A 121,896-nucleotide genomic window follows, 5' to 3' on the forward strand; every position below is an offset into this window, starting at 1 on the left:
CAGGGTGGCATCCGTAGGAATGGGAAAAATCAAATAAAAGGGATGAAAAAGCGCACGCTAAAACTGAGTAGAAATAGGAGCGAAGGAACTCCTATCAAATAGATGATAAACCTAATAAACCATAAAGAAAAAGTATTCAAGTAATGTGAAGACTTGATTGTCTGCCCCTGGTGAAATTACACCTAAGGACAAAAAGAATGCTAATGAAGCTTTACTATCTCTTAGCCTGTTTGTGATTAGTAGTTCTATTGGAATTCTAACTCCAATCATTTTGTAAGAGTGATTCAATCTTAGCTCTATTGCTATAAAGTGAGCCGTGCAAGAGGTAAGTGTAAACAGACAAGTTTATAAATGCACATGGTTACGTTATCTGGTACAAGATTTATTAGTGGTGCGTTACAGAAAACGTGGATGTCAGTTGTGTTTAACCTAAAATAGGCGGTATGAGTGTGACATGTGGGAATATTTAACTAGCTTAAAATTCCTAGTGAGGAAAATATGGCTAAAGGAACATGAATCTTAGAAAGAACAAATGTCTTGCGGCAGGAGGCTGTACTATTTCCTGACACGACAAGCGGAATGCCTGGAGCTCCTGTGGTGTGTGCAGACTTCAGAGGGCCAAGACACATGCAATGTCATGTAGCCTGAGGAGAGGCCTGCTGTCAGTAGAAGGCCTGCACAAGCCGTGACAACAGAAGGAACCTGGCAGTATCGGAACAGGTACCTTATCTGCATTTATCCACTCTACCTAGAAATCATTACATCATTTATTTCCAGTTCACTGTTCTAGACTACTGTTTTGCTTGTTTAAAAGACCACAGGGGCAGTACCTGGGTTGCTCACTCAGTCAGGAGTCTGCCTTTGGCTCAGGTCATGATCCCACGGTCCTGGGATCAAGCCCTGCATCAGGCTCTCCGCTCAGCAGTGAGTCTGCTTCTCCCTCTCTCCCTCTGTGACCTCGCTCACTTTCACTCTCTCTCAAATAAATAAAATCTTTTTTTAAAAAAGGACCATACAGACAAAATGCTTGCAAAACAGAAAAGGAAAATACATACAGAATGAGAAACCATAACTTTAGAAAAATAATTTTTAAATGAGTATGTCCAATTTTGTTCCAGAAAATCTTTAAGCCTCAAAAGAAAAAAAAAAAGTAGTTTTCTCTCTGGGAATTGTAAAAATTGATTTAAGGAACAATAGAAACACTGAGACAGCTACTAACCAGGCTATGCTAATAGTAAAGCTAACACTTATTGAAGCACACTGTGTCAAGCCTTATACTCCCTTATTCATCTAATGCTCACAACCCGATAAAGTTGTGGACACTATTAGCCCATTTTCTCTTTTTTTTGAGAGACAGCGTGCTGGGGGAGGGACAAAGGGAGAGAGAGGATCCTAAGCCGACTCCACACCCAGTGCAGAGCCCGATGTGGGGCTTGATCTCACAACCCTAAGATCATGACCTGAGTGGAAATCAAGAGTTGGATGCTTAACCAACTGAGCCACCCAGGCGCCCCTATCCCATTTTCAGTATGAAGAAACTGAGACCCGAAAAGGTTAAGTAACTGGCCCAAGATCACAGAGCAGTAAAGTAACTGAGCTAGAATATGAACACACTCTGATGCCCAGGGGCCACACTAGCCAATATGCTACACTGACTTCTAGGAAACCTGCAATGAACAATCTCCCTTCTTAAAATAAAGTATTTCAGCATGTAGAAAAAGAATCTTCCCAATTTTATGAATCTCACAAAACACGAAGTTATCAACAACAGAAATAATAGTCCAGTCTTACTATTACTACGTTAGAAAAAAGGCAGAAACTGGTGAATCCCAGGGAGAGCTTGGCCCATGGAAACCCAAGAAGAGCTCTGGCCTAGGGACAGCTGGGAGATCTGGGCATGCTGGCCAAGGGGCAGCGCTGGAGTGGGCTCTGCTGAAGGCTGGGGCGCAGGCCTTAACAGCTGGTGTGAAATGGGAGGTTTCCTCTAACCACTTTGTCAGGGCACAGACTCAAATATCAAAACAAGATGCCTGCAGCTTCCTCTAAATAATATATTTTAAAATAAATTACATTTTTGTTATTTTACCCCAAAAAAATAGCAGCTCCAGTTTAAACCAAAGTATCAAGCTGATTTGGCACGTGGATAGAACAGAAAAGCAACTACATAGATTCTGAAATGAGAAAAACAATTCTATTCACACTAATGAAAAAAGAATCCTGAGAATAACTTTTAAGAATGCTGAGAACCTATGCAAAGAAAACTATCAGTTTTTAAAACGGTAAAAAATCTGGACAGAAAGAAAGATATCCTATGTTTCCTAATGGCAAGTAAAAATATGTGGTTCCAATTAGAGTTCCCAGTTTTAAAACACTGATGAAAATGACTAAATTTTTGGTTTAAAATGTTTTAATTATGCAGTATTTCAAACAAATCCAAGAGAGAAATCACTAATTGGGAGAAGACTTCAGCAATATATATTAATGGTAAAAGAGTAGTATCCATATCATATTTTAGAAAAAACTCATTAAAAAAAAAAGGAACCACAAAAAGGAAAAATGGGCAAAGGATAAAGTAACCTTTTAACACTCATATGTAAAAACAAATTGAAAAAGAGTGAGAAAGGATTCACCTTACCAGCCAAAAACATATTATAGAGCCACTAACATCAAAACTATGGTTTCCCCAGGCCCCTGAGACCATCTGACGAAAGCTGCAGAGCCCTTCTAAGAATGTTTTTAAAACCATAAAACAATATACACAGGATTAAAGAAAACCAATTACACTGAAATACATTACCTTCCAAGGTTAAGAGACTCTAAAATAGAAGGCCAAAGAAGATTCCAGTACTTAGGGGAATTTAATCTAGCACAAAAATGGTATTTCAGCTCAGTGGGGAAAATACAATGTATTTACTGTGTAGTGCGGGCACACTGGCTATCCATATGGAAAAGAGTAAGATGGCTCCTTATCTTGTGACACAAGCAAAAGTAACTCCAAGTTATGAGTGGTTCAGAAAGAAAACAATGATCTCAGAAGAGGCTAAGGATCCTGCATGTACAACCTGAGAGCTGGAGAACCCAGAAGGTATAAAATATAAAAAAATAACTTGTATGAAAAACCACAGCATCATCAGAGTGAAAAAACAAATAAAACTCAGAAAAAAATGCTTAAAACATACACATATGGGTTAATATCTGTAGCTTATACAAGATAAAACCACAAAAACTGACAGAAAAACTGGCAAAGAATATGAATAATCATTTCAAAAAAGAGCAACTCCAAATGGTCCACAAACACGAAAAAATGCTCTACAGAAAATGTGAACTAAAATAAGTTACACCTTGCAAATATGAGGTAACAAAAATTAAAATTTGAGAACACTTCCTGCGGCTGACAGGGAATGCTGGTGGAAATGTTCATCGTTACACATTTTTGGAAAGCCATCTATAAAATATATAAAAACCAAAAAATACACATTTTGTTTTTGACCCATGGATCCAACTCTGAGATACACGTCCCACAGAAACAAAAAGATCTGTGTTAGAATATTTATTGCAATACCATCTGCAAAAGCAAAAAATGGAAACATGATATGAGTGCCCATCACTACAGCAGCAAACAAACTCTGGTAATCCATACCCCATACCATGGAATATTAATACTGCACAATCACTAAAATAGATGTTAGATGCATATAAATTGGTTTGGAGGGATTTTCACAATCTACTGTCAGGTAAAAAAGGAAACAGGAGGTAAAAATACAGATGACGCATATGATTTGGGGGGCGACTATGGAGGCTTGGAGAAATACAAAAAGGGATACATGCGAGGCTGCAACACTGATTACCTCAGGGAGGAGAGAGGTAAGAGCTGAGTATTCATGTGACAGAGGAAACTAAACCAAAAAAATGAGACCCTATAAAACAAGAGGTCCTTAAAATCACATGTATGAATTCAACTCATTTATATGTGTATGTCTATAAAGAAATATATGAAAGTAACCTCACTAAAATATTAAGTTCTTCAAGAGTAATGGCTTTTCAAATGACAATTTTACTTTTTTCTTCCCTATGCAAGTAAACATCAACATATTGAGCTCGATGCACAAAGAGCCCCTACGAAATAAGAACGTATATACTCACGTGGCATACATTTGTTTGCAAGAAAAAAGAAAATCCAACTCAAACTGGCTTAAACAAAAATGGAATTTATTGACTCACATCAGTAAAAAGTCAGAAAGTAGGGCTGATTGCAGGTACAACTTGATTCAAATGTTCGAGATCGGCATCAGGGCTCCAACTTAGACTCCCTCTCATTTTTTTGGTACAGCCCCAAGGCTGGCTCCTTTGTATTAGAAAAACTAGCTGCAGCAAGTTCAGAATGTCAATCTTCACACCACACTACCTCCAAGAAGGTGTCTTCTTTCAGCCGTTCCTAAGGAAGCCTCACCAAGCATCTTGTATCTAAGCAACCTGAGCTGGGTCAGGAGCCTATCCTTGAACCATTTATTTTGGGGGGCAGGGGAAGAGGGAGAGTTAGTAGCAATGGTTAAAGGCAACCAGGCCAACCCTACCTAGAGCCGGGGGTGTGACAATTCCATCTAAACCACATGTGTGATGGGTTCAGTTATCCAAAGAAATCGTGGGTGGAAGTGAATGCTGGATAGGCAACGACAGCATACATGAGCAAGCAATTAAAGAAAACAATACAGGGGCGCCTGGGAGCCTGCTTCTTCCTCTCCCACTCCCCCTGCTTGTGTTCCCTCTCTCGCTGGCTATCTCTGTCAAATAAATAAATAAAAAATCTTAAAAAAAAAAACAAAAACAAAAACAATACAAATATCCAATAAAATACTAAAAGTGCCAATCTCACTAGTAATCAAAGAAATACAAATAAAATTACATAATTTGTCACTTACCGGGTTAATTTAAAAAAAGAAGTATTATGTGTGAGAGATGGGGAGGGTGCAGGACTGAGAACAGGTGTGCACACAATTGGAAATGTATGTGTAACAGAACAGCTCTAAGAGGCACTTAAGCAAACTTTATACCACAATCAGAAACAACATGGATTCCTAAATATGAAACAAAAAGCTAACAACAAACAGTAAAATTTAAAGCCCCAACAGAAGCTGACTCCTTTTTTGTTGTTGTTGTTCAAGCTGGTAAGATGCTCCCATTAAAAAAAAAAAAAAAATCAGAGATCACTGGGTTAAGTCCATATTTATATTCCTTAGCTCCAAGTCTTGACTTAGCCTGTTTCTTTCTATTCACTTCTTTCAACATTCTTAGACAAAACCCAGGATGGAGTCTCTAGTTAATTACCCAAAGAATAGCTGGGGTCAGAACTAGGGTAATGTCTTCCGGAAACTGATTAAATGCTTTTTCCCTCTATCTAAACAGACAAAAAACTTTCAGAGTATGACTAGTAAAATATAGAAGCATAATACTTAGAGAACTACAATCCAGAGTACCTAGAGGATTATCCCAGCTTGCTTGAAAATACGAAAACTATACACTAAATTGTGTTTAAAGATATTATGGATATGAGGTAGGTCCGTGCCATCCCACAGATAGTAAAGGTAGTGGTATAAGGATTCTTTTAGGAGCTATGGGGTCAGTTCCACACTTGTACAGAATCACATATATTTCTTGAGTATGTTGAGTACAATGAATCAAAATCAAGTTCAGTTTCACTGTATTCATTTAGAAAGTCAATACCAAGTGTGAATCTGCAGATACGGCAATTTAAGTACTTGACGAAAACATTCCCCCAGATTTGTTTTGAGCAAAAGACTATTCCAAAAAAAAAAAGACTATTCCTAGATTTGATTTCTTTTCTCAGGTCCAATTACAAATTTAAGGTCCCATACACCTCCTGATTTTGTATCTTTCCTAAGTCAGGGATTTTCACTCCATCCCAAGAAGGAAAAGGACTAAGACGACCCACTCTACTACCTTAACTTTCAGATCAAATGACTTACCTGTTTAGTTTACATCAATGGAATTTACTTTATAACCAAGAAATCTGATCTACTTCTATTACACATATAAAAAAAATGACTTAAAAAACATGAGGGAATGCCTTTAATCCTGCTGTGTTAAAACAAAGGAGCTAGTAAGCAGCCATAGCAAAAGAAGCAGGGTTAAGACCATGGACTTGGGAAAAATGCCTTCGCTGCAATCCAGCTCCATCACTGATGAAGCTTTGTGATCTTTGGGGAGTTACCTAGCAAACCTGTATTTCATTATCCTCCTCTTTAAAATGGGCATAATAGGCATACCAACCAATCTCTTCAAGTTGTTGTGAGGTTTAACGAAAAGAAATAATCCAGCTCTTAGATGTTAACTATTACGTTTAATATAAATTGAGTATTTATTTGTTGTTTAGGTCTGTGTCAGTATTTCTAGAATTCAAAACACTATATTCTAATTGTTCTAATTTGCACCATCTGCAAAAGGCACTTCTAAACTACTTCAACTGATTTGGAAATGAAGAATTAACAAAATCCTCAGCTATTCAAGTGACTAATTTTAGTTATCATAACTACTTCACTTAGAAAACCTCCACTAGGAAATAAGCTTGCAACAAAATAGTGAAGTGAAAGCCATATAATACATTAGAATCTCAAAAACACTACATTCAGATGTTCCTCAGCCCATGAGAGTAATAGGGAAATGCAGAGTACTTCCTGAATAAATGCATCTAGGGAAAGCAGGCTATATTTATTTCAAAAACTATAAAAGGTTACAATATAAATCTATCAAACAAAATTAGTTTTTTAAAAGTAAGTGACTCATATGTATCCAAATTTTGACCAAATCAACACAAACAACCCAATGCACAAAATGATTATTATATAGCTCAAGGAGCAAAAAGCAATAAACAGAAATAAATGTCTTGTCAATACAGACAACACTACATAAATATACAAATCTACAGCTTTAATGTAACACAAACAAATCGTAAGTACATGTGTTAGCTACCTTTCTCCAACAGTAAAGGAGTAAATGTTTTATATTTAGTAAATACATATATAATGTATAAAACCTTTAATCACACGTAATGTAGTCTCACAAGTGTGAACCAAGTAGAATGTTAGGTTTCTTACGTGAAGATGTACAGTTCAGAAAGAACCCAACTTGAAGTAAATCCACTATCACAAGTTATTGCAAAGGTGAGCCAAAAAAAGTCTATCATTTGCAACTGTATACAAATAACAAACTGCCCAGAAATTAGTATCAGAAATCTTACTGAGGGATATCATGATAACCTGCCTGAAAGGACAAATAACTTAGTTGGGGGATTAAGATAGCAGATATCAAGGTAAATTAAATAACATATGAGTGAAAAAATATGCAATGTATAATAGCAAGAGGTTAGAAAACTGAATACTGTGGAAAAGATTTATTAGTCTGTACAAGTTGGTTTTGATAAACTATTGGCTACTTGTTACAGTAAATTACCAAGATTTTCATTGCAACAGTATTTTCCCACACACATCAAAATCTGGAAGCAATATGTCTTTCTCCTGTCGTCATTTAGTGTTCTATTTTTCCCAACCCTCAAAACACAGAAATAGGTTTCTGAATATCAACTAGCCATTTAAGGAAGTCATAAGATACAGATGTTCATAAACAATACACAAGCTACAATTGAGGTACCTGGACAAACACCACCAACATTTATGGAAAAAGGTGTTGGTTTTTAAAGTGGTAAGTACTACGTGAGTTACATAAACACACTATTCTCGTCCTTCCAAAACCAAAATGGGGGAAAACCTCATGGCCATTCTGCAAAACACCACATAACTAAAAACGCTGCACAAAGGGTCAGAATCCAACGTACATATCACAGAGTTAAAACGCCAGTTAAGCAACTGAGCTACTCATTGAAGAAAATTTAAAAGTAAGTCCAAACTTCTTAACACATCAATGCTATTTTAGAAGCATCATCAAAACAAACGGAGATTTAATTATAAATTGGCCTGGACTGCATCCTGTAAAGAGAATTTTGCTTAGTACTGAAAGAGAATCTGTCAGCAAACATCCTACAAAAGCTGTGGGATCGTGCTCTGTGTTATTCCTGAAAGGAAATCTGCCAGGTTTGATGATACCTGAATATCTCCCAGTGGTTCTGGAAGTTCTACATACCAATTAATTCAGTAATTGATAGGAGACTATAAGCAAAGAGGAAACCAAAAGTAGACCTTGTATCAACATAGACTAGATAGGTGGATTTTTTTAATCACATGATAAATGTAAATCATAAAATCAAATGTACTTAAAAAGTACACCTATTTTATGTTACATAAAAAACTGTAGACTGCAAACTGTGCATGCTTACCATAACATTGTACCTGGGAAAGCCGATGAGTGGGATTTCTTGCAAATATTTACTGCCATGATACAAAACAAATATGTGCAAACTGCAAGGTCCCTAAAATAGCAGTTAGAGAGTTTATATACAGAAAGATGTCACTATCTGATCAAATATGCAAGAGATGGAGTTTCCCAGAGTTTATAACATAGAACAGTAACCACCACAGGCTCCTCCTCCAGGGCCTTCTTCCCTGTGTGTCAGTTTGACCCCTTTATTCTGGTTCTCACTTTCCCACAGTCCAGGCGTCTGAATGATCTTTTCAACAAGTTCCTCAAAGGCACACTGTACACCATCGCAGGTTTTTGCACTTGCCTCTGAAATTCAAGAAAAAATGTCAGAGTCTATTCTTTTCTGGTCCTATTCCTACATCTTTCTGGGAAACTACTACGGCATAAATATCAGCCAGCACTATACACTGAGGCAAATCTGCAGCTTCTTCCACAAGTTTAATATTCGTGACTTTCCCACAACTCTCAAAAGTTGAGCTATTTAAATTCTATCCACAATAGTGAGTGGTATATAAGCCCAAGATTTTGTGACAGAATTGTACACTGTAAAGCTCTACTCAAATATTATGCCAAAGTTCCTCCTTAATTTTTCAGTTAGTTCTTAAAATCAAACCCCCAGAACAGATCATCATTCCCATTTCAGAATAAGGAAATTCAGGCTCCAAGTTGAACAATCTGGCTGTTCTCTGCCTGCAACCAAGCAGCTACAGGTGACTGGATAAGTGATATACAACCATGGCCACTGATCTCCTTTTACATTTATGCTCCCCATGAAACTCATGTGGACATTGAGCCCTGCCCCCCAATCCTACCTTTCCCTAGTAACTGCCTTTTTCACTGAGATGACTCTCATTCCTTTATCATAGAACTCCTCTATCTCAGCTCATGACCTACCTTTATGTTGAGAAAAACAGAAGCGATCTGACAGGAGCTACTGATCATCCCACTAGGGGACTCACCCACCCGCCTGCACGTGTAACCTTCGGCTCTGCCTCCGCTCCTGTGACAGTGGAGGAACTGCCCCTGCTATCTAGGAGCAGCCCCTTTTCTAGCTCCTCGGATCCCATCCCTTCTCATTCACTGAAGAATCATGTGCCTCACATGCCCTCACTACTGGATCACATCCGTCAGCTTAAAAGCCTCCAAAACCATTGTCCATCTTACTAACCAACCAAGCAACCAACCACCCTGCCTTGCAGCCTACACACACCCTTCTAGTAGCCACCCGGGTTCTCTACTCTCTTTCAAAGCAAAATTGTCATCAAGAGTTACCTATGTAAGCTGTTTCCGCTTTCTTAGCTCACATTTTTTCTTCGAACTATAACTGACCCTTGAACACCACCAGTTGTTCAAGGGTCCACCTACACATGGATTTTTTTTTTGACAAATACAGTACAGAACTGTAAAGGTATTTCCTTTTCCTTATGATTTTAGTAACATTTTCTTTTCTCTAGCTTTACTGTAAGAATGTAGTATGTAAGACACAGAACATACAGAACATATGTTAACTGACTGCTCATCAGTAAGGCTTCAGGTCAACAGGAGGCTATTAGCATTTCAGTTCTGGGGGAGTCAAAAGTTATACGCAGATTTTCGACTGTGCGGGGGATCAGGACCCCTAGCCCCACACTGTTCAAGGGTCAACTGTACTCTAACTAGGTTTTTGTTCTCACCACTCCATTGAAACTTTTCTTTTAAAAAATACCAGTGTTCTCCATCTTGTCAAATCCAATGTCCTCATCCTATATGACATCTTCCAGCATTTGATACAGCTGATCACTTTCTACCTTTAAATACTTTGTTCACTTGACTTCCAGGACACTAAACACTTGTATTCCTCCTCTCACCGGCACGTCATTCACAGCCTTATTTGCTGACCCTCCTGTGTCTGCTGACCTCCAATTGTTGGAGCACCGCAGGCTTCAATCTTCAGCTGTTTTCTACCCAGTTAGTCCTGTGACCACTATCTATAATTCCATAACTTTAAATACCACCTAAATGCCAATGACCAGCATGCCCACTCGTTATCTGAAAAATGGTTCATTCTTATGCTAAGCAGAATTCTTGATTCCCCACTCCCTTACCCAAACCTGTTCTTACCTCAGGCTCCCACACACAGTTAATGGCAGCACAGTCCACATAGTTTGTTCATGCCAGAGACTCAGTTATCCTTGATTGCTCTCTTTCCTTATCCTCAATACCCAATCTATCAGCAGAGCCTGTCACCTTTACCATCCAAATATCTCCTAGGTCTGCCAACCTTCCAGAAGCCACCCACAACCACTCCCACAGTCAAAGGCAACAGCATTATTCATCTGGGCCACTGTAAGAAGTGACAAGCTTCTTGCTTCTGCTCCTCATGGACCATTTTCTGTACAAACAGGTCTTTTAAAAAGAATATCAGATCACAGCACTACTCCCCTGCTTTCTACACTTAGAATAAAATCCATTTCTTTACCATACCCTACAAGGCCCAACATGACCTTTTAAATTTCATCTTCTATCACCACCAACTTCTCCCCCAATATACACTATGCTCCAGCCCACAAGCTTTCTTCCTGTCCCTTAAACACACTAAACTGGTTCCTACTTCAGGAAATATTTGCTATTCTCTCAGCCTGAGATGTTCTCCCTCTAGATCTTCATATTATGGATTCTTGTTCAAATGGCACTCCCTCCAAGAACTTCTCCTAATTACCTCCCACCCCCATCATACTCTCTCTCCTTCACAGCACAACTTACTTCCTTAAGTCTGTGAGTTTCATGAAGGCAGGGACTTTGTCCATTTTGTTCATCTGTTATATTGTCGGTGTTCAATAAATGTTTATTGAACTAATGCATCAAAATGAAGGACACCCAGCAAGTAAGCAGCAGACATAGTACTTAATTCCTTTCTAAAATTCCCTATTACCTTCCACTTATAACACCCTGCTTCTATCTATAGATGATGTTCTTTTATTTCCATTTCCCAATTCCTAAAAGATTCTAACAGTGGAAGAGCTAAATCAGTAATTCCTAAAGCTGGCTTCACATCAGAATCAACTAAGGTGTTTTCAGAAACTGTCTTCCAGGCCGTTTCAGACCTGTGACAAGGCCCAGGGAATCTGTAATGTTACAAAAGCTCCACAGCGATATAGCCTGTCCACTTTCCTAGACAGGGGATCGACAAACTTTCCCTGTAAAGGGCCAGGTGGTAAATATTTGAGGCTTGGAATGCCACATGGTTTCTGCTGCAACCACTAAACTCTGCCATGACGCACCAAAGCAGCCACAGGCAGCATGTAGATGACCGGGTAGGCAAGGCCGTGTCCCGATACAATGGTGGAACCAGATTTGGCCCCACGCTGTAGTCTGCCAAACCCTACTTTACCCTGCTTCTCAAGTATTAATGTGCACACAAATCACATGAAGATCTTGTTAAAATACAGATTCCAATTCAGAAAAGATGGGTTGGGCCTGAAATGAAGCATTTCTAACAAACTTCCAGGTGGTACCACGGCTGCCAGCACAAGGACCAGCAAGGCACAACTACAGCACTGGGTGCCTGGCTTTACTGAATGCCCTTACATCCTGAGATGAATGATCGGACTGTGTCCTATCCAACTTACAAAACGCGATCCGATTTTTTTTTTTACAGAAGGAAAAATGAACCTGGCTCTATAGTTAGATTTCAAAGCACAAGAAAATAATGAACTAAATACATACATCTACAGTTCATAACGAGAAAAATGTAGCAAAAACTCCTTAAAATTCCTCATTAATAATGAAAGGATAAATGTTCACACACCTACCTATAAATAACATGGAATGCTTTCGTGCAAATTTCAGGCCTTCGTTTCTATCGACTTCACGATTTTCCTAAAAGATAAGTATAAAGATTAAGAAAAGCTACCAAGGGGCGCCTGGGTGGCGCAGTCGTTAAGCGTCTGCCTTCGGCTCAGGGCGTGATCCCAGCGTTCTGGAATCGAGCCCCACATCAGGTTCTTCCGCTGGGAGCCTGCTTCTTCCTCTCCCACTCCCCCTGCTTGTGTTCCCTTTCTGTCTGTCTCTCTCTCTCTGTCAATTAAATAAATAAAATCTTAAAAAAAAAAAAAAAAGCTACCAAAATACAGTCAAAATGCCAAGTGTCTGACTTCTTACCTTATCAATTTTATTTCCAACTAGCATGTTTACTATGTCATTTCTCGTGCAGTATGTTTCCAATTCATTTAACCAATTATCCAATTTCACAAAGGTCTCTCTTCTTGTGACATCATAAACTGAAATAAAAAGGGTCACTTATTAAATAAGCATTAAAAATAAGCAGCAATGACATTTTATTTCTGATATGTGACTAAGAGCTAATATTTCTATATAGGCAAGTTTGTTTCTAAGTCTTCGATGCTTAACAATCAGTATCTATTCACCCAGATGGGAGAAAGTGTATTAAAAAATAATAAACATATACATACACACGCTTCAATTTTATTAATACACACTGTGAGAGAAATGAAATTATATCCTGTGCGATAACTGAAAATTAGTTTAAGCAAAACAACAGCTGTTCCCACTTATAACAATAAAAGACATTTATCCAAAAACCAAAAACATTCAGATCTAAACCTGTGGCAAAATACCAAATTTTTCCCATGGATTTAAACATCTATGATCCTGTTAATTTTACTCTTACAAGGACCAGAATTTGCAACTTTGAAAAAATATGTAAACTTAACTGATAGGATCCTGTCCCCCTTTATCACTTCACCTTACATCGCACTGCATTGTAATATATAAAGAGCTTATTAATATAAAGACCTTATTAAAGTGTTTTCTACACTTACAGATGCTAAACCAAAGTAAGAGTTGCTGTTAAAAATTAATGAAATGAACCTAAAACCTCACAATTTATGATATAATATAAAAAGATAATTTTATCTAAAACTGACCAGTATTTATTTTTAAAAGTTTCCCAGGAATATTAATAACAAGTACTTTTCAACAACTTATAGTGAGAATCCACATTTGGTTTTTAGAATCTGTATGATTATGAATCAACAATGTTAAGTGCTTTGTGATACTTTTTAGGACTAATAAAACAGATTCAACTAAGCAACTAGCACGCTTCTTCCTTTATAAACGCACAGCAAATGTTAATACGCTGCTGACTGAAGATCAGTTTCTGGTAACACTCTGAAGACAATTACAGGTGGATTAATCCTCAAATATGTCCTCATCAACAAGTGCTTTTAAAACAAATAAATTAATTTGATCTTTAACTTTTAATTGCTAGACAAAGAACTGAAAAGAAAACTTGGAAGTTTAAATATTCATTAATATTAAATGAAGCTAATATAACTTCAAGTTACATATAGGTACCCCTGAAGAAAAATAAAAACTTACTGACCTTCACAGATAAGGAAAATCAGAAACTGCAATAAAATAACAATATTTTTAAAAGAGTATCTTAAAGTAAAACCTTACCTAATATAACACCCTGTGCACCTCTATAGTAGCTGGGAGTTAATGTTCTGAACCTCTCTTGACCAGCAGTATCCTAAAAGTGACAATCAATTATTACTAAATTTAAAAAGTATAAATAATAGATCTTCAATTTATTAAGAGTACAAAGTCACAACAGCATTATTAAAAATATCCACGCACAAGCTCATTTAAAACTTGAAATTTAAATTAGATGTGTTTTCTTACTGACAAGTGTCACATAAAATAAAATTAATAAATACTGACTCATCTCTAGAAAAATGCATCTAAGTAAAGGGATATTTTTAAAGATTTTTATCACACATTAAACCCATTTCCTTGAAAGCCATGGTTCTCAACTTCAGAAGCACAATGAAATTTCCTGGGAAATGAAAAATTCCAATGCCTGGGTCCAACCCCCAATGATTCCTGTTTAATTGGTCTACCGTATGACAGAGTTTTCAAAGTCTTCCGGGAGATTCTAAAGTAGAATCACGGTTGAGAACCACTTATTTTTTTAAAAGAGAATTACAGTTATTTTAGGTAAACAATTTTTAGGTTGGACTCTTAAAGCATTTTCCGTGTATCTTCTTTTAGAAAAATGCATAAAACCAAACCACTTGCTATCACATGTTTCTGACTCGTATTGGGGGAGATGAACATAAGAAGTACACCAGCTAAGAAGTGCAAGTTTCATGAGGAAAGAGACCTCATCTGCTTAATCACCGGTTTAACACCAGTGCCTAGAGCAATTCTTGCCACAGGATAATTGCTTAACTTTTCTTGTGGGGGGGGATACCCAAACTAATAAACAAGTCTGTACTTCCGGGCCTGGTTCCTTCTGCCTTCTTTCTACCATCCTTAGACTGTGGCTTCAAGGTACCTATGATTATGCAAAGCAGCAGTTGACAAATGACTCCCTCAGCCCACCACCTGTTTTATTAAATAAAGTTTTACTGGAACACAGCCAGGCCCATTCACTTATGCACTGCCACATGGCCTGCCTTAGGATTAGACTAAATATTTACTATCTGCCCTTTAAGAAAAAGTTTCCAGTCTGCTAATATAAAATAACCTGAAGAAAAGTGAAGACGTTATGTCAAACATCAACTTCGCTGCCAGTCTCATGGTTGTAAATTCAAGTTTAGCTATGGGGCAAGCAGAAGCTCCTTCAGATATAAAACATGTTAATAACCTCTAAGAGGTTTATAAGATTGGAGAGGCATTTTAAACCAGCAGTGACGGGCTCCAGCTACCTACTTTCCCACTTACCTACTTTCTTTCCCTGGCCAAAATAATATAAGAGCAATAGGTAGAGAATATACGAGTAATTTCTGGTCCCAGAAGGGAAACATAAGAGGAAAATAACTTTCAAAGTAAACCCCATTGCACATCTACTGCTCTTCCCCAGGTAAGCGGACATAAACGCAGAATGTCCCTGCTTCCAGATTGTCACCACTACAGAAACTGCCCCAACCCTGCCATACTGACGTGAAAAAAATAACAAAATTAAACTTGCTAAACAGATAAATTTATGATAAGAGTGATTTCTCTCTTTACAAATTCCCTTTGCTTCGAAGTTTCTTATAAAACCTCTGATATTAAAATGATTCCACTTGCACACTGGCTCAACTTTTCAAAAACAATAATATAAATTAAAGGTGATAAAGTGAAGTGCACTTGCTATCTAAAGCAGATTATAATTTGGATAATTTGATATAGGTTAGGGCAAGGACCAAGCAAGAAATATTCTAGTCACAAGACTTTTTGTTGTAACAGAAATATTCTGTTTTCGTAACAAACCGTATCCACACTGTAATAATTAATTTCCAGAAACAGCGGAAAGCATTTGCATATGAAATTTGTTTTCCTTGCTATTCACTGAGATCAACTCAGTAACTGCTCTGATGAAACACAACATACAAGTCAGAACTGCGAAGTGCCTTGAGCATCTGACTCCTGCTTTCCCCTCAGGTAATGATCTCAGGGTCCTGGGATAGAGCCCCATGTCAGACTCCGTGCTCAGTGGTGAGTCTGTTTTCTCCGTCTCCCTCTACCCCTCCCCCTGCTTGTGTTCTCTTGTGCTCTCTCTCTCTCATTAATCTTAAAAAAAAAAAAAAAAAAAAAGACCAGAGCAAAAAAAAATGTTTTAATGTTAAAACATGACTGACACTTTACACACAAATATTTAAATTAGTCCAGCTATTTAGAGTCTTGATTTTTTTGGATACACTTATAAAAATGTTTAAGTAGGTATGATAATTTGGGCAAAAACCCTGTGCCACGATATTGGATCAGGATTTATAACACCTATAAAATTTACATGCTTAAATAGTCAAAAGTGTGTTTGTTTTCAAGATAGGAATTTGCATTAACTGTAATAGCATCCTTGTAAGATAAGAAAAGCAGAGCTTATTATCTGTGGTTTTCTCATCTGATGGGAGAGGAGAAAAGAGATTATTAAAGACAGAAATGGATAAAGGACTAAGAAGGATCTGGAAAGACTAAATATTAAAATGTGGGAGGGAAGTGAGGGCAGGATACAGAGAAAAATAGCCTTAGAGGTGCTAAGTAGGCCGTGATGCGTGTGTGGCACTTTCGGGAGCAGCGAGGACAGGTTTGCACTTGATTATTCTATTTGACTGATCCTAGGCGGAGCATCCAAGCAGGAGAAGAACTGATTTATATATATGCATATCACAGAAGAATTAGAGGAAACAATGGGTTCATGTATTTCTATTAATGAGTGAGGAGGCCCTCCTAAATATGATATAACACTCAAATTGGTGGGGGAAAAAAAAGTGCTCTGACCACATAAATACTAAAACCTTGGTATGGCAAGAACATCTCTCCCCACACCGTCCATATCCCATACATACACTCACTTATCCTAAACAAGGCAAATGACAAACAGGAAAAAAAATATTTGCAGCATATGACAGTTAGTATTACACACACACACACACACACACACACAAGAACATTAATATTTGGGGCGCCTGGGTGGCTCAGTCGGTTGAGCGTCTGACTCTTGATTTCAGCTCAGGTCATGATCTCAGGGTTGTGAGACTGGGCCTCTTGTTTAAAAAATATTTATGTGCTTATGATAAACATGTCATTTCAGTAATACCTGCCAACCTTTTTGTTACACAGGAACTAAAAAGTAAATTTAAAAAACCTCTTGCATAAAAGAAAGATCTCATGGATACCATCAAGCCTTAGATCCTACTCTAACACGCATACCTCACAAAACAGTAGCAAGGGCAGAAAGAAGTGATAAACTCAACCATGAAACGTATATGGAAAATCAGGCCCCTGCTTTTGTACGGGAAGAAGTCAGCATTCTTAAACTGTTCAATATATTTTATTATGGCCTAATTCAACATTTTCCAAATTGTCTTCTGTTAGACATTACTATTCTGACTGATATCATAATTATATTTGGGGGGGCAAATTGGCTACCAATCATGTAAAGTATTATATGTTAGAAAAAAATTAACAGAAAAACATGAGACACACTTACACAGTTACTTGTTATTTGGGATAAATGTGTGTTAGAAATAAAATGCTGTTCTGAGATTGCCAGGAAGATGAATCAGATCATACAATGCATGAACACTTGCTGTTTCAATCTGTAACTGATGCCCAAACATTTACTATTTAATCACCATGTTGAAGTACATCTCAACATGATGACTGCTGACCAGTTCTAATAATATCACTCGTAACAAAAACATATTTATATATTTAATTATCATAGTACATGTGGGAATCAGAGAGATGAGCACATTTTTATAAATTATATAGGTAATATATTATCAATCATTTAGATATATAGAGAGAAGTTGGTAGGTAGGTAGGTAGATAAGAGTGGGGGAAAGACAGGCAGACAGAGATGGACATCGAGCATCTTGGACGTTTTGACAGTTAATGCTACTTTATTCAGTCAGCACTATCATGAAAAGGTCTAGTGAGGAAAGCAACATGTATCAGAATGTTTGGGTTCACAGAGAAATGAAAAGAAGCCAGCAAATAAAGACTGGGCATTGATATTAAAAAATAAATCCAAAGTTGGCAAACTCAAATTTCATAAGTATTTATACTAACAAACATGAAAAATACTTTTTTCCTGAGCACCTTCATCTCCTTCTCCCCAACAACTGCCTTCAGTGTTAGCTGAGTACACACTGGCCTCTTAAAACTTTAAAGAAACATATTCAATAACAATAATCCTCTCTGGCACACAAGATGATTTTTCTATATTTTATTCTGCTTTTAAATATTCTTAAGGGATTATATATTTTAAAATTTTAAATAAAACAAGTCTCTGCCTCATTACCCAATTGTAAGACATAGCCATTTATTGTTTATCCCTTAACCAAATTGTCCAAAAGTTAATATAAATTGTTTACCTCTAGAGCTCTACACACATCAATTTCTGCATCTTTAAAAAATACAAGTTTAATATTCATACAAAATACATTTTTAAAACTCTTACCCAAATTGCAAGTTTAGCCTTATTTCCATCCACTGAAATTGTTTTCACCTTAAAGTCAACACCTTGGAAAAAAAATGAAAATGCTGATAAGCATCCCAGTAAAATAATACTTTTAAAATCAATTACCAGAAAACGAGAAAACAGAAAGGCCACTTTATCAAATACCCAAATTCACATCCCAAATTCTTGGAGTTATGGATGTGAAAAAAAAAAAAGTGTCACTAAAGGTCAGCAGCTTAGGATTTAATCAGGATAAATGAAAACCAAATGCCTGCAGAATTCAAACACTTACCTACCTGTACTTGCTTGAAAAAAATAAAAATGTTAACGGAAAAATAAACTTCAATGTAAGGTGATTAATGATGCACATTAAAAGCCAAGTGCTAGAATTCACGGTGCTCATGTAGAGAAGACAATCTATGGCTGACTCTGGACCCCCAGGGCAGTTTTCTAAGGGGCTCCAAATGCATCTACACTCCATCATTAAGAGTGCTCTCCACAGCCAGCCAATCCCCTAACTCAGATTCTGACTGTAAGCAGCTTGGTAAAAACATAAAAGTGCCACTTACTCCTTGTCTTATGAATTCTTTGTTTTTATCCTAGAAAACAGTATTCATTCTATATAACTTTATCAATGATCCCTTGCTACTGCACAATTGCAAAAGAATTTACACACAAAAACATCTGTGCCCAATCCTCTAAGAATCCTCATAAGTGAAAGGAGAAAGTGCTATGAAAATCTTCTGCAAGTACTAATTTATGTAAAGAGAAGAGCTCCATAAGAAGACACATAAGGTTTTACTACAGCGCCCCCCGCCCATCCAAAAAAACCCTCTCCCTTTCCAGGAAAAGGAGTTGACACATGCCATCTGGCTTAAATGAACAGTAACTGCCCACATGTCTTTAAAGAGTATTAAAATTAACGTGCAGTCTACCCCACCGGCCAGAGGGAAAGCATTAGCTCAAGAACCTTGGAAAGAAACTTTCAAAAGATCTTATTAGCTTGTCACAATTAATTCAGAACAGCCACAACTAAGATGAACAGCACCCTCGTATACTAAAGGTTTACAAGAACACCTGTCACCAATATGGAAATACATTAGTAATTCTTGGATGATTTCTGGTGATCCACTACAAACACAAATTAGGTAATAAAAATGCATTTCAAAATATGCATTATATCAGGTCTTTCCGTATGCCAAAGATTAAAAAAAAAAAAAAAGTCTGGTGTTTTGGGCTAGGGTGATAAAGGAGCTGATAAAGCCATACCTAGACTCATGGACAATTATTCGTTAAAGAACAGTGCTAAGAACATAGTCCAAGGAAAACTTAAGTTAAAGTTTCTTTGCAGCTAAACAAATGAAAAATCTATTAAATAATCTTATATTCTCCAGGTCTAGATAAAGAAATATTATGCCACATCATTTATATAAAAAGTATGAAGGGTGCCTGGATGGCTCACTCAGTTAAGCATCTGCCTTTGGCTCAGGTCATGATCCCAGGGTCCAGGGACTGAGTCCCACATCGGGCTCCCTGCTCCGTGGGGAGCCTGCTTCTCCCTCTGCCTCTGTCTCTCTCTCTGTGTCTCTCATGAATAAAAAAAAAAAGCAATCAACAGATGCTAGAACTAGCAAACAGGAAATTAAAAACTATTTTAACTGTATAGCACATGTTGAAAAAGTGAAGTAGATATGAGAGATTAAAAAGACTCAAATCAAACATCTAGAGATGAAATGACAATGTCTGAGATGTAAAATACATGGGATGAGATTAACAAAAATTAGACATCACAGAAGAAAACATAAGTGAATATGAAGACACAGCAATGGGCAGCTGGGTGGCTCAGTTAGTTTAGCAGCTGCCTTCAGCTCAGGTCATGATCCTGGGGTCCTGGGATCAAGCACTGTGTCAAGCTCCCTGTTCAGTGGGAGCCTGCTTCTTCCTCTCTCTCTGCCCCTCCCCCTAGCTTGTATACTCTTTCTCTCTCTCTCTCTCTCTCCCTCTCAAATAAAATCTTTAAAAATAAATAAAAATTTAAAAAATCAATGAAACAAAAAATTGGTTCTGTAAGGAAAAAATCAATAAACTGATAAATTCTAGCCAAAGTCATCAGGAGAAACAAAGACAAAAATTACCATTATAAAAAATGAGAAAGATCACATCACTACAGATTGTACAGAGGTTAAAAGGTTACTGAGGAAATGTTATAAACGAGTTCAGGTCAAAAAACTTGACAATTCAGATGAAATGTCAATTTCCTTCAAAGATTAAAAACTTTTAGAACTGACTTAAAAAGAAACAGACCACAAACAAAATACCTAAAGAATATAAACAAAAGGAAATCAAAACATGTCACTATAAAAAATCAACTAAACCCAAAAGGCAGCAGTAATGGAGGAAATAAGGGTCAAAACTCTGTAAGACACATAGAAAACAAACAGCAAAATGTCAGTAGTAAATCCTTATCAGTAATTATATTAAAGGCAGAGATTAGCAGAATATATATTAATATTATACCTAAATATATAAATAAATATATATAAAAGAGCCAATTATACTCTGTCTATAAGAGACTCATACACCAAAGGAAAGATCCCAATACACACGAAGCAAACATTTACATAACTGAAGGGAGAGATACAGTATTAGTTGGAGATTTTAATATACCACTTTCAATAATGGATAAAACAACCAGATAGATAAACAGAAACAGAACATTTGAACAATACAAACCAGTAAGATCCAATAGAACATTCTACCCAACAACATCAGAATAAAGTTTTCTCAAGTGCACATGAAACATTCTCCAGGACAGACAAAACAAGTATTAATAAATTTTAAAAGACTAAACTCATATGAAGTATTTTTTATCATAATGTAATGAAATTAGAATTCGGTAATAGAAAGAAAACTGGAAAATTCACAAACATGTGCAAATTAAACAACACCCTTTTAAACAACTAATAGACAAAAGAAGAAATCATAAGAAAAATCAGAGAATACTTTGAGGCAAATGAAAACACAATACACTAAAATTTGAGATATAACAAAACAGTGCTAAGAGGGAAACTTATAGCTATAAACACATACATTGTAAGAGAAGAAATATCTCAAATCAATAAACTAATTTTACAACTTAAGTAACTAGAAAAGAAGAGCAAGGGAACTGATACACAACAGAGAAAAACCCATGACCAATGGTTGGTTGTTTTTTTTTTTTTTTTTTTTTTTTTAAAGATCAACAAAACTGACAAGCTTTTAACTAGACTAAGGAAAAAGAGCAGATTCCAATTACAAAACTCAGATATGAAACTGGGGACATTACTACAAATTTTTTTTTAAAGATTTATTTATTTATTTGACAGAGAGACAGCCAGCAAGAGAGGGAACACAAGCAGGGGGAGTGGGAGAGGAAGAAGCAGGCTCCCAGCGGAGCAGGGAGCCTGATGCAGGGCTCGATCCCCTGGGATCACACCCTGAGCCGAAGGCGGACGCTTAATGACTGAGCCACCCAGGTGCCCCTACTAATTTTACAGACAAAAAAAAGATTATAAGAGAATATTATGGACAATTATACACCAACAAGCTGGATAACCTAGATGAAATGAACAAATTCCTGAAAACACACAACTGACAAAATCAACTTATCAGGAAAAAGAAAATCTGAAGAGACCATAACTAATCAAAAACATCCCAACAAAGAAAAGCCCAGGACCAGATGGCTTCACTAACAAATTCCACAAAACATTTACAGAGTTAACACCAATCCTCCTCACTTTTCAAAAAACTGAAGAAAAAGGAACACTTCCAAGCTCATTCTAGGGGGCTAGCACTATTCTGATACCAGGGCCAAAGATGCTACAAAGAAAACTATAGACCAATATCCCAGAGGAATACTGATGCAAAAATCCCCAGCAAAATACTAGCAAACTTAAGTAGGCAGCCTATTAAAAGGATTACACACTATGATAAAGAGAGTTTTATTTCCGTAATACAAGATTGGTGGAATATGAGCACATCAATCAAAATAATACATCCCATTAAAGAATGAACGGGGCGGGGGGGGGGGAACATGATCATCTCAATTCATGCAGAAAAAGCATTTGACTAAACTCAACATCCTTTTATGATAAAAAACACTCAACAAACTAAGAACAGAAGAAAATTTCCCTAACATGATAAAGGCTATATAAAACTCATTAACTAACATTATATTCACTGGTGAAGACTAACGGTCTTTCCCCATAGATCAGAACAAGACAAGGACATCTATTCTAAACTTACTACACATCTTCTATTTTACAGAGTATTGGAAGTTCTAGCCAGAGCAATTAGGCAAGAAAGGGAAATAAAAGGCATCCGTACTGGAAAGGAAGAAGTAAAATTATTTCTGTCCACAAATGACATGATCTTATATATAAAAAATCCTAATCCTAATAACACACCCCCACACACACAACCCAAACAAAAAATTTGTTAGAATAAATGAATTCAGCAAAGTTGCAGGATGCAATATCAACATGCAAAAATCAGTTGCTTTTCTATACACTAGCAATGAACAATCCAAAAAGAAAAATTTTTAAAACCATTTCATTTACAGTAGTATGAAAAAAAATTGGTAATAAATTTAACCAAGGACTTTTAAGACTACACACTGAAAACTACAAAACACTGATGAAAGAAATTAAAGAAGACATAAGTAGAAAGGCATGTTGTACTTATGAGTTGGAAGACTAAATATTGTTAAGATGACAATACAACCCAAAGCAATCTACAGTTCCAATACAATCCCTATAAAAATTCCAAAAACTTGTTGCAGAAATGAAAAAGCTGATACTCAAATTTATACAGAGCAAGCAGTACTAAACAGCAAAACAATATTGGAAAAGAAGAATAAAGTCTGAAGACTCTCACTTTCCCAACTTCAAAACTTACTACACATCTACAATAATTAAAGCAGATGGTACTAACATAAGGACAGACATTTAAACCAATGGAATAGAAGAGACAGCCTAGAAATAAACCCTAACATATAAAGCCAATTGATTTCTAGCAAAGGAGCCAAGACCATTCAACAGGGAAAGGACAGTCTTTTCAACAAATGGTCCTGGCAACAGTGAATACCCATATACAAAAGAATGAAGTTGGACCCTTACCTTCTACCATACACAAAAGCTAACACAAAATGAAAAAAGACATGAATGTAAGAATAAATCTTTAAAACTCTCAGAAGAAAATACTGGGAAAATTTTTCATGACACAGGATGCAGCAATGATTTCTTTGGATATGACACCAAAAGCACGGGCAACAACAAAAAAATAGATAAACTGGACTTTATCCAATTTACAAACTTATGTGCATCAGAGGACACTATCAAGAGGACAAAGAGAGGGGCGCCTGGGTGGCACAGCGGTTGGGCGTCTGCCTTCGGCTCAGGGCGTGATCCCGGCGTTGAGGGATCGAGCCCCACATAGGGCTCCTCCGCTGGGAGCCTGCTTCTTTCTCTCCCACTCCCCCTGCTTGTGTTCCCTCTCTCGCTGGCTGTCTCTATCTCTGTCAAATCAATAAATAAAATCTTTAAAAAAAATTTAAAAAATTTAAAAAAAGAGGACAAAAAGAAAAACCACAGAGTGGGAACTATTTGCAAATCATATAGCAGATAAGGGATCAGTATCACTAAAGTATTCGAAGAACTATTAACTCAACAATAACGAAATAACCTAATTCAAAAATGAGCAAGGGATATGAACAGACATTTCTACAAAGAATATATACAAATGGTCAACAACCACATGAAAAGATGCTCAACATCATTACCCATTAGGGAAATGGAAATCAAAACCACATGAGATACTAAACTTCACACCCCTTAAGACAGCTATTAAAAAAAAAAAGAAAAATAACAAATGGTGACAAGGATATAGAGAAACTGGAACCCCTACGCATTGCTTGTTGGAATGTAAAATGGTACAGTCACTGTGAAAGATAGTTTGATATTTCCTCAAAAAGCTAAAAATACAATCACCATAGCATGCAGCAACTCCACTCTCAGGTACATACCCAAAAGAAGTGACACCAGAAACTCAAACAGATAGTTGCATAACAATGTTGACAGCAGTATTATTCACAATAGAAGGCTGAAGCAACTCAAGTGCTCACCGAACAGATGAACAGATAAACAAAATGTGGTTTATACATATTGTGGAACATTATTCAATCATAAAATAGAATGAAATTCTGATATATGCTACAACATAGATGAACCTTGAGCACGTTCTGCTAAGTGAAATAAGCCACTCACAAAGGGACAAATATTGTATGATTCTACCTATGAGGTATCTAGAATAGGCAAATTCATAAAAACAGAAGATAGTCTAAAGGTTACCACAGGCTTCGGGGAAAGTGGAGTGAAAGCTATTGTTTAATTGGTACAGAGTTCCTGTTTGAGGTGATGGAAAAGGTCTGAAAACAGATAGTGGTGATGGTTGCAAAAACAATGCAAATGTACTGCCACTGAACCATAAACTTAAAAGTGTTAAAATGGTAAATTTTATGTCTATTTTACCACAATAAATAGATAACTGGAGAATCCTGCATCTATTTAAAGAAATCGAATCTATAGTTAAAAACCTTTCCAATGGAGGTGCCTGGGTGGCGCAGTCGTTAAGTGTCTGCCTTCGGCTCAGGGCGTGATCCCAGCGTTCTGGGATCGAGCCCCGCATCAGGCTCCTCCGATGGGAGCCTGCTTCTTCCTCTCCCACTCCACCTGCTTGTATTCCCTCTCTCGCTGGCTGTCTCTCTCTCTGTCAAATAAATAAAATCTTAAAAAAAAAAAAAACAAACCTTTCCAATGAAAAAAATCCCAGGCCCAGAGTGAATTCTACTGAACATTTAAATAATAATCCATTCTAAACAAACTCCTCCAGGAACGTGAAGAGTGAATACTTTCTTAGTCACTCTATGAGTTGTACATTACCCTGATTCCAAAACCAAAGACATTATAATTAAAAGCTACAGACTAATATCCTTCATGACTACAGATGAAAATCCTAAACAAAATTTTATCATAACTAATACAAATATGTATAAGAGAACAACACATCACAACCAAGTGGGGTTATCCTAGGAACAAAAGGTTGATTTAACACTGAAAAAAATCAATGGGGACTTTACCATATTAAACTAATAAAGAAACTTCATATTATCATCAACAAATGCAGGAAATGCACTTAACAAATCCAACATGCATTCCTGATAAAACCTCTCAGCAAATTAGAATCAGAAGGGAAATTTCTCAACCTGATAAAGGGTATCTATGAAAAACATACAGCTAACATCACACTTAATGTTAAAAGACTGAGCGTTTTTCCCCTTCATACCAGGAACAAAGGATGGATTATCAGCCCTCTTCACTTTTTTTAAGTTTTTTTTTTTTTTAAAGCCAGGGTAGTAAGACAAGAAATAAAAAGCACCCAGATTGGAAAGAAAAAATGTAGAAATTCAATGGAATCTACAGGATTAAAAAAAAAAAAACAACCTCCTAGAACTAATAAGCAAGTTTAGCAAGGTTGGAGGATACAAACTAAATGTTTAAAAAATCTATTGTATTTCTATATATCAGCAATGAAGGATTTTTTTATTTTAATAATTTTTTAATAAAAATCTATTAAATATGTAGGGCTAAATCTGACAAAAGATGTAAAGACATGTAACCACTCTGAAAGAAATTTTGAAAGACGTAAATGAACACAGACACATAATTTATTCAATGATAAGACTCAATATTGTTAAAAGGTCAATTCTCCCCAAATTGATCTCTATAGATTCAATGCAATCCCTATAAAAATCCTAGCAGGCTTTTATTTTTAAATCAACAAATTGATTCTAAAATTCACTGGGAAACACAAAGACACTAGAGCCAAACTTTGAAAAAAGCAACAAAACTGGTAGACTAACAATACACGACTTCCAGACCTACTATAAAGCTACAGAAATCAAGACAGTGAGGCACTGACAGAGACAAATATTCAGGTATAGAACAGAGTCCAGAAATAGACTCACCATTTATAAACAAAGGTGCAAAAGCTATGCAGTGCAGAAAGGACAGTCTTCTCAACAAATAGTTTTAGAACATATAAGAAAAAAAAAAAAACAGAACTTTGATTCATATGCTTTATCCATATTTCATATGCTGTATCCAAAAATAAATTCAAAATGAATCACAGACCTAATGTAACACATAAAACTATACAACTTCTAGAGGAAAACAGAGAAAATCATTGCAACCCTCTGTTAAGCAAAAGATGTAACACTGAAACCATCATTCAGAAGAAAAAACTGATAAACTGGATTTCATCAAAATTAACAACTTCTGCTTTTAGAAATAAACTGTTAAGAGAATGACAAGGGGAGCCACAGTCTAAGAAAATATCAGCAAAGCATATATCATGTAATAAGGGGCTCATATGCAGAACAAAGAACTCTCAAAACTCAATAATAAGAAAAAAACAAACAATGAACAAAAGATTTATATACTTCACACACACACACTCAAAATACAGCTCAACAGACAGCAAATAAGAACTTTAAAGACACTCAACTGGTCATTAGACAATGCAAATTAAACCACAATGAGACTACCAACACATACATACCTATTAGAATGGTTAAAATTTTAAAGTCTGACTGTGCTAAGTATAACAGGTGAGGATGTGGAAACAGGAACTTGATATACTGCTAGTGGGAATGTAAAATGATACAATCCTTTTATTTAAAAATGGATGAACTATTTTCCAACTTTAACATGCATTTACCATATGATCCAGCAATCCTATTACTGGGTACTTACTCTAAAGAAATAAAAATTAATATTCATATAAATTCCTGTACCTAAATGTTTATTACAGGTCTATTCATAACCACCAAAAACTGGAAGTTGATAAATCAACTCTGAAACATGCACACAATGGAACACAACCCAGCAATAAAAAGAAACAAACCACTGGCATGCTAGAGCTTGGATACAGCTTAAAGGCATTACGCTAAGTGAAAAAAAAGTCTGAAAAGTTTACATCATGTATTCCATTTATAGGACGGTCTCAAAAAGATAAAATTATAGTGATGAAGACTGACCAGTGGTTGCCAGAGGGCAGAGGCAGGGGAAAAGTACGACTAAAAAGACACTAGAATTTTTAGAATGATGGAACTGCTTAATATCCTCACTGTGGTAATGATTAAATGCCTATATACGTTTGTATAATCCATGTTAAAATTCAAAAAAGCTGTATACCAAAAAGAGGTCAATTTTACTGTATGGTAATTAAAAAAAAAAAACCACTATCTACTCACATGTTAGGAATATAACATATCAAAAATATTTTCTAAAAGAATCAATAACCAGGGAACATGTATTATAAAATTTCTGCTTCTTTCAGATTTACATCTATTTTGCTACTAAGTCCAAGACTGATTTTGTAAAATTGTTCCATGGGCTTTTGAAGTAACAAGTTCTTCACTCGAAAGATTTATTGATTGGGGCACCTTGATGGCCCAGTCAGTTAAGCGACCAACTCTTGGTTTCTGCTCAGGTCGTGATCTCAGGGTCATGGGATTCAAGCCCTGCGTCAGACTCAGCACAGAGTCTGCTTAAGACTCTCTCTCTCCTGGGGCACCTGGGTGGTTCAGTCGTTAAGCATCTGCTCGGGGTGTGATCCCGGGGTCCTGGGATCGAGCCCCACATCAGGCTCCTCTGCTGAGAGCCTGCTTCTTCCTCTCCCACTCCCCCTGCCTGTGTTTCCTCTCTCGCTGGCTGTCTCTCTCTCTGTGTCAAATAAATTAAATCTTAAAAAAAAAAAAAAAAAGGTTTGTTGATTGTGTTGTTCTATTTCCCTATGGTCTCATCTGTGTCTTTTGGATCTATTTAATTACGAAAGAGATATAACAAATCTCCTAATAGAACTGTATTTTCATCAAATTCTCTTGTGTTTTGAACAGATTCTGTTCTTCTATATAGCATCTATGTTTGGTGCCTACTTGTTAGGACTGTTACAGCTACTTTGTTAATTAACTGGGCCTTTCATTATTACATACTATCTTATTTCATTATATTCAGTACATTAACCTTAAATTCTACTTTAAAATACATTATATTACCACCTCTGCTTTTATATGGTTTGCATTTGCCTGGTCCATCCCTTTATTTTCAACTTTTCATTATTTGTTTTAAGTACTCTTCAATTCCATCTGACAATGTGAGTTACTAGAATTGGACCTATTCACATTTAATTAACGGATATATTTTAATTCTGTTGCTTCCTTCTTATGTTTAACATTTTTGACATTCTGTTCAAATCTGTGTTTGATCCTTTTTATTTCTGTATTACTACGTTGCGATTAAAAGAATACCAAGTTAGAAAAGTTAGGAGGCTGGGTTTAGTCGCAGCTCTTTCACTGAGGCAGCAGCTTAACCTCTTTAAGTCCGTTTCCCCCTTCTCATCAAGATATATAAAAATTCCTGCTTTACCTGCTAGTTATTTTGGGGGGTAAGGGGTAAGGTAACATCGGGGTAAGGGGCCATCAAGCGGGATACTATAAAAGCTTTAAGGATCTAACAGAGAAATGATTATGAGGACCTAGATCCCCAAATTTGAGTTTACAAACTTTGAAAGTATCAACAATAAAATGAAGTAAGTGCCCTACTACCCCAGAGGACAGAGTTAACATATTTTAAGAGTTGAGAAGGAGGGGAAGCTGGGGGTGAGAAAAGATGTACAAAACCTCATGAAAATTAAAGTCTGGGAGATGAAGAATAACCTGGGAAGCCAGGACTTTTTGTGATGACTACTTAAAGGGAGACAAACAGTATGATGGTTTTACGGCAAAAAGCAACAGCAACATAAAAAATGTTTGGAGTGGAAAGAGGGGTGTGGACAAAGGCCTTGTCAGAAGCAGGCTGAATTCTGAGACTCCCAACTTGACTTCTGCTGACGGACATGGGGCTGGCAGAGGGTTGGATGGTCTTATTCCAAACAAATATCATTATCCAATGAATAAGAAATAAAATGACAACAAAACAGCTTGGAAATTAAGAAACACATTCCTAAATCAAAAATTTCAAATGTTCAAAAAAGCTAAACTGAAAATTCAAACTATCCAGAGAGCAACAAAAAAGAAACACACCCTACCAAACCCTATGGGGCACAATAAACTTGTTCTTAGAGGACATCTTTATTAAAGAGTAAGGATTAAAAAGAAGGGAACTTAATACTAATCTTAAGAAACTAACAAACCAAAAGAAAAGTAGGAAGGAGAGAAGGAAAAAAATGAAACAATTTCTCAAACGATTAAATAAATACATTCCTCAGGGTGCCAGGGTGGCTCGGTCAATTAAGTGTCTGACTCTTGATTTCAGCTCAGGTCATGATATCAGGGTTGTGAGATCAAGCCCTGTGTCAGGCTCTGCACTGAGCGTGGAACCTGCCTGAGATTCTCTCCCTCTCCCTCTGTTCCTCCCCCCACTTGCACATGCTTTTTCTCTCTCTCTCCCCCTCTCACTCTCAAATAAAAATCTTAAAAAAAAAAAAAAAAAGCAGAGAACTCGTTTTAAATTTTAATTTAACAAATAAATTTTCTAATTTTTCTATCTGAAAAAAGTTTTACTGAAAGCACTTTTTATACTTTGAGTATAAAACAAGGTAAATTAAAAAATAAAAAACTTTTAAAAAATAAAAACTTTAACATGAAGCAAATTTTGCCTATTTAACCAGATTGTATAAAATTAGTGTAACTAATTTCTACAAGGATCTAATCTCCATGCTTAAATTTCCATCAGTTCTATCTATGCAGCTGATTAAAAGTACCATCATAAGGCCTTGCCATAAGCAGAAAAAGAAACGTGATGCCTTTTGTTTTTCTAAACACCCCCTTGCAGCAAACAAAAAACCCAGTCAAAATAGTCTTACAATTGTGTGTGTGTTGTGTATGTGTTTATTTATTTTTATGTCAGAAATATTATCTTGGGTTATACCTTTAAATATTTGTTGTCTCATTCTATTTCTTCTTTTGGATTAAATATACATATGCTGAATCTCCTTTTCTGATTTCCACATCATTTTTTCTCTCTAATGTGTTTTAACACTTTCATTCATTTTGGTAAATTCTACCCACTTTTTCTATTTCTAGCTTCTATTGTCCTTTATCTTGTTTTCCACAGTCTCTACTGTCCCTTGTGATCCTTCTAATTTCACCTTTGTTTCAGTGATGGCTTTAATTTTACCTTATTTTTCTTTCTGCTCAATCAGCTTACATTGCATTTTCTCCTGCAGTCACACTATCTCTTCCCTGACCTCTTGCATCAGTGCTTTGTGCTCTCAGTGGTAAATACTTCCAAAAAGTGTTTTAAATTCATAGCAAAACAGCTGGGCATGATTTTCATCTCCTTTACAGAAAAATTTTCTCTGTTGAGTATTCATCTGCCCTTTGTTTTTCTTTCTTTTTTTTTTTTTTAAGATTTATTTATTTAACAGAGAGAGACAGCCAGTGAGAGAGGGAACACAAGCAGGGGGAGTGGGAGAGGAAGAAGCAGGCTCCCAGCGGAGAAGCCTGATGTGGGGCTTGATCCCAGAACGCCGGGATCACGCCCTGAGCCGAAGGCAGCCGCTTAAGACTGCGCCACCCAGGCGCCTGGACCTGCCCTTTGTTTTTCTGCTACTTTCTTCCTTTTGGATTCGTGAGTGGTAGGGGTAGCTTTTAGCTGAAATCCTTTTGATAATTCATCTTTAAAGGAGGTGATGTTTTTTTGGCCAAGTTATTTATAAGAGATTCATGCAGAAGGCTATAGTGGTTCCGGTTCTTGACCAGCAAAACTTGGTCTTGATTCAAGGTTTTATATAAGAATCATTTAGGTTTTTGGGTTTTTTGGTGGTTTTTTTGTTTTTGTTTTTCTTTTCAACAGCCAGTGGACATAGGCAGCCTTGAGGTTTTCACAATGCAAAGTCATCTCTTCCCCTACTGCTACAGAGACAGACAAATTTAAAAATGGTTTGTTTGTGTGATTCTTTGCTTGGGTTCATCTCCCCAACGTCTTAGAATCAAACCAGGTGCAGGGGGGAACTCCTGCCATCAGCTTAAAAAAACCTATTTTGCTTTTGCAAACAAGGGATTTAGGCTTTGCATCTCAGGGTGGGCCTCTCAGGTTCATGAAGCTTCTCTTACTGGCTCCAATCTCTGCAGCTGTGGCATCCTCACTCTACTTCTTCCCACATACAGTCTGCTTAGACTCACTGCTTTTGGCAGCCATTCCACCTATTTTGTGGCCTGGGGTTTTTAGCTTTCTTCTAGTTCAGTGGAATATGGGGTTTGTATTTTAGTGTTTCCCTCTTTGTTTAGTGTTTCCCCCTTTGTTGTTACTCTGGCTAACCACCGGAGAGCAAAAGAAGAAAATGCCAACTTTACTGTACCATCCTCAGATTCAAAATCCAACAATTATGTTAAAAGAATATTTTATATAAGATAGAAACTTGAGTGTCTCACTATATTACTGAAAGATAAAGATGTGCTTTCCTTCTATTTTAATGGTAAAATACTAATTTTCCACAAATTACTAATTTTTACAAGGCCATTAGCAACTGAGCTGTTTTATTTTAAAAGCTCATGTGTATATTAGTTATAACCCAAGTCAGAAAACAATCTGATGCCTAGATGTAAAAGATACTTTTCAAGACCCAGAGCCCATTTGGGGAACAAATTATGTACATCACCAGTTTGCTACAATCTTAGTATTTATTTTTAAAGCAGACAAAGCCTTTTTAATAATCAGGACAATACATAATTTGTCACTGTCCAACTCTCCAGATTCCATTTGGGTTTAAAATGAAGACAGACAGCTTTATATTATATACTGATTATTCCCTTAGTAAAATTTTAACTCTAGGCAAATTCATTTTCCTGCCAGTTACTACTCTTCTACTCCTTGCTATCCACTGTTAGGCATGTACTGAGTGAAATGAAGTTTTACTACTAATTTTTTAAAGAACAAATAATATATCAAAGCCAAATTAAAATGGATTTCAGGGGCGCCTGGGTGGCACAGCGGTTAAGCGTCTGCCTTCAGCTCAGGGCGTGATCCCAGCGTTATGGGATCGAACCCCACATCAGGCTCCTCCGCTATGAGCCTGCTTCTTCCTCTCCCACTCCCCCTGCTTGTGTTCCCTCTCTCGCTGGCTGTCTCTATCTCTGTCAAATAAATAAATAAAATCTTTTAAAAAAAATGGATTTCAAATTACGCGTGTTTTAAATGATTCCTTTTCACACACATAAATGTAAATCTGTAAATGTTAAGATGCCACACAAAAGCTAAGTAATGCCTGGTATAACCTATTAAACATTTAGAGGCACTATGAATTCATATTGATAAAAAGAAACCAAAAAGACCTCTTCCTTGCAGAATTCTAAATAAAAAATATAGACGGAATGACAGACTTTGAAAAATCACTTTTTGACAACCACCATAGTTAGAATGACAGGATGACACCTCAGAGAAATTTGGCATATATCACCTTAAGTAACCAAAGTCCCATCACCAATAATTGTACAAATATATGGTACAAATACACACCATGCTCTGAGAAGTACATTGTGGAATTACTGCCAAAAATGCACAACCTGAATCTAACCACTACGACACATGCAACTAAAGGATATTCTACACTGTAACTGACCTGGTATGTACTCTTCAAAAATGTCAAGGCCATGAATGACAAAAAAAGACCAAAGAACTGCCCAGACTAAGACACTGAAGAGAAATGACAACTAAACACAGTTGTGATCCTGGACTGGATCCTGGACCAGAAACAATTATTTTTCTTTCGCTAAATAAGACATTAGGGGGACAATTAATGAAATCTGTCTGTATACAGAATTGTATCCATGTTCATTCAGGAAATACACATTAAAGTATTTAGACATTAATCTTGTCTGCAATTTTACTCTCAATTCAAAGAAAACAACACACTGTGTATGTGTATGTGTGTGTGTTTAGAGAAAGCGTGACAAAGCTCATGTGATAAATATTAATATTTGGGGACATACAAGAATTCTTGTACTATTTTTACAACTTTCCTCTAAGTATGAAATTATTTAACACTTGAAAAAAAGGAAAAAAAATCCACACACACAATAAATGAAAGAAAAAGCCAGTAAGAGAAACTCTATTTTCCCTTATAATTATGCTAGAATCATATTTAGTACATTCTACTTAACAGATCATGAAATTTTAGAGCTGTAAGAAAAATGTATTATCTCTCACTAAAACTCCTCCATTCGTAGGTGAAAACAGTGAAGTTAAAGGCCTTCCTCAAGATCTAGACGACTGGTTCAAGGCAGAGTCAAGACTACTATCCTGCTCTGACTCAGCTCTTTCACACTGCAAGCTGTCTCTTGATACCTTTGTATCGTCATCTACTTCCTAACCATGTGATACACACGCTAAATAGCTCAACTTTCTCATATATTCCAGTAAGCTAATGTGGCAAACCAATTTCAGGCAATCTAAATTCATTTTAAAGATGCATTTAGGTATTACTGCTTCTAATAATCTTTAATAACTAATATCAATAGACATTTGAGTTCAGAATATATGCAGGATACTGTAGCAAATGCTAAAAATGCAAAATTAACACTATCTACTATCAGGTGATACTGTTAGGTCCACAATGATAGATCACCAAGTCTGTATTATTCATTATTATAACCCCACCACTAGGACAGTGCCCGACATACAATAAATTTTCAGATAATTGTATGCTGCTAAATAAAAGACAATCCACACTACAAGAGAGAAATGTATGTACAGATAATCATAATATTCACAGTGTTAACCAAGTGCCATGAAACAACAAATAAGTTATTTTTGCTTGGTGAGATCTACAAAGTCTCCAGAATTTAATGAAACCAAAGTTAAGCCTTGAAAGACAAAAGAATTCAACAGACATGGAAGCAATGGGGTGGTAGATGGAGGGTAAGAAGGAATTACATAAAACAGACTGAAGGCAAGAAAACACGTGGCATTTCTATTGAATTTTTACACACAGGCTTACCTATTGTTGCTGCAAGTTCTGGATCAAAAGTATCATCTGTGAACCTCAAGAGCAGGCTAAAAGAGATGTTAAAAAGACAGATTAGAAATTTGTCTTTTTTCCTACCCATTTGGCAAATGTTCATAATTATTATATTTTGTCACAAATTAGACACAAATAATGGGCGCCTGAGTGGCTCACTCGTGATCCCAGAGTCCTGGGATGGAGCCCCAGGTTGGGCTCCCAGCTCAGCGGGGAGTCTGCTTCCCCCTCTGTCCCTCACCCTGCTCATACTTGCTCTCTCGCTCTCTCTCAAATAAAGAAAATCTTAAAAAAAATAAATAAAAGAGACTACTTTAAAAAAAAAATTAGGCACACATAAGAATAGCTGATGTAGGTCTGCTCCCACAATACTGCCTCACTGCAGCTATATATATAGGAATTAAATTATTGGAAAGGCAATAAAAGAATCCCAAGAGCAAAGCAGTTTACTTAATATATTCCCCATGCTCCCCTACACAATTCCCAAGTGTGAAAAGATTTGGGTTTGGTTTTGGTTTTGGTTTTTAACTGTAATGGTATATCCTTGTGAGAAAATAGTATCAGCAACATGTCATACTGTGACGTGGACAAAAGGGGGGAAAAGTAAGTCTCTTGGTATGCAGCAAATTAATTTTTTGTTTAAATCTGATGTGTACTACACTCTGAATTCAAGTAAAACAGTGAAAATCTATCATTTGGTAACAAGTAGTAATAGGACTATTACCTAAGTGGGAAGAAAACCACAGTAAAAAGTGAAGGTAGATCACGCGATAGCCAGAGTAGGTATACTCTAGCAAATGCTAGGTAGGGTGTATGAAATCAAGCAGGCAATAGGGAGTTACCGAAAGCTTTTAAAAAAAAGAATGGCAAGAACTGCTCTACATTTTGAAAAGTTAATGCCAGCAAAAAACAAAATGCAAGACAATTAACGGGAGACAACGGCATGGTTATGGTGAGAGATAAGAAGGACTAAACCTAAGAAATGGTAAAGAAACTAGAAAGAAAAGAGATGAAATAATAGCAAAAAACACCGTATGAGTAGGAATTTAAGAAACAAGGCAGAGGATCACAGGGGAAGAGAGGAAAAAATGAAACAAGTAGAAACCAGAGAGGGAGACAAACCGTAAGAGACTCTTAATCATAGGAAACAAACTGAGGATTGCTGGACAGAAGGGGCGTTGGAGGGATGGGGTGACTGGGTAATGGACACTGGGGAAGGTATATGTTGTAATGAGCACTGGGTATTATGTAAGACTGTGATGAATCACAGACCTGTACCCCTGAAACAAATAATATATGTTAATTAATTGAATTTAAATTAAAAAAAAAAGACACCATATGAGTACTCTAAGATTTTACATCTCCCAGAATTATTTACTTAATATAAGGTGGAAGTGTCATTTATTAGATGCTCTTCAAAAATACAATCTAAGCTTTTATTAAAGCCCTAGATTTATAATATTAATCAATCATCCTTCACATTATCTCCTACAATAGGTCGAGACTGTTCTATCAACCTGTATGCATTAATTAAATCAGGGAAATAGCTATCAGATGTCTGAAATGTAAAAAAAATTTATGAATATTTCTGTAGGTTGTAATTATTGCTGCTAGAGATTTTTTTTCCCAGAGTATACTGCAACACATAATGGCCTTTTGGTATTCAAAATCCGGTGTCATTAATTGTATTTGAAAGATTAACTCTCCCTTTCTTGGTTTTGCTTTCTTGTGTTTACTATGAAACCAGCACCACAAAAGTGAAATAAACAGATTTTCCACTTAACACTGTACAGTCTTGACTGTAACTTTGCTTACTCCAACGTGAGTCAGATGACAGCACTAATAAGAATCTTAAAAGACTGCACTGTACAAATTTTCTTCTCTCCCCAACAGTAAGTCTTTAAATTAATAAAAGTAAAAATTTACTCATATTTTAAGAATGGAAAAGGTATGTATCCATACTCGGTCACCACACTAAATATTATTACATAAAAGAAACTCATAGAGTAGTAGTGGCAGTAATAATAATAATACCAGAATAATACAAATAACAATGGTATTGGCTATTATTTATTGAACACCAGCAATGTTCCAGACACTTAAGCCAGCGGTTCTTCTTACATAATTGTTAATCCTTATGATAATCCTTGTCATTAAAGGTACTTTGTCAGGAAAGCCAGGGAACTGATATGGTACAAAGCAACAAATTTTAATACTGGTCTGAGTAGAAGCAGATCTTAGCCGGGGATACACTGTTAGCTGGAAATGTATTCTAAACTCTATATTACGCTTTTTTTCGAGGCAGAGAGTCTATTTCTCTATTAGACTTTTTAAAGACTTCACAACCAGAAAATGATTAAGAACCAGTGCTCTAAAGGATGTATATTTAAGTATTCATATTTTCAAAGTCAAAGGAACAAAATACGCTCCATGCAGAGCTACAGACGGAAGGAGTAACTACTACTGTATCACTTGGAGCAAAACAAATTTCTAATAAACGGTGTAAATAGTCTGCATTTCTTAATTTACAAATGAAATTGGCCAAAAAGGATGGGGACACAGAGACATAGGAGGGACAGCAATTTAGGTAACAGAAGGTCTCTATAATTCCTCCCAGTTTCTGAAACACTTTGCTACTTCTTTACTTCACCGTGGCTAGCCACAGGATCGAAGCATCTTACACATTTAACATTAGAGAAGAATTGAAGGATTTCTATTCCAACCTCATTTTTCAAACGAAGAAGTGAAGACCTAGAGTGGTCAAGTATCACACACAAGGCCACACAAGTGGCAGCACCAGTTTCATAATCCTGACCTCCTGGCTGCTACCACACATGCTCATCACACTCCAGCGGTCTGAAATAAACTGGAAAAATAACCCATTAATTTGAATTACTTAAGATGTCCATTGTCGTGCAACAATAACAAGTGGTATTTGACTTCTATTAACTCTAGATCTGTAAAGAAACAGACACTCATTAGTCAGAACAAGCCTGAAAGATTATACCCATGACAAATGTTTTTGAACTAACTCACCTTAAAAAGAATAGGCTTCTATCTTAGTAGAGTCATTTATTCTCATCATACCCAGAAGGAATAAGTGTTCAAGGTTGTTTTCCAACCTTGGTGCATATGCACCAATAACGTTTATCTAGCTAGAAAAACAAGCTAACTTTCTCCCTAAACACAATCCTTTCTTGAAAGGTAGTTAAAGGTGTTAAAATTTTGCAGAGCAGCTGAAAATTCACAAGTACTGAGAAAAGTTTGGAGCAGAGTAGATCCAAACAAGTTCATCTGAAGGCAGGGAACTATGGAAACCAATAAATCCACTTAACTGATTTTACACTAGAGGAAGAACCCCAATTACGTAAACACTCTAGTTAGCCTTCCAGAAAATTTTAACACAGTTTAACTGGTCATCCATCCAATACACTTAGGAAATATCGCCAACCAAACCTGTATTGGACTGAACCACATGAAATGACATTCAACCATTCAAGACTTCAAAATTAGCAGGGGGAATGAAACATGAGAGACTATGGACTATGAGAAACAAACTGAGGGCCTGGGGCGGGGGGGAATTGGATAGACCGGTGATGGGTAGTAAGGAGGGCACGTATTGCATGGTGCACTGGGTGTTATACGCAACTAATGAAATCATCGAGCTTTACATCGGAAACCGGGGATGTACTGTATGGTGACTAACATAATATAATAAAAAATCATTAATTAAAAAAAAAAAAGACTTCAAAATTAGCAATCTCATACACCTTAACCTAAATGAGGGTCACATCTCAAGAAAAAAAGATAACAAGGCTATAGAAGTCCTATTAAGACAATGTTCAATATATTAACTTTTTAACCCTCAAATATAATAGTGATCATGAAAATTACTTTATTCAGTCCTTTTTTTTTTTTTAAGATTTTATTTATTTCCTTGAGAGAGAGAGTGTGAGAAAGAAAACAAGCACGAGCCAGGAGCGGAGCGGAGAAGCTGACTCCCGGCTGAGCAGGGAGCCCACCGCAGGGCTCTGGGATCATGGAACTCCAGGATCATGGACTGAGCAGAAGGCAGACGCTTAACCCACTGAGCCACCCATGTGCCCTATTCAGTCCTTTAAATAATGCATACATACAGACACGTACACACTCCCCATACTATTTTGCTAGCCCACAGCGTTTCATTAATTTATTCCTTGTTATTACAAATCCCTCATTTCAATATACACTGAGTACATTAAATGAGAAAAATTAGAAAATACATTGTCATACTCCAAAAATACATAAAATTGTAGAACGTATTAACAGAATAAAATTTCAAATCCTTAAGCATCTAAAAAAGTACAAGCTGATGAAGTGATCTGAAAGATAAGTTTATCAGCAGGTATAGCTAAAATATGAAATTACTTACAGCTCCTGGAATTGGAATACTGTTTAAAAATCAAGACAGCCTAGAATACAACCTAGTGATAATAACAATAACAATAATCAGATGGCAAGGATAACTCTACCTGGAGAACTTTGTTCTAAGGCTTGGATGAAATCACAACCCGCTTGCGACACCCACTGAGCGTCACTGTTCTTACCTGATACTCACCTCGAACTACTGTCAATTATAATTTTCCCTCAAGAAAAAGTCAAGAAAGAAAACACAAAATACTAAGTTGTTCTTTCCCCTCTATATAATGTGGCAGAATGCGAAGGAACAATTACACTTCATTCTCAAAGGGGGTCCACAGTTTAAACTCCAGCATCTTAGACTAAAGTGAATTACTCAAGCGGTCAGAAGACCAAAGAGTTCTTTCACAGCTGACTCAGAAGAAAACAGAGAAGCGGCAACGGGGTGCACCAAACTAGGCCAGGAATGTGACCCAGGGCGTCACGAAACTTCCTGCGTGGAACACTACGTATTCAGAGAAAGCCTGACAGAAAAACCAAAGTGCTAAAGTTACAACTCAACTCGCGGGGTGACCGTGAGCCTGAACCCCAGTCGGGCTGCGCTCTCGGCCAGACTCGGGCCCAAACCGGCCCGCCACGCCCTTAAGCAACTCGGCAGCAAACCCGCCGGCCGAGCGGCGGCCCTCGGAATTGTCTTCTTATTTGGTACGACAGGAGGGAAACGTATCCAGACAAGTCGGGCCTGCCAGGGGCCGACTAGCAGGCGGGCGCGGGGTGGGGCTGGGGCTGCAAGACCGCGCGGCCGAGAGACCGGGGAGAACGAGCGGGGCCCGCCCCCAGAGCGGCCCGCACCGGCCGCCGCCTTTACCGTTCCCGACGTGGCCCAGCAGACAGCGGCCACGGAGGCAGAAAGAGCCCCGCCGCCCTCGTCACCGCCCGCAGACCCGCCTCACCTGGACTTGCCCACGCCGCTCTCGCCGATGATAAGGATCTTCAGGGTGGTCAGCACGTCCTCGTCCATCCTGACCCTGCTCCGCTGTGAGCCCAGCTGGCCACCCCGGTCCGGTTCTCAACCCTTCACCGGAGAGATAGCCCGCGCATGCGCACCGCTGTGCGTCTGCCACCTTCCTTTCTCCCCGGGTGTTTGGGTTGCAGAAGCCCCGGTCGCCCTAGTTCCGCCTTGAGGAAGCTCTGCGTCTGCGCAAACTCAGAGTCCCAGGCGTCTTTCCGGAGCGCTTATTCATCCTCTGCGCAAGCGCAGATGGGAAGAGCCGCATGTGATTTCACCCTCTTTTGTAGGCTGTTACTCCTCCCCTGACCTAATCTACCCGTCCTTCAGTGATATACTTGGGAAGGGACTGAGTTGGCAGAGCATAACGCTCTTCGATTTCAGCAGCTGCTCGTAACAGCTGCATTGCAATAGGAAAGGCTTGTGCTTGAAGGCAGGTATCTTAAATTTAGGTCCCAACGCTACATGATGAGGGATAGAAGCAGGAAAATGTTCACCTTTAGCCCAAAAGGCTGACCTGCAGCCTACATAGTTTGGATAAGGTTCAAATATGTGCTGCTTGCTATAGTCTCAGGACTGCCTGTATATCTCACTGGTTAATATTGAACCGAATGATAAGCACCAGAGAAATCTTGTGAAAGTAGTTTTAGGAGTAGAAATAGGAAGAGGGGCGCCTGGGTGGCACAGCGGTTAAGCGTCTGCCTTCAGCTCAGGGCATGATCCCGGCGTTCTGGGATCGAGTCCCACATCAGGCTCCTCTGTTATGAGCCTGCTTCTTCCTCTCCCACTCCCCCTGCTTGTGTTCCCTCTCTCGCTGGCTGTCTCTATCTCTGTCAAATAAATAAATAAAGCCTTTAAAAAAAAAAAAAGAAATAGGAAGAAAACATTTATGATCTAATACTCCCTACACATCTCTCCTCCCTCCAATACTCCCTAAGTGAGTATTAAGCATATAACCACCAGCTTCATACAGCAAAAAGTACAGCCCTTTCTGCTCACGGGTCCTGTCCCCGTGCTACTTAAATAAACTTATTAAGTTGTACCATACAACTCGTCAAGAACTCTCTCGTGACTGTTGTGCTCAGAGACCTCACACCAATACCGTATAACGGCTTTACATTACCTAGCCTTCTGAGCCTGTTTCCTGTCTCACAGACAAAGGCAATAATACTTCTTAGAATAATACCGACTTCTTAAAATTGTTATGAAGATTAAATGAGGTAATTAATGAACACACTTTGTAAACTCAAGTGCTCTATAAAAGGTGTACAATTGGGTATTATTAACTTCCTGGCTTACCTTCTGTTAGGTTAAAGAGTAGTACCCTTCACCCAGTCAGTTCACTGTGAAAGCGAGATGGAAATGTCAGGTAGACCAGGTGCATACAGACCCCTGCAGGTGCAACTTCAAACCGACTACTGCTCCTCATAAGAACTGCTACAGCACATCTGCAGGAATTGTATGGACATGCTTGTCTTCTTCACTAAACTGTGAATCTTAATGAAGGTACCAAACCTCCTATTTAATGTTTAGCGAAGTGCCTGGTACATGGCAGACACTAAATGAACCTTAGCTCTCAGACCTTATTTTCTTATACTTGCAGCTAATGCCAGATACAACAGGTATCTGGGTGAAGAATATATTAATAAAATTTAGAATAAATTTTAAAAACTAATTTTTTCAAATATCTAGAAAAGCTTTTTCTGCCAGACAACCAAATGGCTCCCTCACCTCCTTCAGGTCTTTGCTTGAATGTTGCCTATGCTCAAAAGAGTCCTTCTCTGTTGCTACTACTGAGATTTGCAAATCCTTCCAACAATCCTTATACCTCTTTGCATTATTCTTCTGCATAGTACTTACCATGCTCCTGTATACCATATATTTTACTATTTTGTCGACTGTGTAATCTTCCCCAATGGAAGGGACCTTCATGAAGGTGATTTTTGTCTGTTTTGATCAGTGTTATATCCTCTGCATCTAAAACAGTTACTGGCATAGACTATGTGCTAAATAAATATTTGTGTTTTTTTTTAAAGATTTATTTATTTATTTATTTGAGAGAGAGAGAGCATGTGCATGGGCAGGGGGGACAGGGTGCAGAGAGAATCTCAAGCAGACTCTGTGCTGAGCGCAGAGGCTGACACAGGGCCCAATCTTACGACCCTGAGATCATGACCTGAGCCAAAACCAAGAGTCCCAGCTCAACCAACTGAGCCACCCAGGCGCCCCTAAATAAATATTTGTTGAAGGAATTAATTGAATGAACATTCTAGAGTCCATTCCTAACTTTGCAAGGTAGCATCAACCAGGCAACCGCAACCTCTCATAAAATAGCCCTTGAAACCTCAGTTGACTCTATCCAGCCTACTTTTGACTATGGTATCAAGAGTGTGTGAGGCTCACAGTATTGTCAAGCTCTCCCGCTCTGGGGCAGTGGTGATTCTACAAGTATGGTCTCCAGATTCCTAGAGACTCTCAGGGAGTCTGCAAAATAGTCAAACTATTTTCATAATTAATTAAGATGTTATTTACTTTTTTCACTCTTGTTCTCTCGTGATAATACAGTGGAATTTTCCAGAGGCCACACATAATGTGTGACAGCAAAACAGACTGAAAGCAGAACCAGATATGAGAATCCAGCTGTTTTCTATTAAGCCAGATATTAAAGAGATTTGCCAAAATGTAAAATAATGCCAGCCTTCCAAGTTTTTTGTTTTAAAATAGTTACATTTATAGGGGCGCCTGGGTGGCACAGCGGTTGAGCGTCTGCCTTCGGCTCAGGGCGTGATCCCGGCGTTGTGGGATCGAGCCCCACATCAGGCTCTTCTGCTATGAGCCTGCTTCTTCCTCTCCCACTCCCCCTGCTTGTGTTCCCTCTCTCGCTGGCTGTCTCTCTGTCAAATAAATAAATAAAATCTTTTAAAAAAAATAGTTACATTTATAAACATATTAACTAAATCGGTTTATCAATTGTTGATTAATTAATACACTTAAAGTTTTCTGTTTTAATTTCTAGTGGAGTAAATATTCATAGATGTGGCCACAAAATCAGCTCTTTTGAGTCCTCAGTAATTTGTAAGAGTATACAATCATTTGTACAACCAAAAAGTGTGAGAACTGCTGCACTGTAGTATTCACACCAAGATAAAAACAAAAAACCTTCTCATAAATAACAGGCCTGGACTTACAGAAAGTGTATGCAACATTGTCGACCGACTTAGGCAACACCATGTTTTCTTAGATATCCTCCTACCTCTGGGCCACTTTTCAGGGTTGTTTTGTGAGATGCTTCCTCTTGCTCGTCTTTTAAACATTTTTGTTCTTTAGGTTTTAGGGTTTTAGTCTGGTTTTTATCTACCTACTTTACACACACTTCTTACTGTACACTACTCAACACACACACTGTCTTCTTGGACTTATATGGCTTCCTTATCCCACTTGCTTGGAGTAGTCCCAGAGTTACGTCTCTGGCCAAGATTTCTCTCCTGAGGCTTAAGCCAACGTACACAATGGCCAAGACATCTCCATGTGGTATGCCCAGGCGCAGAATGCCAAGCTAAACATGCCTGACACTGAATGCATTATCTTCTCCTCCATACTAGCTTTTTCTCCTGATTTATCTTATGGCATGGCATTAGCCTCCATTTAACTCTCTCTCTCTCTCTCTTTCTCTCTCACTCCCCACACCCAAATCCTTAGTCCTTGCAGTTCTACCTTAAGCATCCCTGAAATTTATCCATTTTTTTCATCTCTACCACCACTGCTATGATTACGTCATCATCAACATTTTGCTGGATTACCTATCATTATCAGCAGCCCAACTGGCCTGCCTGCCTCCACTCTCCTGTCCGCTCAGACCATTCTCTACACTGCAGGCAACGTGGTATTCCCAAAACGCGAGTCTCATGTAGTCATCCGGCCTCCCATCAGCTGCTCACTGCCCTTACAAGTGTTTATTATCTTATCATAAAGCCCTGATTATCCCTCCAACCTCATCTCTTGCTTTCCCATGCCTTGTACTCTGTGTTCCAGCCAAATTAAACTCCCTTCGTATTTTCAATGAACCAGGTTTTGCTTTGTCTCCAGGACCCTGAACATGTCGTTCCTTCTGCCTGGAGTTATCATCTGTCCCCCACTTCCCACCCCATCCCTGCATATACACTCACACACACTTTTGCTTGGGCAACTTCTACTCATCCCCCGTGTTCCAGTTTTGGGATCCCTTTCTCTGGGACAACTTACATGGCCTCCCAAGCGGGCATTACGTGTTCTTCTTATGTGTTCTGATAGTGCCCGTGCATCTATCATGATGAGTATTCCACAGTATTATAATTGTGTTGTTGCCCGGTCAGAATGTGTGCTTCTGGAAAGCAGAACTGGCTGCTGTCCTGTTCGTTGCTGTCTCCAACATCTGGTATAATGTCTAGCATAGAGGCATAGAGTAGTTGCTCTAAAAAAATTACCAATATAAAAACCTCAAGTCAGAGGTGCCTGAGTGACTCAGTCAGTTGGGCATCTGCCTTCAGCTCTGGTCATGATCCCACAGTGCCAGAATCAAGCCCCATATTAGGCTCCCTATTCAACGAGGAGTCTGCTTCTCCCTCTGCCCTTCACCCCACTTGTGCTCTTGCTCTCGCTCTCTCTCAAATAATAAATAAAATATTTTTAAAAAAATAAAAAGAAAACAAAAAGAAAAAAGAAAAAAACAAGTCATCCTCAGGAAATTGAACTGATGTAGTCTGCTTTTTTGTTTTTCTATATAAGTTGGGATATCTCTTGAATCTCTATCTTGAATGAGGGGGAAAAGAAAAAAAAAAAAAACCTCAGTACTCTTAATGCACAACCATTACCAGGTACTGCTAGAAAGGAAGCAAGCATTCGTGCACAGATAAGGCAAAGTGCCGTTTGTGTGTGTGTGTGTGTGTGTGTGTGTGTGTGTGTGTATGTGTGCTAAATGACTGATACAGACAATAAGGCTCCAGAAACTCAGACCAGAGCAATTGAACACTGAAGCTTAGAGCAACCAGAAAAGGCTTCACAAAGAAAGCAGGACTCAACAAAGGGTACAGTTTAGATCAGTACAAGAGAGAGAGCAACACTTCGGGCAGAATGAATTCAGTATAAACAAAGGCATTGGGAGGAGAGGTAAATATAATCTTTTAGATGGATAAATCTGGATATGTATAGGAAGTATTCAGGAAAGTGCAGGAAAATGGTGGTGGCAGGGGGCTTGGAAATGGAAGGCTGTCTACAAAAGACACAAGGGATAATTGCATGGGGCAATTAGTGAAGGGCAAGGAGAAGAAAAGGGAGAGAAAAATATCAAGCACTTCTGTGATATTTTAAGCCTTAGTACCACCGATAAGAAGGAAAATTCCTGACAGAAAGAAGGAGGAAAATGAGTTAGGTTTCAACCATATTGAATTTTATATGGAGGTGAGCCTTGGACGCAAAATTTTTCTGAACTCCTTTTGGAGCCGTGGTTCTGAAATTCAGGGCAGATACCGAGACACCAAGAACAATCAGGTCAATGACATTCTTAACCAATGATTTGGCCTGGGTGCTCTGTTCCATATACACTATTATGCTTAAATCCCTGGAAAAAAGAATCATTCTTGCTTAGGCTTCAGACATACCTTATTGTGGTTCCATAGACTAGTATTAAATCTTTCTGCCATGTTCAAAAAATATGATGAGCTCAATTGGAGGCAAGATGCTTAAGACCTGAAGCTTGAGATGACCTATGAGCAAGCCCAGTATGGAGGAAGGGATTGTAAGTAAGAAACCACTTGGAAATGTGATGGGGAAGGCCTCCCGAGTCTGTGCTGACCACAGCGTGCCCCCTGCAGTGGCCCCAGGAAGGGACAACAAGGGAGGAAAAAGTTCACCTTCAGGCCATTGACTTTTCTGCATATTTTTGCTATGCTTCTCAGCATCAGGGTGAAGAGACTAGAAATGCCGCCTGCAGAACTCGCACCCTCTAACAGGCACCGACACGAGCGTTGTGACTCATGGCTTGTACAGGGCTGCTAGGGCCAAGTACAACAGGCCTTTGTGGCTGGAGTTTAGGTGCCCCTGGTGCTGAGCCACAGATCATTCCTGCCCACTCTGGCCCCTCCCCCAAGCTCCATTTGCCCCTGGCTGAGCAGAGTTTCCGGAAATCAACTGCACCTTCTGGGTTATCTCCTAGTCTCCATTGATACGTACAGGAGCTTTGGTCTGCAGTTGTTTTGATAAAGCCCTGGGGACTTGGGAAAGGTCGAAGAGAGGTAAAGTCCTGGGCTGCCCTTTTGAACTCTTGGGTGGGATTTCAGCCCTAGAATGAGAGGGGTCAGGGTCAAGAGCTGGAGTAGCCATATTAGGTTTTGGAGCTAGACACAAGCAGCGCTGTCTCAGGACCCAGGGGACAGGGTAGCTGAGACTGAGAAGAGGACCGTGGTGCAATTATTCTCCATTTGACCCCAGACCCATTATAACCCACGTAATACCACTTAAAACCAAGGAATTCATTTTGCAGCAAAAGAAATGTGGCAATGGACTCATGCAGGCCCTTGGACTTTACTGGCGCTATCATCATACCCATCACCCAGAAGCAGCTGGTCCGACAGAGCTGAAGACAGGCTCAGTTACGATGCCAGCGTGAGGACAACATCCTGTGAGGCTGGAGTGCTATACTTTAGGATGCAGTAAAAACTTGAAACTTACAACCTATAAATGATGCTGCTTTTCTCATAGAACTCACAGTCCACAGAGAGCATCTGACTTCCCCAGTCTAGATTACGTGCTATTGTCCCAGCTCTCATGGGCTCTAGTACCATCACTGCTTGCCTCTTCCCCTTCAGGTCTAGAGTGGAAAAGGCTTCCCACTACATTAATCTCTGAGTTCCTCCCTTGTTCGTTGTCCTAATGTGACTGTGCTACTACTGTAAACAGTCCCTTGAGGATAGTTTCTTGAGGCACCTGTGTTAGATTCTGTTCCTTGCTGGGAGCTTGACCGATGCAGCCGTTCTCTTCACCAATTCAGTGGAGTGAGCGCTTGATGTTATGCTAATTTTATAGTTAAAGAAACTGAGTCAGGGGCACCTGGGTGGCTCAGTCAGTTAAGCAGCTGCCTTTGGCTCGGGTCATGATCTCAGGGCTCTGGGATCAAGCCCTCCTTGGGCTCCCTGCTCAGCGGGGAGTCTGCTGCTCTCTCCCTTTCTCTCTCTGCCCCTCCCCCCGCTCATGCTCTCCCATCTCTTGCTCTGTCCCACACTCTCTCAAATAAATAACTAAAATCTTTAAGAAAAGAAAGAAGGAGAAAGAAAGAAAGAAAGAAAGAAAGAAAGAAAGAAAGAAAGAAAGAAAAAGAAATTGAGTCACAGAGTCGAAGTGATTTGCCCTAGGTCACACGCCAGGGGATAAAAACTGAATCAGGATTTTATCTCCTGATTAACTTCCATTACTCCGTATCATAGCATTACCATAAACATGCACACTTTAGCTAAACCTAGAAAGGCTTATTTCCTCCACCACCAGTACCCAGCGGTATAGGAAAAGAAGCCCTAACTCTTCTGGTTATTTACAGTTTTGTCTCTTAGCCACAAAGGAAGAGAAATTTACTTTTGGGAACACTGATTACATGGATAGGAGTTCTATGCTATTCAGGTATTTGCATGAAGCTCATTTTCACTATTGACTAGAATGTTTTAGATATTTCATGTTGATAATGACACTTTCAGTTCAAAGCTACAAGTGAGCATTCTGATATTTGAACATGGGGTGGAGTGGATGGGCAACAATTCAAGGTAGGCTGTAGATTTTCATGAAGACATATTAAGTGAATAGCTAATATTTAGAGTGAATGATAAGAAGACCATGATGTCAATAGCCAACAACTTAAATTACCAAAAACCAGGAAGAGATAAGCTAACAAAGGACCTCAAAAGAAAATACAGTGTTAGAAGTATGGTTTTTTTTATTATAAATAATGTTAGTTGTGAGTTACTAATCAATGTAGTCTGAGAATCTAAAACCTAGATAAACCTGCTATGGATATTCGTGAAAGTCAATAGTTTTGTCTTTATCAGCTTTGTCAAGTTCGGGTTTGTGGCTTCATGAAATGAGTTAGAGAATGGTCTATAGTCTATTGTCTAAGAGAGTATGGAGAATTGACCTAAATTCAATTTTTTTAAGATTTTATTTATTTATTTGACAGAGAGAGCACAAGTGGGAGGGGCAGAGGGAGAAGCAGACTCCCCACTGAGCAAGGAGCCCCATATAGGACTCAATCCCAGGACCCCGACATCATGACCTGAGCCAAAGGCAGACGCTTAACTGACTGAGCCACCCAAGCGCCCCAACCTAAATTCAGTTTAAACTTAAGTCTTCCTTAAATATTTGGTAGAATTCACCAGTGAAACCATCTAGGACTGGTGGCTTATTTTTGAGAAGATTATTTATTGTTGACTTAATTTATTTAGATATTGGGTAGAATTAGTGTTACTTCTTCTTTACTTGCTTGGTAGAATTTACAAGTAAAACTATTTGAGGTTGGAGATTTTCAAAAGAATTTTAACTGAGAATTAATTATTTTAAATAATTGTGTGTGTGTGTGTATATATATAGTTAAAGAAATTGCATTAAGGGAGAAATATATATATGTGTATATATATATATGCTACATACTCATCTTCAGTCAGTTTAGAGAGTTTGTGTTTTTTGAAGAATTAAATGAGTCTTTTTCACCTTAGCTGTTGAATTTATGTGAGTAGAGTTATTATCCTTTTAATGTATTCAGTATATTTTAATGTATTCCTTTTAATGTATTTAATGTATTCAGTATAATGTTTCCCCCTCTTTTTTTCCCCTGAAAAGAGGACAAGGGGGCCAAGTTCCATGCTCTCTCTGAGCTTAGAAGTTATGTTTTCCACTCAAGTCACCACCAGAGGCCTTTCCTAGAACTCTCTTTCTGTGCCCCGTTGCCCACTTCCAGTACGTCGAGCTGAGGCCAGGAAATTTCGAAAAGAAAAAGAATGATAAACACTGCTGGTTTCGTGGTATTTCAAATTCTCATCTTCTTTCCCAAGCCATATGCTATTTATTTTTCAAAGTCCTTAAGTAGTTGCTCCACACTTTTCCAGGTTGCACAGCTTCACTCAGTGGGAGAGAAGAAGTGGAGTATACTCATTACCTCTTACCTGAAAGCGGACACTTTGACCAGAGCCTTTTGAGTTTGTAATTCCTGGCCCTCTAGTCTACTCAGAGGGCTAGATCTATTGAGTAACAAAGGATAATCTACCATGTTAAGAGCTCAAACTTCAACAGGTATCTTTCATTAGTGTATTTAAAACATAATGATTTATTTTATGATATGCCATTCACAATCCTTGATACACACAGAAAGCATAGTCAGGGCTTGTCCCATACTATTCTCAGCCAAGTTACATGGTCTGTTACAGGAGTATTCATTTAGGAATAGGCTGCCTGCCCTCACCCACCAATGATGAGCCAGCCGAGCACCACGTCTGCTCTCACTTAAGTATGCTTACGTTAAGTATGTCTATCTTTCCAGAATACCAAGAGGTGTTGACAGATATACAACATGGCAAGTCTGGGCCCCTACCCGACTCTCTTCTCCTGGAGGACTCGGGGCTTCCATATTCTTGGTGCTATGGTGTCAGTGCCCTATGGGCACCAAGCCAGCTGGCTGGAACCTGCTTCCAGCTTCATTACTGCCAGCCTTATCTCCTGGGGGCTGGATCTTGCTCTTTTTCTCTAGTTCTCAGATAATTCTTAGAACAACCTGGCTCTGTATCTACTACTCCCACTGTCCCCATTCCAAAGCAAGCTTGTGCCCTCGTCCCTTAGATCAGGTTCTCTTTGTTCATAAACTGGACTGAATCTGTCCACTTTTGTTAGTTTTGGTCTTCCATGGGTAGAATATTTTCCCCACCTTCTATCTATGATACTTTTTATATCTACCTTCTCCCTTAATGCGTTGACTAGCATTTCATTAAAAAAAATTAATAGTGATAATGAGCACCATTTTTTCTTGTTCCTAATTTTAATGGGAATACGTATAGAGTTCCACCTATCGTTATTTCTCATAACTTATCAATGCATGTATTATAGTAATGAATTTTGTTATATTATTCTATGCTAAGATAAATCTTGATTGATTTTGGCAAATTATTCCTTTATATACTATTCAGTTATATTTTCTGGCATATTATTTATAAGTTTGCATATATACATATATTCCACAGTGAGACTGAGATATATTTTCCTATAAATCACTTTCACTTAGAGATGGGCAAACACAACAGGCATCGTTCTAAGACAATCATAGATACAACATTCTGCGTGGAAGGGTTTATTCTTTTTACCCTAAATCTATCTCCCCTTCTTCTTGTTAGACACTGTCCTAATTTCCTTGGGAAACTTCTCCTTTAATGTCATTTGAGAGAAGTTAATCTCTTGTCTCATCAGTCTTAGGGGGTGGCACACAACTGAGGCCTAGTTCCCCAGCTCACTCCCCTAGTCAAAATGATTTAATCATGGATGGGCACATGATTCAATGGGATGAAATTCTAGGGCTCTTATTAAAACTGTTAGGAGAAAGAAGTCCATTCTACAAGAGACACTGAAAGGTTAGGACATGGGCCTGAAGCCACTGGGAGCCCTCTAACTATCATGAATAAGAACTTGAACAGAGCCCAGAGGGAAGAAGGTAGAGCCACGATATAGGGACGGAGAGATCCTACTGAGCCAGACTCACAGCCAGAAGATGCTCACAGATCTTTCTCTTGTATGAGCCAGTAGATTCCCTTTTTAAAGAAAATTATGAATTATTTTATTTTATTTTTATTAATTTTTTTTGAGAGAGAGAGTGAGCAAGTGGGGGGGGAGGGGCAGAGGGAAAGAGAGAATCTCAAGCAAGTTCCACACCCAGCACAGAGCCCAACCTGCGGGGTTGATCTCATGACCCTGAGATCATGACCTGAGCTGAAATCAAGAGTCAGATGCTTGGGGCGCCTGGGTGGCTCAGTCGTAAAGTGTCTGCCTTCGGCTCGGGGCGTGATCCTGGAGTTCTCGGATCGAGCCCCACGTCGGGCTCTTCCGCTGGGAGCCTGCTTCTTTCTCTCCCACTCCCCCTGCTTGTGTTCCCTCTCTCATTGGCTATCTCTCTCTCTCTGTCAAATGAATAAATAAAATCTTAAAAAAAAAAAAAGAGTCAGATGCTAACTGACTGAGCCACCCAGTCACCCCAATTACGAATTATTTTATACACACAGATGAGAGTAGAGAATAATATAATGAACATCTAGTTTTATCAAATCTGTTAAGCATCATAATTTAGGTGTTTTCCATGTAAAGCATTAAACATTGCAGATTTGAGACAACCTACACCCTCCCGCCAGGTCCCAACTCTAACCCAGAGTTATTTAGTCATAAATTTAGTGTTTATCGTGCCCAACATGACATTATATTTTTACTACTTAGTTATGTATCCTTAAACCTGTGTTACAGATTTTTTTAACTTTATAATTTTATCAAATTTCACAGGTACTCAATGCAACTTGACATTTCTATTCAGTGCGTTTTAGAGATTTACCTATGTTGCGAGACGCAGCTATAGTTCATTTGAAGTGCTGTATTCCAAATTCCATAAAACTATGTATTCACCATTCGCTCTTTGATGTTTCCAATATTTGGCTAGTATATCTTCTTTCCCCTGAAGTTAGCCTGCGTTTGCATTTCCCTTACTTGCCAACCAAAGGGTCCTCACTGACCCATTCAAGAAACCTCTAAAAGTACCCCAAATATATCTCTCTCTTCAAGGTGCCTAAAATACCAACTATCAGCATCAATCGTGAATGAGGCATTGCTTTTGGAAAGCTCTCATAAACTTCAGGTATTTTCCAAGAAGAACCAAAGATGAATTCATGACATTTTGCATAGAACATGGAACTGTTCGTACTTTGGAAGCTATCTCTTAAAAAAAAAAAAGAAAAAAGAAAAAAGCCTTAAGTGGAGAACAGGACATAGCTATCTCCATGTGGGACTATGAAGGAGGAGAGCAGCCCTGAACTGGGTCGTAATTGGGGGAAATTCTGAATTCAGATCTGGCATAAGAGCACCAGGCACCTGAGAAAGTTTAGCAGCTTTGCCTTACAGGGAGAAACGCAGAAGATCAATGTTGTCTATGAAAGGCCACAGGGTCTAATCAGACAGACCTGATTTCAAAGCTTCATTCAGTCACTTACTATCTGTGTGACGGAAGAGCCAAGCCAATCAAGTTTTTAAGCCCTGATTTCATTTGTAAGATGACAGGAGTTATACCTACCTTTAAGGGTTAATCATATAATGTGATGAATATACAGTGACTGGTGAACAGCAGAGCCTCAATAATGATGGCCATTATCATTATTATTATTAATCCAGCCAGTCCCATCAGTCAGGACTGCCATCAGAGTTGGTGACTCCCCAGGGGTTTTACTATGGAAGGATGAGTTGAGGACTATTTGCCTGGGGCCCAGTTTCAAAGCTGGGGCTTCAAGTGTATCAAGGGGTACACTTTGTTTTCCAGCAAAGACATCTCTTTGAAGTCTGGAGCCAACTATCCAGTATCACATCCACTCTCCTACCCTTCAACTATTAGATGAGAAGGAACAAGAAGAGGCAGCGCTTTCTGCCCACAGGGCCTGTCCCCTTTAATCAAATCAACTTTTTGCATAAACATTTTAAAAAAAGAAAAGGAAAAACAATGAAAAACAACTGAAAAGGAGTAAATTAAAAAAAATTTTTTTTAAGTCAGTATGAAGAGAAGGGGGCAGAAAGAAAAGGTGGAATTTCTAATTACTCGAAACTCATGGAGAAGGGTGTAATAGGAGTCAGAGATGTTTGGGGCTAATTTCATATCTGCGTGTGACACCCCCCCCCCCCCCCAGGCTCTGGGATGTTTCCTCCAGTCACTGCACTTCCTTTAGTTATTGCGTCGTTCAGGTGGTGGAAGCCACACGCAGTTCCAACGAAGATCTTCTGGGCACAGTACTTCCTCGGGGGAGAGAAAGAGCCAGAAAAAGCAGGCACATGATGACGTGAAGGAGAAATCTCTTTCTGTAAGAGAAATCCTCCTCGGCGGGGCCAACACCTTCCACCCTCTCCCTAGGCCTTTCCTGAGCTGAATTGCTGGAATATGCCCCTTCCCCCGCCGATCCGAACGTCTGCTCCACTCACCGGCCCCCTCACATCACCAGTGCGACTCACAAGCCATCAGAAGGTAGCTGGTGAGGGACTGGTGACTGTTGACAGTAAAACTGCCTTGGAGACACTGGAGCCACTTTCCACGTGGCTCTGTGAAGGGAGACCTCGTGTCCCGAACTGAAATCGCTCCCGTGCTGGAGTAGATCGCGCTTCCCCGGGCAGGGGCTTCTAGCGGTCAGATCTTCATCACAGGGATCCCAACCACTCTGGTCAATGGAAGGAAACTGGGAGACAATGGAGGCATTTTGCCAGTTTCCAGTAACTTAAGGATAGTCCCTTGGTTGGGGGGAAAAAAAAAAGGAAAAGAAAAGAAAAGAAGAGAAGAGAAAAAAGAAAAGAGAAAAGAAAGAAAAGAAAAGAAAAAAAAGGCCCTATCCTACATTTGAAAGGTGGTTAGGGAATCAAGTCTGGGGTAAATCTTCAATCACCTTGAGAATGTAATTAGAGTTGCTGATATGCCTACAATTGAAAGGGAGGGGTGCTGCAAGGAGAGGTTGAGAAGTTCAACCCTTCAGAAACATCTGGAACTGGAAAAGTATCAGTGCTGGACCCTACCCCTCAAGAGATTCTGATCTAATTGTGGGGGGATGAGGTTGTGGTTTTGGTTGGTTTTGGGTTTGTTTTTGGGTTTTTTTTTAAATTCTTCAATACTAACGTGCTGTCAAGGATGAGATCCACTGGGGGTCGAGAATTCTATGACTTCAGGGTCCCCTATGTGCTGACACATTACAGTAGAAGTGGCAGTGTTGGTGATTCTAGGAGCAGTATTTTCACCTGCAGTAGTGTGAACTCCGCTGGGAGAGCTGTAGTCACTTATGAGAATAGGTAATACTTGTAGAACCTAAACAAGAGTGGGGCTTCTTGGGTGACTAGGAGGGAACCCCATCTAGGAAAGACCCACGGGCTCTGAGAAATCCCAGGAACAGGATGTGCGAGGTTTCTCCCCCTTCTTGAGTCCCTAAACCGCGGTATTAACACAGTCGCTACATACTCAACGAATAATACAAGCAGTCGTGCCTCATGTGGTGAACTTCTGATTGTATGCCAACACAGTAATAAAACTAAGTTACTCACTGCAATGCTCTTGGTTAGAGACCATCCGCCCTCAGGCACAGACTCCTTGTTATTAGAAAATCCTACACTGGTTGGTAGAAGGAACAAAGAGGCTTCTGGAATGCTTGTAATGTTCTGCGTCTTGTTCTGGACGCTGGTTATACGGGTGTGTTCAGTTTATAAAATTAATAGAGATGTACACTTAGGAACTGTGTACTTTTCAGTATGTATTTGATACTTCAATACAAAGCATTTTAAAACATAAGAAACTGAATACTGCTTCCTTCCAAGATGTGTCCGGGGGTGGCCAGACAATTCTTATCAATGGGAAAATAAATGTTATATTGACCTCTTGCACTTACAGAGCTTGGGAGGAGGAGAATGGGGGAGGGGGGGGTGGGGACTAAGGAAAGGCAGAAATTGCAAAGCCTGCCAGTTCTTTAGTGCTACACAAGGGTGAGCGTTTGAGGAGATGGCCTTTTGTTTAGCAGAGTGATAAATGCATCTCCGAATAGGTGGGGGTGGACCCCAATCTGAGTAGGGGATAGAGAGCTAATCGCTCTGCCCTATAAATGAAGGGAATCTAATTTAGGGGAAAGCTAAAGATGAAGGTATCTCGAGAGTCTGGGGCTAGGAGGGGATACTTGAGGGAAAAGACTGATGAAGCTGTGTGTGATGGCAGATTGGAGCCAGGAAAGAAGACAGCCGGAAAGAATGGGGTGTACTCCAGAAACGCCATGGAAAAGAAAAGGGTTATCTAGTACTTAATTCCAAAGTGTTTTTCATCTGCAAGGAAATCGCCTTCCTTTGTTCTAAATCCCCAGTAACGTCTCTTACCCTACTTACCCTGCTCCCCACACACCCTGTAATAATCCAAACCAGCCAGATGGAAGGCTAAGGTAACTTACTGACCCAGAGAGAGCGTGAGTGATTTGGTTATTTGAACTGGCCCAATGCAAAACACGAAACTGAATTTTCTTTTAATGGTGACACGTGGTGGATTTGGGGCCCATCAAACTCAAAATAGAAAATTGTAACACTGCTGTAAAAAAAGACTGGGGACCCTAACGAGATAGCTAATTCTGACACACAACCCATAATTGCTATTTTACCTTGGGGTGTAAAAGATCAGTGCGTCCCCGGCAGCTGTGATGTGGGATAAAGAGTAGTAAAACTTGAAGTCAGAAGGTTGACCTCATTTCTTGGGAAAGCCACTTACTATCTCTAAGCTTGTTTGATCATCTATAATACAGAGGAAATGACTCTCATGTAAGAAATACTCCATGATCTAGGGGCGCCTGGGTGTCACAGCGGTTAAGCGTCTGCCTTCAGCTCAGGGCGTGATCCCGGCGTTATGGGATCGAGCCCCACATCAGGCTCTTCCACTATGAGCCTGCTTCTTCCTCTCCCACTCCCCCTGCTTGTGTTCCCTCTCTCGCTGGCTGTCTCTATCTCTGTCGAATAAATAAATAAAATCTTTAAAAAAAAAAAATACTCCATGATCTAAACAGAAGAATGTATTTGAAGTAAGTCCTTCAGTGGATGGCATATGGTAAATAATAAATATCGACTCCTCTCCTTCTTTCAATTCCATAATATTGTATATAAAAATATTTTGTAAATTAGAAAGCCATAAAAATTATTTTTAATTAGTGAGAACTAAAATTTGTGGATTATTTGGAAAGTATGTTCCTTCATAAGAGCAAATTTCCAGAAGCAAAATAATAGTTTTGTGCAATGAATTAAATGAAAGGTTTTAAGTGCAGTGATTTTCAGCCGGAGTGATTTTTGCCCCTCGCGGGTCATTTGGCAATGTCTGGAGAGTGCTATCAACATCTAGTGAGTAGAGGCCAAGGATCCTGCAAAATATCCTTCAATGCACAAGACAGCTTCCTGCAACAACAACAGTTCAGCTCAAAATGTCAATAGCACCGTTGTTGAGAAACCCCACTTTGGTGGTAAGGCAAGTTATTCAGGTTAGTCTTGGTTTCAACTTCATTGATGCCTACGCCCGTAGTAACATTCTTTAACCTTAAAGTATTCCTTCCTTAGCCTGTGAACCCTCATAAAGAATAAGAAAATTCCCCTCTAAAGGGACCCCTGTGATTATATGTTCAGGCATATAACCCATGCACTAGTAATATCAATGCAAAGCTTGTGATCCACCCCAGAAAAGCCTAGAAAACACTGTCACTACACCGTCTTCCCCATACCCCATTAAAACATGTATTACATTCTGTCAAGTGTTACCATTTTGAAACCGGTACGGTCCCGCCTGTCTCAAGCAATTCTTAGTAAACCAAATTCCACCATACTCAACTCATTTCATGATTCCATAACGTGGATGGAGTTCTTTCTGGGGGAGCCGGTGATGGCCCCAGAGTAAGAGACCCTTCTCCATACCAACCCTAAATCAGAATTTCAGGGATCAGAGTGAAAGAACTCAGAGCTAGAAAAAACAATTTTTCAGAAACATTTCTGATTGTGCAACAGTTTTCAGAAAGTGTTCTTCGTGGCTAGGACCCTAACAAAGAGTGTAGCTGATAACCTGGAGCAACTGAGCTGTTGGGACTGCTCTGATCAGGTTCCCCCTCTCCCATTGTCTGTGCCTCTACTGCTCCCGTCCTATCACTGGCTCCATGATAGGCTCTGGAGGTCCAACAGCCACGGTCAGAGCCAGGGCAAGGGCAAAGGATGCTGGCACAGGGCAGGGGAACACGCAGCACAGACTTGTTCTAGAGTGCAGTCAAAATGATACTAGATTTCACTTGTATTTTTCAAAACATGTTATTTATTTGATCCTTTTAACAACCCAGTAATGTAGACAAGATAAGGAATTTTATCCCTAGGTTACAGATGAAAAAAACAAAACACCAAAAAAAAAAAAACCCCAAAACAAACAAACAAACAAACAAACAAACCACCCAGACCAATAAAGTTTGAGCGCCTTGCTCTAAATCATTCAACTATTAAATGTCTGGGATCCAGATCTCCTAGCTCTTAATCCAGAGTTCAGTACCCTGTAAGTACACAAAAATATCAACCCTACCTTAAGGTCCTTTCCTTCCAGTTACCTTGGCTTGTCTCAGTTGCAGGAGCACAAAGGAAAACTGGGGGTACAACCTAGCTGTAGCGGGGCCTGCAGTCAGCAGAAAAGGGGCAGAAATCTTTCCGCAGAACAAGATCGAAACTGGCTGCTATTCTCTGTACCAAAAAGGACCAGCCCTACAAAAATGTTTGGGGAAACCATTCGTTTCCTAAAAAGTCATTTCCATCCCATAATCAATCATCCTGGGAGGATTTTTCAAAATTAGTCTTTAAATAAAATAATAAACAAATTTTCCTTGCCTAATTTTACTCTGGCACTCTAATTTAAACCATATTACTGCGATTTAATGTGCTTTTCTTCAGGATGATTATTTTAAAAACATATGAAAACAGCTTGTTCCAAAGGAGCCAGGTCATGACCTGAATGCATATACTAATTCCCTGCACTGACTCTCTTAACTATTCATTCTCCCTTGAAAGGATCTTTGAGTTCCCTTAACTTCCTGTTACTTGAATACACATGTAATTGTTTGCACACAGAACATACAGATCTTTTTTTTTTCCTTTCTGCGAACGTGGAGCCCCACTTTTTCCAGTTATAGGAAGTCATTTCGATGAGGGTTTTGTGTGTTTTTGCGTACAGAGGTCATCCTGGTTTCATTTTGTTTTTGTTTTCAGGGAAGCTAGAAGTTTCACAACGATTCATTCACTTCCTCCAAATGAGAGGGGCTGCAGCTGGACAAAACTGTTCTGTTCTGGTATCATTTACTTCTAGGAGAAAACAGGGAGACAGTTATTTTAGGAGTCACTACAAGTGCACAGAACTTCAGCACAGATCAAGAGGGGCAAGAACGTCACTGGATGAAACCAATTTGCTTTTTAGCTCACCAACGCTAACATTTCAATCCTACCTTTGAACTATACAATAATGACTTCTCTTCTTGTAACTAAATGGTTATTTTCTCATCCTCAATCCATTGTTTTAAGATAGCAAAAATTTGATCGTGCTTGGCAAATGCCTGCTTCAGTGAACCATAAGTTTATTGGGACCACATTAAATCAAACCAAGACTCAATCAATCTCTCCCTCCCTCTATCTCTCTCTCTCTCCCTCCCTCCCTCCCTATCACACACACACGCACACACACACACACATTTATTGTGAAATATTACCACATGTAAAAAGTATGTGTGCATAGTTGAACAATAGCTAAAAAAAGTGTGCCAGTGCAGCCATTCTGTAGGTCACAAAACAGAAATTTCCTAGCATAGCAGCAACCCACTGAGCAGTCCTTCCTACTCCCAAAACCCGGCTTCCTCTGGGAGAGCAGGGCTTATCCCAACTGTTATGCAATTCACTTCCTACTTGACTTTTATGCTAATCATTTCCTATTCTCCTTTATATATTTACCGTGTATGCCTCTATCCATATATAATGTGTTTAGTGTTGCCTGTTTTTAAATTTCTTCAGGTGGAATGATCTGTCTTGTCTTGCTTATTTTCTTAGTTTGTTTATACGGTATGTAGCTATAACTCCTCCAATTCCGTTGCTATAGAAGATTCTACTTTGTAAAAATACCACAATTTATTTATCCTGTCTGCTGATGATGACTCCTTGGGCTATTTCCAGTTTGGGATAATTTTTTTTTTTTTTTTAGATTTTATTTATTTATTTGACAGAGAGAGAGAGCACAACCAGGGGGAGCAGCAGGCAGAAGGAGAAGCAGGCTCCCCGCTGAGCAAAAAGCCGGATGCAGGACTTGATCCCAGGATCCTGGGATCAGGACCTGAGCTGAAGGCAGCCACTCAAATGACTAAGCCACCCAGGCGCCCCTAGTTTGGGGTAATTTTATCAACAATACTGCTGTGAACATTCTCATACATATATCTCGGGTATAACTAGGAGTGGAATCTCTGAGTCACAGAGTAGACATATTGTGAACGTTACCCTGCCGTGTCAAACCATCTGCCCGTGTAGTTCTACCAATTTAGACACTCATTTATTCGACATATGAGTTCTCATAGTTCCACATCTTTGCCAACTCTTGGCATATTGTGAGACCATAACATTTTTTTCAATCATACAACAACTTACATGTTGCAACCAAATGGTTCAAGGGAAAAAAGTGTTTTGGGGGGGTACGATTCTTGTGACTTTTCTGTAAACTCAAAATTGTGTATCAAAAAGTCCTCATCCGGGTACCTGGGTGGCTCAGTCGGTTAAGCGTCTGACTCTTGGTTTCAGCTCAGGTCGTGCTCTCAGGGTCGTGGGATTCGAGCCCCGAGTGGGCACTTCGCTCAGCAGGGAGTCTGCTTGAGATTTTCTCTCTCTCTCTCTCTCTCTCTCTCTCCTCCTCTGCCCCTCCCCCCCAAAATAAATAAATCTTAAAAAAATAAAAGTCCTCATCACTTAATCCCAGCTAACATTACCAACAAGTGGAGCTCCACATCCTCATCTAGATATTTAAAAGATATGAGTCAAACTAATAAACAATGAAACCAAAAAGCCACCAATTAATTTGATAACAGTGAAGTAGTATTTCATGATTTTAATTTATATTTCCCCGATCACTAATAAAATTGAACACCCATTCATGTCTATGGGCATTTGGATTTCCCCTTGAGTGAAGTGCCTCTTTGGAGTCTTTTGCCTATTTTTAGGGTTCTCTATCTTTTTCACATTGTGAAAGTTCTGGAAATGCTCTGAATACTAGTCCTCTGTCAGTGATATAGTGGAAATATGTCTTCTCCCACCTATGGCTTGTGTTTTCACTTATTTTATGATGTTTTTCAGTAAAATTCTCCATTTCAGTGTAATGCAACTTATGTTTTATGTGTTTTTTTGAGGTCATGTTTAAGAAATTCTTCCCTTTCCTGAAGCAGTGAAGATAGTCTCCTTTATTGTCTTCTAAAACTTTATAGTTCTGCCTTTCCATTTTGGCCTTAACCTGATTGGTTTTGACTTTTGCATCTGATATGAGGTTTGAGGTTCAGTTTCATTTTGTTCCATATGGACATCCCATTACCTGAGCTCTTTTATTTTAAAAACTTTCCTACTAGTTCGTCAAAATAGATCCATTTACTATTTGTCCATTGCATCACTAGTATCAGGCTATCCTTACTACTACGGCTTTAGAAATCATCTTGGTGGCCAGGAGAGGAAATCCTGCCATCTCGTACATCTTCTTCAAGAATACCTGGGCTACTTTTGGCCCTTTAAAATTTCATATGAGGGGCGCCTGGGTGGCTCAGTTGTTAAGCATCTGCCTTCGGCTCAGGGCGTGATCCCGGCGTTATGGGATCGAGCCCCACATCAGGCTCCTCCGCTGGGAGCCTGCTTCTTCCTCTCCCGCTCCCCCTGCCTGTGTTCCCTCTCTCGCTGGCTGTCTCTCTCTCTGTCAAATAAATAAATAAAAATAAAATAAAATTTCATATGAATTTTAAATTCAGGGTTTTTTTCTTTTTTGTATAAATTTTAGAATTCATTTGTCAAGTTTCACAGACACAGACACACAAAGCTGTTGGAACTTTTCTTGAGATTTCACTGGAAAAAAAGTTATTGACTTTTTTTAAATCTGTAAATCAGTTTGTGAAAATTTTAATTTTTGCTTTATTGAGTGTATCTATGAATGCGGTGTTTTTCATATATTTAAATCTGTGAATGTTTCTTAAGTTTCTTAAGTTTCTTAAGCTATCCTTCTTATAAATATATCCTTTCTATGTCTTTGGTCAGATCTATTCCTAGATAATTGACTTTGTCTGATGCCATTGTAAATGATATGTTTTTAAGAATTTCCTGGTTTACGGAAACACAATTGAAATTTGTGTGCTGATTTTATATAGACCTATCTCATTAAACTTCCTTGTTAACTCTAATATTTTATCTGTATGTTATATTGTTTTACCAAAAACACAACCGCGTCACATGTGAATCATACCGATTTCATTTCTTCCTTTCCAATCATTAAAACTTTTCACTTTATTGCTCTGCCTAGAAGCACTACCAAAATGTTGAATTGAAGATGTGGCATGAACATTCTTGTCTTTTCTTTAACTCCAAGGGAAACTTCAATGACTCACCATTACATATCAAGTTAATGGAAGGACTTCTGATAATCTACAAATAATTTTGCTTTTATTCCATAATAGTTGGAGTTTTCAATCATAAATGATCATGAATTTTATCAAGTACTTTCTCTGAATCTGTTGAGATTATAATAGGACATTTTTCCTTTGTCAATCAATTTTCCCTTTTTTAAAATTGAGATATAAATGACATGTAACATAATGTACAGTTTCAGGTGCACAAAATACTGATTCAATATTTGTATACCACAATAAGTCCAGTTAACATCTGTCACCATATATAGTTACAAAATTATTGGGTTTTTTTTTAAGATTTTTATTTATTTATTTACTTGACAGAGAAAGCCAGCGAGAGAGGGAACACAAGCAGGGAGAGTGGGAGAGGAAGAAGCAGTCTCCTTGCGGAGAAGCCTGATGTGGGGCTCAATCCCAGAACGCTGGGATCATGCCCTGAGCCGAAGGCAGACACTTAATGACTGCGCCACCCAGACGCCCCGACAAAATCATTGGCTTTATAATGCTAAATTTACATCTTTCATATAACTACTTGGTAATAACGGTTATCTTTTTTTTTTTTTTCATATTACCCAATTGAGTTTGCTTGTCATTGTCCTTTCCTGTTTTATCCTTGTTAGGCTTTAGTATCAGAGTTACGCTAGTCTCACAAAATAAGTCTTCCCCCTTCTTATTCCTATTATCTGAAAGATTTTATGCAAGAGCAGTGTTATTCCTTCCTTTAATGCTTGGTAGACCTTGCCAATGAAGCCATGGGCCTCAAGTTTTCGGTTTTATAGCTATTTGACTACTGACAAAATTTCTTTAATTTTGTTTGTTTATTGTTTATTTATTTAATGAATATTAAAGCTTTCTTTTTCTTTTTTTTTTTTAGTTCATTTTAAGGTTTTGTTTGTTTTTCTTAAGAATTCGTTCCCTTAAATTTGCCCATTTGTGTGTGTGTGTGTGAAGTATTTTGTTTTGTTTTTATTATAAACTACTTTATTTCTGTAACATCTGAGGTATATCTCATTTCCATTCTTGATTATTGAGGTCTTCCTTTTTTTCTTCAGTTGGTGTTCCCAGAAATTTATTAAATTTATAATTCTTTCTAAAGGCTCATTTTGGTCTTTTTCAATCCTCTCTATGATCTGTTGATTATACATCTCATTAATTTTTTTATTTCCTTATTTCTCCTTGTTTGGGTTTATTTTTATGTTCTTTTTTCTATCTTCATCAGATGCAGACTTATTTTTAGCATTTCTTTTTCTCCATTATATTCATTAAGGCTCTGTACTTCCTTGTAAGACAACTTTAGTTGTGTCCCATAATCTTTTTTTTTTAAAGATTTTACTTATTTATTTAAGATAGAGATAAAGTAAGAGAGAGCACAAGCTGGAGGACAGAGGGAGAGGGAGAAGCAGGCTCCCCACTGAGCAGGGAGCCCAAAGTAGGGCTCTATCCCAGGACCCTGGGATCATGACCTGAGCTGAAGGCAGACACTTAACCTACCGAACCACCCAGGCACCCCAGTGTCCCATAATCTTAATGCCCCATGTGAGCTGTCGTGACAGTTTAGAATCCCAAGGAGACTTACCCACAGATCGGTTCTGCACCCACTCGTCAACTCTATCCCATGGGCTTTCACTGAATACACAGAGGTGGTAAGCCAAAGCCTGGGAATGGGTAAGAAGGTCTGAGAGAAACCTCTCTGAATGTTTCACTCAGTACAAGGTATTGGCTGGCAGCTTCCTATAGCTGGGGAGAGCAGAGTCCCAAGATAAAGACCCTTGGGCTCTAGGGGCCTTCACTGAGTGCACTGCATTAGCCATGAGGATAAGGCATAGAGAGATCTCCTGAGGCCCTCTGAGTGGGGATCATAATTGAAAAGCAAAGAGAATTTCCCATTAACCCATAATGTTGGTAGCTAGCTTGTAAAGCAGAAAGGGATCTTCCATGGTTTACAAAGCTGGTGACTTGGTTATAAAACATGAACCCCAATGTTCATAGCAGCGAAGTCCACAACAGCCAAAATATGGGAAGAACCCAGATGTCCATCGACAGATGAATGGATAAAGAAGATGTGGCATGTATATACAATGGAATATTACTCAGCCATCACAAAGAATGAGATCTTGCTATTTGCAACGACATGGATGGAACTACAGGATATTATGCTAAGCAAAATAAGCCAGTCAAAGAAAGACAAATACCATATGATTTCATTCATATGCGGAATTTAAGAAACAAAACAGATGAACATAGGGAAAGGGAAGGAAAAATAAAATAAGATAAAAACAGAGAGGGAGGCAAACCATAAGCAACTCAACGCTAGGAAGCAGAGGGTTGCTGGAGGGGAGGTGGGCGGGGGAATGGGGTAACTGAGTGATGGTCATTAAGGAGGACATGTGATGTAATGAGCACTAAGTGTTATATGCAACTAATAAATCATTAAATTCTAACCCTGAAACTAAAAAAAAAAAAAAAAAGCATCTATAGGGTCCCAAGCCCTGCTAAACAGAAAGTGCTGGTCCTGCCCTCAAAACACTTGAAGCTAGGGGCACCTGGGTGGCACAGTTGGTTAAGCATTGACTCTTGGTTTGGGCTCAGATCATGATCGCAGGGTTGTAAGGTCAAGCACTGCATTAGGCTCACACTCACTCAGCACAGGGTTGGCATGTGACGCTCTCTCCCTCTCCCCTTCCCCTCCCCCCTTCTCTCTCTCAAATAAATAAATAAGTCTTAAGAAAAAAACTGAAGCTAGCGATGACCTGAATCTACCAAAGCTGCAACAAAGTCCATATTCAGTTCAACTAAAGATTAGGTTAACTCGGGCCTCTACATTTACTTTCTGGAAGTAAATACTATTTTCCTCTCCGTTGTTTTTTCACACACAATTGCGTGATCTATTAAAAATTATGGCACATTCAAAGAAGCAAGAAAATGTGAGCTATGGTTGAAAAAAGAAACAACAGTAATGAACCCAGAAATGGCCCAGAAGGTGGCCTTTATCAGACTGGGACATTAAAATAACTATAATAAATATGTAAAAGGACCTGGCAGGTAAAAAATGGACAATGCATAAATAGATGGGCAATATCCAGAGAGAGCAGGAAATTATAAAAAAAGAAACAAATAGAAATGTTAGAAATAAAAACATAGCAGGGGTGCCTAGGTACCTCAGTGGGTTAAGCGTCTGCCTTCGGCTCCCGTCACAATCCTTGGGTTCTGGGATGGAGCCCCCCACCCTTGTCAGGGTCAGCAGGGAGTCTCCTTCTCCTCTCCCTTTGCCCCTCCCCCCAGCTTGTGCGCGCACTCTCTCTCTCAAATAAATAAAATCTTAAAAAAAATAAAGTAAAAATAAATAAAATTAAAAACTAAAAAGAAATAAAAACGTAACAGATAAGAGAATCATTCAATGGATTCAGCCGACTAGACACAGCAGAGGAAAATAAATCAGCGAGCTTCTAGACAAGCCAACTGAAATTATTCAGATTAAACTAAACAAAGGTGGGGAGGGGCGGAATGAGGTTAAAAAGAGAGAGAATCTGAGTTCTGTGGGACAGTAACAATGAAGACCTAACATTGTGCATGAAACTGAGTCCCCAAGGGAAAGAGAGAGAGTGGAACATAGGAAAAATCTGAAGAAATAATGGTTGAGAAATTTCTTGGATTAATGATACCAACCCACAGATTCAAGAATCTCAGGAGACTTCAAGCAGGATAAACATGAAGAAAACTGCTCCTGGACACAACAGAGTCAGACTGTTAAAACCCAAAAGATGAAGAGCACATCTTAGGAGCATCCATGGTGGGGGGGGGGGGGGCGGAAGGGGGGGCGCGGGGGGGGGCGGGGGGGGCGGGATTGCTTTAAGAGAAATAATGATGAGAATGATGGCTGAATTCTCCCAGAAACAATGAAAACCAGAAAACACCAGACCCACATCTTTAAAGTCCTGAAAAGGGGGGAAAACCGACAAACTAAAATTCCATATCCAGCAAAATTTTCAGAGTAAAATTTCAAAGAGTAAGGCTGAGAGAATTCATTGCCAATAGACTGTCGCTTGCAAGAAATAGCAGCAGAAAATGTTTAGGCCAAAGGAAAATTGCACCCAATAGAAGAATCTGCAGACAAAATGAAGAGCCCTTGAAAGAGTAACTATGTGGGTTTAGACCAACTCAGCCTAACAGCGTGGCTTTAATCCCTAAGCCACGGTCACCAATACTTTGTCCTGATGGATGTTATTACAGGTACTGGGGACCGGTCCCCAGTTGTGAACCCTTCCCCTGCAGAAAGACCCTATGCTTGGGGTTCTTTCTTTCCCCCGGACGACAGTTCCTCCGTAAAGATCATTTTATACGGACACCAAGGACGCTGCCTGGGCGATGTGGCAGGAGCGGCGGAGCCTGAGCGGACGTAGAAAGGGAAGAGCCCGGTGGCGGGGCTGGGAGCGCGTAAGCGCGGAGCGGCCGGAGCTCTGAGCCGCTTACGGCAGAGCTGGTGCGCAGCAGGGAGCCGGCTGAACGCTTCTTTGGTGTTCCAGTCCAAGAGAGCTCCTGGTTCTGGGCAGGCAGTTGAAGTAAATCAAAGGCTTTTTTTTTCTTTATTGCTGTTATCCCTGCTGCTTTCGGTTCGAATTCACAGCACACAGAGCCCCAGAATGCGTCCCTTAGCCCAACCTCAGTGATAAAATAGCGCAATTGTCTTTCAACTTTGGAAACAGTCTCCCTGGCCCCCCCCTTACTTTCGCGGTACTGTTTCCAGTTTTTGCCCTCTGTGTATCTTCTTGGGTGTTTTAATGGGAAAGTTACATCAGGTCCCATCAGGTAAGTATAGTTTTTTTTTTCACTTTGATTATGCAAATTTTCATACATACAGGAAAGAGGAAATAATTTTATAGGGAATATTCTGCCTAAAGTACGGCGTTTGTTTGTGATTGATAAGTTTTCATTTTTAGACACATATTACAATAGATTTTAGTTTAAGCAGATTGTTTTTATGCACATTCTCAGGACCTGCGAGCATTAGATATGCTTTAAAATATTAATATTAAAAAATAATTAACCAGAGAAATAAAAACAGGAGTACAAATAATTGCGCTATAACTGATATGTCTGCATAACATTAACACATGGAGAACTGAAGCAATCATTTCAACTACCCACGTTTTAAAACTTTTTTGTGAAAGTTACTCGCATAATTTTTCACAACTATCCACTGCATTCCACAGATAAAAGCCAGTCAAACGAGGGGAAAGGAGAAATAAGTGGCCTCAATGTCAATCTGGGCCTGTGTTGTTCCAAGTCAAAATTCACCTAAAATGTAAATCAATCTTAGAATTCAAGAGATCTCCTTTTGCAGACACTTTTTAAAAGATATTATATAGTCCTATAGTCTCATGCCTGGTGATGAGGACAAGAATAAGAAGCTGCCTCTTGTGATTCATCACCTTCTAATACTTTCAAGATTTGGGAGAAAACCTCAACAGCAGCAAATGGGGTGACTTGAAAAGTCACAGGATGGCCTCAAAGTCCTCTAAAGGGGCACTTAAACTCCATTTTTTAAAAAAGGGTATGCTTTACACCAAAGCCTTGGTTGCAATATTCTTCCACATTACGTTTTCCCCCCGTAATACAGCATTTTAAACAGCCCAGCCAAGGGACCATAAAGCACTCCTACTCTTATATAACAATTCCCTGAATATTATTATTATTATTATTTTAAATTGCATTCCCCTGGCACGCATTACAAAGAAGTTTTCCCACAGATCAAAACCAAGAGCTTGGACTGAGCCAACGTTCGTTTCAACTTGAATCACCACCCACTTGGGCCTGACTCGGGCTGGCAGTCCAAAGGGAAAATACTGCCTCAGTGCATTACAGCCTTCGGATCTGTCCCCTGCTCAGGTGCACAGAACCAGATTAATCCGGAGAGGCGACAAGGCAAATGTGCCTGCAGATGAATTCTGGGAGGCAGCAGGGCTTAGGGTAGCCCAACCATTTGGCAAGGAGTGAAGCAGCAATTGAGTGGAACAGCTTGAGAAAGAACAAGGTTGTTCATGAGTCAAGCCGTTGCCAGAGCTTGCTGAAGCTTTTAGCTAGAACTGCTTTCAAGACAAGGCTTTTCCTTCTGGAGAAGCTTAAGATCTGAACACCAGCCGTCTTTTGTTATTATGAAACTTCACAGTATATAAAAGTTTAAAACAAAGACTCATGTTCACGAATTATATTAAAATAAAAAGAAGCTAGAATTGACCTGTTCTTTGCCTTTAAAGATCCCTTTCGACTCTAGGTTTTTACATATCCCTTCTCAAATTAACTTTCAGGAAAAGGAAGGGGAGTTTTATTGGATAATTATTGCTCTTTCCTTTTTCCCCATGGACCGGATTTTGCCAGGTGAGTCAATAGGGTCCGTTGGCTGAATCTAGCTTTAAATATCTTTAGTTCTCTTAAGCCTCCAGGATATTGCTTATTTAGGACAGGTATTAATTACCCTCTACCCAAGGGCCTAGCGATGTGGTGGGTCTCCTGAAACACTGGTGGGGAGGAGCGGTGAATGCCCTGTGTGGGGTTAGTCAAGAGCCCAGAAGCCTGGAAGACTGTGTTGGTTGCTCTTGGAGGTTTTGCCCATGTGACTGTTTGGAGAACCCAACAGCACTTCCAGCTGCTCCATTTGGTGGACAGACTGAGACAAGTTCCTTAATCTCTAAGGCCCATTTCCTCATCTGTAAAATGGGGCTAATAGCAATACCTACATCACAGCGCTGTTTTCAGGATTAGTGATGCATGGAGAGCACAAAGCAAATGTTAAACATATGTTAGCATTTCTATCAGATGTCTGTGCGTGTGTGAGCCCTAGAACTGCAACGAAGACCGATTTTTATTTGTGCCGGTAGGATTTCGTTGTCAGCTTTCGTCAGGTCATGTTTTTAAAATTTTTTCACGACCGTGAAAAGATCACAAAAAAGACTGACAGCGGAGGCAGAGGGAGAACGGGGTCCCCTGGAGTTGCTGCTCCCAATGTCCCTTCCAGTTCCCAGCACCACTGAAAGCTACCTTTTGGGACCAAGAGAGAGCACTCTGGGGAGCCTCTGAGAAGCAGGCTTAGTGTGTGTGTGTGATTATTCCTCAACAAATATACGAAGCTCTACTTTGGGGATTCACGTCATAGATCTACAAAAAGAAATCAGTAGAAACATTATGGACCTAAAAAACTCCGTAGGGACCTCACTAATGCTCGGTTACTTAGGCTGCTTGTATTTATGAAGACACCCTTCAAATTACCCCAAAAGGTGACCCAAATAGGCACAACATAGACATGCTTTTAATGTCACTAGTGTCCAGATGGCGACAGTCTAGTTGCAAATAAATTCACGACAAATGAAATTACAAAATGCCGCTTCTGTCCCCATGGGATGGTTTTATTGCTTTTGTATCAATTTTGCCAAATACATTCTCAATGTGGAGGTTTGTCTACCTAGTGATAAAAATTACTGGGTGTTAGGAAATGAGCTACATTGAAAGACATTCGGATTCTTGGGAATTTTGACTTTTTCTTTCATATTTTATTTTTTGTGAAAGAAAAATGTAATTAGTTTTTTGCTTTTATTGCCAGAGAAACATGGAAGGACCCTTCATTTTATTCGCACTTGAAAGAGGTCGTAATATCACACTCTGGATTCTGACTCCTTTTCAGACATTTTGAGCCACAGGGGAACTCTACTCACAAACGCTCAAATTCACAATGTGGCTGCTGACGTTATAAGGAATTATTTTACTGTTCCATTGGCCAAATAATAGGGGGAAAATCAGACATCCACTATGACTCTACCAGATATTAACATCTCTCAGCATTTATAACACATTGTACTCTGGTATCACCCATGGTGCTGGAAGAAAAGATATTTTTTCTAGGTTACAAAATTCTTGATTTTCATCTTCTGAGGTGCTATAATAGATACAGAGATCTCATAAAATCATAGGTGTCTTTATTTTACACACAGACAGTGACATGAAACTGAAAGTCTTTAGTTCAGCCATTGTTGTGAATATATTCCTTTGGAAATCCCCCAGGCTAATATTAGACTGATGCTTTAATTTTGCCATAATGTAGGCAACATTAGACTGATGCTTTAATTTGGCCAGAAATGTAGGAAATTCAGGAAAATGATAAAACCAGGAACATTTGATTTCGACAGTCTAATTGGTAAAAGATTGTTAATTTCTTAAAACCGGAAATCCTCCAATTTCCTTTAGGCATATTTTGCCGGGAGAGATTTGTAAACACTAACACAATTCCTAATCGTGCTCCACAGCACGAAGGCACTGCCTTACAATATTTACAGAATAGTGCAACTTCTGAAATTAAGGGACCAATGTTACCAACTGTTTCCCAATCGACGATATTCACAGCAAGGGAAACCCTACCATTTATTATCCCAGCATCATTTCATCTCAAATGTAACATGTCCAAAAACAGAACTCCTGATCCCTTCCTGCCAACACAAATCTGTTTCTCTGGTGTCATCTAGCTTAGCAAATGACACCACCAATCCACCCAAAAATGTCTGCTCAAGCCAAAAGCTTAGGAGTTATCCCTGACTTATTTCTCTCACACCTGGCATCCAATTTAGCAGCAAATTCCTTTGGCTCCACCTTTCCCAATTATCCCTAATCCAATCATTTCTTCGCTCCTTGATCTCCTAGCACTCGGGTCTAAACCATCATTATTTCTAGGCTGATCTACAGCACAAGCTTCCTAACTGGTCCCCTACATCCCCTCTTGCACCTGATACTTAGCCTATTCTCCATAAAGCTGCGAGGATAATCCTTTCCAAAGATGGATTGAATTATTTCACTCCCCTGCTTAAAACCCTCCTGTGGCTTCTCCATCACATTAGAATAAACCCAAGTTCCTTCCATGGCCTCCAGGGCTCTAAGTGACCTGGCTCCTGCTTCCCCCTCCAACCTAATGCTTTCTTACTCTCCCCCTGGCTCACTCTGCTCCACCCAAATACATAACCTTTCCATCCCGAGAGCACACCAAGCGTGCACTCACCCCAGGACTTGGCCTGTGTGGTCCATCTACTTGGATTGCACTTCAGATAGGCTCTTGGCTCACGGTCTGTCCTCTTTTGGGATGCTTCCCATGTGACTGAGTCAGAGAGGCGGTCTCTGACCACCCACCTAAAGGAGCATTTATGTCACTCTCTAACCTAGTGGTTCTCAATTCTGGCTGTACATTAGACCTACCTGATGCCCAAGCTGTACTCCAGAGTAACTGAAATAGAATCTATCCAGGGGGAATGAAGGCTTCAGCATTTCTTAAAGCTCCCAGGTGTTTCCAGTGTTGAGCCAAGGTGGAGCCCCACTGCTTAGACTCCTGCCCTTGCTTGATTTTTCTTCATAGCACTCATTACATAATTACTTACTACATAACATTATGTATTTGTTTGTTTTCTGAAATCTGCTCTTGTGTTAAGAGGCTTCCTGTGGTTCCACTGCTAACCCCTGAGGACCTAGAACAGTTTCTTGCAAGTTATAGGACGTCTTAATTTCATAAAAGGGCATTCCTTGCCCTGACCAAAGCAGAAAGAAGATAATCTCAGAAATAAAAAGATAGGGACTACTGGGTGGCTCAGTCATTAAGCGTCTGCCTTTGGCTCAGGTCATGATCCCAGCACTCTGGGATCAAGCCCTGCATAGGACTCCCTGCTCAGCAGGAAGCTTGCTTCTCCCTCTCCCACTCCCCCTGCTTGTGTTCCCTCTCTCGCTGCCTCTCTCTCTCTGTCAACCGAATAAATAAACTCTTAAAAGAAAGAAAGAAAGAAAGAAAGAAAGAAGAAAGAGATAGTCCTTCCCAAGAAACAAAGTTTGTCTTTATCCTAATTTTTAAACTTTGAATGCAAAAAAAAATTTGCAATGTTGTGTTGTGTGTCATGTGATTATTTTCCTACCATGGGAGCCTGTATTCAATATTGCAAGAGAAGAAGCCCCGAAAAGCCCAGCTTGTTCAGTTACTTCCCTTTGAATGCCATATCAAAAATGGAAGCAGCATTTTCTACTATTTTTTACTAAACTTGAGACAGTCTTCCAAGATACCAAGAGGAGCTCAGAAGACCGGACCCCACTCCTCACACTGTCCAAAGCTGAGGGCGTAGGGCAAGGTATGAGTGATGGCTGGGTGCTGGAGGCTCTGCCATATCTTTCCAGCCTTGAGTAGCCAAACATGTGGCAGCATTCTTTCTCTTGGTCCTGGGGAAGTGGGGGTGAGAGTTTTGGGGAGGGGGAAGAGGCAAGAGACACGGATGTAATCCTTCTGAGTACACAGTTATCTAGGAAGAAAAGCACATTCCTCACCATCTTAAAGGGGAAGCAGGTATCACATGTGAGCAAAGCCTAGTACTGGTTTCCCTTAATCTTTGAGCAAAGAAGAAACTTCCTCTCCCACTCCCACCAGTGGAAAGTCAAACAGATGAAGCCATCGGCATGGAGTTTCATCCTCTAACATGTGAATATCTTATGTCAAGAGAAAGGCCAGTCAGAACACAGGAACAGACATTTCTACAAAGAAAACATGCAGATGACCAACAGATACATCAAAAGATGCTTAGCATCGCTCCTTATCAGGGAAATGCAAATCAAGACTACAATGAAATATCACTTCATGCTTAAGAGAATGATTCAAATAAAAACACAAGAAACAAGTGTTGGTGAGGATGGGGAGGAAAAGGAGCCCTCTTACACTGTTGTTGGGAATGCAAGCTGGTGCAGCCACTGTGGAAAACAGTATGGCGGTTCCTCAAAAAATTAAAGATAGACCTACCATATGATTCAGTAATCTCACTACTGGGTATGTTCCTAACAGGTACAAAAACACTAGTTCAAAAAGACATATGCACCCCTGTGTTTACTGTAGCATAATTTACAATAGCCAAAATATGGAAGCAGCCCAAGTGTCCATAAATAGATGAATGGATAAAGATTATATATATATATATATATATATATATATATATATATATATACACATACATGTCAGCTAGACAGTATAACGCTAAGTGAAATAAGTCAGTCAGAGAAAGACAAATATCATGATTTCACTCTTATGTGAAATTTAAGAAACAAAACAAACCAGCAAAGGAAAAAACAGAGACAGACAAGCTAAAAAACAGACTCTTTTTTTAAAAATATTTTTTTTATTAAGTAAACTCTACAATGTGGGGCTCAAACTCATAACCCCAAGATTAAGAGCTGCGTGTTCTACCAACTAAGCCAACCAGGTTCCTCCCAAAAAGCAGTCTTACTGTAGAGAGCAAACTGATGGTTACCAGAGGGGAGAGGGTGGGGGATGGGTGAAATAGGTGGAAGGGATTAAAAGTACACTTACCACGATGAGCACTGAATAACGTACAGAATTGTCGAATCACCATGTTGTACTCCTGAAACGAATATAACACTGTGTATTAATTATACTGGATTTAAAGTAAACTAAAAAGGAAGCCCAGTGCCATCGTGTATCTCTGAAAAGAAGAAAGGGCGTCCTCCACTCCTGATTAAGTTGGGCATATCCCAATTAGAAAAGCAGGGCAGTTTTTGGTGGTTGGATAATCTCTCTTCCGTCGAGGCCTATCCTGGGTAATTGAATTATTAAACAATTTATCTCTTCTCAATATCTAAGATAATCACTGGAGGGTTAGGCTAATTTACCTCACAAAAGGAAAAACCGGTTCAGAGGGTTTTTTCCACCGTATTCTATAGGGTTGTTATTGCTGTGTTTTTTTGATGGCAATACAAAGACTACAACTTCACCTAAAAATTTCAAACTACATAGAATAAAAATGTAGGAATCTGCCAATTGTGCATTATCCATTCATGCTTCAAGGGCAAATACTCTCCGCCGTTTGGGGTGAATCCTGGACATGGTCTATGTATATTACACGCATGCGCGCGCGCACACGATGATCTCCTGTATTCTAGGATGTCGTCAAATGTAAAACCCAGGATTAAACTGGAACCATTCCTCCAGACTGCAGTCCTCCACCACTGACGCTGTGCCTCGGGCAATCCTGCGAGTGTCTACAGTAAGACGGAGACCCAGGGAGCAACTGTTTACACAGCAGTACTGACACTCCGAGGGAAACCGGCAGGAATTACGTAACAGGCAAGAAATAAAACTAAACCGGAGATGAAGCATTACTGCTCTGGGATGAGGCAGCCCAGGTTCATATCCTAGCTTTTCTACTCACTAATGGCATGGCATTGGACACACTGCCTGGGTGTCTCGATTTCTCACTGGTGAAATGGGGATAGTAACAGTACCCATCTTTAGTGTTACTCACAGGATTATATTAAATACCCGTGAGGAGTTTAGAGCCACACTAGGCAAAAGTGAGTGCTCAGCATGAATTAAGTTGTAGCATCTCTTCCTAAAATCCGCGGGTTATGCCATAAGGCACGAATCAGCAAACTTTTTCAGTAAAAGGCCAGGTAGTGAATATTTTTGACTTTGGGAGCCGCAGAGGCTGTCACAACTGCTCAGCTCCGCCAGGGGGTAAGCAGGCAGAGGCACTAGGCAAATGAACGTGCATGGCATTTGCCAACAGAATGTGACCCGTGGACACCAAAATTGAAACGTCACATAATTTTCACGTATCATGAAATATTATTTTAAAAAATTTATTTCTCAATCATTGTTATGTTAAAGAAACCAAAAAGCAAAAAACATCCTTAGCTCCCGGGCTATACAGAACTAGGTGGCGGGCTGGATTTGGCCTACGGGCTGAAGTTTGCCAACAATCTGCCCCCACCCTCACCCCACCCCCACCGTAGGGTATCCCTTACCCGCTGCTTTTCACCTTGACTCTGCCATACCAATGACTAGTCATATCAAAGCTTCCCTGCATCTTCTCTCTTCAGGTCCCCAGGCCCCTGTTTTCGCCCGTTTCTCTTCCACAGGAGAAAGCCAAAACTCAGTAATAATCTTTCCACTCCATTATGACCCAAGTATGCACGAAGCCTCTTTGTCTCAGCCTCTAAGCACCTGAGTGAGCTCTGGCCTCACTGTTGCAAACTAGAGGGACCAGGGAAACAGCCACATATGTTGTAGAAGTTCCCCTGCCTTCTGTTAGGGAAATACCTGTAGCCACAGCTGCAGCTGTATGATGCTCATTGCTTCATCCCAGTCAACCGTTTGAGTCTATCAATTTGTTTAATTGTCCTTTGTTAATGAATATTCATCTTATATTGTTTCCAGACTCCAGGTTATCACTATGACAATAAATGCCCATTTCTCATACAATTGTCGAATTCTGTGAGATGGGTACATTTTCTTTTAAATCTCATTTTACAGATGAAGAATAGAGGAAATGAAGGCACTTGCTAAGCTCACACATCTAGTAAGTGGAAAAGGGAGAATTTTATTCCAGAGTCTGTATTTCTTTACTACCTTCCGTTGTCTTCCTGCCAAAATAGGGGAAATATACTAGCCTTTATTTAATAGAGTAAGTAAGATGCTGGAGGAGTGCTGCAGTGTGCCCACCAGCGGCTTCACTAGCATTTGTAAATGCTGTTTCCTCAGCTTAGCGCGGGGGTTCACAGGTGTTTATTTTTGTGCTTCTTAATTACCCTTGCTGTTACATACGGTGTTTCATATGTATCATCCACTGCACAATTAAAACTATAAAAAATCTTGGTACCAGTATAAAGATGTGTGGGTAAAATCTAAAGATACGTTCTTTAGAGTGCTTTAAAATGTTTGACCTATTCCAACATGGCTGGGGAAAGAAGAGATTGGAGTGCTGATTTGGGAACACATGGAGAGAGCAAATCTCAAGTTTGGTCACATAGTGGCCTCCGTGACAATCGTTTATCTGGCACCCCTTTTCTAGGAACTGCCCTTTACCCAAAACTCATGGTTATGGTGGGAGGCACTATGACCGCACTTTGGGGACACGGTTGGGCCAAGAGTAGTTACTTGAGCCAAGACATTGTTCTGGTGGTAATTCATTTCCTGGCCTCAGCCAATTGGTCTATAAGCAGGCACATGACTCACGCTAAGCCATTCAGTGTCCTTGTCCCAGAATCTTAGAACTGGAAATGGCAATCTATTAAGATTTAAATTTATGCCTGCTAGTAGACTTTTAGAGGGAAAAAAACCCATTTGTATTTCAAAAAAAAGGGAAGCCAAGGCAGACAGAAAAACAGATGAGCCACAAGAGTCTTGATGGCATTCGAAGGTTGGTCTCAGATCTTCCTGAGGCCCAACTACACCCAGACCTTCTATAAAGAGACCACAGTCTACATTTAACAAATTATTTTTTAAAGTATTTTTTTTTAAGTTTCTTTCACTTTTATCTGACAGAATTCTAATTTCTTTGTCAGTGAATCAGCAGATAGTCCTGTAAAAATTATTAGGGAGCTAAGGGGTACCTGGGTGACTCAGCTGGTTGAGCGTCTGACTCTTAACTTCGGCTCAAGTCACAATCTTGATTTGGAGTCGGGCCCCACGATCGGCTCCAAGCTCAGCGCAGAGTCTGCTGGAGATTCTCTCTCTTTCTCTCCCTCTGCCCCTCCCCCTGATCATGCTAAATAAATAAATAAATAAATAATTTTTTTTTTAAAGTTACAAGGCAGCTATCAAGATACTGAGAACTGTTTCTCTGATGGCCACTGAAAGCTTAACCGGTTATAGACTGAAGACAAGTATTTCTACTGAACAGTCAAAAGAAAGTACAGTTAGCAAACCAAGAAGTATAATCTATTAAGCTATGATATAAAAGCAAACAAAGGTAAAGTCACCAGAGTTGCAGAACTTCCTTTGCTAAAAATAAAGAGAAAAAAATTGAGAAGCAAAGTAGGAATAATGGATCCTAATTAATAGGAATAAACCATTTAAACTCTTCCTCATGGAACTTCCTGTTTCACATAAAATAACAGAGGTAGACCAGATAACTGCCTAGCTCTTCATTAGTTCTTTTTTTTTTTTTTTTGAAGGGGGGCTGCAGGGGGGAGGCGCAGAGGGAAAGGGAGAGAATCTTAAGCAGGCTCCACACCCAGTGCAGAGCAGGACTTAATCTTACAACCCTGAGATCATAACTGGAGCCGAAATCAAGAGTTGGATGCTTAAATCACTGAGCCACCCAAGAGCCCCCCTCCTCATTAGTTCTAAAATTCTTTAGCTCTGATGTTAAAGACATCAACAGTAGTTCATAAATTCTTGAAAGTCCTAAACATAGGATTTTCATATTGAGCATAACTGTCAAAAACGGAGGTCTTAGCTGACTTAGTTCCAATAATAAAATCAGACCAACTGCTTCAGAATATTCTTTATGGGTTAGTTAACAAATTTGTGTTAATGACAAATTGTTATTAGCTCTCAGATGTGATTTGTGAAATAAAAGTTATAGTCTATACTTTTTAGATGCTAAAAATACGTAGAAATGTTGCATACGGATCCAAAAAAGCAAAATCAAATCTCTATCATTTTATTTCTGTATGGCTTTTAATTTAAAATTGCTACTCAGCTCAAGATCCAATTCATATTTATTTTCATTTTAAAGTCTGGCTTATTGTTCATTTCACACCAGCGGCTCACTTTATTATGAATATTTTCTTCACTGTGACTTGGTACTCTCTCTCTCTCTCTCTCTCTATATATATATATATGTATATATAATTAGAGTAATGGTTACCAAACATTTTGACAAGTGTGGAAAATAGTAGTTAATGTTTTCCATCTGCTACATGGCATGTCACCCTACAGAATAAGTAAACACCTACACGAGTACGTGACAGAAATATAAATGTCTAATGAATTTATTTTGATCATTTACATACACATTTTTATAAATGTTACCATATGTTGTTGAAATTACCCATTATCAAAATTAGTGCCTGAATGTTGTCACTTCCAGAGCTTCACTCTGGAAAGTGTTTTTAAATTGTCATTATTTTATTTCTGTAAAATGTATCGTCCTTTATTTCTAAATATCTAATTTCTAAAACTAAACTTCAGAGCTCTGAAATCTCCTCCTTCTAACAGCTTTAGCAGTGCTGTTGCAAAATCTTTTGTTTGTTCAGCAGACTTAAGTTCTTTCAAGAGTCAAAACCTGTATCTAATGAGCTCAAATTCAAACAGCAGACGGCAGAAAGGGAATGCAGAATGCTTCCTACCTTCGGCCTGCAGGCCTGGAAAGAAAGCACGGCAGATTATCCGCGTTCCAGGGGCTTGCCGCAGAGTGCGGGGACCCATCTGTCCCTGCCCTACCCAGCCTTCCCAGAGACTGTGCTGGGGCAAGACAGCTCAATCAGGACAATACAGGAAAGTCTAAGAAACTCTTCCTAGATTAAGTCCATTTCACCCAACTGGCACAAAAAAAGAGATCAGAAAGGCATAACCAAACAATTGCTTTATGTATTCTAAATATTGGCATAGCTCTTTTGTTGTGTATTGGGGATTTATCGAGTTCGTATGAAGTCTTAGCACTATTTTACACTCCTTAGAAGCAGGTGCTCTAGTTGGTCCCCATTTAACTTGCCTCAGGGTACACGCCGAAGATGTTGCCCAGCTGGGAGGTGAACACAGGCACTTAACTACAGAGCTCACGCCTGGTGCACAACGCTACCTCTGAATAAATGAATGGGAAGGGCTAGATTTATTAGTACAAATGACACAAACACAACTTCCTGTCTTCTTGCCCTAGGTTATATTGGGGATTTAACGAAGCAGCTTTTCTAGCCTGATATTTTTTTTTACTTTTTTTTTCTTTTTCTTTTTTTTAAATTTATTTGAGGGAGAGAGCGTGTGCGTGTGCGTGTGTGTGTGTGTGTGTGTGTGTGTGAGAGAGAGCAGGGGGAGGGGCAGAGGGAGAAGCAGACCTCCCCACTGAGCAGGGAGCAGGACGAGGGGCTGGATCTCAGAACCCCGGGATCATGACCTGAGCCAAAGGCAGACGCTCAACCGACTGAACCACTCAGGCGCCCCTATTTTTTTTTTTTTAGTCTTATATTAATGTTTATGGACTCTGGTGTATCACTATTAGTATTGCATCTGTAAATTCCACACAGTAAAAACTTTTTAAAAATACGAATTAAATCACATAGCTGTCCCATTTGCAGTACTGGCAAAATGAGTATCAAAGAATCCGCTCTGCTCTCAAACTGCTAAGTCCAAAATGAACCCCATGGAGTCATGAGCTCCTGAAAACAGGCAAAACCATGAACACAGGCGCACATACACATTTTCCCTGAGAAGAGGTCACATGGCTTTTATCAGATAGTCACATCCTAAAACATGAAGACCCACTACACTAAAATCTCTTAAAAAATGTAAAACTGACTTCCCACATAACTTTATTATCTAGGAGGAATGTGAATCCATAAAAGAAAACCTTGCCTGTAATATACTGCTGATGGTAATGTAATAACTTGGTATTGTGATTTCTTCCAAGACAAAGTTAGAGGAAAAACTGAAAATGTTTGTAGTACGGTTTACAATGAACAGCTTTGTTAAAAGAGGAAGCAACACTAAGTTGATACAGTGTTGACTGTTTTCATCAACATGTGGGCTCCAGGCTCTGAGTAATCTTTCTTTCCCTTATTCCCGAAGGGAAAAGAACAAATGGTTCTGTTCTGTTTACAATGCCTCCTTAGAAGAGTCACAGCACTGAATTCACATCTCAGAGATTACCCTTCTTTAGCTTCCACCTTTGAGTTCAAATGCATTGTTACAACAAGAATTAAAAACCTCAACGGTATATTGATGATATAATGCAATCACTTGACATCTTTGATAAAAAGCACCTAAGGCGTATTTACTGCTGGAAAACAGCATATTTTAGAAATTCATCCAGGAATGACCTGAATCCTCGGTCCCATTTTGCAGAAAGGACCGGGGAATATGAGAAAGAGAACTGATGTAGAATGTAACCAATTAGGGGGCGCCTGGGTGGCGCAGTCATTAAGCGTCTGCCTTCGGCTCAGGGCGTGATCCCGGCGTTATGGGATCGAGCCCAGCATCAGGCTCCTCCGCTGGGAGTCTCCTTCTTCCTCTCCCACTCCCCCTGCTGTGTTCGCCCTCTCGCTGGCTGTCTCTGTCAAATAAATAAATAAAATCTTTAAAAAAAAAAAAAGAATGTAACCAATCAGGGAAAACTAAAGCTTATCACAGCACAATATTCCCCTTAGTATACAAACACATTACAGCAAAGAAATAAAATAATCTTACCCATTCCTGATATCTCTTCTCTTGATGCAGCAAAAGAGTGCACGTCATCTACAGTATAATAAGGAAATTGCTTTTGAATCGTACAACATGTGCTTTTACTGATTTTTATGTTACAGAGAGTTAGGAATTTAATCTCTTCCTCTCTGTGAGAGAGAGAGAGTGTGCGTGTGGGTGTGTGTGTGCCAGCAAGGAGGAGGGGCGGGGCAGGGAGGGAGGGAGAGAATTTTAAGCAGACTCGGCACTGAGCTCATAGTCCTATGTGGGACTCAGTCTCATGACCCTGAGCTCATGACCCAGAGACCATGACCCGAAATCAAGAGTCCGACTCCTAATTGACTGAACCACCCAGCCATCCCAGGAATTTAATCTGTTCTAGGAGTTAACAAATATAAGGATTCCATCCTTCGAGTTGCAGGAAACAAAACAGAAGTCCCATTCTTATTATATTATCACTATACAATTGAAGTGTTTGAATCTAGGCCTGTCAATGCACTCCAGTAAGTTGAATGACATTCATGTGGTATCCAGTCATTGTTGTGTTTGCTTTTGTTTTTTTTTTATTTTTAGATTTACTTATTTATCTGAGAGAGAGAGAGCACGCGCGCTCGTGCGTGCATAAGTCGGGGGAGGGGCTGAGGGAGAGGGAGAAAGAGAATTGCAAACAGACTCCATGCTGAGCACGGAGCCTGACTAGGGGTTCGATCTCACGACCCTGAGATCATGACCTGAGACGAAATCAAGAGTCAACAGTCAACCAACTAAGCCATCGAGATGCCCCAAGTATGCCTTAATCTTAATGCATGGAAGGAGTTTCCTCCTTCTTTTGCAAAAGGAAGGAACTCTATGGCAATCTATACAAGGAAAGGTTTTTTTCCACACTGGACTACAATACTTGGTGCCAAATATACATTTAGTATTTGTTGAACATCAGCATAAAAAGAGAGAGAATTACATACAGAAATACTTATAATGTATCCCTGGGACACCATTGATGAGCTTGCTTTGGACACTTACTCCAGATGTCCAGAAACACTGTTATGGTATTAAAATGACATTGATGAACAATCTAAGACTTACTTTTCTTTACTGTGCTGTTCACCCAACAACACCAAGCTCACAGTTTAAAGCTTCAGGTACAGCCAAGCCAAATGCCTAGCAAATCAGTCACTATCATAGCGATCAAATATAGTAGAAATGTCAGTCCTAATCCAAAGCCAAAAGCAAAGACAACGGAGGGTGGGGAGGGGAATCTAATCCACGAACAAAAGTGGCTGATAGGAAAAACATGCAGAGCATCGATAGGAACCCAGAGCCAATTAAATCTTGGGCCAAGAGTCCACTGAGGCTCACGATAAAGCAGCCAAAGAATTCCTTTGATCCTTATGGTAGAAACAGACATTTGAATTAGGGCTCTCCTGACCAAGAAAACACAATCATGCATCTTCTTTTAAGAATTTATTATTTTTTAAAGATTTTATTTATTTATTTGACAGAGAGAGACAGCGAGAGAGGGAACACAAGCAAGGGGAGTGAGAGGGAGAAGCAGCCTTCCCGCCAAGCAGGGAGCCCGATGCGGGGCTCGAACCCAGGGCCCTGGGACCATGACCCGAGACAAAGGCAGATGCTTAATGACTGAGCTACCCAGGTGCCCCAACTCTGCAAGTTTCTAAACTCAGAGAAGGTGCGTGCCAGATGGATGCTAGATGTGTGGACCCTCTGCCTCCTGCTGCAAAGACCCTCGTCCCCATTGTCGAGAAGCAAGTTGCTGAGGCATCTGCTCCAGGCTGGAGAAGTGAGTACAGATAGTCAAGCTGCCCCTTACAAATGGTGTCACTCAAGCAAAGCAGAGCAGTCACCTCTGAGGGTATGAATGCCTAGTGTTCCTCATCCAGGAACCCATCCTGTTCCTTCTCCCCATCATGGGAGACAGACCACGACAAATACAGTACCGAAACCCAAAACTGCCAAATACAGGATGAAAATCAGTGTCATAAAAGAGATGTACCAAACTTCATTAACCGGAAGGGGAAAATGCTTAATAGAGCAAACAAAATGAAGCTTTAATGTGAAATTAATATCCTCAGAAGAACATCATAACTATGAAAAAAGAACAGTATTATAAGAATGCAATTTTAGACCTTAAAAATAAAAAAAGTTATTTATTATTACAATAAAACTCAATATATCAGCTGAATGATAGAATGGGCACAAGTGAAGAGCAAGTTAATAAGCTGATTACCCAGCTCTAAATGCGGCACAACAGAATGAATGGGTAGGAAGTACGACATAAAAGTTGAGGCTTGAGGGGGCGCCTGGGTGGCACAGCTGGTAAGCATCTGACTCTTGGTTTCTGCTCAGGTCATGATCTCACAGTCGTGAGACTGAGCCCCGCATCAGTCTCCATGCTCAACACAGAGTCTGCTTGAGATTCTCTCTCCCTCTCCCTCTGCCCCTCCCCCCTGCTCCCTCTCCCTCTCTCTCAGATAAATAAAACTTAAAAAAAAAAAGAAGTTGAGGCTTGAGAGAAAGTCCCAGAAAATCTTGCATCCATGAAACAGGAGTTCCATAAAAAGAAGAGAGAGAAAGAGGACTGAAAAGAAGGTAATAAAAGCAATGACACGAGAACATCAAAAGAAGTAAGTCTCCAGATTTAAAGGGACTATTAAAAATGAAGCCAGATGAAAAACAACCATAGATATTCAAGGAGTTCAAAACAAGTCTCCCCAAAATATGTCATGTTGGCATATTTAAAATGAAAACAATCAAGACCCGGAAAACGCAGGAAAAACTTTTACTGGTCCCTTAACTACCTGAAAGAATTTAGATAGGGGCCTGGCCCAGAAAGACAACTATTACCAGAGATAATTTTTTTTATCTGAATGACAGATCTGTATGGTAGGTCAAACACCTAATTAACCACATCTGCTTTCCTTACTGTCCTGTGAATCACCCTTCTCCTCTTTGAAGCCCCAGGTCCCAGTCCCATTCCTTAGCTGAAGATAGCATATAAGCAGGAATTGCCCAGCTTCCGGTCTCATAGCCTAATGGTGCCCCTCATACATATGTAATTAAATTTGTTTTCTCCTGTTAATCTGCCATATGTTAATTTAATTATTAGACCAGCCAAATAACCTTGAAGGGTAGAAGGAAATTTTTTCCTCCCCAATAATAGTTCTTATAAAATATTAAAGGAGAAGAATAATATCTTAAGAGCCTTCAAAGAAGAAAAATAATTATTTGCAAAAGAAGCAAGAATCCAATTGGTATTAAATTTTATTATAGCAATGCTGGATACAAGAAGTCAAAAGAGCAAATTTTCAAAGTAGCAAATGAAAATAATTTGAATCTAATTTAAATTTGAATCTAAACAACTAAAATATCCACCAGTAACAGGATGATTAGATGAGATAGAGTATATTCATATTATGTGCTAGGATTCAGCAGTTAAATATAATGCCATCTCTAAGACATATTGTTAGTGAAAAAGCAAGTCACAAAAATTTATATGTCAGTCATGTCTCAACCAGAGAAACAGAATCAGTAAGAAATATATAATAAGAGATTTATTGCAAAGACGGCTTATGCAATTATCAGGGCTGGCTAGGCAAGTTGGAAAATCACAGGGCAGGCCATCAGGAAGGGAGTTATCTACAACTTTGAGGCACAAACTGAAACTGCTGGCCCCAGACAGAATTTCTTCTTCAGGTAGGACTAAGTGCTGCTTTCAAGACTTTTCAAATAACTAAATTAGTTCCATCCAGGTTATCTAGGATCATCTCCCTTCCTAATAAGTCAACTGGTTTGGACTTTAATCACATCTACAAAACACCTTCAAAGCAACACTTACATAAATGTTTGAAGGAGTAACTGGGAACTATATAGCCTGGCCAAGGTGACATATAAAACTGACCATCACAACCACATGTATATGAGTGTACACACACATTGTGTGTGTCTGTGTGTGTATGGAGACAGTTCAGGAAGGATGCACACCAAACTGATAACAATGAAACAGAGTAAAAATTGGCAAGCGGAAGAGGCAAGTGGTGTAGGGCAAAAAGGAGATTCACTTTTTACTCTTTATAGTTCTGGTGGGGGAAGTTGATAATGAGGGAGACACGCATGAACTGGGACAGGAGGTAGATGAGAAAGCGTTGTGCCTTCGGTTTCATTTTTCCATGAACCTAAAATTACTCCAAAAAATAAATTCTATTATTTTTTATTTTTATTTTCATTCATTTATTTTTTTTTAGAGAAAGAGAGCATGCATGAGCAGGGATGGGGAGAGGCAAAGGGAGAGAGGGAGAGAGAGAATCTTAAACAGGCTCCACGCCCAGCATGGAGCCCAACATGGGGCTTGATCTCACAACCCCAAGATCATGACCTAAGCCAGAATCAAGACTCAGATGCTTAACTGACTGAGCCACCCAGGCACCCCTAAGATTTTATTTTTTAGCAATCTCTACACCCAACATGGGGCTTGAATTCACAACCCCAAGATCAAGAGTCCCACACTCCACTGACTGAGCCAGCCAGGAGCCACTTTGTTCTTTTTTTAAATGAAAGATTACCTACAAAAAACCCCCCAAAAAACAAAAAAACAAAAACCAATCAGGTTGGTAGCAGAGCTCTCATCAGCAAAAATAAATGTCAAAAGGTAGCAGGAAAATATCTTTCACGTACCTAAAGTAAAGACCTCATAACCTAGACTTCTATACATAATAAATTATCATTCAAGAAGGAAGATAATTCAATATGAAAAAATAAGTATGAAAAAATAAGAGTTTACTCCTCACTGACATTTGTGAAGAAACTACTGAAGAATATGCGTCAGCCATAAAACTGATTCAAAGAAAGAAGGAGGAAATTCAATGGTGAGCAAATTCATTTGAAAAACACAGCCAAACTCAATGAACTATTGAGTGTGAAAGAAATAACCACAGTATGGCTGGGTGGCTCAGTTAGTTAAGTGTCTGACTCTTGATTTTTGGCTCAGGTCATGATCTCAGGGTCCTGGGACCCAGCTCCATGCTCAGCAGGGAGCCTACTTGAGAATTTTCTCTCTCCCTCTCCCTCTGCCCCTCCCCCATTCTCTCTCTCTCTGTCTAAAATAAAAATAAATAAATTTTAAAAGAAAAAAATAACCATAGTAATTTTCATGGATGTGTTTCAAAATTGGAAAATTCTAGATAACAATACTAGGAAAGCTGATAGCAGGGTGTTTCAACTTGAAATAAAAAATTATAAATATTTTCATTGCTTTTGGAAGAGAATAGTTAATAATTAACTTTGGAACTTGTTGGAGAGGGGCACCTGGGTTGCTTAGTTGGTAAAGTGTTCAACTCTTGATTTTGGTTCAGGTCATGATCTCAGGGTCGTGAGTCTGAGCCCCCATCTCAGGCTCCCCACTCAGCAAGGAGTCTGTTTCTCTCCCTCTTCCTCTCCTTCTGCCCCTCCCCCTGTATCTGTGCTCTCCCCCTCTTCCTTTTTAAAATAAATAAATAACTCTTTTTAAAGAAAAAGAACTTGCTGGAGAAATGTAAAACCAAGATACATGTTAAAGATTTAAGAGTAACTTTTAAAGCAAACCATGAGAATTAAGAAAAAGATACCACTCCAACAAAAGGAACAAGAATAAAAGTAGAAAAAGCAAGTAGGAACAAAAGCTGGTAAAAAGGTGACATAAAATAGGATAAATCCTAAGGAAATTAATAGATTTTTGAAAATTTATCTTTAGAACACTACCCATCAAAACCTATAGAGTCATTAATCCAATACGACAGTGAAAAGTCATAGTTTTACATGCACTTATTATAAAACAAGAAGCAGTCAACTTAAGTCAGAAAAAGAATTTAAAAAGTTGGAAGAAGGAAATAAAGGCAAAGGTAGAAATTAAAGAAACTATGATCAAAGAATTTTAAAAGAGTTAAACTGCAAAATCAAAACCTTTCTTCTCTTAAAAGAGTAATAAATTTAAAAAGTTTTAAAAGCCTTCTTAAGGAAAAAAGAGAGTAGACACAGATTAATATTACGAATGGAAAAAGGGTCAGAAGTACAGATAAAGAATAGATTATTTTTATTTTAAAAAATGCATGAAAACATTATAGCAATTTAAAAATTAATGATGTAAACACACTTTTAGAAAAATTATCAAGTTGGCTGAAGAAGAAATTTAATACCTGATTCACCCTATACTATCAACGAAATTGAGTTGGCTGGTAAAAATTTCCATCTCTTAAAGGCACTAGACCCAGAAAAGTCTCAGGAGAGATTTAGCAATCTTTCAAGAAACAGGTTATTTCTGGTTGGCTGGGAAGAAGGCAGAGTAGGAGGGCCCTAAGCTTGCCTCCTCCCATGGATACAACTAGATAACACTAGCAGCGGTGTAAATCACCCAGAAAATGACCCAAGACTTACAGAAGAAAGAGAAGAGGTCACATTGAGAAGGTAGGAAGGGCAAAGACATGGAAGATGCAGTCTAGGAGCAAAATGGACCATGGATATCCTTGGTGGAGAGGGAGCTGGTGGTGCAGAGAAGGGTAAAGAAAACAGACTTTCACACTGGGGAGCCCACAAATGGGGAGGACAAATCCCCAAAACATTTGCCTTTGAAAGAGAGAAAGGTCAAATCCCATGAGTTCTTATAATTAGTGGGACTCTCAGCTCTGGGAGATCCTGGAGGGTGTTAGAAAGCAGAGTCCCCACCCTTAAAGAGACAGTGTGACAAACAGCCCTTGCAAATATAGCACTAGAACCAACAGTTTGAAAAATGGAGGGAGTAGACAAGAAGGAGCGTGATTTCCTCATATCAGAGTATAGCCCAGAGACATAAGGATCATGGGAAGACCCCTCCAGGGACAAAGGAACAAGAAGGTGCCATTTCCCTCCCCTGTCCCCTAGCATAAACAATGCCCATCTGTGGGAACAAGCACTGCGTTAATACTTGCTACGTAACTTGTTTGCACCAAGCTCCCAACCCCTTACTCGGGCAGATCCACTCTTCCCAGTGCTGCAGGGCCACTCCTCTGGAAGACCGGCCCAAATCCTGTCCACCACATCTCCAGACCAGCACATTTTGTGGGACCTCAGTTCCTGCAGCAGCAGGGGAAGGTCTCACTTTGCAAGGAGACCACCACATACCTTGTTAAAATGCCCCCACCACCACCACTGCTGGGGACAAAACACTGCCCACAATAGGCAAGGAGAGCCTCTGCAGACAACTGGACAGAAGGAAAAAGAGGCCAAGACTCAACAGCAGAGCACACACAACACACAGAGGAGACACTCACTGAAGCCCCAGGGAACAGGGGACACTGCAGTGCAAGGCACTACGGGACCTCTTCTTCATAAGGCTACTATTGTTAAAGAGCAAGAGAAGTAGCTGATTTTCCTAACACACAGAAACAGACACAGAAAGTTAGACAAAATGAGGAGACAGAGCAATATCTCCCAAATGAAAGGACAGCACAAAACCCCAGTAAGGGACGTAAGTGAAATGGATATAATTCTGATAGAGAATTTAATGTTCATAAAGATATTCACTGGACTTGAGAAAAGAGTGGAGGACATCAGTGAGACCACTTAACACATAGATAAACGAAAGAACCAATCAGAGATCAACACAATAAAATGAAATAATAATATACTTGATGGAATAAATCACAGGCTAGATGAAGCAGAAGAATGAATTAATGACCTGGAAGACAGAGGAATGGAAAGTAACCAAGGTGAGCAAAGGAGAGAAAAGAAAATTATGTAAACTGAGAATAGTCTTAAGGAACTCAGTGACTCCATCAAGCATAATAACATTTGCACTGTAGGGATCTCAGAAGAATAAGAGAAAAAGGGGCAGAAATTTTATCTGAAGAAATAATACCTGAAAACGTCCCTAATCTGGGGAGGGAAACAGATATCCAGATCCAGGAGACATAGAGAGTGCCCCAAAAATTCAACCCAAGGAGGTCCACACCAAGACACATAGTAATTAAAATGGCAAAAAGTAGAGATAAAGAAAATATTTTAAAAGCAGCAAGAGAAAAGACAGTTATGTACAAGGGAAACCCCATAAGGCTATCAGCAGATTTTTCAACAGAAACTTTGCAGGTCAGAGGGAGTGACATGATATGTTCAAAGTGCTGAGAAGGAAAAATATGCAGTTAAAGGATATTCTGTCCAGCACGACTATCATTCAGAACAGAAGGAGAGATAAAGAGTTTCCCAGACAGGGGAGCCTGGGTGGCTCAGTCGGGTAAGCCTCCAACTCTTGATCTCAGCTCAGGTCTTGATCTCAGGGTTCTGAGTTCAAGTCCCTCACTGGACTCCATGCTGGGTGTGGAGCCTACTTAAAAAAGAGAGAAAGAGAGAGTTTTCCAGACAAACAAAAACTAAAGGAGTTCATGACGACTAAACCAGCCCTGCAAGAAATATTAAAGGGGACTCTGAGTGGGAAAGAATGACCATAAGGGAGAATATGAAAAGTAAAAAATACAAAAGCAGTAAAAATAAATACTTCTATAAAAATCAGTGAAGGGGTTCATAAAACAAAAGGATGTAAAATATGACACCACATACCTAAAATGTGGAGGGAGAGGAGAAAAGAATGGGTTTTAACTTAAGCAGCCATTACTTTAATACAAACTGTTACATACAGAAGATGTTATATACAAACCTAATGGGACCCACAAATCAAAAACCACTAATAGATATACAAAGAATAAAGAGAAAGGAATCCAGGAATATCACTAAAGAAAGCCAAAAAACCATGAAAGACAGCAAGAGGAAAAGATCAAAGAAAACCTATAGAAACAACCACAAAGCAAGTAACAAAATGGCAATTGATACATATCTATCAATACTTACTTTGAATATAAATGGACTAAAGGCTCCAAGCAAATGACATAGGGTGACAGAGACCCATCTGTATGCTACCTAGAAAAGACTCAATTCAGACCAAAAAACACCTGCAGATTCAAAGTGAGGGGATGGAGAAACATTTATTGTGTAAATGAATGTCAAAAGAAAGCCAGGGCAATAATATTTAAATCAGACAAAACATACTTTAAAACAAAGATTGTAGCAAGAGACAAAGAAAGACACTGTATAATAAAGGGGACAATCCAACAAAAGGATATAACAATTGTAAATATTTATGTACTCAAATACATAAATCAGTTAATAAAAAACATACAGGAAATAATTGATAGTGATACAATAATATTAGGGGACTTTAACACCCCACATACATCAATGGACGGATAATCCAAGCAGAAAATCAACAAGGAAACAGTGGCTTTGAACAACACACTGGAGTGCATAGATTTAACAGACATTCAGAACATTCCATCCTAAAACAGCAGAATACCATTATTTTCAAGTGCACATGGAACATTCTCCAGAATGGATCTTGTATTAGGCCACAAAACAAGTCTCAACAAATTAAAAAAAAATCAAGTCATACCATGCATCTTTTCTGACCACAAACAAATTAGAAATCAACCACAAGAAGAAATCTGGAAAGAGCACAAATAAATGGAGGTTAAATTACACACTACTAACCAATGAATGGATCAACCAAGAAATAAAAGAAGAAATAAAAAATTACACAGAAACGAATGAAAATCAAAACACAATGGTCCAAAATCTTTGGGATGCAGTAAAAGTGGTTCTAAGAGGGAAGTTGATAGCAATACAGGCCTGCATCAAGGAGCAAGAAAAAAATCTCAAATAAACAATCTAACCTGTACCTAAAGGGAGCTAGAAAAAGAAGACCAAAAAACATTCAAACCCAGCAAAAGGAAGGAAATAATAAAGATTAGAATAGAAATAAATGACACAGAAACAAAAAAACAAAAGAACAGCTCAGTGAAACCAGCAGCTGAGTCTGAAAAAATCAACAAAATTGATAAACCTCTATGCAGACTCATCAAAAAAAAAAAAAGAAAGAATGAAAGAGAACCTGAATCAACAAAATCACTAACAAAAGAGGAGAAATAACAACCAACACCACAGAAATACAAATAATTTTAACAGAATATTATGAAAACCTAAATGCCAACGAATTCAACAATCTAGAAGAAATGGATAAATTCTTAGAAACATACAAATTATCAGTACTAAAACAAGAAGAAATAGATAATTTGAACAGACCAATTACCAGCAATGAAACTGAAATAATAATCAAAAAACTCCCAAAAGGGGCACCTGGGTGGCACAGCGGTTAAGCGTCTGCCTTCGGCTCAGGGCGTGATCCCGGCGCTATGGGATCGAGCCCCACATCAGGCTCCTCCACTATAAGCCTGCTTCTTCCTCTCCCACTCCCCTGCTTGTGTTCCCTCTCTCGCTGGCTGTTTCTATCTCTGTCAAATAAATAAATAAAATCTTTAAAAAAAAAAAAAAAAACTCCCAAAAAACAAAAGTCCAGGACCAGACAGATTCACAGGCAAATTCTACCAAACATTTAAAGAAGAGTTAATACCTATTCTTCTCAAACTATTTCAAAAATAGAAAGGGAAGAAAACTTCCAAATTCATTCCGATGAGGTCAGTATCACCCTGATACCAAAGCCAGATAAAGACACTACCAAAAAAGAGAACTACAGGCCAATATCTCTCATGAATATAGATGCAAAAGTCCTCAACAAAATATTAACAAACTGAATCCAACAGTAAGTTAATAAAAAAAATCATACACCACAATCAAGTGGGGTTTATTCCCAGGATGCAAGGGTGGTTCAACAGTCCCAAAACAATCAACATGATATGTCACATCATTAAGAGAAAGGATAAAAACCATATGATCATTTCAATAGATAACAGAAAGACCATTCAACTAAGTACAACATCCATTCATGATAAAAACTCTCTGTAAAGTAGGTCTCCAGGGAACGTACATCAATATAATAAAGGACTTATATGAAAAATCCACAGTCAACATCATACTCAATGGTGAAACACTGAGAGCTTTTGCCCTAAGGTCAGGAACAAGACAACGATGTCCAGTCTCCCCACTTTTATTCAACACAGTACTTGAAGTCCTAGCGACAGCAATTAGACAACATAAAGAAGTAAAAGGCATCCAGATTGGTAAGGAAGAAGTAAAACTCTCACTATCTGTAGATGACATGATACTATATATATATATATATATATAGAAAACCCTAAAGACTCCACCAAAAAACTACTAGAACTGATATACGAATTCAGTAAAGCCGCAGGATACAAAAGCAATGGACAGAAATCCACTGCATTCCCATACACTAATAATGAGGCAGGGGAAAGTGAAATTAAGAAAACAATTCCATTTGCATTTCCACCAAACACAATAAAATATCTAAGAATAAACTTAACCAAAGAGGTGAAAGACCTGTACTCTGAAAACTATAAAAAACTGATGAAAGAAATTTAAGATGATGCAAAGAAATGGAAAGGCATTCCATGCTCATGGATTAAAAGAAAAAATATTGTTAAAATGTCTGTACTACCCAAAACAATATACAGATTTACTGCAATATCTATCAAAATATCAACAGCATTTCTCACAGAACTAGAACAAACAATCCTAAAATTTGTTCAGAACCACGAAAGACCTTGAATAGTCAAAGCAATCTTGGAAAAGAAAAACAAAACTTGAGGAATCACAATTGCAGCTTCCAAGTTATACTACAAAGTGGTAGTAATTTAAACAGTACGGTACTGGCATAAAAATAGACACATAGATCAATGGAATAAAGTAGAAAACTCAGAAATAAATCCATAAATCCATATGGTGAATTAATCTTCGACAAAGGAGGAATGAATATACAATGGAAGGAAATACAGTATCTTCAATAAATGGTGCTGGGAAAACTGGACAGTTATATACAAAAAAAAATGAAACTGGACTACTTTATTTCCCCATACACAAAAATAAACTCAAAATAGATTAAAGACCGAAATGTGAGACTTGAGACCATAAAAATCCTTGAAGAGAACACAGGTAGTAATTTCTCTGACACTGGCTGTAGCAACACTTTTCTAAGTATGTCTCCTGACGCAAGGGAAACAAAAGTAAAAATAGACTATTGGCACTACATCAAAATAAAAAAGTTTCTCACAGTAAAGGAAATAATCAACAAAACTAAAAGGCAACGTACAGAATGGGAGAAGAGAATTGCAAATGACATATCTGATAAAGGGTTAGTATCCAAAATATATAAAGAACAGATACAACTCAATACCCAAAAAACAAATAATCCAATTTAAAAAATGGGCAGAGGACGTTAACAGACATTTCTCCAAAGAAGGCATCTAGATGGCAAACTGACACATGAAAAGATACCATGTATCATCAGGGAAATGGAAATCAAACCACAATGAGATACCACCTCATACCTGTCAGAATGGCTAAAATCAAAAACACAAGAAACAACAAGTGTTGACGAGGATGTGGAGAAAAACGAACCCTCTTGCACTGTTGGTGGGAGTGCAAAGTGGTGCAGCCACTGTGGAAAACAGTATGGAGTTTCCTCAAAAAAATTAACAACAGAGCTACTCTGTGATCCAATAATTGTACTACTGGGTATTTATCCCAAAAATACAAAAACACTAATTCAAAAGGATACATGCACCCCTATGTTTATTGCAGCATTATTTACAATAGCCAAACTATGGAAGCAGCCCAATGTCCACTGACAGATGAATGGATAAAAAAGTGGTATGTACACACACACACACACACACACACACACTGGAATATTATTCAGTTATAAAAAAGAATGAAATCTCGCCATTTGCAATGGCATGGATGGAGCTAGACAGTATAATGCTAAACAAAGCAAAATACATCAGTCAGAGAAAGACAAATACCATATGATTTCACTCATATGTGGAATTTTAGAAACAAAACAAACCAGCAAAGGAAAAAAAGAGAGAGAGACACAAACCAAGAAACAGAGTCTTAACTATGAGAACAAACTGCTGGTTACCAGAGGGAGGTGGGTGGGGGGATGGGTGAAACAGGTGATGGGGATTAAAGAGTACACTTATCATGATGGAAAAATAAAATAAAGAAAAAGAGGGGGGAAAAAGAAACAGTTTTTTATATAAGTTTATATATAAGATATAAGTTTTATATCAGATATTTCTATCTTCTATAAACTTTTGCAGGGAATAAAAAAAGAAAGTTACCCTTATAAGGCTTGTATAACATTGTTATCCAAATTGGACAATTAAAGAAAATTAGAGGCTAATCTCACCTCAACATGAATGCGGTAATGCTATATAAAATATAGTAAATTGAGTCTGATTATATTCTGACATTTAGGGTTTTCAAGCATTTGTTCAAGGTTAAAACACAAGAATACCATCTGCCACATACACACATGAAGGAGAGACTCATGTCCTTCCCAATAGATTAACACACATGATTTGATAAAAAATGTAACTCATTCATGAAAAAACCACTTCTTAGCAAACTTTCCTTACCTTCGTAAAGGTATAAAACTAAAACAAACAAGCAAAAAAATCCCACGCAATGGTGAAACTATTTCTAATAATAATAGCCCTTATTGAATTTCACGTTTTAAATAATTTAGCATGTATTAAATAATTTAATCCTAAGAAGCTTCTCCACTTAAAAAGTGGAAAATGTGACAGAAAGAGGTTAAATAACTGGCCCAAAATCACACAGGTAATAAGAGGTACAGCTGGGTTGGGAACCCAGGCACCGCAGCCTCAAAGTCTATACTTTTAACTAGGATGCCATAATTCCTTGAAAAATATCCAAAACCACTTCATTTCCACTGCCCATGTAGACCTCGTACTCCCGGATTGAGTGTGGGTTCTGTCTAGTCCTGTTTGAGCAGAATTTATGTGGGCCCCAAAACTTGAGTCTTGGGGTCACTTTCCCCTGAGGTCCCCACACCCATTTCCGCTGTAAAATCATTCTCAGCAGATTCCTGAACAGAATCTATTATTCGTGTTCCTGAAGTCTGTGCCCCTTGGGGCCTAGCAAGGATCAATACCTCTGCCATGTTCTCTCCGCCCCCCCTCCCCAAATTACCTTTTTCAGCTTTTGGATTTTTCTATACTCTTAAGAACTTACCTCACCTCGGAGGGCTGCAGAAGATCTCCCCTTCCCTTCCCAAGAAGACTTCCTGCCCTTCCAGGTTACCTTTCCCTTCCTCTTTTTAAGAAGGTTCCCTTAGTTTTACAAATCTTATCTTGCCCCTCACAGTGATCCCTTTCCTTCTCAAAAAACCTGAAAGCAGCCCTATTTGGTGGGACCGAGTGCTATCCCTTTATTATTTCCCCTTGATTTAGGGCTCAGACATTGGTTTCCTAACATAGTCTTCCATTTTTGTTTTGGGAAGGCTCCCACAAAAATATAAAGCCAAGGAGTTCCTGAAGGATCAAACCACCCACTGTTTACCAAATCTTGCCCACCTTCACCTCCATTTGATAAATTCATACTCTCCCAATGGACTTCAGGCCCAGGGTCAATCACTGTGGTCCCCCCTGGTTCCTTGTAGTGTTTCTCCTCTTTCCTGTGCTTCTCTTTGGAGAAGATTTCACTCTAGAAATTCTTGGTCCCCTAGGGCTAAGGAGGTACAAGAATCTTTACTGAAATAACTTCATCACTTTGAGACTGACTTAATAATATGTGAAAGAGTCTAACTGCCCAAGTTCTAGACTTAAAACTCTATTCAGACTTTTCTCCTGTTCTTCAAGGAAACATCTCCACAGGCACCTGTAATTACTCGGTTATCTTCTGGATTTGTGCTCCCTCTGGGGGCATTAGTCTGGTTTCTTCTGTTACATATTTTAAGACTCCAGTCACTCTCTCTAACCTATTCATTTTTAATTATCCACCCCCCCCTTTAAAGTCCTGCTCAATAAAATGTCAAGTCTGGTTATTGTTGCTGTGTTTTCTTTTCTGTATGTTGAATGTGGTCTTCAAGACCACATTCCTGTTCTAATGTGTTCTCCCAAATTCTAACAACTCCATTAAGGAAATCTCTATTTTTCTTTCTCTCAAGCATTCTCCAGCTTGTCTTCTGCTATTTCCTGAGCCATGTTTTTGGGCATCACTATACTACAGAAAATGAGAAATTTACCTTATTATATAAAAAGGAATTTAATGAAGGTCAATGATAAAGTAACTACTTCAAAGAGTTTTACCATCAGCATCGTGAATGCCAAGTCCATAAAACCTGAGCTCTCTTGCTTCCAAAAGAAGGCAAATCCCAAATGCACATGTACTTATCAACCTTCTGCTTGTGTCACAGTTGCTAATGTCCCATTGGACCTAGTAAGTCACATGGTCAAACCCAGCATCAACGTGGGAGGAAACCATGAAAAATCATAAATGCTGGGAGCCATGATTCATTGGAGACCATCAATATAAAAGCCTACCACCCTACCATAATACGTATATGTGTTTTAACAATGTTTCTCGGGGCACCTGGGTAACTCAGCCACTTAAGTGTCTACTCTCGATTTCAGCTCAGGTTATGATCTCAGGGTGGTGAGATGGAGCCCCAAGTTAGGGTCGGCACTGGGCGTGGAACATACTTGGGATCCTCTCTCCCTCCTCTTCTGCTCCTTCTCTCTCTCATTCTCTCTCTTGCTCTCTGTCTCTCAAGGAAAAAAAAAAATTTCCTTCCCCAGCACTACATTCATGATCAGTTCTTGCTGCTGTCCCTTCTTCAGTTTCTTTCTTAACTATTCATCTTTCAGTTTTAGAGCCTCTTCTCAACGGCCAATCAATTTATTAAATCTTTAGATTTCAGTCTAGAAAAGGAAAACTGAGCGACTTCATAACACTCTGTGACAGATTATTACACGAGTTAGGAGGAACAGCTATACTCTTTTAATTCCAACAAGGAAGAAAGGAAAAGGAAAAAAGCTTAAGATAGGGCAGATGAAAAGATGCAAAAAGATAGCTGGTGTCTCAGAACACAGGCATCTGAGCGGACCCTACAGGATCTACAGAATACATTTCCACCATGATGGCTGCCATATTTGAATTCCGTAATTTCTAGAGCTGTGGAAAGACAAGCAGGACTACCCAAGTTACGACTAACATTAGAGTGTCCTCTGAGTATCAGACACAGGGATGAACAAGATGCAGTTCTCATCTCCAAGGAGCTCATACTCAAGTGTAGGAAAGAGATTAACAAGTAACTAAAATGCACAGTTAAAGGGGAAGCATCTATTTATAATAATAATGAGGAAAAACATTTTTTAATAAAAAATAATGGGGAACTGCCCTTTATTTATACCAAACTCAGTTTGCCTAACCTGAGAGAATGCAACTTAGAAAAGGAGAAATGGGGGGACAAGAGAAAAAAAGGGGACACGGGAGCTGCTTGAGAAGGGCTGGGGAACAGAAGGAAATGGAATCTACATAGTGATAAGAGATAAAGAAAAGGTAATGCTTTGCCTGCTTCATTTTATCTAGACCGGAGGTGGTAAGACGTAGACTAGATAAACTGTTAAGTTCTAAACTATATTCTTGAATCCCCAATACCCACCCTCTTCTCATCCAGAAGGCATTTTATAAAGTATGGAGAATCCTATCCTGACAAAGTAGACACCATTCTCAGATTAATGGCCAGAGGGTTGTCTGAATTGAAAGGAAGAAACTTAGAAGACTTGTCACTTAAGACATGTGACTTCCAGGCCATGTTACAGCTGCATTTGGAGCAGTCCAGAGCTCTGAAACCAATATGAAAGGGTCTCACAACTCAACTATAGCAGATGAGCTCATTTCAAAAATGCCAAATTCCTTTTATGGAATGACACAGAAAAACTGGTGGGGAATAACTGTTAGTGGTATTTTTTATTGACGTTCTAAACCCACACAAACATTAGTAATCTAGATAACTAGATTAGTAAAAGTAAATGATCTAGAATCAATAAACTAGAATGAAGAAACTGGATAAATTCAAATCTCGAGGTACATATTTTTCTATAGAATTTAGTACTTCATGCTGGCTGATTTCTGAGCAACTGTAGAAATTTAGTGGTTGTGTTTTGAGATTAAAAAAAAAAAACAAAAACCACGCTGGGGTGCCTGGGTGGCACAGCGGTTAAGCGCCTCCCTTCAGCTCAGGGCATGATCCCGGTGTTATGGGATTGAGCCCCACATCAGGCTCCTCTGCTATGAGCCTGCTTCTTCCTCTCCCACTCCCCCTGCTTGTGTTCCCTCTCTCGCTGGCTGTCTCTATCTCTGTCAAATGAATAAATAAAATCTTAAAAAAAAAACCATGCTGATGCTGTGCTAAAAAAATACCATAAAGATGGGCAGTAAGAGGCAGTACGAGGTTTGGTTTCATACATTACAGAGTGCTTGTGAACACCCTCCCTCTAATATTTCATCCTAAATGTTTAGGAAACAAGCTGACCCATTCTCTCCATAATGTGTAGATATGGTTTAACAAATGGAATTCCCGAATAAGTTCCTTCATTTAAATGTGATATAGATGCCACTAGATTTATGGCCCATCAACGATAAACTCAAAATGTAGCTGTAACTAGGACTTGCAACACGCAGATAAAGGAGAAAAGGAATCCCCAGTCCCATCTGCCATAACTTTTAAAAGAGAAAATGGGCGCCATCTTTGGTTATTACGGTCACTCTTAAACAATGACTTTCTGGAAAGCCAACTTAACAATATCTCCTATTTCTTTCTCCTTTTAAATAGTGTTAAAGATATCTTCCTTAAACTCTCGGATTTGGTAGTCTTGCAATCTGGAGAGTTCGTTAAAATGTTGTAGTAACACAACCACAATTAATGCCAAGTGACTGCCAACCATGGAAAACATGGCAAGCGATGTTCATAACTCTAGGAACCGCTCGCCACCTGCCTTTCAGTTCCCTGCATGTTAAAAGGTAGGTGAGGCCTTTCATAAAAATGGTGACATGAACGCAGGGGTCCCTCCATCCTGGGAACTGTGGGACAGACCAAAGGCAAGCACTCACTTTTCATTCTGCATATTGACTTCTAACTTTTTACAAGGAGAATGTATATGTTAGGTTTGTAGTTAATAAAAATAATAAAGTAAGTGTACCAGGTTCACCTTACCCAAGAACTGGGTTACTGGATGATCCCAGAAAGGTTAGAACACGTGTGTGTGTGTGTGTGTGTGTGCAAGCCAAATTCCCCCAATAAAATGCAAGTCTTGTAGAACAGGCATGCATTTACTCACCTTTAAGAAGTGTTTCTGTATTCACCAAACTCCTGGGGGCACAGCAGGCCACAGACGAATTTGGGGCTACTTCGGCTCTGGGTCAAAACACGTGCTCCCCAACGAAGCCTCCAGGCTCCCGGCGCGAGCAGCCCGAGCTCAAACAGACTTCCTTAGAATTTCTCCAGGAAACCGTCGGGTGGGGTGGAGATGAGCGCTCCGCCCGGTAGCTGCTGTCTAACCCGCTGTCCAGTTTGAGAACGTTGCCTTTCCTTCCCGGAAATGAGCCTCAGTCCCTCCAAGGTTGCGCCGGAGGCCCGGCCCGAGGCGGAGGCGGAGCGGGAGCCCGAGTCCACAGTAGAGAAGCCGGAGCCGCAGCCGCAGCCGGAGCCGGAGGCTGAGCGGGAGCCTGAGCGGGAGCCCGAGCCGGAGCGGGAGGCGGGGCGGGAACCCGAGGCCGGGCCTGAGCCAGACTCCGGGAGGCCGTCGAGGGTGGAGGCAGGCCCGCGGGCAGAGCCGCTCCCCGCCTCCAAGCAGGAGTCAGAGCGGCTCTTGGAGTCAAGTCAAGGACGGGAACCCGAGCTTAACTGGGCTTCAGGGCAGCGCACGCAGCCCCTTGGGGCGTCCGGTTCACAGTCGGTGTCAGTGAGCCGGCGTTCAAGCCAGCAGGCAGCACGGTCGGAAAATCAGTTGTCGGAGAGACCCCGCTGCCACACCGACTGCCTGGAGACGCCCCTCTCCCGCGCCTTCGGAAGGCTGGGGTGGGAGGTGGGCTCGCACCCCTGGATCTTCCTGCTGGCGCCCATGGTGCTGACGGCCGCTCTGGGCACGGGCTTGATTTACTTGCCCAAAGATGAGGAAGAAAACCTCGAGGAGCAGTACACCCCCATAGGGAGCCCGGCCAAGGCTGAGCGGCGCTTTGTGCAGGGACATTTCACCGCCAACGACTCTTACCGCTTCTCCATCTCCAGGAAGAGCACCGAAGTCAATTTCGCTTGTATTCTGGCGGTCTCCAACACTGCCTCACTGCTAGAACAAGAAATCTTAGAAGAAATTAGTCGATTGGACGACGCGGTACAGAATCTGTACGTGACCGAGGAAAACGGAACCCAGATCCGCTACAATCAGGTGTGCGCTAAGAACCAGGGCCTCTGCGTGCCCTCCAACCCACTCCTGTCTGCCTGGCAGATGAACAAGAACCTCGACCTGAGAAACCTCACCTTCCCAATCTTCAGCCAAGCAGGGCAGCCCATCTACCTGGCCGGCACCATTGGAGGAACCTTTCTAGGCAAGAGGACGGCAATGGCCCAGTTACTCATGAAGGCCAAGGCCATGCGGCTACTGTACTACCTGCAGACGGAGGATGGAGAGGTCAACGAGCTTAGCAAGAGGTGGTTGATCCATTTCCTGAACCAATTTAGCAACATCGAAAAAAGTCTGGCCTTGGAGAAGATCCAGGTACCTGGTGGCTGGGCTTTATAGGGAGGCCAGGAGAAGGTGGGAGGAAGGAGGTCGCTTTTTCAAAGGATCATAGCAGGAGCACTCCCTGATTATTGGATGGGAGTCCTTGACTTGAAGCTGGGAGTGCTCTGCCCGATTTGGTACTTAATCCAACGTCCTTAATCTCACACATCAAAGGATGTCACAAATCTTAAATCCTTAGTAATATTCCGGTGGAAAACAGAAATCCTTCATCTTCAAGGTAGGTCTGTTCCGTACAGACATTGATCATCAGGTTTCCTAGTCAAGTGACTTTGCGATTCCTCCTTTTAGTTAGTCTCTGCTGTTTGGGGGAGCCCCTAAAACTTGTTTGGAGTTCATTGAAAAGAAAACAAAACAAAAACAAAACCTTTAAGCAGAAGTTCTATGGTGTTTTGGTAAAGAGAACCGGCTCAGCATTTTCCAAGTAAGTTACAGCATAGTGCCAGGCACATGCTAGCTATCAAATGCTGGGCCAGCAAGCCTACTAATACTTGTGAGTAAGCCTGGTCCAAGTGAGACCACTACTGGAAAAAGCCTTTGAATACCAGATGTTTCTGAAATATCAATGTAATTAAAATAGTAAAAGACAACAGCCTAATAAAATTTAGAAAAAGCGACACTTTTCTGTGGCTATTAATGATTTCATGGTCTTAAATAGAACTCAGATTTTGTATATTCAAGAGTTTTAAACTTTGGGTTTTTGCAAGAAACTTTGGAAAGCATGCCATGAATTTGTGGGAAGAAGCAAATCTATGTTATCTTCTTTATTTTAAAGTCATAGTTCACATATTTTGATCTTTTACTAAATTCTAACATGTTGTTTCAATGAATAAGCTATAGTGTTTTGATAGTGTTTATAACTCACATGCAAATATTGGAATGAAAAGTTATTTACTTGAGTATATTTTTGTGGCAGGTGGTCTACTTTACATCACTTTCCAGACAACTGGAATTTGAAGCAACTTCTATGACAGTGATCCCTTTGTTTCACTTGGCATACCTTCTAATCATATTATTTGCAATCACATCATGCTACAGGTAAAACAGTTTCATTGGTTGCTCAACTCTTTTTAAAAAATATTTGTGTATGGTGAAATACACATAAAAGATATAAAATATGTCATCTCAATCATCTTTCAGTGTACAATTCAGTGACATTACATTCACACTGTTGTGCACCCATTACGACCAAACAGAATTTGTATAAGCATTAGGCAGTAACCCTCCACGGTTCCCCCCCGAACCCCAGTCCCAGTTAACCTTTATCAACTTTCTATCCCTATGCATTTGCCTGTTCTAAAGATTTCATATAAGTGGAATCATACAACATTTGTTCTTTTGTGACTGGCTTATTTCATTTAGCATAATGTTTTCAAGGTTCAACCTTGACGTAGCACGTATTAAAGCTTCATTCCTTTTTATGACTGACTAATATTTCATCATATATAATAGTACTGTTTATCCACTTACCTGCTGATGGGCGCTTGGAATGTTTCCACCTTTTGGCTATTGTGAATAATGCTGCCTTGAACACAGGTGTACAAATACTTGTTTGCGCTCCTATTTTCAATTCTTTTCAGTATATACCTAGGAGCTGAATTGGTGAGTTGTATGAGAATTCTCTATGTAGTTCTATGAAGAACCGCCAAACTGCTTGCCACAGAGGCTACCCCATTTTGTATCCTACCAGCAATGTATAAGGGTTCCAATTTCTGCACATCCTCGCCAACACTTGTTCCTTTTGTTTTATTGACTACAGCCATCTGGGTAGTGGCGAAGTGTGGTTTGATTTACATTTCCCTAATTACTAATGATGTTAAGTATCTTTTCATGTGCATGTGGGCCATTTGCCTCTCTTCTTTGGGGAGATGTCTATGCCAAGTCCTTTGCCCATTTTTTTAATTGGGTTGTTTGTCTTTTGGTTGTTGAGTCCTGTTGTTAGTGAGTACTTTGTGTATTTTGGATATTAAACCCTTATCAGATATATGATTTGTAGGGGCATCTGGGTGGCTCAGTTGGTTGAGCGTCCAACTCTTGGTTTTCAGCTCAGGTCATGATCTCAGCATTGTGAGGTCAAGCCCCGAGTCAGGCTCCATGCTGGGCGTGGAGCCTACTTAAGATTTTCTCTTTCTCTCTCTCTCTCTGCCCCTCCCTCTTGCTCATGCTCTTGCGCACTCTCTCTTTCCCTCTTTCTCAAAAAAAAAAAGACATATGATTTGTAAATATTTTTTCCCACTCCGTGTACTGTCTCCACTTCCTTGATAATGTCTTTAATGCACCAGAGCTTTTAATTTTGATGAAATCCGATTTATCTTTTATCATTTTTCTTTTGCTACTTATGCTGTTGGTGTTACATCTATGAGTCCATTGAAAAGTCCAAGGTCGTGCATATTTGCCCTGTGTTTCCTTCTAAGAGTTTTATGGTTTTAGCTCTTATATATGAGTTGTTGATCAGTTTTTAGTCCATATTTGTATATGGTGTGAGTAGAGGTCTAACTTCATTCTTGCACATATGGAAAGCCAGTTGTCCCAGTACCATGTGTTGAAGAGACTGTTCTTTCCCAGTTGATTGGATATGGCAACCTCATCAAAAATCGATTGGCTGTAGATGTATGGGCTTATTTCTGGACTCTCAATTCTGTTCCATTAGCCTAGATGTCTGTTGGTAGGCCAGTACCACACTGTTTTGATTGCTCTAGCTTTGTTGTGAGTTTTGAAATCTGGAAATCTCAGTCCTCCCAATTCTTTTCTTCTTTCTCATGACTATTTTGGGTATCCAGGGATCCTTGCAATTCTGTATGAATTTGAGGGTTGGCTTTTCCATTTCTTTAAAAAAAGGCCATTAGAATTTTGTGATAAAGATTGTGTTGAATCTATAGGTTGCTTTAGGTGAGATTGATGATTTCCCTATCATTTTGAGGAAGTTCATTCCAATTCCTTGGTTTTTGAGTGTTTTTATCATAAATGGGTATCGGATCTTGTCAAATTCCTGTTCTGCAACTATTGAGATGATCACGTGATCATCTCACATGATCATATCCTTTGTTCTATTAGTGTGGCATATCACAGTGATTGATTTTCCCATGTTGAACCACTCTTGCATTCCTGGGATAAATCCCACTTGGTCATGATGTATAGTACTTTTAATGTGCTATTGAATTGCGTTTGCTAGAATTTCATTGAGGATATCTGCATCCATATTCATAAGAGATATTGATCTGTAGTTTTCTTCTTGTAGTCTTTGTCTTGCATTGGTATTAGTGTTCCTTCCTTTTCAAGCTTTTGGAAGGCTTTGAGAAGGATTGGTGTTAATTCTTCTTTACCTGTTTAGTAAAATTCACTAGTGAAATGATCTGGTCTTAGACTTTTCTTTGTTGGGAGGTTTTTGATTACTGATTCAATCTTTTTACTTGTTGCATGTCTGTTGAGTTGTTCTATTTCATCTTGAGTCAGTTTAGGTCATTTGTGTGTTTCTAGAAATTTGTGCATTTCATCTAGGTTATCTAATTTGTTGGTATAAGTTGTTTATAGTATTTTTTATAATCCTTTCTATTTCTCTAAAATCAGTAGTAATATCTTCACTTTCATGTTTCATTTACTTATTTGGATCTTCTTTTTTCTTTGTCACTCTAGATAAAGTTTTGTCAGCTTGTTGATTTTTTTAAATAACCAACTTTTACTTTTGTTGGTTCTCCTTTGTTTTTCTATTATCAATTTTACTTTTCTAATCTGTTCATTTCCTTCCTTCTGTTATCTTTGGGTTTTGTTTTGTTTCTATTTCTACAAGATGTCTAGTACCATAAGGTGATTTAAGATCTTTTTTTCTTTTTTAAATGTAGTATAAATTTATCTGTGAGCATTGGTGTTGCTACATCCAGTAAGTTATGGTATGCTGTGTATTTGTTTTCATTTGTTGCTAAGTATTTTCTAATTTCCCGTGTGATTTATTCTTTGGCCCATTAGTTATTTAATAGTTTGTTTAATTTCCATATATTTTAAATTATCCAGTTTTCTCTCTATTATTGATTTGAAGCTTCATTCCATTGTTGGTTGAAAAGATATTTTGTGTAGTTTCAATATTTTTACATTTTCAGACTTGTTTTGTAATCTAACATATGATCTATTCCAGAGAATGTTTCATGTGCACTTGAGAATAATGTATGTTTTGCTATCGTTGGGTTGAGTGTTCTCTATATCTCTGTAAGGTCTAACTGATGTATAGTGTTGTCCATTTCTTATGTTTCCTTATAGATTATCTGCCTGGATGTTTTATTCATTACTGAAAGTGGTATATTGAATTCTGCAGCTACTATGGTAGAGCTACCTATTTCTCTCTACAAGTCTGTCAATATTTGCTTCATGTATTTTGGATCTCTATTGGGGGTGCATGTATGTTTGTAGTTTTTATATCTTCTTGATGAATTGGCCTTTTTATCAATATATAATGTCCTTCTTTGTCTCTTTTAACCATTTTTAAAATAAAGTCTATTTTGTTTTATATCAGTATATCCACCCCTGCTGTCCTTTGGTTACTATTCGTATGGAATATCTTTCTCCATTCTTTAACTTTCAATCTGTTTATGTCTTTGGATCTAAACTGAGTCTCTTGTAGATACCATATAGTTGAATCATGTTATTTTATCCATTCTGTCAATCTCCACATTTTGACTGGAGAGTTTAATCCATTTACATTTAAAATAACTGCTGATAAGGAAAGACTTCTGCTATTTTGCTATTTGTATTCTGTATATCTTATAGCTTTTTTCCCTCATTTCATCCATTATGTCTCTTGAATGTTTAGTTTCTATTTTTCTAATGACCTGTTTGATTCTCTTGTCATTTCCTTTGGCAATGATTTTGTGAGAAATTCTTTGTCAATACCATGGAGATTCATATAATTCTAAATTTAAAACAATCTACATTAAATTGATACCAACTTAACTTCAAAAACACAAATACGGGGGTGCCTGGTTGGCTCAGTTGGTTAAGTGTCTGACTCTTGGTTTTAGCTCAGGTCATGATCTCAAGGGTGGTGAGACTGAGTTCCACATCACGCTCTGTGCTCAGTATGGAGTCTGCTTGAAGATTCTCTCCCTCTGCCCTTCCCCCCACTCACACTCTTGCTCTCTCTCAAATAAATAATTCTTAAACATAAACACACACACACAAATATGCTGCTTCTATGCATCTCTGTCCCCCCCTTATGTTGTTGTTGTCTCAAATTACATCTTTATACACTGTATGCCTATAACATAGATTTACAATTATTTTTATGTTCTGAATTCTATAGGCAATAAAATGTAGGGTTATAAGCCAAAAATATAATAATACTTGCTATTATATTTGATGTTATATTTGACCAAGACCTATATTTCCTCATATGACTTAGCATTACTTTTTATTGTTCTTTCATTTCTATCTGAAGTATTCCCTTTACCATTTCATATACGGCAGGTCTAATAGTAATAAGCCCCCTCAGCTCTTGTTTATCTGGGAGTGTCTTAATTTCTCCTCCATTTTTTTAAAGATTTTAAAAATCTTTAAAAGAGAGAGGGAGAGGGAGAGAGAAAGCACAAACAGGGAGAGCGGCAGGGAGCGGGAGAAGCAGTCTCCCCTCTGAGCGGAGAGCCTGACATGGGACTCCATCCCAGAACCCTGGGATCATGACCTGAGCCAAAGGCAGATGCTTAACCAACTGAGCCCCCCAGGTGCCCCAATTTCTCCTTCATTTTTGAAGGACAGTTTTGATGGATACAGAATTTTTAGTTGATGGCTTTTTTTTTCTTTTAACACTTTAAATATCCCACTATCCCTTTGCCTCCATGGTTTCTGATGAGCAATCAGGTTTTATACTTATTAAGGATCCCTTATACGTGGGGAGTTGCTCTTCTCACTGCTTCCAAGACTCACTTTGGCTTTGGCTTTCAACAGTTTGATTATAATGTGTCTCAGCCTGGGTCTTTTTGAGTTTTTCCTATTTCGTGTTCATTAAGCTTCTTGGATTTGTAGCTTCATGTCTTCTATAAAAATTGAGAAGTTTTCAGTCATTATTTCTTCAAATATTCTTCCTGCCCCCTTTTCTGTCTCTTCCAGAGCTCCCATAATGTGTATGTTGGTCTATTGGCTGGTATCCCACAGATCTCTGAGGTTATCTTTTCACTTTTCTTGATCCTTTTTTCTTTCTGCCTCTTAGGCTCCCTGATTTCAACTGTCCTATCTTCAAGTTCACTGATTCTTCTGCCTGTTAGATCTGCTGTTGAACACCTCTACTGTTTTGTTTTTTTTTTTTTGTCATTTCAGTTACTGTACTTTTCAGTTCCAGAATTTCTGTTCTGTTCCTTTAAAAATTTCCTATCTCTTTATTTACATTATCATTTTGCTCAAACATTATTTTTTTTTATTTCCTTGTCAGTGCTCTCCTTCAGCTCTGTCAGCATATTTAGAACAGTGTTTATAGTCTTTGTCTAGTAAGTCCTATCTCTGTCTTTCCTCAAGGATGATTTCTGTTGATTTATTTTGTTTCGTACATATTTTGAGCCATACTTTCCTCTCTTTGTATACCTTGTAATTTTTGTTGTTGTTGTTGAAAACTCCCTCCCCCCCCATTAGCAATAGTGTGCAATCAGATAGAATAGTAAAAAGAAATAAAGAAATTGTGGCCAGGGGCGCCTGGGTGGCTCAGTCAGTTAAACGTCATCTGCCTTTGGCTCAGGTCATGATCCCAGGGTCCTGGGATTGAGTCCTGCATCAGGTTCCTTGCTCAGCAGGGACCCTGCTCCTCCCTCCCCCTCTACTTGCCACTCCCCCTGCTTGTGTTCTCTCTCGCTCTCTCTCTCTGACAAAAAAATAATAAAATCTTTAAAAAAAAAAGGTAAAAGGAAATTGTGGTCAGTCTTGTTTGATTTGGCATATGTTTTTTACCTTACATATTGTGCCAATTATGACTAATTATTCCATTTGGAGGCAGATATGCTGATAGAACTAAACAGCAAGTCCTTATTTCTATTATAAGTTTGAACTAGTACTTTTAATTATATTAAAAAATTAATCTCTAATTTAATTTTAATTTAATTGACTTAGGTATCTTTATTGTTCTAATGTGGGGTTTACCTTGTTAAGCACTTAAAAATTATTATCTAGGCATTAGGGTTAATTGGGGCTCTTGTGATCAGAAAGCTCAAATATGAAAAATATCAGTAAACAAAAGAATTTAGGTGTAGAAAGAACCCCACAGATTATATCATTCCAGTGACTCTCACAGCAGAGTCACAGAGAGAACTCTAAACCCACATGTTCGGAGGCCCGGCCCTATTGAATCAAGTCTCTGGGGGCTCAGCTCGAACATCTGTATTTCAAAAACATCTCTAGTTGATTCTCATGTGTAGGTTGGTTTGGGAACAAATGATAGAATTCAACTCTCTAGATTTTAACGTAGAGAAAAATGAAGGCCCAGTAGTAGAGGGAGTGAACCACAGTGGGTACCTCTCTAGAGTCAGTAAACTACCTCACAACTTTGTTATTCTGGAAAGACAGACCACATCCCCTAGAAAACAAACAAACCAAAATACTAAGGAGGAAGAGTAGGCAGGAGGGAGGGAGGGAGCAAGTGAGGGAGGAAAAATGGGGAGGGAAAAAGACAAAATTCAATCTTGTTAAAGGCAATAGAGTAAAAAAAAAAAAAGTTAAACTAGCATAGAATCTACAAGGTACCAACAACTGGTTTGGCAAAACCTTTCTACTAGATAGTTGGTTCTGAAGATACAAGTTTATATCAGTTCTTATCTTTACAAATGATTATGGACAGTAATACAGAGACTCTTGTACCGAAGGCAGTTAGAAAATGATTTCTGTTTGTCTTTGAAGACTTGATATGTGTGTAGCCAACATACCGAGCACATAGGACTCATGAGGCATAAACATAAAGCAACTTTCTTTTTGTCTCCCTTTATTCCCTTTAAGTTTTGTAGGTAGAGCAAGTTCTTCCTCTGCCCCATGAAAACGCAGGCAGGCCCTGTGACTTTTGGGGTCATTCTTAGGTAAGACAAAATCCGCCAGTCAGAATTAAAATGTCCATGTCCATGTAATAAACAAAACTGGTAACTAGATCCAAAGCTCAGGTGCCCCTCAGCACCCCAAGCCAGAGCATGCTGTGTAGGGTAGTCCTTAATGGAGTAAAAAGGGACTCACCAGCCCTCTTCCATCACTTCTCTTCCTACTTCCCGTCTTGCTAAGCTGGCTCCTGGCTTGGAGCATGCCCAAGAAGAGGGGGCAGGAAAATTCTTAAGGTACAGATGCTGGCATGGTGGTTCAATTCATGCCTTCTCCGGGCTCAAAAATAAAACCAGTTCCCCTGTTAAGAGTGTTTCTAAGTTCCTTAGACATCTCCCACTCCTACTGCTACGTTATCACTGAGAATCGCTTATCTCTGTTCTGGGCGAGGCCTCCTAGACGGTCCTTAACACATTGCCCATCCTGTTTGTCTCATATCCTTACATATGAAGGTTATTCCTTGTGTACATGCATTTGCCTCACACAGAACCCTCATTTGAACTCATTTTAGGGTTCTGTATTTATTGTCTTATAGCAAAGTCATATGAACAATAGTAAGACTTTTTCAAGTTTATGCTCTAATTTGAACCTTATTCTACAGCAAGTAGTGATATATTGAGCTTCTAGACTATTTCAGAATTGTCTCACATTTTGGAAATGACAAAACTTACCCCAAATATTAGATTAGTTTCTGAGACAATCTGGAAAATCTTTCCCTTCTCAAATACACTGTAAATTATTGTTTACTCATGGGAGACGTCTTTGCCTTTCAAGGAAGATGTGGGTCTCTCATGAAAAATATAGATTGTTTTATAAGTGCAATAATTTCTAATTTAGCCCTTCTCTGCTAAGTGAATAAAAAATTCAGAAGATTGGCCATTTTGCTGCCAGCGATGCCCAAATCGGCCTGAGCACTGGAATCATATGAGGAAAGTTTTAGACATATCGATTCTGCTTCTTCACTACAAACCTACTGAATCAGGATCTGTGTAGCTAGGTTCCAGGAAATCTAAAGTTCTAAGACTCTCCTAGGTCATTCTGATAAACTGCTTAAAACAAAATCCTTCTAGGGGACTGGAATATCTGCAAGTGTATTCACCGAACTCCTACGGTGTTCCACTTCCAAATTTTTTCTTCCATTGTCTATTGAACACTAAAATAAAGGTCATCGAGAGAAAGTCAACTCAGCAACTAGTCAAAGTATAGTCATACTCCCCAATCCTCTGAAAAATTCACACCAAAGAATCCGGAAACTTGAAAGAGGGAATGGAAATAAATGTGTCATATGTAATTATTATCCTCCTTAATCTTTCTGATTTCAAAGTTCATCTTTGTTACTTTCTTATTTTAAACTGCTATAAACCAGTATTGTTTTAAGAAGGTATCTATGATAATCAAATTTTATTCTAACAAAGCAACTTACTTTTGCTCTAGAATTTTGCATGTGTGGTTGATATGGGGCCCTGAATTTAACTCCTAGCGCTGGTGGGTTGGAAAAAAGTGAAATACAACCATGGTGTAGAAATGTATTTTCATAATAAGAAAGGTTAGCTATTTTACTGTTACAACAGTAAGAGGTCTTTAGTCATGTTCTTGCTGTATTAGAATCGGTGCTTCCATTTCCATAGTTGACTCCCAGTTTTCAACCCAAACTTAGTTTCTCTCTCCTTCTAAAAATATCTGGAGATGAGTATCAGTCATTTGTTTTGAAACGGTTAACAAGCAAGTGAAATATAAAACCAGAGATTGTTGTCAGTATTTTAAAATGTAGTGTGGGGGGTGCCTGGGTGGCTCAGTTGGTTAAGTGTCTGCCCTCAGCTCAGGTCATGATCCCAGGGTCCTGGGATCGAGCCCCACATTGGGCTTCCTGGTCAGCTGGGAGCCTGCTTGTTTGCTCTCGCATGCTCTCTCTCTCTCTCTCTGACAAATAAATAAATAAATAAATAAATAAATAAATAAATAAATAATCAATCTTTTAAAAAAATGTAATGTTGTGGTTGTTGGGTAGGTGAAGTACTGAATCCATACTTTAAAATGCTGTCTATATATTCCCATTTCTGGGAAACAGGCACAGGCTGTGTTATTCAAAATGGACTACATTTCCAATTCTTTTGCAGTTACTAGCAACTTTTCTAGAGCCCACTTCAGCAGTAGATGAGAATCTTGACAACGTTTTAGGAGGAGTCTTTCTACATTTTGCTAACCACAATACTTATTGAACTGGCTCTGAAATACAGGAGCTATTTAGGATTGCCTCTGTGGCTAGCTGGAGTCAAGGGTTGGGTGAAAAGAGCACTGGACATGGGTACTTTCTCTGCTACAGCTTGCCCTCCCTTTGCTGTTGTATTCCACTTGAGCACTTTGAAGAGCAGAGTGGAATTAACCGTCGGAAGTGTTTTAGTATATCTTTGTGGTTCTCAACTACCAATCAGTAGAGTAGTGCTTGCTGAGCTGCAGAAGAATCACCCAGGAAGTTTGGTAAAAGCACAGATAACTTTTCTGTTCCCTCTGTCCTTTTTCCCACTTGGTCTAGGATAGTGCCTGGGAATTAAACGTCTCCAGTAGACAGGTGTGGGAATTATTGCCCAAGAGCTTTCTGAACAGGTGTCCCAAGCCGAGAATGTTATAAACTGATGGAATTTCAGTACAGAAGCACCACCACAAAACCCATGATTTTTCCCCTCCAAATTTACAGGTGTGACTGTGTACGCAACAAAATGTGGGCTGCAGCCTTTGGAGTGATTTCTGCTGCCTTGGCAGTGGTGAGCGGCTTTGGTCTGATGTTGTACATTGGGGTGCCATTTGTGATCATAGTTGCAAATTCACCGTTTCTTATTCTAGGTGAGTAAAACAAAACACGAGGCTACGCATTGTATATGTGGGGGTGCAGGGTAGATGAGGGAAGGAATTTAGGTTACATTAAGCAAAATAATTATATTTAGGTGATTCTATAGTTCCAAAATGAGGTGACAGGAAAAAAGAAAATCAAATTGAATTATGTGTCTTTAGAGGTAGAAAAATCTAGAAACCCAAATGGAAAAACACAGACAAGGGACATGAACAGGTGGTTCACACACACACACACCCAAAAATCCAAAATATGAATCGCTGGAAATAGAAGAAAAAATATAATTTGACCTTTCAATTAACCAAGGGATGCAAATTAAACCAAAAGTGAGACACCTTGTTCCTTATCAGATTAATAAATATCAGCAAGATTGGAGGAAGGTTGTATGGAAATGAACACTCAGCCTGCTGGGGGAAAATTATAAACTGGTACACCCTTCTTTTAGTCCAATTTTGCAACAAATCAAAAGACTCAAAAATTAGGGGCGCCTGGGTGGCACAGCGGTTAAGCGTCTGCCTTCAGGGCGTGATCCCAGCGTTATGGGATCGAGACCCACATCAGGCTCCTCCGCTATGAGCCTGCTTCTTCCTCTCCCACTCCCCCTGCTTGTGTTCCCTCTCTCGCTGGCTGTCTCTATCTCTGTCGAATAAATAAATAAAATCTTTAAAAAAAAAAAAGACTCAAAAATTAAACAGGGAATGCCTTTGGCTTACCGATTCCACTTCTAGGAATTTGACCTAATAATTAGACAAGTGCTCAAAAAGTAGAACAAGTATGCTCATTTGGGCATTATTTTGAACAGGAAGGTTTTGAAAACCATCTAATCCCATATCGACATGAGATTGGGCACCTCAAACATTGCATATTAAAAATTTGAATCCTATTCAGTCCTTAGAGGTGGCTATATAAGGTGAGATGAAAAATGCTGGTTATGAAACAGGGTGTTCGAAATAGAGACAGTCGTACGTGCGTATTTGTATGGAGCAAATTCTGGACGGATATATGTCAAAATGAAGGGTGGAATTACAGTTGTTTAAATTTTTTCTCTGTATTTTCCTGTACTATCAGAATTTATTTTATAACAAGCATGAGAAAACAAAGGTGTTTGTATTTGAGAAAGGAAGGAGCTTGGAAGAAGTAGTATTTGGTTTCCTAGGGGAGACAATGGATGAGCTGTATGCTCGATGTCAGGACATCACTTCCACGTACACAGCCATACGTAGCCACCTACTATCCCCCACAGCCGTTAATCACTATGGTTAAGGTGTATATAATTGATTGAATGGAAACCAGTATTGTATGGTTTGTGTATTCACGGAAATGTGAATGGCTCTGTGTGTGTGTGTGTATGTGTGTGCGTGACTGAAGCAACTCAAGCGAGAAATGTGCGAGGACAATTTCTGAATAAGGTTCTATAAATAATAAAATTAGTTTTAAAATACCTAATAAATGTCAGTGAGTTCATTCTTGGTCCTTAGTACTGATTCTTCCCTTCTGTCCAACTGAGTACAACTGAAATCCTCAAAGCCGCTAGCCGTGGGATGTCAGGATGCAATTTGTGACAGGCTGTGTGGACTTATGTTGATTTAGAACCTTCTGCCTTCTTGATCAGACCCATAGAACATCTGATCAGAGGCCAAGTTGCAATTCCTAGTACCCTCCCGTGGAGACGATCCCCCCAAATTGAAACGAAGATCAGCATTTTCCTCCACTTTATAGATTTACTCGTTTATTTTATTGAGTTTGTGTCAATATACATGAGCGGAAGTAGCGTCGACTTTAGTAGAAAGCTTGAGGGAGGTGAAATCGATCCGCAACATGCCATGCTGTCCTTCTTAATCCCCTTTCTTCTTTCTAGTCCTCCTTTCCAAGTTTTCAGTGGTGATTTCAAAGACCTCAAATGTTCTTCTGTCCTCTGTATTCCAAACCAGTCATGAAACATCCCTGTAGAATAGAATTACCTAGGAGGCATTCGTATGTAAAAGAGATTCTTAAGATTTACTTTGGGCGTATGTCTGATCTCAAGAGTCCTTGCATTTTGATAACAATGCCGTAACCTGGGAAAGTAGGTGTAAATGATAACATTGTGGGTAGCAAAAACAGGCTGGGAGGAAAACGAGGTGTGTGTGTGTGTGTGTGTGAACTCTGTGGTGCCCCTCAAATCATACCACACTGATAGTTAGATGCTGATTGTAGAACAGATGAGTCCAGCTTAGCTTTTAAGCATCAGAATGTTGATGTGTCTGTGCGTTTGCGTACAACGGGTATGCGGGAGAACGGCCTCTCAGGTAGTCCAGTGGAATCAAGACACACTGCTGATCCTGCTTTGACTAACACCCACAACAGGTGTGCTGACTCATCATCAAACCAGCCTACATGAAGACTGGGAGCAGAGTAGCCCGTGCTACGTACAAATAATGGGAGTACGTACGAAGCCCAGAGTCATTACAGAGGAAGGGGTGAACACGGTTGCAGATTCAGAGGCCACCAGAGAAAGCCACAGAGAAAGTAGTATCAAAGCACAGATTGGGCGAGATCAATAAAACCCTAAGAGATGGACAAAGAAGATGGTTTGAGTTTATGTGTTTAATTTGTAATGGATATTCACATGTTTGAAGATTGTTTCCTTTTTTTTTTTAACAGGTGTTGGGGTTGATGATATGTTCATAATGATTTCTGCCTGGCAGAAGACCAGCCTCATGGATAACATCAAGCAGCGGCTGTCCAGTGTCTATTCCAAAGTGGCCGTGTCGATTACCATTACCACCATCACCAACGTCCTGGCCTTCTATACGGGGATTATGACCTCTTTCAGGTCCGTACAATACTTTTGCATCTATACAGGAACAACCCTGCTCTTTTGTTATTTTTATAACATCACCTGTTTTGGAGCATTTATGGCCCTGGACGGTAAAAGAGAAGTAGTCTGTCTGCGCTGGTTGAAAAAGCCAGAAACTCCTAACCAAAAATGTTCCTCATTAAAGAGGTCCTGCTGTCTCCCGTGTGATTCTCTCCCGGACGAACAAGAAACTGATGTCCATCCAATGAATTTGTTCTTTCGAGACTATTTTGGCCCTTTTCTCACCAGCACCGAGTCCAAGTTTTTTGTGGTGCTTATATACATTCTGTACATCATAAGTAGTATCTATGGGTGTTTCCAAGTGCAGGAAGGTCTAGACCTTCGAAATTTGGCAAGTGACGATTCCTACATCACACCGTATTTTAATGTAGAAGAAGAATATTTCTCAGATTATGGTCCCAGGGTTATGGTTATTGTTACCGAAACTCTCGACTACTGGGATAAAGATGCTAGGCGAAAACTGGAAATATGTCTGGCAGATTTGGAAAACAGTGACTATGTAGATAAAAATCTTACAGAGTTTTGGTTACGAGAGTATGTGCAATATATGGAAAACAGCAGACAAGATGTAAACGATAAGGACACTTTTATGAACGGTTTGCCCAATTTTTTAACACATTTTCCACTTTTTGTGTATGATATTAATATCTCATCATCACATGAAATCATTGCTTCCCGGGGCTTCATTCAGACCATGGGTGTTTCTTCTTCCACCAATAAGAAGATGATGTTATCCCAGTTACGAAGCAGAGCCGAAAAGTGCGAAATTCCCCTAATGGTGTATAACCAGGCATTCATATATTTTGATCAGTATACCGCAATATTAGAAAACACTGTTCGAAATGTCATTGTTGCATCAACTGCTATGTTCATTGTTTCCTTATTGTTAATTCCTCATCCACTATGTTCTTTGTGGGTAACCTTTGCTATTGCTTCTGTGATTGTGGGAGTAACGGGTTTCATGGCATTCTGGAATGTCAATCTTGATTCCATATCCATGATTAATCTTGTCATTTGTATAGGGTTTTCTTTTGATTTTTCTGCACACATTTCTTATGCATTTGTTTCCAGTTCTAAGCCCTCAGTAAACCAAAAAATAATTGAGGCATTGTATCTGCTAGGCTACCCAGTGTTACAAAGTGCACTTTCAACAGTAATAGGGGTGTGTGTTTTATCTGCAGCTAAAGCATACATCTTCAGGACATTTTTTAAGATTATGTTTCTTGTTATGGTATTTGGGGCTGCTCATGGCCTAATTTTTATTCCAGTATTCTTGACCTTTTTTTGAAGGTTTGTTTGAATATCCACTAACAAATCAAAGACCAATTATAGAATTCCTGATTGCCACAATCCAATCTGATAAAAATGCACTATTAGAAATAGTTAATAAACTAAAAACAGAGGTATGTTTCCTTGGCTTGGAAATCCCATTTAAAAATGTCATTTAAAATATCCTGAGAAAAATTAATTAGTCTTCCATTAAAATATCTTAACTAAATTAGGAAGTGTTGTCATCTTTATTATAGTCTGTACAATCAAGCATAAGGTATGACTTTCCAATTATTTTTTCTTTTGTTTCATTGTTAGAGTTTATGCCTGGAATTCAAGTATTTTATATATTATAATATAAATGGAATATTATTTTCATTGTACTTCCTATATCATTATTATGTAAAAGTACAACTGATTATTTATTCTCCCTGTCTGGGGCTTTGTATGCTTTTCTTAATGGTGTATTTTGATAAACTGAAATTCTTTAAAGTTTTGAAATCCAATTTATCATTTTTTTTAATGGCCAGTGTTTTCTGTGTCCTCTCTAAGAAGTCCTTGCCTAGTCCAAGATTATAAAAAAAAATGCATCTATGTTTTCTTCTCAAAGCTCATAGTTTTAATTTTACATTTAGGCCTATGATCCACAGATCTGTATTTGTTGAGTTGTGTGGATAGAAGTTCATTATCTTCCCATAATAGTTATCCATCCAGTTGTTCCAGCATCATTCGTAAAAAGACTACATTTTCAGCATTGTCAGCATAGGGTTAATTTGGCAGCTCTGTCAGAGAATGCGCTGACAGTTTATGGGTGGCTATATTTCTGTGCATGGATCTGTTTGTCTATCCTAAAGCCAATACCACAGTGCCTTGATTACTGAACCTTTATATTAAATCTTGAAATTAGGCTGTATAATGTGTCCAGCATTTTTCTTCTTTTCCAAATCATTTTGGCTATTCTATGTTCTTCCCATTTAGATAACAATTTTAGAATCGCTTGTCAATTTATCAGAAAGCCTTCTGGGTTCATGACTCGGTGATAGTGAACCTACAGATCAATTTGGGGAAAATAGGTTCTCTTAGCCATTTGGAATCTTCTATGAACATGGTTTATCTCTCCATTTATTTAGTCTTCTTTAATTTCCCTCAGGAATATCTTATAGATTTAGGTAGATTTACTTCCAAGTATCTTTCATTTTTATGACATTGTAAATAAATTTAAATCCCTTTTCCATTTTGGTTTTACTACTACATAAAAATACAGTTGATTTTGGTATACCTAAATTATATTATGTAACCTTGTTAGGTTCATTTATTAGTTCTTGTAGATCCTTGTAGTTTCTTCAGCAGTTTTTATATGTGCGATTATGTAAAGGTCACATAAAGGCCATTTTATTTCTTCCTATGTAATCTTTATCTCTTACTTGACTCATTGCACTGGCTTAAAACATCCAATAAAATGTGGGAAGACACACTAAAGGCAGATCTCATTGCCTTGTTCCCACCTCTACAGGAAATGTTCAATATTTCATCATTAAATATGATGATTACCTGGAGGTATTCCATCGCTGGTTCTATCAGACTGGGGAAGCTCCTTTCTCCTCCTAGTTCGCTGAGATGTTTTACCATGGATGGGTGTTGAATTTTGTCAATTTTTGTCCATCTATTAAGACTATCATGTTATTTTTCTATTTTCATCTGTGAACATGGCAATTTATGTGGAACGACCTGTTAGTATTACACCAACCTTGCATTCCTAAGTTGACTCACATTTGATCATGGCATGTTAGTGTTTTCATATATTGCTGTCTTTGTTTTGTCATTTTTGTCAATGATATTTGTTCCTATGATCATGAGGGATATTGGTCTGCAGTTCCCTTTTCTTATAATGTCTTCCTCAGGTTTTGATAACAGGGTTATGCTGCCCTCAGGAAATGAGCTGGTAAATATTCCTCTTCTATTTTCTGAAATGTATGATGTATGGTTGATACAATTTCTTACTTAAATATTTGGTAGAATTCACCAGTGAAGTCATCTGGGCATAGAGTTTTTCTGGAAAGGTTTTTTTTTTTTAATTTAAAATTCACTTTCTTTAACAAATAGAAGGGCATTCAGATGTTGTTTTCTTCTTGGATCAATTTTGGTATGTTTTAATTATCCCTTTAGCTAAGTGGCCAGTGGATTATTTTTTTATTATCAATTTAATGTCTCCAGTGATGTTCCCTGTGCAATTCTTGATATCGGTAATTTGTATTATAGTCCTTCTATTTCTTGATGGAGGGATTATCAATTTTATTAAATTTTTCCAAGAACCAACTTCTGGCCTTATTGATTTCCACTATTATTTCTCTATTTGCTACTTCAGTGGCTTCTACTCTTTGCTCCTTCTTGTTTTCTACTTTGAGTATAATTTTCTCTTCATTTTCCAGCTCTTTAAGGTAGTAGCTTAAGTCATTGAGTTTAAACCTGTATTCTTCTAAGAAAGCATTTAGTGCTATAAATTTCCTTCTTACTACCGTTTTAACTGTATCCACAAATTTTTATACAATGGCTCTACCTTAACATTGCTTTCAAAATAAGTTCCTGTTTCTCTTGTGATTTCTTCTTTGATCATAGATCAAACAATGCCTTTGCTTTCTCTTCATTTTTTTAAGAATACTTTAACTGGATGTAGAATTCTAGGTTGAGAGGGTTTTTTTCAGCACTTTAAAAATGTTATTCTGTCGTCTTCTTGATTAGAATTCGGCTTCCATTGTTATACTGTTCTTCTCTATGGAATATGTCTTTTTTTTTTTCCTAGCTGCTTTTAAGATTTTTCCTTTATTACTTGTTTTCAGCAATTTGACTATGATGTGGTTGTATGTGGTGCTTTTTCTATTCAACCTTCTTGGGTATCTTGAGCTTTTAGGACCGGTAGCTTGATATTTTCTATCATATTTGGGAATATTTTAGCCTTTTATTTCTTCAAATGTTTTTCTGCCACATTGTCTCTATCCTCTCCTTCTGGGACTCTAATTACAAATATGTTCTTATTATTTTTAGTTGGTGCATAATATTGTAATATTCTTCAAGTTTGCATTTTATCATTAATAAATTTGAATTTGTTGACACCTTCAATAGACTCTTCTCTATAACCCATATTTTATTGAAAAAACAGTCTTTCTACATATGGTGAGACTCCTGATAAGCTCAGGAATATTCTACTATGTGAAGGTTATTATTATGCTTTTGTGTATGGAAATATTTAAGTATTTCAGTCAATATATGTTCATCACTACTGTCCCTTTTTATTTCATTGAGATTATAATTCTTAGAAAAATATAACACAAAATTCATCAAATAAGTTCTCACTATCTCTGATTATCTTCAATGTTTGGCAAACAATTGGAGATGTTGCAAAATAATAGGTCTTTTCAATTTCTTTCCATCATTACAGAATGTAAATTTATCCCCAAAATGGAAGCTCATCAAAAAATTATTCTCCCAAGTTGAGAAATTACAAAGCACAATTATAAAATTGCAAAATTAAATCAGATACACCGTTCAAGCTCTCTTTGTTTGATTTGTTCATTTCCTTCCTCACTTTTGTAGTGACAAATTCACTGGCTTCCTATTCATACACTTTGTTTTCAATAATTCCAATTTGCTAAAGGCTTCAAAACTTTAAGTTTCTTTGGTCTTCCCTTTAGTGAACACTTGATTAAAGATTCACAACTGATTTTGAACAAATTGCAACAAGAACAAATAGAGGACTCATTCACAAACTAGTCCAATACCATTGTAGGGCACTAGATTGATTTTCAAAGTAGTTTTTCAAAGAGTCAAGCATTTGTAAAATCTGGCTGATGTTGGACAGCTAAGAGAAAAACGTACATACTGTCATGCTTAAATATTTTTAAATTCAACATCGCCTTAATCACCAAATACTTGCTGTTCACTTATTTTAGGTATTTTATTAGCTCATCTTGTTCCTTCCACATGTATTCCTCAGATGTAACCTTTGATTATCGATTCATATTTATAAATGAAGCCTATTTTGCTTAGTATAGGTCATTATTATGTTTTCTATGTGATTGTTAACTCTATCTCCAGCAGCCAAAACTGGTTTTCCACGATTGTCCTGGCATACCACCTAATTTAAATTTGGATGTCTTATTTTAAATGAAGTATTATTATTATTAATAGTTGAATTAAAATAAGCGTGGATTGGTTTGCTATACCTCTGCTTTTTACTTTCAGATTCTGCCATGGTCTAGTGATGTGGATGGCACAGGGGCACTGACTAGAATTCTCACTGTAACACGTGGCTAACTCTGAAAGTCACCCACTGATACACCACCTCCCTTCCCGATCCCGTACAAATGCTACATAACTAACGCTACCCTTCCAGCGACAGTTGGCAGAGTGCTCACTGAATAAGATGAAGTGTGCTCAGACACAAGTCGTTAGGGACAGCTCTCTCTTCATTGGATACTTTATTGGTAAAGCCATATTAACCACTTTAATAAGTCCCAACATTTTAGTGGCTTATCCCAATGGAAGTATATTTCTCATGCATGCAACAATCACAGTAGACGTTCCTAGTCAGTGAGCAGCCACCTTGACCATGGTAGTTCAGGGACCCTGATTCCTGGCAACTTATGGTGCCACAATTTCAATGGGCTCCTCTGTTGCCTCTGTCTACATGGCAGAACACAGAAATTCTTAAAGGTCTTGGCCTATAGGTGACACACATCACTTCTGCTTATATTCTGTACTTGATTACAGGCCACATGGCTACACGTGTAGGTCGAAGGAACTAGAAAATGTAGTCCTTGAATGGGCAGCCATGTTTCAATTGCCATTCCATATTATGGAAAGATAGCACAATTTTTGCCTGACAGTGAGCACTCAATGTCATTAATTCCTAACCTCTTCCACCACGCTAAATTCCAGGTGGTCATTTAAACTTTATGAAGTAGATAACTATAATCGCAGAAAGGGAAAAGTCTGTCTATTATGACACAAAATCTAGAACTCATAAAAGCAAAGCGTTAGTTAATTTACCTACAAATATGTGCTATGGTAACCAGCAAAGATGGCAGGGGTGGGTGGGTGGAGGGAAGAACTCATGACTCAAAACACAGGTAAAAGGGAACATTTCTTTAATATATGAATGGTTCTCGTATATCAAGAAGAAAGTACCAACAGTCCAAAAGGTAAACCAGAAAAACACATAAGATGATAGTTTACGCAAAGAGGAAATATGATGATTCTAAACAATAATTTAGAAATAAAGCCAAAATAAGATACGAATGGCACAAATCAAATGATTTACTGACATTCTGGGATAGGCTATGGCAAAGCAAAACCTCATACACTGCTTTTGAGGGTGTAAACTGATAAACTCCTCAGAATATTAATTTATCAATAGCTCTAGAAATTTAAAAGGGACATCCTTTGGCACAATAAATCTATTTCTAAAAAATTATCTCAGAGATACAGATCTTATGCTCTGAATAAAAGACATTCATTCACTTAGCATTGTTTATAACAGAAAAGACTCTGAACAACCCACAGATCTATCAATAGAGTTACGACTAATTTATGTTTCATTCATACACTGGAAAATTATAGAGCAGTTCAAAGGAATAAGATAGCCATCTGCATAGACATGCTAAGATCCTTAGATGTATTAGATGAAAAATATAATTTACAGACACAAATAGTATATAACATTTATGAAAAACATACACCTGCCTATATTTCTAAATGTGTAAATTCATAGAAAAGGGTTTGTAAGGATGAACACCCACTTTTCATTTTATGTAATTCTGTTTACAAGGAGAATGTAGGCACCAATCACTTCTGTAATTAGGGAATAAAAATCACTAAATTAGGTGTACCAGGTTCACAAAAGCCTTACCTAAGAACTAGGCTGCTGGATGATCCCTTAAAAGGTAAAAACTGCCAGTTAGAACTCTGTGTGTGTGTGTGTGTGTGTGTGTGTGTGTGTGTGTGTGTGTGTGCGCGTGTGTGTGTACAAGCCAAATTCTCCCAATAAACTGTGAGTCTTGTAGAACACGCACGCATTTTATGCACCTTTAAAGAAGTGTTTCTTGTATTAACTGAACTCCTGAGAAGACTGGCACACCACAAACAAGTTTTGCTTAAACCGCTTGCTCCCCACCAAAGGAAGGCTCCAGGATCCGGCTGCCAGGCTGGAGCAGCGAAGCTCAAACCGACTTCCTTAGAATTTCTCCAGGAAACTGTCGGGTCGGGTGGAGATGGGTGCCCCGCCCAGTAGCCGGGTTCGAGAGCATCCTTACCTTCCTGGAAACGAGCCTTAGTCCCTCTAAGGTTGCTCCTGAGCGGAGTCCTATCACTACCCAGGACGGAGCCTGGAACCGAGAGCCAGGCGGGAGCTGGAAGCCAGACGGGAGCCAGAAGGGGAGTGGGGGGCGGGGCCGGGACTGCTTGTCAACCTAGAGGGGTTGTCCGCAGTCTTCAGTCAGCACTGGGGTCAGAGCGGCTGGCATCCTCACGGGAAGGGTCGGAGCAGCTCTAGAGGAAAGCGTAGTGTGGGGGCGGGGGCCAGATCCAAACCAAACATCCGGACCTAGGTCACGAGTATTCTGGACATCAGATCAGGGGTCCTAAACTGAGTGGAGACCGGCATCGGGAGGGTTTCTGGAAGTGCTCCGGGTGTCAGAGCACAGGCCGAAGGCAAGCCAAGCGGGGAGTCAGCCCTGTTCCTGGGGACAGTTGGACCTGGGCATAGATTTAAAGAGGAGAGAGATGACCCCAGTAGGTAAAGGGACTTGAACACAGTGAGTAACCCTAATAAATTGCCTCATAATTCCATTATTCCAGAATATTGGACAAACCACATCTCTCAAAAACAAAAAGGAAGGGGAGGAGCAGGAAGAATGAAAAAAACTGTACTGTAAAATTAGTGGGATAAAACATTTTTAAAAATTTCTAGCCGTCTCCAATCACATACCTTCTCGTCTCCACCTTGCTAAGCTGGCTCCGGGGTCAGAGCATGTGGGATGGGCCCCACATCTTCTCAGGCTCTCTGATTAGCCTTCCAGGTTAGGCAGGACTGTGGGCTATATTCTGCAGTACACAGGCTTTGAATCTGCTTCCCTGCCCGGGTGTAGTGACAGAACAGGCTCCAAGGCTGGTATGACCAGCTGGGTGGGTACCTGAAATCAGGCAGAACTTGCCACCAACTTCCCTGACCGGACAGGCCCCTGGCTCCGCTCTGGAGATCCGCAGAGCCACTGGCAGGGCTCTCTGTGCAGCTACTGCTATAGATGGGGCTGTAGGATGGTCTGTGCAGCGTCCCAGGTACTCCGGTTAGGCTTCCCGTTCCTGTTCCCAGGAGAGAGGGCTATATTTGGCATGAGGCAGGACTTGAGCTCACTTCCTTGCCAAGGCAGGATTGAACAGGCTCCAAGGTGTGTATGGCTCATTTACTGTGGACCTAAATCCAGCTGAGGGGCTTCCTGGCCAGACAAGGCCACCAACTCAGCTCTGCACATGGGCAGAGCCACTGGCTACAATATCTGCTTGGTGACCCCTGCAAGGAAGAATGCTATCGGCCAAGATCTGAGCACTGTTACCTGTAAACCCTACACTAACTCCGCCATCTCAATCTGAGCCCCAGGGATCAAGGCTCACAGACTTCCCCTATGATCCTAGTGAGGCAAGACC

The 121,896-nt window shown here is 39.1% G+C and overlaps 2 protein-coding genes and 1 long non-coding RNA gene across 3 annotated transcripts; 1 reads left to right on the forward strand and 2 right to left on the reverse strand.

Moving 5' to 3' along the window:
• Positions 1 to 7,954: 7,954 nt before the first annotated feature.
• On the reverse strand, positions 7,955 to 40,017 carry RAB18 (RAB18, member RAS oncogene family). Its single transcript, XM_045812821.2, has 7 exons — positions 39,814 to 40,017; positions 34,442 to 34,497; positions 18,347 to 18,408; positions 13,852 to 13,924; positions 12,532 to 12,650; positions 12,183 to 12,249; positions 7,955 to 8,697 (listed from the first exon to the last, which is right to left on the reverse strand). Exons 1-7 carry the CDS (start codon positions 39,879 to 39,881, stop codon positions 8,522 to 8,524), a joined length of 621 nt encoding a protein of 206 aa, XP_045668777.1. The 5' UTR covers positions 39,882 to 40,017; the 3' UTR covers positions 7,955 to 8,521.
• A 17,051-nt stretch (positions 40,018 to 57,068) lies between these two features.
• LOC148107366 (uncharacterized) lies at positions 57,069 to 97,957 on the reverse strand. The gene is made up of 3 exons (XR_015722496.1): positions 97,712 to 97,957; positions 72,687 to 72,738; positions 57,069 to 57,989 (listed from the first exon to the last, which is right to left on the reverse strand). It is a non-coding gene; the product is annotated as an uncharacterized LOC148107366 (long non-coding RNA).
• Positions 97,958 to 97,972: 15 nt separating this feature from the next.
• PTCHD3 (patched domain containing 3) lies at positions 97,973 to 114,217 on the forward strand. Its single transcript, XM_045812864.1, has 4 exons — positions 97,973 to 99,148; positions 100,089 to 100,210; positions 109,917 to 110,062; positions 112,713 to 114,217. The coding sequence occupies exons 1-4, from the start codon at positions 97,973 to 97,975 to the stop codon at positions 114,215 to 114,217; spliced, it is 2,949 nt and encodes a 982-aa protein (XP_045668820.1).
• The last annotated feature ends 7,679 nt before the right edge of the window (positions 114,218 to 121,896 follow it).

The sequence above is a fragment of the Ursus americanus genome, chromosome 31 (genome assembly GCF_024610735.1).
Source record: "Ursus americanus isolate L20-20 chromosome 31, mUrsAme1.1.p, whole genome shotgun sequence".
In the NCBI taxonomy this organism is placed as follows: domain Eukaryota; kingdom Metazoa; phylum Chordata; class Mammalia; order Carnivora; family Ursidae; genus Ursus; species Ursus americanus.

Excerpts from the sequence above, each read along its gene's own strand:
- RAB18 (XM_045812821.2), bottom strand. The coding sequence starts at position 39,881 with ATGGACGAGGACGTGCTGACCACCCTGAAGATCCTTATCATCGGCGAG. Across the intron at positions 34,498-39,813 it reads AGCGGCGTGGGCAAGTCCAG|CCTGCTCTTGAGGTTCACAG; the intron begins GTGAGGCGGGTC and ends CATCTCTTTTAG. Across the intron at positions 8,698-12,182 it reads GCATTCCATGTTATTTATAG|AGGCAAGTGCAAAAACCTGC; the intron begins GTAGGTGTGTGA and ends CTTGAATTTCAG.
- PTCHD3 (XM_045812864.1), top strand. The coding sequence starts at position 97,973 with ATGAGCCTCAGTCCCTCCAAGGTTGCGCCGGAGGCCCGGCCCGAGGCG. Across the intron at positions 100,211-109,916 it reads GCAATCACATCATGCTACAG|GTGTGACTGTGTACGCAACA; the intron begins GTAAAACAGTTT and ends CCAAATTTACAG. Across the intron at positions 110,063-112,712 it reads TTCACCGTTTCTTATTCTAG|GTGTTGGGGTTGATGATATG; the intron begins GTGAGTAAAACA and ends TTTTTTTAACAG.